This window comes from Mastigoproctus giganteus, chromosome 2 (assembly GCF_048544385.1).
Source record: "Mastigoproctus giganteus isolate SK-2022 chromosome 2, ASM4854438v1, whole genome shotgun sequence".
NCBI lineage: Eukaryota > Metazoa > Arthropoda > Arachnida > Uropygi > Thelyphonidae > Mastigoproctus > Mastigoproctus giganteus.
In genome coordinates, this window is record NC_143576.1 from 221877879 (window position 1) to 221996275 (window position 118397).

A 118397-nucleotide genomic window follows, 5' to 3' on the forward strand; every position below is an offset into this window, starting at 1 on the left:
AAATCTTCAGTATTCCATACAGGTCTGTAGGCATCACTTTAGGAAGGATATAGGGCTGCTGTAACGGATACAGAGAAGAGCAACTAGACTGGTAAGTGGAACAAAGGGGTCTCTTACCAAGAAAGGCCTCGGTTCTGTAAATTTCTACATCTGGAGACTATGTATCTACAAGGTGATTGATTGAGGTGTTTAAGGCTTAAAGTGGCTTGTGCAACTCAATTCCGATGGGAATCAAATTGAGGAATTATAGTTGCAGAGTAGATGTGCAGACGTTAGCCTTCAGCCAAAGTGGTTGATTGCCAGAACAAGCTTCCATCCACTGTTGTAGAAGTTGGTCTTCTTCTCCATGTGCCATCTCTTAATGAAGGTCAGTGACCACCACTGCAAATGTCTGTCGGTCTCTGAGCAGCTGCTCGGTGTTCAGTGCCGTCCAATTCTTTATGTTATCTGTCATGATATGCGTCTTCTCCCAGTCTTTCTTCTTCTTCTTTCCACTCTCCCCTGAATAATTAGCAATGGAATTGAGTATTTGTTGTTCCTCATCAGGTGTCCAAGATACGCCATTTTTCTTTTCTTTACGTCTTTCTGCAATTCACGAGTTTTTCTAATTCTTTGCAGTACACTCTCATTGATTATTCTTGCTGTCCATGGTATCTTTAACATTCTTCTGTACGTCCACATTTGAAATGCTTCTAGTTTTTTGGAGGTGTTAGGTTTTAGAGTCCATGTCTCAGCACCATACAACAAAACTAATCAAATGGTCTGGTCGCGGAAGAGAACAATCGGTGGATTTTTGGCTGCTCTAAAGGGATAAGTATTTAGATAGTTTTACCGTATTCTTCGTTAATTAATATACTACATTGTGTTTTACAAAGATATTAAATAGGTTTAGTACCGATCGTTAGCTTCTTATTTTGAATTTAACTAGTGATTTTTTGAAGTTACCACTCCCGGTGTTGACGCCAATATTGTTGAACTAGCCGCCATATTTTAATCAATAAGAAATAGCGCAATATATCTCGAACTGATAACGTAAGGTATAACGTAAAACGAGATAACATAATACTAAGCAGTGTATTGGGAATCTGTTAGCTTAGTATAGTATTATCAATTAATCAAAAATATTTATTAATCTTATTAAATTTCATTGTTAATTTAACTGTATTTAAACGTAAATCATGACGCAGACTAGAGCTGCGAAGCAAAGATCACAGACTAGCGAGAGTGCTATGACTCGTGGGAGAAACGAAAGGGGCGATTCTCCAACGCATCACATTCTCAAAATGTGTGAAATGTGAAATATTTGCTTTCTAAAATAGGACATGATCTAGCCAAGGAAGTGGTCTTGTGTGTGTGCTAGATGCCTAGAGTGTCAAGAAATTAGACACCAACTCGGCGTTCTGATGGGCGACTAAGAGACCTTGAGGTGTAGGGTAAATTATCTCGAAGAAATTAATATGAGGGGCCCCGTCACGCTCTCAGCTGCCCAGCTCGACAGCAGAGCTGACTCCTGTGCATCAGGAAACACAGAGGAAATCTACAAGGTAGAATGCGTTGGTCCCAAAGGAACTAGTTATTGTTGGTGACTCTATTGTCAGGGGAAACCCGAAATACATTGTGTAAAAAGGATAGATAGAATAGGGCAGGGGGTATGTCTGCCAGGGGCAAAAGTTGATAACGTTGTAGAGCAGATATCATCGTTTAAGTGCCTAAAAGGTGCTATTGTTGTACACGTTGGAACTAATGACTTTAAGAGTAAGAGATCTGCAGATTTACTCAACATGTACAGTCAATGTTGAAAAAAGTCACGAGTTAGGGTTGAATGTCAAAGTGCCTGAAATTCTGCCCAGACACGATAGGAGGCAGTATATGATGAGAGCCATATAGATCACTTCGGCCCTGGAGAGACTGTGCAAGGCTCAAGGGGTAGAATTTTTTTCAGCTGGTCTGTGCTTGTTGACAAGAGAGATTACTTCTACAGGGATGGGGTACACTTAAATAGAAAGATTGCAAGAATATTTGCTGATGCTATCATTAGCATTAGCAGAGGCATACGATGCAAGAAAGCAAGCTTATGCAGCATCAGCCAAAAAAAAAAAAAAAAACCCACACCGATTTCACCCCTCAGTTCGTTCAAAATACCTGTCTAGCTGAGCTTTAAATTTATTTAGGCTACCAACTTCCACAACAAGGGATGGAAGTCTGTCCCACCAACCAACTACCCGCTGGCTAAAGGCAAATTTCCGCACATCTATCCTACATTTGTCTTTCCTAAATTTGGATTTATGCCCTCTCAAGTGATTATTCTGAGCAAGAGGAAGTATCCCATCGGCATTGAGCATGCTCAAACCATTCAAGGCTTTATACACCTCTATCAGATCACCTCGCCGGTGCCTAGTCTCCAGACACTGTAATTTGCAAAACTTAAGCCTTTCTTCGTAAAAGCAACCCTTTGTTCCATTCACTAATCTTGTTGCCCTTCTCTGTACTCGTTCCAGTAGCTCTACATCCTTCTTGAAATGAGGCCTCCAGACCTGTACACAGTACTTAAGGTGTGGCCTGACCATTGCCTTATACAGGGGAATAATCACCTCCTTATCCCTGCTAGAAAAACTCCTGTATATCATTGACAAGACAACATGAGCTACTCTTGCAGCCCGTCTGCACTGCTGCTCAGAGAACTTCATGTCTGCCTATACATGAAGTTCTCCCAGGTCCTTTTCATTCTCTACCACTGTCAGTGTAGTACCACAGAGTTCATACGTTGCTCTGGGGTTACTGTTTCCCATATGTAGTATTTTACATTTGTCAATGTTAAACTTCATTTGCCACCTCTCAGCCCATCTGTTCAATCTTTCCAGATCCTGTTGCAGCAGCATAGCATCAGTAGTGTCCTTAACAACCATGCCAACCTTTGTATCGTCTGCAAACTTGGACATTAAGCTTGATATACCATCATCAATATCATTTATAAATACAAAAAATGGATCCAACGCTGGACCCTGAGTGGTTCCACTAATAACATTGGTCCACGAAGAGCAGTGTTCATTGATTACCACTCTCTATCTTCACCCCCTGAACCATCCCTTTATCCTTAGCAGCAATTTGCTTCCAATGCCATACTGCTCCAATTTGTGCAGCAGTCTTCCATGTGCAACAGTATAAAAAGCCTTTCTAAGATCCAAATTTATAATATAAAACTTCTTCCCTGCATCCAGTTCTTTTGTGACTGCATCATAGTATCCAATCAAATTGGTCAGGCAAGAGTTTCCCTTAACAAAACCATGTTGTGTCCGAGCTATAATTGAAGTCTTCTCTGGATTATTCTGCAGTGCTTCTTAAACCAGTGCCTCCATTAATTTTCCTGGAACAAAAGTTAAATTCACAAGTCTATAATTACTTGTGTCACCCTTTGTCCTCCTTTGTGAATTGAGGTCACATTTGCACATCTTCAGTCTATGGGTACCTCCCCTGAGTCCATAGAAGCTCACATAATTATGGCTAAGGGTTTTATTATTATTATTATTAATATTATTAGCTATATGGTGCAAGGAAGCCACCCAAAAAAAAATTTCCCGAGTTACCCTGAGAGAGAGAGAGAGAGAGAGAGAGAGAGAGAGAGAGAGAAGGGAATCACCAAGGAAGAGAAAAATTATGATATCCAGCTCAGGACCCTGGGTGTGCCAAGCCCATACTCACCAGATGTCAGCCCCTGGGTTTGCTTACTTCCTTTGCTGCCTCCTTTAATATAACTGGATAGATCCCATCCATCCATCCCAGGTACCTTCTTTTTTATGTTAATCCTCAACAATTTCTCCTCCACTTTTCTCTCAGTTATTACAAAATCATCTAGCTCACTGCCAGAGTTTACTTCACCTCTGGCATTCGCCTTCCTGAATAACTCCTCATGTGTGAATGTAGATGCAAAGTACTCGTTTAGTTTGTTAGCCACTTGAGCAGGATCATCAACAGTTGAAATATCAATATCCAATGGACCAATCTGATTCAACCCTTTCCTTCTAGAGTTTACACAGGTAAAATACTCTTTTCTGTTTTTATTTGCATCCTTTGCCAAGATTTTCTCATAGTCTGCCTTTGCTTGCCGAATCTCCTTTCTGGCTTCGTTACAGACGAGCTTATATCTATCACAGGCTTCCATGTCACCCATTAATTTATATGTATCCCATGCATTTTTCTTCTCTGCCATAGGTCTCATTAGTTCATCTGACATCCATTTAGGCCTAAACCTTGAACAATATTTCTTAGTTGGTATGTAAAGCCTATTAGCTCCCAAGATAAATTCTTTGAATGCTTCCCTATTGAGGCAATGTACATTAGGTTGGAAAACTGCTAGCTTGGGGGGGGGGGAATACACAGACTAAAAGGTTAACAGTGGCCGCAGGCAGAAGCAAAAGTGATTCTTGCACTGCTTCTATTAGAATGAGCAGCAGCAGCATGGAAAGAAAGGCAATGGAGATTTCCAGGACTGTTGTGAGTCGTAGTGGAACAAATAAATATATGGGCTCTGTTAGGGTAACGAAGAGTAGAAACAGGTGCTTGTATACTTGCATTTACACCATTGCTAGGAGCATAGTTAATAAATTTGATGAGCTTGAAGTGCTAGTCAAGACCTCAAAGGCAGATACTGTTGGGATATCAGAGTCGTGGTGTCACACACATGTAAGCAGTGCAGAATTGGAATCTGGGGAGTACAATGTGTACAAAAAGGTGAGACAGGACAGAAGTAAAGAGGGGTCATGCTGTTAGTTAAGAAACACATAAAATCTAAGGAAGTGTATCCAAGTGACGTTAGTGAACAATGCAATGTTGGGTCTGTTTGGTGGGACCTGAGCACTGAAAAAGCAAAAATAAGGGTAGGTGTTTGTTATAGGCCTAATGAATCTAATGAGTGTAATGATCAATTGTGCAGTGGAATAGAGTGGGCCAGTAAATCAGAATGTCTTATAATGGGAGATTTTAACTTTCCAGATATTGACTGAAACTTATGGGTTAGTCACTCGCACACTAGCAAGAATTTTTTGGATTTATTGGATGACTGTTTTCTACAGCAGCATATTCGATAGGCAACCAGAGGGTGTAATACTCTTGATCTGATTATCATCAGTGATTATTCATGCACTAAGAATTTGCAGATAAAGGAACCACTGGGTGACAAGGACCACAATGTACTGATACGGGAATTTCTTAAAGATATAACTACCATCAAGGCTAAAGTGCAGGGCTTTACTTTCGTAAAGGTGACAGCAGGAGTCTCAGATAGTTTTGAAATTCTGTATAGTGGGATCAACTTATGGTGTTATCAACGTTGAATTCTAAATGGGAAGCCTTCAGGGACTTAATCTTGCTAGCTACTAGGCTTTTCATTCCAACTAAGAAATACTGTTCAAGGTTCAGGCCTAATTGGACATCAGATGAATTAATGAGCCGTGGCAGAGAAGGAAAATGTATGGGATGCATATAAATTATCAGGTGACACAGAAGCCTATAGCAGATAAAAGCTTTTCTGTAATCAAATGACAAAGGAGGTTAGGCAAGCGAAACAGATTATGAGAAATCCTTGGCAAAGAATGCAAAAAAAAAACAGCAAAGGTTTCTTTAGTTACTTAAACTCTAGAAGGAAAAGGGATGACTTAACATAGATGGGTTGACTGTTGATGATCATTCTCAGGCAGTTGATAAACTGAATGAGTATTTTGCATCTACATTCACACACGAGGGGTTATTCAATGAGGGGAGTGCCAAACGTTTATCAAACTCTAACAGGGAGCTAAGTAATTTTGTAATAACTGAGAGCAAAGAGGAGGAGAAATTGTAGAATTTAAACATAAGAAAGGCACTTTGAGGTAGACGGGATCTATCCAGTTATATTAAAGGAGGCAGCAAAGTAGGTAAGCAGACCCTTGGCCATACTTTTGAGAGCTTCCGTGGACTCAGGGGAGGTCCCCAATGAACTGGAGGTGTGCAAATAATTCACAAATTCACAAAGGGGTGGGGAGGTTCAAAAGGTGACACAAGTAACTATAGACCTATCAGTTTAACTTGTGTTCCTGGGAAAATAATGGAATCACTGGTTAAAAAAGCATTCCAGGATCATCTTGACAAAACTGCAATACTAGTTAAGACACAGCACTGGTTTGGTAAAGGGAGATCTTGTCTGACCAATTTGATTGGGTACTATGATGTGGTTACTTTGTAACCATATCACAGTACCCAATCAAATTGGATGGAATGACAAAGGAACTGAATGACAAAAATAATTTTGATATCATATACTTGGATTTCAGGAAAGCTTTTGATATTGTTGCACATGGAAGACTGCTGTGCAAATTGGAGAGGTATGGCATTAAGGGTAAGTTGCTACAATGGATAAAGGGATGGTTGAGTGGGAGACCTCAGAGAGTGGTAATCAATGGACACTTCTCTTTGGACATATTTTATTAGTCCAGTTCTCCAGGGTTCGGTATTGGGACCGTTATTATTTTGTGTATTCTCCAATGATATTGTTGAAGGTATATCAGGATTAATGTCCAAGTTTGCAGATGAAACAAAAGTTGGCAGGGTTGTTAAAGACAGTATGCGACTTCAACTGGATCTAGATAAGGTGGGAAAATGGGGTAAGTGGCAACTGAAGTTTAACATTGACAAATGCAAAGTAGTGCATATGGGCAGCAATAACCCAAGAGAAATGTACCAACTGTGTCGTACTTCACTCAGTGAAGTGGAAAGTGAAAAAGACCTCGGGGTAATTTTGCCTTCAAATACGAAGTTTGCTGAGCAGTGTAGGCGGGCTGCCAATGCAGGTCATGGAATCTTGTCAATGATATATATAGCAATTTTGATAGCTGGGATAGGGTGATTATCCCGTTGTACATGGCAATGGTCAAGCCACACCTAGAGTACTGTGTACAGATCTGGAGGCCTATTTTTAGGATGGATGTAGAGTTGCTAGAACGAGTACAAAGAAGGCAACAAGGTTCGTGAGACGAATAAAGGGGTACTCTTACCGAGAAAGGCTTAAGGTCTGCAAAAATTGCGGGGCCTGGAGAGTAGGCACCTGCGAATTGAACAGATTGTGGTGTACAAGGCCTTGAATGGTTTGAGCAGGTTCAATACTGATGGGATTCTTTCTCTCAATCGGATTAAGAACGTGAGGTGCATAGATTCAAAATGAGGAAAGACAGTTGTAGAATGGATGTGCAGAAGTTTGCCTTTAGCCAGCAGGTGGGTGATTGGTGGAACAGGCTTCTTATCTTTGTTGTGGAAGTTTATAGGCTAAATAAATTTAAGGCTGAGCTGGACTGGCATTTGGAACGAATGGAGGTTTTTTTTTTGGTTTATGCTGCATAAGCTTGCTTTCTTGCATCGTATGCCTCTACTAATGTTAATGCTAATACTAAAATTGTAATGTAAAATCCTATAATCTGGATTCTAAGGTGGAGATGTAGGTTCCCATTTTACAATGCAGGTCTCATTGGAAGTGGGTAATTTGAATAAATTTAAGACAGAACTAGCCAAACTATTCGATGGGTGGATAGGTGATTAGGTTTTTTTTTTTTCTTTGAGGGATGCTGTATATAAGCTTGCTTGCTACATCATTTGCCACTTTTAATACGAATACTATCACTAAAAACTGCATCCCAGTAAGCAGGGACTTCAAGCTAGCTCGGACGCGGTCAAATATCCATGACCACCTTTCCTACGTAGGTGCGGAAAACCCATATGTGAAGTCCGGCACTGGTGACGGTGATCGTCCCCCCCCCGCTCCCCCACTCTCTTTTCTGACGTTTCTGCTTGGAATGAATTGATAATCAGGGAATTGAACTTGAGTGATCAAAGCTGTGAAGTAAGGATTAATCTTTTATTAACCTGTCTATTACAAAGTGGATGTACACCATTTTAATTATTAATCTTTATTATTATTGTTACTGTCAAGTTTGGCGCTGCGAATTTCGTGTACAGTAATTATTTTACGTCTTCTCCTTAATCCTAGAGGGCGCACTCTTACCTATAAACTTTCGCGGAACCGCCTTTTTCTTTCTTGTTTCAAGTTTATATCTTTGTTTCGGCTGTATTCTCGTGTTGCTTGATTTTGTTGTATTTTGCCGTCCAAGATAACTTACTACACCCATCGTAATGGTTCGTCTTGGCTACTGGAACATTCGAGGAGTAAGTTTATGAAAGTTGCGCCATGCGTGTATTAATTTTAAATCACTATATGCAATTAAGTGTTTGTGGCCACACCCAATTTAGCAGTTAGATTGGAAATTTAAATAAAACAATTATTTCCAGGTTGATTATTTTTACGTAAGATAGCGAGTGTAATTTAAAAGAAAAAAGAAAACTCATAGAAAATAATGTTAATTAACAGCTTCTGTTAAACTTATTTTTGCGTTATTTTCCATTTTCGGTTTTTGACCAACAATTAATTTGCGGCAATGGCCAACATCACAAAGAAAGATTGTACTTTCTCAGGTGATACATTGTTGCATTCATTCATTCGTATTTTAGTGCCTCATGCCTATTGAATAATGTGCCACGTTTATCATATTTTATTTACATCAGCAATACTAGTATGCATTTTAGTTTGTTTGTGACAATAATTTCAATTTTTTTTTTTTTTTTTTTTTTTTACTCCTTGTTGAAGAAGATTAACACCACAGATATACTGGCCAGCCTAAGGGCTTGTATCCAACCAAACGGAAACGTTACTTTTCTGTTAAAGTAGTCAAAAAAAAGCAGAGAATTTTTTTTTCTAAGAAGAAACTATGCACTTGAATCCATTTGACGATAAAGTTCAAAACGTTCTAATACTTTGTGATTACTAAATTTTTATAATAATAATCTCCCATTAGGCATATTACCTGTTGAGTTTAGGTATAGTATTAATAGCAATCTTTACTTTCGTATGCGAACCATAAAAAACCCCACTTAGAATAAATCAAAGATTTATCTAATCTACTTTTAATATACTGATATCTAATTCTTCAAGGTTAGGTGATAGTAGCTTTTCCCAATAGTATTTAAGAATGTTAAATTCATCAGTTGAATCCTAATATCTTACTGTTAAGCTTGAGATAAGAGCAAGAACTCATCTCAAATTTTAGATAAGAGAAGTAGCTATATACACATCTTGATGTTTCAACATCATGCTCTGCCACTGATAAAGTACTTGCTGAAGAGACAACTGAATTGTAGCATTCAGTTGTTCTTGCAAAGTGGAATAAAAGTCTATAGTGCAATTGTTTTGAAAAAATTAGAAACCTGCCAGCAGTACTTCTGACTTAGTGCGAAGGGGTGCAATAATTAGCTTTGTGTGGGTATGTGCAACTGGTAGAAAAATCGTGGAAAGGCAGCAAAATAATAAAGCAAGTGGGAGTGAGAATATTGTGTATTGCATAACTTCTTTGCAGTATATTGGAAAGCTGCAAGAAGCAAAGCTTAACAGCATATCCATTTTAAAAAAATATTCTGCTTAATTCCAAGTTTCACATTGAAACTAGCAATCTGTTACCAATTAACAATAGGCTGTAATTATGGTCATGTTAATTGAGATGAACTGCTTGTCATTTTTTTAACACTGGGCTGTGCAGATCTGTAATCACTTTAGATAAATTCTTAAAAGAAATCAATCTACTTTTAATGAACTGATATCCAGTTTCACAAGATTAGGTAGTAGTAAGTTTTTCTCAATAGCTAATTACTTTAAAAGCAAATGTTTATTGGTACATATAGTGAATATGGAACAACTTGGTATAAGTGGCTACTGATCCCCTGAATGAAATAATATGATCTACATCCTCTTAGAAGAGGCTTGCACGTATTTACTAAATTACATATAAGCAAAGTAATGTATGTAAACACTTATTCACATTGCAAGAGAGATTCCTTATCCTTCCACAAAAGATATACACAGCCCATCATTAACTGTTCTGCTGGCTTATTTATTCTAATAAAGTAGTTACAATGAGGTGAAGTTGAGTGCTCCTCTGATCCCTTAGAACTGTACTGGAATATCCAACCCCATACCAGGTGGAAAAGATCAGAGTTTGAATCCTGTTGATAATGTGAGGAATTTTTGGGTCTTTTTCAAAATGTGAGGTTTTCAGAAATCTCCAAGCACAGTACTAATACTATAGGTTCTAATACCTTGTGTTTGGGTTTTACATAAAAAAAAAAAAGTTACTTGGGTAATGGGTAGCATGGGTTTTTTTCTGGAAACTGATTTTTCATCCAGCAAACAAAAATAATCTCAGAACACAAGCAATTTTTACAGATAATATATATGGAAGCAGCATGCCCTTTGTTGCCGATGTTAAAAAAACCCAACACCTTTTCAACTAAAAAGGCCAGAAATATCCTTGAAATAATTGCAATTAGCAATGCTTAAGCTGATCCAACTTTCAGTGTAATGAAAAATTGTAACTAAAAAGAACATCTTTGATAATTAAACACATTGCAGTTATGATGACCATAAATCTAAATAAAACCAATGTTTAATTTTGATTGGATCATTACATTAAATCTTTCCTCTGTAATCATCGCTTAGCTGTTGAGCAAAGTAGATGATACAACAAATATAAAGTAAATTCTATATGGCAATCTTTAGAATAAATTTTTCTTGAATGTTTATGTAATTTTTTTTCATGTAATCTTTGATTTTTGTGTACATTTTCTAGAATAGTTTTTTATGTATATTCTTGAATGTTTTGTGATAGTTTTATTTCTGATGTGAGAAATACTTAATGCTATATTAAATTATTATTAATTTGTATCATGAATCAAGTGTATCCATTATTTCCCTAGTTGCAAAAAAAAAAAAGTTGGCAAAACTGTGAGCCTGTTGTTAAAATAGTCACAGCCCATCACTGGATGAACAGTATCACTTGTGTTTTCTTTTCCTTGGATGTATTACTGTTTTTTTAATCAATCCAAACTATTTTGAACAGAGTTGTTAACTTGCTTCTTGCCTAAGCTACTGGATGCAACTTTTATCCATCTGTATTCCTACCTCTGTTACAGCCTTTGTTACTACTGCATCATCAGCTAAGGATAAAGTAGATTTACTAGCATTTTACTTTATTTCCCTAACTTTTGTATCATTCTCTGTAAAACCTACCATACCAAATATTCTGTCTTTTGACAGAATTCTTCTAACATTCTTGATACCGTGTTTTGTCACTTTTCCACAACTGGTGTTTTTCCTTTTGTGTGGAAATTTGCTTATATCCAACCTATTTCCAAAAATAGTTAAGGACCTCCCTTCTAAATACAATGGTCAAAAAAATTAATTTCTTGCCTATTCAAAGATAAATGTTTTGACTGTTGATAATATTAGTACAGACTAACACATTGGCAATGATGCTGGAAAAGGTATGCTTAGTGTGTGGGCAAAATATTTTTTGATAGTTTTTTATGAAAGCAGAATTTTTATGAATTTTAAATGTTTATAAACTATACTTTTGTTTATTTTTTTCACCTTTGATCCAATTTTTTGAATGTACTACCGGTGGCACACACAACGGCTCCAAAGATTTTTTTTTTTTTTTTTTTTTTATTTGTTGGGGCTGTCATGCACTACTGAATGAAAAGGTGGCCTCTGAATAAAAAAAATAACATTTGTCTGTGTCATGTTCTTCTTTTCAATTAGATATCTAATTGAAAAGATTATTTCTTTACTTCAGATTCCTCTGATCAGGATGCTCATTGCATTCAGGTGTAACATTGAAACCTCCAGCTGTTATTTTATGACAAAGCTGAAAAGGGAGTTGATGTCTCAGACCAAATGTCATCTTATTATACTGCCTTAGAAAAACTTCGTTTTTCTTTGAAATAACTCTTGGCACGTGTGTCGTGAATACTTGGGTAATATATAATAATTTTAGTGACAGCAAGAAATTGAACATGCTACAGCTTCAAAAAATAAGAGGATTGTTGGACACTGAAAATGAAAATAGAGGCTGAAGATGATGCTGGAATTCAAGAAAACTGACCACCTGCAAGAAAGAGGCCAAGAAGTAGTACCATACTGTTTGTATATTTAGTGAAGATTGTACAGGAAAGCAGACTGTGCTTATGTGTTTCAGTGAAAAACATAAGTAATAACTATTCGTTTTGACTTCATTATTTAGAATACAACTGTATTTGTTTTAAAATAAAATTTTTTCATTTTCTATATATACTGGTTTTAACTTATGACATCCATATTTATAGATGAGTGCATCACCAGTGGTACACCAAACAACTTGTACCTATGCTATAGCTGTATGCCCAATATAGAGGGTTTTGCTATTAATTGCAAGATTTTTAGCTATATAGAAATTGTATTGACAAGTGTACCATTGGTGGTCAGCAATGGCCGCAGTCTGTGTAATGTACCACATCATTGCCAATGTGTTAAGGTGATTTTGATTACAAAACACAAGTCTGGTTACAGTTCCATTTTTATCACTTTTACAGTTTAAACCCAATTTACTTTATACACATACTTAAATAATACGGTACACTATTGTAAAAAGAGAAATAAAATTTAAAAATCTGTGAATGAATTCCTTAGGTACACTTTGTCCATAATGTCCTGATACAATGTGCAGCAGTAATCTACCAATATATTTTCATTTCTGAAGCTTTTATAGCTACTTTCCATTGTCTTGATAGAATCATTCCTCTGTTCATCACTCACTATGCCAAGGTCTTCTGGAAACAAGTATAAATGTTAATGCAAGAAGTGAAGTTTCAGTGACAAATGACATCCCATTTCTTTATATGCATTGAGCAGTTTCTGAATAATTGTATCTCTGTATGCAGGTGCCCAAAAAGGTTTCCACAAAGCCTGCCATGCTTTTAGTTCTAATACATTGGGACAGTTTTCAAAGATTGGTGCCTGTGACCACCAAATAAAGAGGGTGTGGAAAGGTCAGGGAATGACCACCGCATATCCCTGGAGAAATATGGCCTTAGTTGGTAATGCTTCTAAAAACCAAATAACAACAAAGATCAGTGTTGCAAAAGTGAGAGGGAATCTTTGTGGGGATCTCAATCAGAAAGCTCTGATTTGAGGCCCTGTGAAGATAATTCGGTCTTTCACTTTCATAGCAATAATTTGTAAATTTTTCATTTAAGTAATGAAATCCTTAAATTTGTTTTACCCATCACTTTTACAAAACTTTTTTTTAGGCCAAGTGTAATGAGGTTGAAATAAAATCAGTTTTTGGGTCCACTGATGGAACATACAAATTGTGCACTACTTATTCCTTGCTCATATTCATTTCTTGGAAGCCAGCTACATCTGGTGTCAGGCTGTGATAGATTGGTTGTCCCATATAGGGACACAATGTTGCAAGCCCATTAATGTGAGTGACATTGAAATCACCACAGATATTTCAAAGAACTGGCCTACCACTTTTTTTTTTTTTTTTTTTTTGTGGCCCGTGAGATGATTTTTATACTGTTGACTACATCGGTGGGAAATTCACTAGCTGCACTAGGCACGATAAATAACAAGAAATATAATACTAGACCAGCTGTACTTCTCAGAATCCCCACCACTCCTTCCCTTCTTCAAAATGGAAACTCTGCAGATGGAAGTAATTGATTTACAGTGCAACAATGAATTAAAACACATTCATACCACAACATAAAAAAAAAAACAACTTTTACAACATGACAGCAGAAAAGTATCCCAAATTAAGATTTTTTTTTTTTTTTTTGCACAAAAAATTGAACACCTTTGGATCCACATCAGTTTGTGAAACTTTCTTTTCAAAAATGAAATTTATTAAAAGTAAATCTCAAGCTTCAATAACAAATCAATTAAGATGTGCAATATTAATTTAAATCAATATTATTAATATTAATTCAAATATTAATACAAATCAATTAAGATGTGCAATTAATATTGATGTAGATTTTAAAAAAAATTGAGTGATCACAGAGAAAAAGCAAACATCTCATTTATGTAGATATAAAAAATTAATGAATAAAATAAATTTTTATGGTATTTGATTTATTTTTAAAAAATCGTTTTATTTTATGTGGCCTGTGCAAAAAATGTGGTTCGTCAAGGTGGCCTACAGAAAGATTTGGGTTGGTCAGGCCTGCCATAGGGTGAGGTGTTTAATTGTTTCAAACAGTGTCTTTATGTTGAAGTATGTCTGCTGTAGATGAACAGTGGGCAATAGGGATGAATGGCTTTAAGTTCCCATTATGCAAGAGAACAGCTTTATGTCAGTAAAGAGGTGCTATTCAGATATAATTGCCCCTGTGACAATTCGCTAATAACTGTTTATCATGTTAGTAGTGGAGCAGGCCAAAAGTATCAAAAGGCTTTTGATGACAATAAATTGACATTCTTCCTAACAAAAGTTTTTGCTTTAGTCTTGGGGTTAGTTCAGCTTTTATCTTTGGAGAGGGCTAGGTCTCTAATGAGTTATTCAATTCATCTTGGGTAAATAAACAGCTCCAGCTCAAATGTATCCAATCACATTTTCATTTCATTCAGTTCTGTCTTCTAAAGGCTTCTGCAGAATACCAAAATTGTCATACTGTGATCATGAAGGATTGGTTTCATCATTGAATCTAGATTTGGATAAACAATCTTGTGCTTATTCTTCACCAAGAATCTAGTTACATTCACATTAAAAAATTAATTTTTATCATGGTATTTTAGCTCTCTATAATGTAGGTATTGCAAATGGTATAGACTTCCCCCCCTCCTTTTTTTTTTGTTTGACCAGTCAGTTAATCCAGAGTTTACCAACCTGGGATCCACAGACCCCTGGGGGTCTGCAAAAAGACCCTCTGGAACTGGTCAAATTATTTGTTCTATGTTGAAGTGACCAGACGCCCTAGATTATGCAGGACAGTTTGCCCCGAATTGCAAACTGTCCCAGATTGGACATGTAGCCTCCATAATTAATGGCAAACATAATGCAAATAATTTGCATTGTTTGCCGGAACCAATGGTACAATGGAAAGTTTTTTTTTCAATAGTAAATAAGTTGTGGATGTCAACAAAAACAACCAAATACAGAGGATGTGGAAGGGTCAGGGAATGACCACTGCATATCCCCAGAGCAATATGGCCTTAGTTGCTAATGCTTCTAAAAACCAGATAATCAACAAAAACACAGCTGACTGTAGAAATGCTGAAAGCAATACAAGTTAAGTGCAATTTTGCTAATTCTTGTGCTTGATTAGACCGGGGTTCGAGCCTGTCACCACCAAATACGGAAAGGTCAGGGTATGACCATCGCATATCCCGGAGCAATATGGCCTTAGTTGCTAATGCTCCTAAAAACCAAACAACAAACAACAAGCTAATTCTTGTGAGGAATTTTATGAAGAAATATCAAATACTCAGTACTGCTATAAATACTATCACATGTGTTACTGCATTTAGCCATAAAATAGACACAGGAACTCAAAACTGCGGGTTTATTCTTGAACACCCAGCAAATGAAGCAACACAACACGCATTCAAGATGTCTTCCCCCCATCCCCCACTTTTTTTTTCACAAGACCTCAAATGTTCCGGCCATTCATCAATAGAAGTATGCACAACATGCAGCGGGAAATTGGCCACCTCAGCATGCTCCAGTGATCTTTTCAGGCTCTCCAATGTGGTATGCCTTTTACCACAGACCATTCCTTCCAAAATAGCCCACAAATTGTAATCAAGTGGATTAGGATCTGCACTGACAGGAGGCCATTTGTCCTGTTTGAACTCGGGTACATTCTGTCAGCCATGTTTGGGTGACCTTTGCCTTTTGAGCAGGTGCTGAGTCCTGCAGCAAAATCCAGTGCTGACCATTGAGTCTGATTGAGGGGTCTCACGTGTGGCTCCAGAATATCATTCAGGTACACCCTTTCACAGGGTTTCACCTCCTGAACACAAATGCATCTTTGTTACAACTTCATAGGAGACTCCCCACCAAATCATTACTGATGCTAGATGATGTGACCCCTTTCAATCCTTCTAATGGCCCGACATGCTTCTGCAGAGCTGTGTGCAAAATACACCTTGTCATTTTGACAGTTGTAACTCTCCTGAATAGTAAAAATCTTCATCTGTGAAGAGTATCTGTTGATGCTTACCATTTGCATACTGACGCTGCAGTGCCCCTAATCTTTTTTGCCCCCATTCCATCAGAACTGGAGTTAGGAACTGTCCTGTTCTCCTACGGTAGGCACTCATCCCTAGATCACTTTTGATTATGCGTGACATCAATCTTAGTGATATTCCCATTTCTCTGGACATGATTTCCTGTTTTTGTAGGGGATTCCTACGAATTCTGTTTTCCAATGCCTTTGATAGCTGTAGGGGGTCCTCAGTTCTTGGATGACCAGACTGGGGTCTGTCATCAATTCTCTGTTTGTTGTGCCTATCAATTGCTTCTGTAGACAAATCTTCGGCTTATTCCAAGGGGTTTATTGTCAAATTCCTGCAGTCTTTCAACAGAAGCTGATTAACTTTCTGTGACATGATGAAATTAAAGGGAAAAACTATCAGTTTAGTCAAATTGGAAATGCTGGTCTTCTTCGATATGCCTTGAAATTACACTGTCAAATGCTGAAGGTGTTAAAGAAATCAAGATTATAAGCACAGGCTATGAAAAGCAGTGTATCACCACTGATGGTCGAAAGTTGCCACCATACTTAATTTTAAATCGAAAACCATACCAAAGATGTTATTTGCATGCACAAAAAAATGGGATGGATGTCGGCAGAGCTTACAGAAGACTGGCTAAATACTGTGTGGAATAGATGTCCTGGAAGTTTTCGTAACCCACCTAGCATGCTAGTACTTGATGCAAAAATGTCGTGACTTGGTTGTGATTCCTGGTGGCATGACTAGCCAACTGCAGCCACTCAATGTTTCAGTCAACAAACCATTTAAGGATTACTTGAGAAAGGAATATGAATCTTGGCTGTTGACTGACAACCTTCTGCTGACACCTTCCAGAAAAATCAAAGCAATTGGCAGAATAGGTATCAACAGCTTGGAAGCTAATCCCAGAAAGAATAGTGCAGCACTCATTTAAAAAATGTTGCATCTGCCAAGCTCTCAATGGCTCAGAAGAATCAGACTCTGAATGGGAAGTAGACTCTGATATTCATTCAAATGTAGATATCGATGGCTCAGAAGATTTGGAAGGAAGTGATGAATAACATACCTACTGATAAATACTATTGTTAGTAAATTGAATTCTATTCTAATAAAAATATTTGTTAGATATATTTTAGCATTTTATATTTTTTTCTTATACTCTAGCTTTTTTTTTCTGTTGGTGGTACTGAAATTAAGGTGTCTTAGAATCGAAGAAATGTGGTATTGGAATTGCAGAGACTTATGAGATTGTTCTGATAAACTAAATTACAACCAATAATGTGTTTGTAGTTGTAAATTTCACTCAAGACTGATTTTAAGTTAGGTCTATGCTTGTAAATAAAAAAAAAAAAAAAAGTGCAGCCATTATCAACTCACTGCAGGATGGAAGCCTCCTCAACAATTCATGCTGAGGGAAATGGACCATAATCTGCCACACTGGTCCAGTGTAGGTTGGCAGATTGACTGTATTCAGCAGTCCGGGGCTTGAACCCTGGTCTACTTAGAGCATGTGCACTCCCGCTCCTGACCATTCTGGCTACGGATGTGGCTTTGTAAATAGACTACTATTAAAGTCAAAAGTCTGAACATGAGTGATGTTGCCAGTATTTAGGGTATTAATAACTGGAATATTATTGCTAATTATTCTACTATCAGGAAGGATGTCCATGATAGGTTTAAGTAACCTTTCTAAAGTTTTGCCAGGTTTATGGGTGTAACTGCACTTGCAGCAAGTGATGAACCTGAAACTTGTGGGGTTTTTCTGCAACTTAGGTATGAAGTAAATATAAGTAAATTTGTAGTAATACTGCTGTTGCTAGTGATGGACTTGCAGTTGGCACTGGAATTTAGTTTTGGATTTAATGGTTGGAAATAAAAGGCTTTACAGATTATGGCATAGTTGCAGGAGGCTTTATCAACACGGGTGATGATAAAATGTATGTAGGTCTGCAAATTGTTGTTTTAATATGAAAAAATGGAATTTTAATCCTGCAGATGTTTGTACTGGTGGTAATAGACTTATGATGCTGTAGCATCATAGCTACTACTGAATTAATCCATAGCTGGAATGCTTCAATGGTAATGTTATGATGGAAAGAAACCGTGTAAGATCCCCATTGAAGCAGTCCAACTATGTATTAATTCGGTACTAGTTTTGATGCTACAGCATTGGTCTTCATTACCACCAGTACAAATATTGACAGGATTAAATTTCCATTTTTTTCATATTAAAACAACAATTTGCAGACCTACAAACATTTTATCATCACACCTGTTGATAAAGCCTCCTACAGCTATGCCATAATCTGTAAAGCCTTTAATTTCCAAACATTAAATGCAGAACTAAATTCCAGTGCCACCTACAAGTCTAACTTGAAACAATGTATAATTAAATTATGTAATAATGAGGATACAGATAATGTATCCTCATTATTGCATAATTTGTTTTAAGATCTAATGGCACCAGGAGTTGCTCCCCATCTCCGTGTAGCATACATGTTCGTATGGTGCTGAACACTGTAGAGTGTAGTGTTGTGTACCATTGTTTGTCATTCTATGCCCCTGGGAGGCAGGTCAGTTACCCAGTAATTTTTTAAAGTACTTTGGCAGATCCTGCCACCTGGTTTCCTGAGATTTCGGTGGCTAGGACCTAAAAAAAGAAACTAGGATTTGGTTTGGCTGAAAGGAACACAGATATGCAAGTTATATGATTTAAGATTAAAATTTTGGATGTTGGGCTTGGTAATCAGTAAATTTTGACATGGGTTGGACACTAGTTGTGAAGATGGGGGGAGGACAGACTGAAGACTGGGGTTAAACCCAAGGAGTCAGTGAAGCACACTTGTGCCTCACCAGAAGGAAAAGGAGTGGTAGAGAGGAGACAGGTAAGTTCTCCCCTGCTGAGGGATAGGGAGTTAAAGTGAATCAGGTAAGAGCACCGTATTCAGACTGCCAGGTGGCATTGGCAGTGGAGCTGAAGGTGATAGCTCTTGTCCTGAGGTGTCAGATCCCAGAACAGGTGCCATCCAGGAAAATTGGTAGGACTAAATCAGGTAGGTTCTGTGGTGGCAGGAGAGCCCTATGCCTTCCAAAGAGGTTTTGGGCAAATTTGGAAAATGCAGCATAGATTTTCTCTGATTCCTGGAGTCTTGGGATAAATTTAATTTTTGATATCAGAATGCATCGAAGGTCCTCATATAATGGGCACTGGTGCATCAGATGCTTCCATGATTCAAGTTGGCCACAGGAACAGAAAGAGTTGTCGGTGAGGCCCAGGGTAAAAAGTTTTCCCCTGATAGTGCAGTGTCCAGTCAGCAGATAGGTTGTTGTTAGGAGACCTGGGGAGAACCAGGTTGGTGACTTCGGGTAGAATGTCCGGAACAAATTTAAGGTAGCAAGCCGTCATTTCTTCACAGAGCGGTTGTTAGCCACATCAGTGGTGAAGTTCAGCAAGGTGACAGGTGTCTTTTGCCAGGTGGTAGAGCATGGATGACCTTCAGGTCCAGGGGAGGGCTTCCATCAAGACCTGGAGACTGCATACTGTGACAGTGCAGCATACCCAAGAGATGGTGAGTGGGATTGAGCGGTGTATGGGGTTCAAGTTTTCTTAGAGTGATTACTGTGGTGGCTTTTGTGTTACCATACAGGAATGCCATATGTGATGACAGGTAGGATTACTGCCTTATAGACGAGGCTGAAAGTTCTTTTCTGAGTTCTCAGTCCTTATGGGCGACACTTGCCTTTAGGGCAGAGTAGCCTCTTATCTTCTGCCTGATGTAGGCTAAATGAGGTTGGAATGATAGGCTCCTGTCAAATAGTCCCAGGTACTTTATTTAGTTGTGCTGCTAATTTTATTCTTCTACCCTAGATTTTGATTTGTGGGGGTCAGATCAGTTGAAGGTTACCCTTCAGCAGTATGGAGCAGGTTTTGGATGGCAAGACATGGGTTGTGGTGGGTAGCCCAATTTTGCAGATTTTCTGGTGCCTGGTTGCCAGGTGCTTCCAGTTGGGCCTGATGTCAGTGGCTAGTGTCAGAACCTGGCTTGGGCTCTGATGTTACTGAGGTCTTGGTTGAGGAAGTCATTCAGAAAGAGGATACATTTTGAAAGCAATTTTATAAATATGAATGTATAAACAATAATAATAATAAACTAGGGAGCTCTGCCCCCTGCTTGCCAACCCCCATGGATGTATGATGGAGTAAATCAAATTTTTTCTGTATAAAAGATACACCTACTAGCATTAGTAGAGGCACATATGCAAGAAAGCAAGCTTATGTAGTATCAGCCAATAAAAACCCTCCATTTGTTCCAAATGCCTGTCCAGTTCAGCCTTAAATTTATTTGGCTATTAGCTTCCACAATGCTGGCTAAAGGCAAATTTCTGCACTTCCATTCTACAACCATCTTTCCTCAATTTGAAACTGTGCCCCCTCAGGTTTAGTCTGAGCAAGAGGAAGAATCCCATCAGCATTCAGCTTGCTCAACCCATTCAAGGCCTCGTACACCTCAATCAGATCACTTTGCAGGTGCCTACTCTCCAAGTGCTGCAATTTGCAGAACTTAAGCCTTTCTTGGAAAGAGCACCCCTTTGTTCCCCTCACCAGTCTTGTTGCCCTTCTTTGTACTTGTTCTAGCAACTCTACATCCTTCCTAAATTGAGGCCTCCAGACCTGTGTACAGGTCTGGAGGTATGGCCTGACCATTGCCTTGTATAACGGGATAATCACCTCCATGACCTGCCTGGCAGCCCATCTGCACTGCTCGGCAAACTTTATATTTGACTGCACAATTACCCACAGGTATTTTTCACTTTCCACTTCCCTGAGTGTATTACCACACAGTTGGTATGTTTCTCTTCAGTTATTGCTACCCATATGCAGTACTTTGTATTTGTCAATATTGAACTTCAGTTGCCACTTCTCAGCCCATTTTCCCAACTTAACTTGATCTTGTTGGAGTAGCATACTGTTTTTAACAACCCTGCCAACCTTTGTATCATCTGCAAACTTGGACATTAAACCTGATATACCTTCATCAGTATCATTGATAAATATACAAAACAACAATGGGCCCAACACCAAACCCTGGGGAACTCCACTAATAACATTTGTCCACGAAGAGCAATGTACATTGATTACCACTCTGTCTCCAACTCAACCATCCCTTTATCCATTGTAGCAACTTACCCTTAATGCTGTACCTCCAATTTGTACAGCAGTGTCTTCCATGTGCAACAGTATCAAAAGCTTTCCTGAAATCCAAGTATATCATATCAATTATTTTTGGCATTCAGTTCCTTTGTGACCACATAGTATCCAATCAAGTTGGTCAGAGAAGACCCATGCTGTGTCCTAACTATTACTGCAGTCTTGTTTAAATGATCCCACAATGCTTCTTTAACTGCTAATTCCATTATTTTCCCTGGAACACAATTAAACTAACAGGTCTATAGTTGTTTCACCTTTTGAACCCCCCCCCCTTTGTGAATTGGTGATACATTTGCACACTTCCAGTCCATGTGGACTAGAAGTGTGCAAATTAGTTGCAGTCTGATTGACAAGTTTCTAATTTCCACTTCTCCAAATGTCAGTTGAGTATTAACATCTTCAGGCCAATGTTTTTGATAACATACACGAGACCAATATGCCAACTCATTGTCTTTGCTATCAAGCAATCTTTTTTTCAGTTGACTCCTTCAATTTTGTATAAAATGTACTTGGGTCAATAGGAGGATCCTTTCTTGAATCTTTTTTGTGAAGTAAAACTCCACGAAAGCGAAGATCACGTACAGCAGCAACAGCGCATTTATAACAGGGCCCAAAGTTCTGTCTTCTTTCTTCAAAAACATGTACCAGTATCTTTATTTTCTTATTTGCCTTGTACAGGTCCATGTTGCGGTCCTGTAGGTCCAAACTTAATTCTGATAATTCCTGGAGAGTGTCGCACATCAATCCTAGGTCCAATAAACATTATGTAGATGTGATTTTCTTTTCAAGCCATAAGTGCATTTATCATTTTTCTCTTGTAGGATCATGCATTGCTTCTTCAAAATGATACACAAGGGATTCAAAATTATTCCACACAGCCAAAACTATATGCAAACTAGATGACACCCATTGGGTACTTAAAATTCTTCCAATTTTTAGCAGCTCAGCCCTCAGTAATTCTGCACATAAATGTTAACTCTCCACTATCCTTTGCCGAAGCATGGTATATGACGTAAAGTTTATCAATAAATGATTTGAATCTATTTATTCCTGAAGTTTCCTTGATAGCATCACCTACTGATAATTCTAGTCTGTGATTAGCACAATGCCAAACTATAATAGAAGGAAAAATGTTCTGACAGCAATTTTTTCACTCCACTTTTACTCTAATATCACAGCAGTGGCGTTGCACGCCAGAGAAACCAAATATTTTTTAAATAATCTTCTGTCATCCCATAAGAGTAAAGATATTGGAGTAAGGAATCAAATACTCCTTCTGCCGCTACCTTTTCAAGTTCTACCAAGTCCAAAAACAAATTTATCGGTGAATTCATTCCAACACCTTTGATACAGCATCGAACATATACTATGAGGGTAATTTTTTGCTTATTGTGGTTGATTTATCAATTAAATTTTATTATTGGATTGAACAATTTCTTTAACCACAGTTTTCCTCATTTCTTCACTTGTATGATTAACAATGTTAATACATGCATTTGTAGAATGAAGAATACGACCCATTTCAAATCCATTCAGTTCCTTCAGATCAATTTCAGTTTCAAAATGATGGAATGATTGATTTTCCTTTGCTACTTTATATGCAGTTCGAAAATTTTTTGCAGTTATTATATTTTCGTGAGATAATGACGTTAAAAAAACATTCTCAAGAGTCATTTTTTCGCTTTCAGCAACTATTTTTAATGCTGTTTTATGTGCAGCAGATTCTGTGATCAAAAATTTTTTTTTCGAAGTGAGCTCAACTGTTGCTTCCTATCTTTGCCAGAATAGGTTCTCATTGTTGGTCCATTCTTTGGAAAGTTTCATTCCCATTTTCGTTTCAACTCCAAGAGTTCCAACTTTTCTACAAGGTGTACAGCCAAGTTTCATTTTGCAAACACAGAGCCATTCATTTTTCAAGCAAAAATCATTTTTTTGATCATAGGTCCAGCAGTCCGGCCAGTCGTTTGTAGTTTGGCTTTGCTTCTCAAGATCAGATTCAGAAATATCAAGAGGCGTCGTTATTTTTGTGTGTTCTGTCGTTGTCTGTTGATATTCTGGCCTTTTTATTAGCAGGACTGGTGGTTGAGAAGTAATTAGTAATTTTTTCATTTTTAAATTTGGGGTCATACTTTAACACTAAAAATTAAAAGATTTTCAATTCAATTTTTTAAAATAAAAATTATTTACCTTCCGCACAGAGTCAATTGCTGTACACAAACCCACACACGTCAGTTGTGTAACAAAACGTAACGGTCACCACCTGCAGTAAGCACTCAGCGTGCAGCCACACAACCAGTGCAGACGAAGTCTGCATGCATCGGACTTTAACAAACACAAGCAACCCACATGCACCATTTTAATGATTTTGCCACCGACCTGCTATGCTCGACAGGGCAATTCAAGTCCACGTGGACCAAACATCAAATTTTCAAGTTACTTTTAAAACTTGGAAAATCCATTGAAAAAAGGTGCCGGAACACCGTTCCGGTGCATTCTATGACAAAAAAAGCACTGGCTATCCCGAAGATCAAAGTAGGAATATAACTATCATGGTTTTAGATGCATATCAAAACTTTTATCACCAAACTTCACTGTTGTATGATTCAGAATGGTATGAAACATTCTCCTGATCCATACTAAATTGTCAAACCTCAAGACTCTGAAATTAAATGTTGCTCTATAGGACCTCAATTCAACTTTCAGTAGTCTAATTCCAATAGTCAGTCTGTTGCCCCAAGCACGTGTACAAGGTTGGTGAACGTTATGGAGGCAGTTGCCCCTCAGTCAACACCGTTCTCCCAATTCCCACTAATCACTTGGAGCTCTTTGACTTCCTCTCTTTGCAACTTGACTTTCTCCAGTCCAACTTTCCTAACAGTGAGGTAATTTTCCTTGGTGATTTTAATGTTCACAACTACAGCTGGCTTCCGTTTTCTAGTCACACCGACCCAGCAGGTCGAGATGCTGAGGCTTTTGCAATTACTAATGATCTAGCACAGATTGTTCATTTACCTACGAGAATACCAGACAATCCTAATCATACAGCCAATACGCTTGATCTTTTTCTCACAAACAACCCTTCTAAGTACACAGTCAAAGTGAGAGGTCCTTTAGGCACTTCAGATCACAACTTGGTGATTGTCTCTTCTCCAATGGAACCTTTATCTCATGGCTATTCCCAACCTCGTGTTGTTTGGCATTGCAAGAATGAAAAATGGGATGACCTGCGAGACTTCTTTTCCTTGGTCGGATTACTGTTTCAAAACTTCTGATGTCAACGTTTGCTCAGATTGTGTCAGTGAAATTATTCTTGCAGGAATGGAATCCTTTATCCCACACTCGACTTTAAAATCTCATCCTTTATCTAAACCTTGGTTTTCCAATAAATGTGCTAAGGCTGTTCAAGAGAAGAATGTTGCATATCGTAATTGGCTTATTTCTAATTCTTCAGTTTCATTTTCTGCCTACACCAAAGCTCGCAACAATTGTTATTAAACAGTCCAAACTACAGTTTGAACAGGCTAAGAGTAGAAAACTTGCTTCTTGCCCTAATGGTAGCTAAGCATTCTAGTCTCTTACCAAAGGTATTGTGCCACAACTTTTGCCCATCTCTGCTCCCACCTCTGTCCAAACCAATTGGTTCTGTTGTCACTTCAGCCAAGGATAAAGCTGACCTGCTAGCATCCCATTTTTCTTCCAGCTCATGTATCTTGGTAAAACACCTCCCACCATTCCCAACACGCTCCATTCAATGCCTCCTGTGGTCTTCCGTCAAAAGGATATCAGAAGGATTTTGATGAATCTTGATGCTAAGAAAGCTCCAGGACCTGATGGTATTTCTCCACTTGTTCTCAAAATCTGTGCTCCTGAACTTGCTCCTATTCTTTGCCACCTTTTTTCACTTTCTTATTCCAAAGGTGTTTTTCCTTCTGCTTGGAAATTTGCTCATATCCAGCCAGTTCCTAAAAAGGGTGACAAATCCCTCCCATCCAATTATCATCCCATTGCAATTACTTCTACTCTTTCTAAAGTAATGGAGAAATCAATTAACCGCCAACTCTTAAACTACCTAGAAACCTTCCCGTCTGATCAACGATTGCCAGTATGGATTCTGTCAGTGTCGATCCACTGGTGATATATTCTGGCTTATGTTACCCATTTATGGACTAATTCGATGGAAAGGTTTGGTGAAACACAAGTAGTTGCTCTTGACATCTCAAAGGCTTTTGATCGTGTTTGGCATCAAGGTCTTCTAAACAAGCTTCCATCTTATGGTTTGTCAACTGTTTTTAGTAATTGGTTACCCAGTTTTCTCTCTGATCGCTCACTGAGGGTGATGGTAGATGGCTCTGTCTTCTAACTTCTCCACTAATGCCGGTGTCCCCCAAGGTTCAGTTCTTTCTCCCACTCTTTTCCTCTTGTATATCAATGACCTTCTTCCATTGACTGGAAATCCTATCCATAGTTTTGCCGATGATAGCACATTGCATTCAACTTTCCATTTTGAGAAACCTTGTCCTGCTCAATCAGCTTCAAGCTCTCAAAAATCTGCTGCCAATTCCTTAAATGCCGATCTTCAGGTAATTCTCCAGTGGGGCAAAGACAACTTAGTTGATTTCAACCCTTCTAAAACTCAGTCTTGTCTTATATCTCACAAAAAGGATTCTTCTGCTCCTATGCTTATCTTTAGTGACACTCCGATTTCTAGGCAAAATGATATATCTCTTTTGGGGATTACCCCGACTTCTAATCTCTCTTGGCACAAGCACATTACAAATATTGCTTCCTCTGCATCTAAAAAACTTGGTTTTCTCTTTCGCTCTCTGCGTTACTTTTCTTCCAAACAGCTGCTCACTCTGTATAAATCGCAAATCCGCCCTGCCATGGAATATTGTTCCCACATCTGGGGTGGTGCCCCCAAAACCTCTCTCAGGATTCTTGATTTCATTCAGAAGAGGGCAGTTAGGTTAATTAATGATTCATCTATAACAGAGTCTCTCCACTTGCTTTCTCATAGACGTACTGTTTCTGCTGCATGCCTCTTCTATAGATACTTCTATGGGCACTGTTCTTCTGAATTGGCTTCTATAATTCCCGCTCTCTCTTTCAAAACAGTCCGAACACGTGATGCCAACATCCATTTACTGTCCAACTTCAAACCCACAGAACCAACATTTCATCTTCCTCATTTATTCATTCAACTGCCATTTTCTGGAACAACCTTCCTTCATACGTATTTCCTGAAAATAACAATTTACAGAAGTTCCAGTCCAATGTCAACAAATATCTTCTCAACCTCCAAGCACAGTACTAAGTACTATAGGGTGTTTGGGGTTCACATAAAAAAAAAAAAAGTTTTCTTGCAATATCACAAATGTTGGCATGTGTCTCACATATGTGCTCTACATTGTCTGATTCTGCCCATTTGTGTTCCTTCCATCTAACATTCATCAATGTAGAGGCATAATTGTAAATAGTTTAGTTTTTTGTAAATATTTATGTAGTTTTGTATTTTATAATGTTATTATTTGTATAATATTATTATACTAACATTATAATGCACTGATTGAAGTCTAATCAAGAAATGACCTATGTAATTATTTACCTGTGCATTTGTAGTGACATAATTGCCCTGCCCTCTTCTATTGGCTCGAATAAATATCACAAGGAGAAAAACTTTTAATGTATGGAGAGATAACAATTATATTCATGTAGGCTAACTGAATGGATATGTGAGTGGTATAATCATTTTGTTTATCTAATTGGTCTCATAAAAGCTAGACATGGTAGAGAAAAACATAAGATGAATCATCTTATGGTGGTGGGAGAGTGTGGACTAAATAGCCCCACTACCCCAGGGGCTCACATCTGGTGAGTATGGTCTTGGCAAACCCAGGGTCCTCAGCTGAATATCATCATTCTTCTCTTTCTTGGTGATTCCTTCCTACTTTTGACTTTCTATCTCTCAAGGTAACTTTTTTTTTTTTTTGCCTGCGTAGTATAAGCCTTGGGCTTCCGTGCACTGTATGGCTAACCATAATAACATTCTCCAACCACTATCACAGATGAAAAATAGTTTACCTGTGTTGTTATCCTGTTGCACTTACCTATACATTTTCTAAAGTAAAAAAGTGTATGCTCCTATGCTCATCTTTAATATCACTCTTATTTCTAGATAAGATCACATCTCTATTAGGGATTATCCTGGCTTTTAATCTCTTGGCATAAACACAACAAATGTTGCTTCTTCTCCATTGTCTTTGCATAAAAAAAAACCTCAGGTTTTCTTTTTCTCTTGGTATTACTTTTCTTCTAAACAGTTACTGATTTTATACAAATCTCTACTATGGAATATGGTTCCCACATATGGGTTGGCACACCAGGGTCCTGAGCTGCATATCATCATTCTTTCTTGGTGATTCCCTTCTACTTCTCTCTCTCTCTCTCTCTCTCTCTCTCTGGTTAACTCCATATTTTTTTTTTTTTTTGGCTGGTACAGCCTTGGGTTTTCTTGCACCATATGACTAATAATAATCATGTCTTGTCTCTAAAACCTCATTCAGCTACCTAGACTTTATTCAAAAGAAAAATACTCTGGTTAATTTGACTAGTCTGTTACAAAATCTCTCCACTGTTTTGTGGACAGTCAGTTTCTTCTGCATCCCTTTTTCTATAGATGCTTCCATCTGAATTGGCCTGCTCTCTTCGAGACCAGTTAGCATCCACTATCCAACTTAAAATTATCTATTCTACTACTGTTCTCTGGAACAATCTGCCTTCATAAGTATTCCCAGAAAATTATCATCTGCAGAAATTAAAGTATAATGCTAACATATCTTCTCAGCTTTCAATCCATGCACAGTACTAAATAGTATAGGTTCCTGATACCTTTTGTTTGGGTTTTTTTAAAAAAAAAAAAAAGTTTGTAAATACTTGGCACACGCAGTGAGCATGTGTAACTTGTGTCTGTTGGTTTGGAAAATAATCAGTAATTCCTTAATGATTTCCAGTGCATGTTTGGTAGCCTTTTGCCCACTTATTGCCCCCAGAATTTTGGTAGTTTATTCAGAAGCACCCTATATGAATGTTTGCACTGTTCTGTTGGCTGTTCTGTCAAAAGCTTATAACAATGGTGTAGATAAACCATACTTTACCCATAAACTATTAAACTATGTATGTAGTGTGAAGGCATAGTTTTTAATTGTATCTCATTGTGGCTACCTTCACAACAAGATACCAGGTATTGCACTACAAGTAAGTAATGCTTTTCTAGTAGAGAAGACTACCATTATTCTCATTGGATACCACCACCCAGATGGCACTGTTTCAAAGCTGGCCTATCATAGTTTAAATAATTAATTTAAATCCATATCATTATGCTTTGTGCATTTAATCTTCAAATACTATATCATCCTGCACACAATTTAGCTTCTCATTGTGGAACCACTTTGCAACTGTGATGGCACGTTTGCTTTATCAGGATACCTGCCCACCCACCGATGATAGACCAACAGCTTTGAAACGGTGCCATCTGCGTGGTGGTTTCCACATGAGAATAAATACTAGTAGCTTAGAAGTAGTGCAATACCTGATATCTCATTGTGAAGGTAGCCACAATGAGATTCAATTAAAAACAATGTCTTAACACTATGTATATAGTTTAATTTATGGGTAAACAATGGTGTCTACACCAATGTTATATAGTTAATTTAAAACCATATCATTATGCTTTGTGCATTTAATCTTTAAATACTTTATCAAAAGCTTATATAATTTGCTAGCACATATAATTGTAGACCTTTATACAAATAAGATGTTTAATTTACTTTTTTCCCCTTCCTATCTCTTATAGTATGCTCAACCAATTAGGCTGATTCTTGCACATACAGAAACTGAATTTGAAGATAAACATTATAATTATGGCCCACCCCCAGATTTTGATAGGAGTGCTTGGTTCAATGAAAAATTTTCATTGGGTCTAAGTTTTCCAAATGTAAGTTCAGTTTTACTTTATCTTAATTATGTTTTGTAAATATTAACCACGCATTTTATGAAATGTGGAAAACTTGGTTATTTACTATTAACATGTATTGTATTTCTTGAATTCAGTAACTATCTTAAATTTCTGATTATATTATGTCTGCTTTACTATTCCCATTCCTAATGCCTGTCAACTAATTCAGTATATTCTATCTGCACAAAAGGCATTCTCTAACTTCATAGATAGTTTTTTTCAGATAGCCATTAATCCTAATAAGACTAAATAAATGAACTTCATCTTGCACCTTCCTCCTCTGCATTGCCTCTTTCTATTCAATCTGTAGCTCTTGCTCCTGTACCAGATGTTCCTTGCAGTTTGTTTAGGTGCAAAGATGCATTTACCACTTGATGCATAATATTCTGTAGTATTGAGAGCTCCATAATATCAAGATTTTCAGCAGTAAAATATATTTATTTTCTAATACTTGAGTCATATTGAAGTAATTCCTCTGATGCTACTAAAAAACACTCAACTCTGTAAAATGCCTTTATTATGATAATGTAAAAATGTAAAATTGTGTACTGATTGTATAAACTGTATATTAAAATAAAATGATATATAACAATAAAATATAGTTAAAAGCGCTAAAAGTGTTTGAAATCCTAAAGAACCACTAAAACAGGAGCTTTTTCAGCAGCCACCTTCATCAACAATAATGGTTACAGGCACCGACAGTGTGTGTGTGTGTGTGTGTGTATACACACATATGTCTCAGCAGGTCTGCAACACGAACTATGGCATCTGCACACGGTTCACTTCTCGTGCATTGGAACTGGAAATTGAACAGGCCACTCTAAATGTTCGTCTCTTTTTAGGATGTCTTCAAAGAGTGGATGAATGTAACAGCCCTTAACCCTATTAAGACAAGTTTGGATGAACATATCCTTAAACTCTCTAGCCATTTCCGGTTCAAAAAGCCATGTGCTCTATCCACGATCATGGCTTCTTTAGTTGTAATACCATGCCCAGTTTCCCAGGCATGTTTGGCTATGACTGAACCTCTGTAATTGGCAGTGTTGAGGGCTCTGTAGTGTTCCTCCATCCCAGCAGCTACACACAGCGTATCTTACATGAACGTAAGATACGAGAAATGGGTTCCGAAATGCCTGGATAGTAGGGAATGTTTGTGGTGGCAACAGGTGTAGAAGCATCCCTGCTGCTGTTACTCATACCTCCTAAGCATCTCTCAATGCTCTGGGGGTAACTGCATGTTACTTCTTCTTCTTTGGTCCTTAGCTGGCAGCTGGGGGAGGCTGGTTGGCCACGCAACCAGTATGCTGCTGTAGGTGCCGCAGGGTTTCGGACTTGCTCTGTGATGTTCTTCCATACCTTACGATCCATGGCTTCAGTCCTGGCCTGGTTAAGGTCAAGACGTCGGCTCTTCAAGTCATCTTCCACTTGCTTGGCCCACATTTTCCTAGGCGCGGTCCGTTGGATGCTCCACTGGGTGGGTTGTTGTCTCCAAAGGAGTGTGGATGGTATTCTGTTCATGCCCATTCTACATACGTGGCCAAACCATCTGAGCCTTCGCTTCTGGATTTGGTCGGCAATGGTTGGTTGCTGTTGGCATCTGGCGCGGATGGTATCATTAGTGATGCGGTCGCGAAGAGAGATGCCCAAGATCTGCCACAGGCATCGCATTTGGAATACCTCAAGTTTGTTCAAATCTAACTTGAGACAAATCCATATTTCCGATCCGTAAAGAAGAATGGGCAGGATCAAAGTCCGGAAGAGTCGGATTTTAGTCTTTGTGGAAATGTTGGTCCTCTTCCACAGACACCATTTGAGTGAGGCGAATGCAGTGGCCGCCTGTCCAATTCTGCTGTGGATTTCCATGGTGGATGCAACTTTCTTCTCCTGGACCAGCGACCCAAGGTATTTAAAGTCCTGCACTTGCTCGATCTGGAAGCCTTCGAGATAGATCGTGGCTTGCGACCCATCTGTTGTCAGGGCCTTTGTCTTACCAGCATTGATCTTCAAACCGTATGGCCGGGCAATGTTGTAGAGGATGTCCGTGGCTTCAGCGTCTTTACCGGCAAGGATAGCACTATCATCAGCAAACATCAGGTCAGTCACATAGTGATCCTTGTCATATTGTATGCCCTGTCTGTTTCTGAATGCTTGCCTCATAATGGCATAGACCACGATGTTGAAAAGCAACGGGGAGGCTACATCCCCTTGCCGGACTCCAGTTTGGATGGTAAATTCCTCAGATAAATCGTTCTGGATGCGCACCTGGCTGGTTAAACCGTTGTATGCAGTTTGGAGGAGTGTGATGACTTTTCGAGGTACGTGTTCAACCTCTAGTAGTTTCCATAAGGCAGGCCGGTGGACACAGTCGAAAGCAGACTTAAAGTCAATGAAAACAATGACGGTTCGCTGTCCACACCGGATCCTCTCCTCCATCAGCTGATGAATGGCAAAGATTTGATCACAGCATCCTCTCCCAGGTCTAAATCCTGCCTGTTCTTCTCGACTGGTTTGCTCGCGATGTTTTTGCAGTCTTGACTGGATGATCTTCATAAAGACCTTTCCAATGATGGAAAGGAGGCTGATGCCACGGTAGTTCTTGCAGTCCCGGTTATCACTTTTCTTGTGGATCGGTACGATAATGGCTTTTCTCCATGTTAACGGAATTTGTTCAGTGCACCAGATGGTTTTGAGGAGTGAGTGTAGTCGGCGAAGCAGTACATCTCCCCCGGCTTTGATCACTTCTGTGGTGACTTGGTCCACTCCTGGTGCCCTGCCATTCTTCAGGGATTGTATGGCTGCTTTCACTTCTTCTACTGTAGGCTCAACATCGACCATGGAGACCTCAGGGGGGTCGATCGAGAGTGCTGTTGCTGGCAGTCCCTGAGGTGGGTTACTAGGTCAGCTGTAACCTTTTAATCTCGTCTCCTCTTTCTTCAGATGAGGAGCTGTGGGACCCACCCTTTCCATTAAGGCTGTTTTTGTGGCAGCCAGCCTGAGCAGTTTTAAAGTATATATTGGCCATGACACAAGATTTTCTGTAAACCTTGGTTTTCAAGTGTCTGCCTTCTGTATACACACATCTAGGAATGGAAGGTTCCCCCCCCCCCCCGCTCAACCTCAGAGGTAAACCGAATATAGGGCAAAACATTATTTAACCAATTGAGTATTTCTGTTTCATATCCTCTTCGTATTACTGTGAACGTGTTGTCTACATATCTCTTCCATGCCCAGCATGGGAGAGACATATGTAATGGGGGAGGATTAAAAAAAATGGCAAACTATAGCCATTATCAACCCACTGCAGAATGGAAGCATCCTCAATTCATGTTGATGGAAACGGACCATAATCTGCCATGCTGGTCCAGTGTGGGTTGGCAGATTGACCGTATTTAGCAGTCAGGGGCTTGAACCCCGGTCTACTCAAGGAGTATGTGCTACTGCACTTCCCCTCCTGACCACTTGGCTAGGAGGGGGAGGACTAGTGCTCCCCAACATCCTGTCTTCGAACTCCCCATGGCTAAGTTGGCTATAATTTCACTCTTAAGTGAACCTATGGCCACTCTGTGGACCTGCCGGTACATAATCTTTTGAAATTACATGGTAGTACTAGATAAACATAAGCCAACACCTTCATAAATATCCTTGCCACTTAGGACTGTCCTATCTTTCAAAATGCCATCCCTACTCAAAGCATTCTGTGCACAATCCAAGCCATGTTCGATGGGTATACATGTGAACAAAGAAATGCATAGAAAGATGCTGTAATCTCTCCCTCTTCTACCTCCTAAGCACTGACGGACTACACAAATTCTCATCTGTTTTTGATGGTATAATTAGTGTCCTACTATGGGAGATAAAAGTTCAGCTAAAAATCTGGATTGTGCATGTGTTGGACTGCCCACTGCTAGGGTTGGACTACCCCCAGCCTTGTGCCCTTTAGGCAGGCTGTAAAATCTAGGCAAGTGACAGCCTGATGCATGCAACCTCCAGGAAACCTCTGCAGATTTTTTTTTCCAATTCAACCAACTCTTGACTAATTTGTTAACTCGTTCTAGCCTGCCCAGTGGGTTCCTACAAATGATCTTATATGTAGGCTTTATTTAATAAATTAAGGATCTTTTCCTGATAATCATCTTTGTTCAACACTACCATAGATCTACTCTTGTCTGCACGTAGTATTACAATAGTATCATCTTGTTTTAATTCTCCTAATGCTCTTTGTGCAACTGTTAAATTGGAGAAGAGGCTGTGTGCTGAACCTAACACACACAACATCCTAATCCAGATCTCATTAGCTGTGACTTCAGGTAGATTGGCTACAGCCCTCTCTATACCTATTCCCATATTTGCGATGGGGAGCCCATGAACTAAACTGAAATTGGGGCCTAGACTTAATAATCCTTTCTGTTCATTTGTTAACTCTGTCACTCGGTTATGAATGAACGAACTTGCCCTGAGTGACTACATTAACACCTTCACAAAGGATATTTGTGAAGGCTTATGTTTATCTAGTACTACCATGTCATTTCCAAAGGTTATGTACCAGCAGGGTCCATAGAGTGGCCACGGGTTTGCCTATTAGTGCAATTATAGCTAACATAGCCATGGAGGAGTTCAAAGAAAGGATGCTGGGGAGCTCTAGTCCTCCCCATTAGGTGTCTCTCCCATGCTGGGCATGGAAGAGATATGTAGACAACACGTTCACTGTAATAAGAAGAGGATAAGAAACAGAAATACGCAATTGGTTAAATAATGGTTTGCCCTGTATTCAGTTTACCTCGAAGGTTGAGTTGGGGGGGCTTCCATTCCTAGATGTGTGTGTATACAGAGAATGCCGACACTTGAAGACTAAGGTTTACAGAAAACCCGTATATCGTGGCTAATACACACAGTTTAAAACTGCTCATGCCGGCTGCCACAAAAATAGTATGGCTAATTCCTTAATGGAAAGGGTGGGGTCCCTCTGCCTCTAATCTGAAGAAAGAGGCAACGAGATTAAAAGGGTTATGGCTGACCTAGTAACGTGCATTTGCCCCCAGAGCATTATTGAGGGGTGCTTAAGCAGTATGGGTAACAGCTGCAGGGATGCTTCTACATGTTAGGCGCCTCCGTAGCCAGGTGGGAAGGAGCAGCAGTGCGTAGCACACCCTTCTTGATTAGACCGGGGTTCGAGCCCGTCACCACCAAATACGGAACATGCGGAAGGTCAGGGAATGACCACCGCACCGGAGCAATATGGCCTTAGTTGCTAATGCTCCTAAAAAACCAAATAACAACAAATAGCTTCTACATGTTGCATACATTCCCTACTATCCCCGGCATTTTGGAACCCATTTCCCGTATCTTACGTTCGTATAAGTTACGCTGTGTGCAGCTGCTAGGACAGAGACCGCACACGGTAGTGTCCACAACCAAAGATCCTATTGTGGGTGATGACTCTAGTGGGGTCATATATGAAATTGAGTGTCCTGATTGTGGGGGAAACAAAATGCAGACTGCAATATCGCCTGGGAGAACATGATAGAGCCCTCAAGACTGCCAGTTACAGAGGTTCAGCCATAGCCGAACATGCCTGGGAAACTAGGCATGGTATTACAACTAAAGAAGCTGTGATCGTGGATAGGGCACATGGCTTTTGGAACCAGAAATGGCTAGAGTTTAAGGATATGTTCGTCTGAATGCCGAGTCTTAATAGGGATAAGGGCTGTCACATTCATCCACTCTTTGAAGTACTTATCCTAAGAAGAGACCAAAGATTTGGAGTGGCCTGTCCAATTTCCAGTTCCAGTGTATGAGAAGTGAGCCATGCGCAGATGCCATAGTTCTTGTTGCGGAGCTGCTGAGACGTGCGTGTAGATTGTTGGATAGCCTGTAACCATTATTGTTGATGAAGGCAGCTGCTGCTGCCAAAAGCTCCTGTTTTAGTGGTTCTTAGATTTTAAACACCTCTTTTTGCACTTTATATTTTATTGCATTTTATTCTTATTATACATAGTCAGTGTTTTTCAGTAGCATCACAGAGGAATTATGGAGTTCATGACTCCAGAGGCCTCTTGAATGACATTTTGAAATACTATTCCATTCTGTATTCAACTGCTATTTATGTATACCTTAATCGGGCCCTACAACTAGAATATCTGTCTAGTGAATGGCAACACCTGGAACGTCAGTTCAACTCTGCAGTGTTTTGCTGTTATGATAGGCGCCTCCTTAGCCAGGTGGGAAGGAGCAGCAGTGCGTAGCACACGCTTCTTGATTAGACCGGGGTTCGAGCCTGTCACCACCAAATATGGAGGATGCAGAAAGGTCAGAGAATGACCACTGCATATCCTGGAACAATATGGCCTTAGTTGCTAATGCTCCTAAAAACCAAATAACAACAACAGCTGTTATGATAGAGGAAATGCATGTAGGTAGAAAATCAAAAGTAAACATGAAAGAAATCATTTCAGGTTAAATTAAGAATTTAACATATAATAGCAATGAAGATTTGTGGCAGTGTGATAGTATGGACCTATTTTATGTAGTTTGGATTTTGTTCACAGGCTGTCATCAATGAAATGATGAATGTAGTGGTCCAAGTGTGATATTCAGAATAGTTCTGCTTAATCTGTATTGTGGCAGTTTTTTTAGAGAAATGCTATATTTATATCAGCATAATAATGCCCTGTCTCAAAGTGTGGTCATTTGAACAGTGGTTTAAGGATAATAACACAGTGAACCTGCAGTTTTCGGTTGTGAGAAATAGGAAGAAAATAGAAAATTCACCATTTCTCACAACTGAAAGCCAGAATAATGCTTCAATTTATCCAAATCATTTGAACAAGAGGAGGGTTTCACATTCTCACTGCAACTTTTCTTATTCGGCAAACATTTTAAAAATGGACCTGTTTCATGAACGTTTAAGATGGCTTTGGGCTCTTATTCCTCCATAATTTTTTTTTTTTCAAAACTTTCCAGTGGGTGCAGTCTTCTTCAATTACAAACCCCAGGAGCTCACATCTGGTGGGTATGGGCCTAGCACACCCAGGGTCCTGAGCTGGATATCATCATTCTTCTCTTTCTTGGTGATTTCCTTGTACTTCTCGGTAACTTGGAAATATTTTTTTTTTGCTGGTGCAGCATAAGCCTCAGGCTTCCTTGTACTGTGGCTAGTAATAATAAGGTAATCAACACTAGGAACTATAGAAAATACATCGCCAAGGAGCCCGGAGTGTTCAATGACATGTCAACAATGCCGTCTGGCCTCAGAAATGATCCAACACATCACTGCGGGATGCAAGGTGATCACCAAGACTGAGTACACTCATAGACATAACCAGGTAGCCAGGATAATACATCAGAAGCTAGCAAGGAAATACCAGTTGGTCGAAGAAAGTGTACTGTACTAAAAGTACGAACCCCAGGCAGTACTAGAGACCCCAACCCCCACAAGCTGTACTGGGACCGCACCATAATAATGGATAGGACAATCTCTCACAACAGACCAGACATAACCCTTGTGGACAAGAAGGAAAAGCTACCTATCTGATTGACATAGTGGTACCCAACACTGGCAACCTGCAGAAAACCCATGGGGAAAAAAAATCAAAAAGTACACAAACCTAAGACAGATCAAAGAGATGTGGCATATGCAACAAGTAACGACCATCCCAGTCATCGTGTCAACCACTGGTATGGTGCCAAAGACCCTAAATAACAGCCTAGCAGCAAATGCCTACAAGGAACTCCAGAAAGTCTCAATCCTGAGCACCTGTAGGATAGTCAGTTCCTTGACCAACAGTAACACCAGAAATAACAACCACCCTGTGTACTTGGTAGCAATACCTATCACGAGGTGGAACCCCCAATCAGGGAGAAATGAGTAATAATAATGGAAGCAGAAAACTAGCTGTAGCTTTAAAGGAGTGGAGCAAGAATAGTCTCTACTTCCTGAACTTTGTCAGAGACCAAGGTAGGTAAAGTCATTAATTTTTTTTTATATATATGTAATTTTTTTTATATATGTATAACCAGAACCCTTTCCGCACTCACTATTCCAATATATAAACAGCTGTGCAAGTTTTAAATGATATCAGTAAGATTCAAGAGAACTGTGTTATACATCAAAATAAAAAAATATTTGTCCAAAATGAATGTTGGTTTTAATTAAGACTAACTAATTTTTTCTTCCCTTTATTCTCTTAGCTTCCATATTATATTGATGGAGATGTAAAAATCACCCAGAGCATAGCTATAATGCGTTATCTTGGAAGGAAACACAAACTGGGTATGCAGAATGGTTTTTTTAATGTCAGATGTTCTTCATTGTATTTTAGTAAATTTGACTAATTGTTGAAATAAAGTGTTTTCACAATTTTTGAATTTAATTCAGGAGCTGTTCAACTGATGGCTTATTGAATGGCACATCCAACTTTGGAGAATTCTTCCTAGAAATGTATTCTCTCTCTCATAAATATTTGAGAGAGATTGTTAGTTATTACTACTACTGTTTGGCCATTGACTTAACTATGAAACAAACAGATTGCTATTTCTTTGAAAGTAAAGACTAATTATTATATTGCATTATCAATCTATTGAGATTGAGACAATTATATTTTCTAGGCAGTTTAAACCTGCCAGCCACAAACTGTCTCAAAAAGGACAATCCTCATTGAGTTAAGCTTTAAAGTATTGATTATTACACTAAAGTTTGATGTTCTCATAGTTTTTGTTTATCAAAATAAATTGCAAAAGTCTGAAGATTTCATATTATAAAGTAAACTTCTATTGCAAATTCTAAACAGTCCAGGAAGCAAGCACACTTTCCAGTAGCTTTCTTTCTACTTTTCTAGTGTACCAAAGGAGTAAACATGAACCTTAACATGTTTGGTCTTTGTAGCCAATAAACTTGCAATATGACACTTAATATTGAGCATGACTTCTTTTCTCAGCTAAACTGGTTAAAAGCAAGCCTTCAACAGGATATTTCCATCTTAATCTTTCACTCACTCACAAAAATGATTTGAATCTGTTATGTACCCTGACTAAGTCTTTGGAGTTAAGACAGCTAAACTGAAAATGACTGAAACCTCTAAGATGCAACCACCAACACCCTTCACATAAACAGATATTGATGAACAAACTGATCTAGGTGATGCTGTTTAAAAAACTTCATGCAAATAATGAAGTGGATCCCAGGCATATGATTCTCTTTAAAATATATAAAATGAATATTTGATAGTTCAAGCAATCCACTTTAAAAAATACTCTGCCTCCACTCTTAAAACCAAATAATTGAAGGCATTGGAATTGTAGGGGCATGTGCAGCACCATTGACAGTATCCATGATCTAATTCCTTGCTGCAAGCAAGGATATGCTTGCTGGATATATAGGCCACAGGAAAGTATGGGCTTTTAGAGAATAGTTTATACCAGTGTTTTTCAACCTGTTGTTGCTGCGGCACACTTTTAAAGATGCTAAAAATTTTAGGCACACTGCAATCACTACTATACTCTTATTCACAAACAAAAAGTTGGGTATATTTAATATACACATTTGTTTTAAATGCTTTTTAATCTCTTTTTGAACATACATGAAATTTATATTTGTTGAAAGAATAGGAGAACTAGGCATCAAAACTTGACATAACATTCACTGGCAGAAGGCGCACGAATTGGTGCAATGTGAATTCATTTTTATTGTAACGCTTAGATGTTTTTTTTATTTGCATTTTCTATGGCATACTTGAGAAACACTGACATATACAATAACTGATTGTGAAGGAATTGACAATGAAATGTTATGGTAATGTTTCTGTCAGTTTTACTGCATGTTAAAATGTTAAGTGCAATACCAATACATTGAAATAAAAGTAAAGGTTTAGGTGGGAAGAGGTGGCTTGCATTACAATGAGATAACAGTGCCTCTGTCAGTGTAAAGAATCTCAAAGGAAAGATAATTTAAGCATTGTGCATTAAGACAATTTAGGTAAAATAAATTAATGGGAATCATGTTGGTTAGGTGTAAGATTTTCTGTGAAAGACAATTTAGTGTATCATACTGGTGGGAAAATTAAAAATCAGCGAAGTGAATGTTTGGGAAACTTTAGAAATTTTAGTCATTAGAAAAAAATGTAAAAGTGGAGAAAAAAAAGAAAAGTTTATTTTGTGTAAAAATATTAAAACCAATACTACCCTTGCGCATGGATTGGCAGAGGGTGTGGTGTTGCGGGGTTAAAAACATTTTTGAGAGCTACTAGATTTGCAGAAAAGTAAATAAGTAATTCTAGTAGACAAGTTTGCAAGTGAATGTTTAACTTCAGCATAGAACTGCTTAACTCCAAACTTAGTTGATATTGACATATTATATTAACATTAATTTTCTGTTTATACTCTGGCACAACAACCAAGTCAGAGTTTACAATAAATCTCAATACAAATATTTATCGTATTTAGTAGTCACGGGCTTGAATCCCGGTCCACTCAAGGAACGCGTGCTACGCACTCTCGCTCATGACCACTCGGCTACGCCAGGCCCAATGAGCCAAAACATTATTACCACCTACCTAATATGATATTGGTCCTCCACGTGCAGCCAAAGCAGCTCATACCTGGCAAGGCGTGGATGCTACAAGATTTCTAAATGTCTGTTGGTATCTGGTACCAACATGTACCCAGCAGATCCTTTAACTCCTGTAAGGTCCATGGTTGAGACACCACAGATCAGAGTTGCTGTTCCAACACAAACCACAGATGCTCTGATTTGATTTTTGGGGAATTTGGTTCACAGAACATGAGGAAGACTTCCAGGTATTTCCCTGGCCTCCAGTCTCTAACAATCCGGGCAGTGTGGCATGGCACATTATCCTGCTGAAAGACTGCACTGCCAGAGGGGAAGACCGTTGCCATGAAAAGGTGTACCTGGTCAGCAATGTTTAGGTAGGTGGTGGATGACTGGACCCAGGGTATCCCAGCAGAACATCACCCAAAGCATGACGCCACCAGCTTGTTTTCATCCTACTGTGCATCCAGGCACCATCACTTCCCCAAGTTAATGACACACATTATCACCATCACTTCCCCAAGTTAATGACACATATCTGGCCGTCCATATGGTGCAACAGGAAACGTGATTCATCAGACTAGACTACCTTCTTCCAATCACTCAATGTCCAGTTTCAATGCCTGCATACCCATTGTAGGTGCTGTCACTGGTGAACCATGGGCACTTGGAGCGGCCTTTGGCTGTGCAGCCCTATTTTCAGCAAGGGTTCCATGTACTGTGTTGTGACACATTACTCCCATCACCAGCATTCCAATTACTGGTGAGTTGTGCCATAGTTGCCCTTCTGTTGCCACTTACCATCTGGGAGAGCCTTTGCTCATCTCGAGCATCAGTGAGCCGTGGTCGTACACCTTGCCAGCAGTTTGTGGATGTCCCCTCCTCGGCCACTTTCAGTAGGTACTAACCACGGCTGACCGTGAACACCCAAACAGCCGTGCCATTTCAGATATGCTCTGACACAGTCATCTGGCCATTAGTTTGGTCTTTGTCAAACTTGCTTAAGTCTGCTACTTCCCATCTGAAGAACAAGAGTAACACTGATTAACAGAGCTCAGTATCATGTGTTTTTATATAGTGTCCCCACATGTGCAGTTGCTTTGATTTGCATAAAGACTTGCTGGTCATAATGTTTTGGCTCATCGGTGTATATTGTCAGTGTTTGAGTTTTCGTTATTTTCTAATTTTACCTGACATAATTAATCAAGCATGATCTGTTACTGGCCACATCTCATCGTGAATTCTAATGCTGCAAGTATCACTATACTTTACTCTAGTGACTGAAATGTTATTTATTAAGGCACCTCTGTAGCTAGGTGGGAAGAAGCAGCAGTGCGTAGCACATGCTTCTTGATTAGACCGGGGTTCGAGCCAGTCACCACCAAATATGGAGGATACGGAAAGGTCAGGGAATGACCACCGCATATCCTGGAGCAATATGGCCTTAGTTGCTAATGCTCCTAAAAACCAAATAACAAACAAGTAAGTTATTTATTACTAAGAATAACAAAAGGAAACACTGAAGTGTTACAAAGACAGCAAATGCTTGCTGCCATTAAGGCTAAACTCTGCAAGTTTTTTATTCTGCTCCTATGTAACAATCCAACCTGAAAATAAGGAAGACAAACTAACATGTCTTCAGTGGTACAAATGCACTGCCTAAAGAATAAATAAAATGATCAAATAAAAACAAGTCCAAGCATTCAAATTCCCCTGAAGAGTGCTAGCAAGTGCATAGGGTAATGTTTGCACTGCTGGTGGTGAGACTTGCTTTTTGTCTTCCTTATTTTATTTCATCTTATTCATTTTTAGGTTGGCCTAGTCTGTTAGAGCAGAATTACAAATTTCCAAGTTTAGCCTCAAAGACTACAGAAATTTGCTGTATTTTTAATGTTTGTTTCCTTTTTCATAATTCATTCATAATCATGCTGATATTTATTTTGATAAATATATCAGCCTGATTTAACATTACTCTTATATCAGAGATGGTATAACCTTTGTGAATGTATTTTGTAGTTATTATATTGTTTGTCAGCATGTTTCAATGTAGTTTTTTTTTTTTTTAATTCAGAATATAAAAGGTCACTACATGATATACTTTGAAAACAAATTCAATTGAAGTTTTTTCTCTCCCCTTGTAGATGGCAGCACTGAAGAAGAAAAAATCAGAGTAGATATGGGTGAGCAGCAGTTGATAGACTTCCGTACAGGATTTGTCAAAATATGCTACAGCCCTGACTTTGTAAGGAATTAATTCCTTATATAATGTATATATACATTGTGACAAGATAAATTATTATGGCATGACAAGCATTTCCTATTATGATATGTATAATTTGTCATTCATTGGGAAATTGCGTATGCTTCAAAAAGATTTGTATTTACCTAGTAATAGTTATGATAGAAAGATAGTGGGTTTTTTTTTTTTCTGCTTGATGCCTTAATCTCTATAGCAAGCACACAAATTTTGGTTTCAATTTGAAAATTCATTTTTTATTTGCAGCACTCAAGCTCAGTGATTTGGCTCCTCTTTTGGTAAGTAAAACACCCAAAACAATCCACAAAGAAATGGTTGCTTTTTGTGGAGAAGACTGCCCAGTTAGTGTTATTGCATATTGGTATATACAATTCGAATGCAGAAGGACCTCTGTGCATGACAAAGAAATCCCGGGATGCCCTGCAACTGCTGTAACAGTTGCTAGGCATCCTGGAGTTTCATTTTTGAGGCATTAATCATCTGCCAACAGATGCATGAGTAAAGTGTTTGCTAGGCAGGTTCCCAGACTTTTGACCCCTTTCCAGAAATAGGAAAAGGCACAGTATGGAATTTTGTGAATGTGCCAGAAAGGCAGGCGTTTTATCTTGGCTAGTCACCATCACTATGATCCTGAAGCTAAACAAATGTTAAAAAAGTAGAAGCATGCATAATCACCAGCACCCTAAAAAAAAAAGTTAAAAAGTGCAACCAAGTGCTGGCAAGGTGATGCTATCAGTTTTTTTTGGGATCAGCAGGATACTAACAGATTAACCTCAAAAGGGTGGTACTATGATGGCAAAGTGTTATTCCAACCTCCTCATAAATCTATGTGCTACTATAAAAGGAAAAAATTTGGGGAAAGCTCAAAAGGTGTGCACCTGCTCCATGATAAATGCCCCTGCACATTCCTCACATGCTACAGTGAATGTGGGTTTGAAATATTGTAGCATCCTGCTTATCCCCCAGCCTTGCATCCTTGGATTTCTTCCTCTTTCCTTTTGTCATGGAAGACATTTTTCATTTTTCTGCTCATGGTGAGGTGATTTCTGCTGCCAGGTTGCAATTTAAAGGACAGTCAAGATTTCTACAAAACTGGCCTCCAGAAGTGTATTGAGAAGTGGCAAAAATGTCATTCTAGTGACTAAGTTGAAAAAGTGTAATACATGGTGTTTGCTTCAACCTTCTGTCAACTACTTCTGGATGAATACAAAATAATCTTCCCCCTCCCCATCTGTCTATGTGAGCCATTTTTGTGGGAGATAGAAAAGATTTGTTTGGTATCTTTATTTCATACTGAGCATGAACTGAAGTTATCTTATACTTGCAAATTGTGGAAAAATACACTTTCATACTATACCCTATTGGAATATGTTGGCATCCTTTCAGAAGGATTCTCTAATACTTGTGGAGATACAAGTTAGCATTTTCTCAATACAGCTATAGTGTTCAAAAATTGTGTGCTTAATATGCCAAAACTAAAACCAAAGTCTCAAAAGAAACATGTATAGTAATAGTGATGGTATAACTGTCAATGAAGTAATTTTTTTTTTTTTTTTTTTTATTTGAACCCCAAACAGGAGAAGTATTAGAACCTATAATACTTAGTACCGTGCTTGGGTTGGAGGTTGAGAAGACGAAAGAAGATATTTGTTGATATTGGACTTGAACTTCTGTAGATTGTAATGTTCAGGAAATACGTATGAAGGAAGGTTGTTCCAGAAAACTGCAGTTGAATGAATAAATGAGGAAAATGAAAAGTTGGTTCTGTGGGTTTGAAGTTGGACAGTAAATGGATGTTGGCTTGTGGTGGCATGTCTTCAGACTGTTTTGAAAGAGAAAGCAGGAATTATAGAAGCCAATTCAGAAGAACAGTGCCCATGGAAGTACCTGTAGAAGAGGCATGCAGCAGAAACAGTACATCTATGAGAAAGCAAGTGGAGAGACTGTTAGAGATGAATCATTAATTAACCTAACTGCCCTCTTCTGAATGAAATCAAGAATCCTGAGAGGTTTTGGGGGCACCACGCCAGATGTGGGAACAATATTCCATGGCAGGGCGGATTTGCAATTTATACAGAGTGAGCAGCTGTATGGAAGAAAAGTAATGCAGAGAGCGAAAGAGAAAACCAAGTTTTTTAGATGCAGAGGAAGCAATATTTGTAATGTGCTTGTGCCAAGAGAGATTAGAAGTCGGGGTAATCCCCAAAAGAGATATATCATTTTGCCTAGAAATCGGAGTGTCACTAAAGATAAGCATAGGAGCAGAAGAATCCTTTTTGCGAGATATAAGACAAGACTGAGTTTTAGAAGGATTGAAATCAACTAAGTTGTCTTTGCCCCACTGGAGAATTACCTGAAGATTGGCATTTAAGGAATTGGCAGCAGATTTTCGAGAACTTGAAGCTGATTGAGCAGGACAAGGTTTCTCAAAATGGAAAGTTTAATGCAATGTGCTATCATCGGCAAAACTATGGATAGGATTTCCAGTCAATGGAAGAAGGTTCTTGATATACAAGAGGAAAAGAGTGGGGGAAAGAACTGAACCTTGGGGAACACCGGCATTAGTGGAGAAGTTAGAAGACGGAGAGCCATCTACCATCGCCCTCAGTGAGCAATCAGAGAGAAAACTGGATAACCAATTACTAAAAACAGTTGGCAAACCACAAGATGGAAGCTTGTTTAGAAGACCTTTATGCCAAACACGATCAAAAGCCTTTGAGATGTCAAGAGCAACTACTTGTGTTTCACCGAACCTTTCCATTGAATTAGTCCATAAATGGGTAACATAAGCCAGAATATCACCAGTGGATCGACACTGACGGAATCCATACTGGCGATCGTTGATCAGGCGGAAGGTTTCTAGGTAGTTTAAGATTTGATGGTTAATTGATTTCTCCATTACTTTAGAAAGAGTAGAAGTGATTGCAATGGGACAATAATTGGATGGGAGGGATTTGTCACCCTTCTTAGGAACTGGCTGGATATGAGCAAATTTCCAAGCAGAAGGAAAAAAGGAAAAACACCTTTGGAATAAGAAAGTGAAAAAAGGCGGCAAAGAATAGAAGTAAGTTCAGGAGCACAGATTTTGAGAACAAGTGGAGAAATACCATCAGCTTCTGGAGCTTTCTTAGCATCAAGGTTCATCAAAATCCTTCTGATATCCTTTTGATGGAAGACCACAGGAGGCATTGAATGGAGCGTGTTAGGAATGGTGGGAGGTGTTTTACCAAGATCATTAATACATGAGCTGGAAGAAAAATGGGATGCTAGTAGATCAGCTTTATCCTTGGCTGAAGTAACAACAGAACCATCTGGTTTGGACAGAGGTGGGAGCAGAGATGGGCAAAAGTTGCGGCCAATAGCTTTGGCAAGAGACCAGAATGCTCGGCTACCATTAGGGCAAGAAGCAAGTTTTCTATTTTTAGCGTGTTCAAACTCTAGTTTGGACTGATTAATAACTGCTTTACAATTGTTACGAGCTTTGGTGTAGGCAGAAAATGAAATTGAAGAATTAGAAACAAGCCAATTAAGACATGCAACATTCTTCTCTTGGACAGCCTTAGCACATTTATTGGAAAACCAAGGTTTAGATAAAGGACGAGATTTTAAAGTGGAGTGTGGGATAAAGGATTCCATTCCTGCAAGAATAATTTCACTGACATGATCTGAGCAAATGTTGACAGAAGTTTTGAAACAGTAATCAGACCAAAGAAAAGAAGTCTCGCAGGTCATCCCATTTTGCATTCTTGTAATGCCAAACAATACGAGGTTGTGAATAGCCATGAGATAAAGGTTCCATTGGAGAAGAGACAATCGCCAAGTTGTGATCTGAAGTGCCTGAAGGACCTCTCACTTCGAACTTATACTTAGAAGGGTTGTTTGTGAAAAAAAGATCAAGCGTATTGGCTGTATGATTAGGATTGTACAGTATTCTTGTAGGTAAATGAACAATCTGTGCTAGGTCATTAGTAATTGCAAAAGCCTCAGCATCTCAACCTGCTGGGTCGGTGTGACTAGAAAATGGAAGCCGGCTGGAGTTGTGAACATTAAAATCACCAAGGAAAATTACTTCACTGTTAGGAAAGTTGGACCTGAGAAAGTCAAGTTGCAAAGAGAGGGAGTCAAAGAGCTCCAAGTGATTAGTGGAGTTGGGAGAACAGTAGAGACAACAGATGAATTTGACACAATGAGGTAGAGAGATTTTAAGCCAGAGAAGATCAAAGAGGAGATTCCAAATTGCCAAGTCTCTGACAGGGAATATCAGAATGGACATATGCACAAGTACCACCTTTGAGGCAAAAGGAATCATACAGCAAATAATTTGGACATCTGAGATGAGCAGTAGTTGAATCAACCGATAACTGAGATTCTGTCAGAAAAAAGTACATGGGGTTTGGCAGACTGCAAGTGGAAATGGACATCGTTGAGATTAGAATTGAGACCACGTATATTTGTGAAATGAATTAGGAAGTGCTTGGGAGGTTTAGATCTTTTCGCAGATAAGCTTGCTCTATTTGTTTGACAATTCATGGCGTATTCAATAGTAAGAAAAAGTGGGTGGGACATGCTGTATGAAGTAATGAAATTTTTGAATATGGCATACATGTAAGAATATACCCAGATCCTTGACATAACGTGGCCTCGACAATGCTCCCCGCATACACACTACTCTGACTCCCTCCAGTCACTATCTGGCAGAGTAGAGGTAGCAAGATTATACACTAGCTGATCCGGAAGCCTCCTAGAGAGTTACCAATAGGTTTGGTCCAGTGTACTATCTAGCGGCCGGCCTGCGAACACCGTTTTAGAGCTGTACCCTCGAAATGTAAGGAATATTGGATCTCGCCACAACATTCATCATAACCTCAAAAATCATCAATCATACTGCATGATGGAAGAGATAGGGAAGGGTTGGTCGGAACTTAGCTCTAGAGACTAAACATGGGTTCCACCACTTCAAGCCTCCAATAAGCAAAGTGGTGGTATTTCACCGGTTGATGAGAGTCATCTACCACCTAGTACTGCCTGGTAACATAGAGGGGAGGTGTTCCTCCATGTGGTGTGGGCCCCACATGCAGAAACGCCACCCCCTGCTTACATTGGTTCACACCTGGGTGGTCACCCACCATGTACTTGTGCATGGAGGTTATACCCAGGATTACTAATGGTCCCACCATCTTGAAGGTGCAAGCAGAGGATTTGGCTGTCATAGACGATCCGGACTTTGCCGAAATTGGGTCCACTTGACTTGAGTGTCACCCAAATATCAGTTCCATCAGCGTTTTAGACTCCCAGGTAGCAAGAACAGCTTGTCTGACATATCTGAGAGAATGTCTGTGACATGGGAATGAGGAAGTTTTTGCAATCTAAATTGCCAAAGAATGAAAACTTAGTAAAATTTTGCATCCATTTAACTCTAATCTTTCTAGTATTAATAAGATTTGAGATAAATATAGGTTATAAGGGTGTGATAATAGGCTAGTGCATAGTGCTATTGATGGAAAATGCATTAACAACTTTTTTTGGGGGAGGGGGGAAATTGAATATTGAAATTCTGGTTTCTTGTAAAATTCTCAAATATGGAACCCAGTATGACATGAAAACTGCAATGAAATTAGTCACTTAAAGTGTTTGTTTAAAAACTGAACAAGATATGACTGTCAGCTCTTGTTTTGAAGTTCAATAATATAGCACAGACCAAAATTGGTATTGGTGTACAGTTACAGAATCAAGACATCTTGGCATTATTTGATATACATCGTTATACCCATATCAATGTCAACTTTACATATGTAAGCTTTTCGATTGGGATGACATTGTCATGTATTTCCCTATTGAGCTTAAACATTCAATATAGTCTTGGCCATGAAGTCTGGAGATAGTGTTCATAGTATGAGGCTGTTTTGGCTGGTGCTCAGACTTGCTCTGGTGGTGGAAATACTGAGACAGTGATGTCCTGTTTTGAACACTTATGTAATTCTAATTCACAGGGCAGATTTGTGGACAATAACATCAAAAAATTAGATTGGATAGCTCAGAGCCCAGATGTAAACTCCCATCAAACACCTGTGGGATAAATTGAACTGCTAAATTAGGCTTTAAATTGAAATATTTTAAAAAAATCTTTATTTAAAAACTTTTTGGAAAAAACACAAGAGTATTTTTTTTTTTTTTTTTCACATCACTTACATAATGAAAATAATCAGTTGTCCATTAGGTTTATAACATGATAAAATGAGATTTTAAAAGAACCTTATTTTGTTAAAAGGTGAAGGTCATTCCTCATTGTGTTCAGCCTTCCTGACAAACCACTACTGGAAGTCAGGACCAGTGAATCCAATTTCAGCATAATATCCAGCTGCTAGACTGTGTTGCAAATGTTAAGTCTTTCTGATATATGGACTGTATCAAGCAATCTTCGACAGAAAATAAAGCACTTAAACAGACTGAAGTCCAACTTCCTCAGTCATCTCTCAAGACTGCTTTCTAGAGCAAAATTAGCATTAGCATTAGTAGAGGCATATGATGCAAGAAAGCAAGCTTATTCAGCATCAGCCAAAAAAAAAAAAAAACACACCACTCCCATTTCACCCCTCTGTTCGTTCGAAATACCTGTCCAGTTGAGCTTTAAATTTGTTTAGGCTGTCAACTTCAACAACAAGTGATGGAAGTCGGTTCCACCAACCAACCACCCGCTGGCCAAAGGCAAATTTCCGCACATCTATCCGACATCCGTCCTTCCTCAATTTGAATTTATGCCCTCTGAGGTGATTATTCTGAGCAAGATGAAGAATCCCATTGGCATTGAGCATGCTCAAACCATTCAAAGCCTTATACACCTCTATCAGATCACCTCGCCGGTGCCTAGTCTCCAGACTCTGTAATTTGCAAAACTTAAGCCTTTCTTCGTAAGAGCAACCCTTTGTTCCATTCACTAATCTTGTTGCCCTTCTCTGTACCCGTTCCAGCAGCTCTACATCCTTCTTGAAATGAGGCCTCCAGACCTGTATACAGTACTCAAGATGTGGCCTAACCATTGCCTTATACAAGGGAATAATCACCTCCTTATCCCTGCTAGAAAAATTCTTGTATATCATTGACAAGACACCATGAGCTACTCTTGCAGCTCGTCTGCACTGCTCAGAGAACTTCATATCTGCCTGCACAATTACCCCCAGGTCCTTTTCATTCTCCACCACTGTCAGTGTAGTACCGCAGAGTTGATACGTTGCTCTGGGGTTACTGTTTCCCATATGTAGTACTTTACATTTGTCAATGTTAAACTTCATTTGCCACCTCTCAGCCCATCTATTCAACCTTTCCAGATCCTGTTGCAGCAGCATAGCGTCAGTAGTGTCCTTAACAACCCTGCCAACCTTTGTATCATCTGCAAACTTGGACATTAAACTTGATATCCCATCATCAATATCATTCATAAACACCGAAAACAACAACGGACCCAACACTGAACCCTGAGGAACTCCACTAATAACATTAGTCCACGTTGAGCAGTGTCCATTGATTACCACTCTCTGTCTTCTGCCACTCAACCATCCCCTTATCCATAGCAGCAATTTGCCTCCAATGCCACACTGCTCCAATTTGTGCAGCAGTCTTCCATGTGCAACAGTATCAAAAGCCTTTCTAAGATCCAAATATATAATATCAAAGTTATTCCCTGCATCCAGTTCTTTTGTGACTACATCATAGTATCCAATCAAATTGGTCAGGCAAGACCTTCCCTTAACAAAACCATGCTGCGTCTGAGCTACAACTGAATTCTTGTCTAGATGATCCTGCAGTGCTTCTTTAACCAGTGCCTCCATTAATTTACCTGGAACAGAAGTTAAACTAACAGGTCTATAATTACTTGTGTCAGCCTTTGATCCTCCTTTGTGAATTGGGGTTACATTTGCACATCTCCAGTCTATGGGTACCTCCCCTGAGTCCAAAGAAGCTCTCATAATTATGGCTAGGGGTTTGCTTACTTCCTTTGCTGCCTCCTTTAATATAACTGTATAGATCCCATCCAACCCAGGTGCCTTTTTTATGTTTATCCTCAACAATCTCTCCTCCACTTTCTTCTCAGTTATTACAAAATCATCCAGCTCACTGCCAATGTTTACTTTACCTACATCATTCTCCTTCCTGAATAACTCCTCATGCGTGAATGTAGATGCAAAATACTCGTTTAGATTGTTAGCCACCTGAGCAGGATCCTCAACTGTTGAACCATCAATATCCAGTGGACCAATCTGATTCATCCCTTTCCTTCTTGAGTTTAAATATGTAAAGAACTCTTTTCTGTTTGTCACTCCACAGGCAGAGTGTTGACTAAGTGGAAAAATAGTGAGAATTTAAGCACTTCAACCTGAGTAGTCTAGTTTTAGTTTCTTAAAGGACAGAACTCCTAAAAGTTTCATGGTACTTCTGTACCATGTCTTCACTTCAGTCATTGAATAATTAGTACAGGAAGTAACAGGAAACTCCTGAAAATTTTCTGTATTTCTTTAGAAGTTAGTCAGATTTTACTCTACACAAGTGAAAGTGCTTAAATTTTTGCTATTCATTTCGATGCATACCATTAGAAGAACCTAAAAAGCAAGGAGTTTCCTTCCTTTGGTGATGCTCTTTGCTCCTGCTTCCTCTGGTGATGCTGTTTCCTCCTGCTATATGTGACATGACTTGCAGTTGAAGACCATACATTTGGTTTAGAATAAGTTCTTCACACTTGATATTTTGGAAACAAAAAATTAAATTTAGATAATATGCAGAAACTGTATAGGAATGCTTGTTAATAATATTAATAAAAAAAAATCGTCCAAATCTGTTATACTCAACAGGTATACTGATTACTGTGGTAGTACAAATAATTATTCCATATTTTCTTCAATAATATCCCATTTTCTGTTTGTTTTTTTTTAAGACATGTCCAAAATATGCTCTTTCTTCTAATGCCTGCTTGACCATTTATCCAACTTCCTCTTAGTCTATCTCTGAGCTTGTTAACATTTATATTTTTGTTTAAAATATGGATTTGACTAATCCCCTTGCTACTAATTATAAATTAATAAAGCTAGAAATTGTGTGGCATTACCAGAGTTTGCTCCAGGGATTTCTTAGTTTCCTGGTGTTTGGGGTGGGGTGGGGGGTGACCTTCCTGGAACAGCAGAACTGCTGTAACTTTAGCCTTCCTTGTCTTATCTTCTGGGTGAAGTTTAATCTTCACCACAAACACAAACGGAGTTGTTAATAGCAGCAAGTGAAATTTTATCTCATTCTTCATAATGCACAACTGTGTTCAGTGTTTTGGACATCTTGCTACAATTTTCTTAGCTTCATTTAAAGGGGAAGCAAATCAAATAGGTGTTTGATTAGCTGCTTCAGATGTTTCTTCAATATCTTTCTCTGGCAACTGTTTTTGCTGCAGCTGCCTGTTTTTGTATATACTGTGCAGCTTATTGGATATCATACAAGTGGCTGTCATGTGATTATGATGCTGGAATTGCTGCATTTCCTAAGCAAGAGGATGTCCTCAGCAGCAGCATGGAAGAAGATGGGTAACAGTAGTCCATTGAGGGGACTTCATGATCAGTGCTCCCTTCTAAGCTGCAGGAATTTATGGTTATGTACAGCTTTTTTTCTGTGCACAGCTATTACTTTGCTCTGCATGTCAGAAATTATTCTAACAATCCCCATAGCATTTCTATCTAAACTAGTTTTTTTTTTTAGAAACTTATTTTGTGCATAACAGTTAAATTCATCACTATTGTTAATTCCTTTGTAATAAAGGATTAGTTTGATTTATTCTGTGTAGCACTTCAAAGTAAAGTACACTATTGCTGTGCTAAGTGACATACTTTTTAATAGCCAGACTGATTGCTGTTATTAATTTATCAACCAGGTAAAATTGAACAGTTTCACAAGAATATTGTAGTTTTGTTGATAACAAAATAATAGAAATAAGTTAAACTCACTAAGCAGACTTCAACTTCATTTATCTTTCATTTTTCTAACACTGCTTTTTATTTCTTAGTGGTCAGGGAATTTGTTCATAAATTAATATCTAAGTAGAAAGGATGCAGCAGAAAATTGTACTCCAAGAACACCACCACAGGAATTTAAAGTGAGTTGTGCAACAGAATAGGCCTAGTGTTGCAGCAAATGACTGAAGAATTCAGTTTAGGTACATTCCAAACCAAACTATGTAGTGGGGGCTGAAGAGTCAGTGATTTGGTAGTTGTGTGTATATGAAAGCAATCTTTTTTTTTTTTTTTTTTCCCTTTAAAATAATCAACAGACTTGATTGGAAAGGTGCTGCCACAGCCAAGACTGAACTGTGGAAAAAGATTGTATGGTCTCAGTCTCAATTTACAATTTTTTGCACACAAGGTACAAGCTATACTTTTTTGTATAGCATGTACCTCAAAAAATGAAGATATGCATCTGGTGGACTGCTTCATGTCCACTGCTCAAGTGGCTGAATGAGTTGTGGTATGGGATGTGTTGTTAGTATGAAAATGGGTCCCTTAATCTTTGTTGTATTGGACCAGCTTCACCCTACAGAGATTTATTTTTACCCAGATTATGGATTATTTCAAGACTACAATGCAATCTTAATGGTTTAATAAACATTCCCAGAATTCCAACATCTACCCTGGCCACTTAATTCTCTAGATCTCAGTCCAATTAAGAAGTTTGGGATATGTTGGAAAGGACACTTGGGCTTCATAGTCCTTGACCGACTGCAGTGCAGTAAAAATTATATTTGGTGAGAAGAAATTAGCATTAAACTAAAACACTACTTTTTTTTTTGGATATCTTTGCAGTTTTATTTCATCTATCCACTCTAATTTCTGATAACTTCAAAATATTGAAGTTCAATAACTTTTTTCTGAGTTAATTGAAAATATGGGGACAGCCATATTTTGCAATCTTCGGTTCAAATATGTTGTGACTTGGGTGTTATCTAAGTTTCAAGTAATTGCGACATTTTGACATGACTCACATTATGGGAACTGTGAGTAGTTACCAAAGTTCCCACAAGGTTTCTAACCACTTCCATGGGGAATGTTGACAGCAATGACTCATCTCGTTCCTACAAGTATTACGATGGGGTGGATTACTCTACCATCATACAGCAAATCATTCTGTGCTATTTTAGTGGGCACTGAGTATACAATAAGAGTGCCTTGTTTGCTATACAGAATATTTACTCAATATTTACAGAATATTTATCTCCTGTTTAAAAAAGCTTAAATTGCCCATTAAAGTCTATTAATTTTACAGAAAAAATTAAAAGAGGAATACCTGAAAAATCTACCAGCACAATTAAAGCTCATCTCTGATTTCTTGGGCAAACATCACTGGCTAGCTGGAAGTAAAGTAAGTAAGATGGATCTTTAATATATCATAATTTAATGTAGTTGTATTTTCTCCCCAAAATAGTCATTATTTTAGGAACCGAGAAAACAAGATGAAATAAAAAAAAAACAATGAACCTCTAAAATTAATAAATGTAATAATCTGTACTGTACTTTTTATTCTATGAAATGTACGGGGCAGAAAAGTATTGTACTTAGAAAACAGTGGCAACCTACAGTGGTGTGCAAAACTTAAGGTCCAGCCAGGTTTTCATCTGTAGCTTCTCATAGGAGTGGCCTGGATATGGGAAAAGCATACCAAAGGAACATTATCAGGTACAGAAATGATGGAAACAACACTGACACAATGTAAAAAAGTGTTAGAGGCCATTTATTCAAAAATGGCAACATAGCACTGGCTGCCATGATACAGATGCATCACTGCCAAAGATGGAACAAAGAAGTGTTCCTTGGTAGGAGATATGGCCACCCCTAATGTTGATGCAGGCTTTTCACCACCTGTCCATATTTAGAACGATGTTAAGTTCTTGTGGTAACATCCATTCCTCTGTCAGTGCAATCTTCAGCTGGTGAACATTTTCTGGTGAGTGTGGATGTGCCGCTAGGCATCTCCACAGAGCATCCCATATATGTTAGATGGGACTAACACATCGATAGGATTTAGATCAGCAGAATGGGCAGGCCAATCCATACGAACAATGTCCTCACTTTGCAAAAGCATATCAACAGCTGCAGTGTGATGGGGTGTGGCATTATCATCCATAAACACGAACTCTGGACCAATGGCACCTTGGAACAGACGCACATGGGGAAGGATTACCTCGCTACAGTAGCGTGCACCAGTTACAGTACTGCCTTCCAGTATCTGGACTTGTGCATGTCCATGTCCATCCAAGATAACACCTCCCCAGGTGAGAACACCTCAACCACCATATCGATCCCTTTCAGTGATGTTTGCAGGGCGATACCATGTGCCAACCTCTTGCCAGATTAACTGATGTCCAGAATTGCTGCTGAGACTGAATCTACTCTCATCAGTAAAGAGTACCTTGCCCCATTGTGCTGCTGTCCAGTCCTTGTGTTTGATGCAGCACTGTAAATGGTATCTCTGATGGGCAGGTGTTAAAGGGACACGGCATACTGCCTGTCAACAAACAGTCCACCTTTGTGGAGTCTCCTGGCCACAGTAAACTGTAATATCCTGCGTCCTATGCAGCTGGTTTGCAATGGATTCCATTGTCTGGTGTCAGTCACTCTTGGCCTGTAGGAGTATATAGTGATCATCATTGGGCATTTTTCGTGGAAGACCACCACTGGTCCTTCGAACAGCTGTACCTGTCATTCTGAAGGCAGACCATGCATGTGAGACAATGGTATGGGCAATACCAAACTCTGCAGCCACACTCCTCACACTTCAACCTTTCTCTAGCTTCCCAATTATTTGATCCTGAGTAAATCATCTAGATGTTGTCTACTGGCCATTTCATTGTCTGTAGCACTGTATGAAACCAATTGAACATCTAACAATTGTGCTCACCATTTGGTAATTTGCACAACTGCTGAACTGCTGCTTTTATCTGTTTATGTGAGCCCTCTCATCACAATTCAAATTTTTGCATGTGCACTAGCTTTCTACTGAACAGCCACAGTTATGCAAATTGCCACAGGCTGTTTCGTTTGATTTTATGGCTGTTTTAACCTTTATAAATATTGTTGATCCTTAAGTTTTGCACACCGGTGTACTTAAAAGCTAAAGAGTAGTACTAAGGAGGAATTAAACATAAGAATAAAAAACAAGTTCTCTGGCTTGTTTTAGTTCTTAAACATTTGTTAGTTGCAAATGATAAATGTTGTCCTTCACAGTGCCCCAAGCGTATCATCACATGTTTATAATAATTACTTTTTATTAAAGAATCAAATAATATTTAATTTCTTTACTTTTTAAAAGGCTGTGGAATGTTCCTCAAGTCAGAGCTTTGAGGTTGAGATCCTTGTCTGCTGAATGTGTTTTCTAGATATTCTTGAACCAAGAGAGCATAACTCCTGGCTCATTTACTCAGATAAATTGAACTTTCTATGAAGTGTGGATTGGGAAAATGTCATACCTTTCAAACAGCCACATATGGATACATTTATAATGTATAATTGTACATGAGAGATGTAGTAACATGTGGAGGGAGAACCAGCTTCAACTGCAGGAAGCAGCAGGTTCATGGCTCAAATTTTGATTTCAACTTATTATATACTGTGAGTGCCCAAAAGTTTACTTAGCTGAGACCTTTGCAGAATCAGTAGTCCAACGAGTGCCCAGTAGCATTAATTTTTGAACTACGTAGTCAAAAAAAAAAAGGCTTACAGAGAAACCAGTTTACATTTTAATTTTATTATTTAATGAATTTAATTGTAAATTATTTTAAGATAACTTAATCATTTCCTAAATTTGCATATTGGATGTTATGCATCATATTGACCTGTGTAATTTACCTGCTTCATTGTTTGACATGCATTAATTACTTATTAATTTAGAAGAAAAGTCCGAGAACTTCCATTCAGGAAGTTCTAGAATGCAGTTCCAAAATGTTTGGGCTAATGCTAGATCTATTAAGGTTTTTTATAGATTTATAAAATTTGGCAGTATGCATACAGTAGATACTGTTGAGGGAATTAGGTTTAGATGGCAGTTTAAATCAAAATATTCTTTCCATTGAAAGAATTACAGCAGGCCCTTGTTATAATGCAGTTCACTCTAATGCTATCACAACTTACTATAACACTCTTATACCAATGTACAGATTGAATTTTTGGCATGTTTAACAAAAAGTTTCATCTGATGCAGTTGATAGCTTGCAAAATGAATTACAAACAGCATTAAAACGTTTTCCACACAGACTTGAGAAATTTTTGCCTATGATAATTTAATTGCAGTACAGTGACTTTTTACATAGTTCCAAAATCAACATTTTAAAAAATGATCAAGTATATTGCTTGAATGTTTGCATTATATTCATTTATCCAAAGTCTAGTCATCACTCAGTACAATGTTAGACATAGTCTGTAACACAGCTTACTCAAACTTACTCGAACATTAATGCAATGCACTTACATTTTCTACGAGTTAATGATGCCTAATAAGAATTAAAAAGCAACAATGTCTGGATGCAGTATGAAGACTACAGATGTAAGAAAGAGTGAATTTGAAAATTAAATTAGATGTTTTGAAGCGAATAGATTGTTCAATGTCAAGTGGATGTGTGCAATATTTAGGACTAGCAGGTTTAACTCTAAGAACAATTATAAAAATTAAAGAATTAATTTTAGTAGTGGAAAAGATAGCAGTTCCACTGCAAGCAACTAAATTGGGTGATCTGAAGAAAAGCTCACCTCAAAAAAAAAAAAAATGGAACCATTTAAAGCTAGTAAGGGTTTGTGCAATAATTTTAAAGTTGGGAGAAGCTGCAAGTGCAGATCAAGGAGCCAAAACTTTCAGAAAAAAACTTAATTATTAGAAGGGTGTTGTACTTAAGTTTTTAACAGTTGAAACAGGACATTTTTTAGGAAACAAAATCCTAAAAAGTTTCATATCCAAAAAAGAAAAAAACATGCTCAAAATCAACCAAAGATACAAAAACTCCAACAGCCCAGGGCCATTGGATTAATAAATTCATGATTTTAATTGGCATTTTAAGTTTAATTTTGATATGTAATCAAGTTACTTACCACATAATTATATACATATGTAATGGAGAATATTTTATATGTATAAACTTTTTGAATATTAAATATGCTGACTGACATTTGTCGTTTCACTACTGTTTATATTTATTTAATTTTAATGGTTTCATTCTTATAAGAAACTTTGAATGGCAACTGAAGTTTAACCTTGACAAATGCAAAGTACTGCATATGGGTAGAAGTAACCCCAGAGAAATGTACCAACTGTGTGGTACTACACTTAAGGTGGTAGAAAATGAAAAAGACCTGGGAGTAATTGTGTAGTCAGATATGTTTTCTGAGCAATGCAGACAGGCTGCCAGGGCAGGTCATGGGGTTTTGTCAATGATATATAGGAATTTTGCTAGCAGGGAAAAGGAGGTGATTATCCCTCTGTATAAGGCAATGGTCAGGTACTGGTACAGGTCTGGAGGCCTCATTTTAGGAAGGATGTAGATTTACTTGAGCGTGTACAGAGAAGGGCAACAAGATTGGTGAGGGGAATGAAGGGATCCTCTTACCAAGAGAGGCTTAAGTTCTGCAAATTGCAGTGGCTGGAGACTAGGCACCTGTGCGGTGATCTGATTGGGGTGTATAAGGCCTTGAATGGGTTGAGCACACTGAATTCTGATGGGATCCTTCCACTTGTTCAGATTACGAACCTAAGGGGGCATAAATTCAAATTAAGAAAAGACAGATGTAGAATAGATGTGCGGAAATTTGCCTTTAGCCAGCGGGTGGTTAGTTGCTGGAACAAACTTCCATCTGTCGTTGTGGAAGTTGCTAGGTTGAATAAATTTAAGGAGGAACTGGACAGGCATTTGGAGGGAATGGTGTGGTGTTTTTTTTTTTGGCTGATGCTGCATAAGCTCATACACTTGCTTTCTTGCATCACATGCCACTACTACAGCATTCCAGGGGTGCCACGTAATTTGAGTTTAAGTTACTTAAACTTATTATTTTTTAATTCTTTATTTCATTATAAAAAGGTATACAGTATCATTTTAATTTTGTGGTGATCTATAATTGATGTTTACTTAGTACTTCTAAAGAATAAAATTTATATACTGTGTGTGTATATATATATATAATTTGTATTATGAAGTGTAATTTCTATAATTATATTATTGTAATAAATATAACATTTTTTAATATTTCACACACACACAGAATCAGATCCAACAGGCAGAAAATTGAATATGGGTGCTGCAAAATAAAATACATTACTTAGGGGTGCCGTTTTTTTTAATTTTTTTTTTTAATTTTCATCAGTTGAAAATCACTGAGTTAGATTAGTTTTTTCTTCTCTGGCACATAGCTTTAGAACACTATTCAGCATAACCACAGACCTTTGTTTCTCTGCAATTACCAAAGGTAAGCAGAATTTTGTAAAAGAAATTCCAGTTTCAAAGAAGAGAAACAGAAAATGGCAAGAACATGCATTACCAATTTCTATGTTATGGTAATGATACATTGATCTTAAAGCTTCATGGTTTGTGGCTGATTAAATTTGTAAGTCTTTGCACTGTACAGAAACACATGTTACAACCTGGTAATTTCTTTTAACAAGAACTTTCTTCTCTTATATAAATCTTAATCATTCTTATAAGAAAATTTGAATGCTCAAAATAGCAGTGGTACAACCACTTGGCTTCTTGGTTACTGGTACATTCCTTGATACAATGGCACATTATCCTATAGGCAGAAAAGACATTTGCCTGGGGCACAATTACTGCTTCAAAAACTCATTGCTCTTTTTAAGGTCTGTACTCTAATGAAGGACCCTTGTGTCACTTGGCTGGCTGTCTGTCCATCAGTCTGTCACAGCATTGTATCTCTGGAGCCACTCAACCTGTTGACTTAATTTTGCATGGATTTATACGTCATGTGGCCAACATAATGTCATATTGATCATTGACAAAAATTTCTGAGAAATGTGGGTAGAATTTGTACACAACCTACAGCTAATTATATACTATTGGAAAGAGCTAGAGTAGTTTTAAAATTAAAAATGGCAGCGCCAGACAGGAAAACGTGAGTAATTTTAGTGTTTCTCCCCCCTATTTCCATTGCTAATGGAGCTAAAAATAATTTCCATGTGTTATTTGATGCTTACAAGGGAAAACTATTCTGATAATGAAATCTATCATTTACTTTTTGTATTAAAATAAATTTTTTTTATTGCACTTTGATTGTGCACTTCTTTGTACTAAGTAACTCCTTTTGGTGACAAAAAGGTTGCTAAATAGTTAGTTAATTCTGTAAAGGTCATTTATAAACTTGCGATGAAGTATTTTTTAAGTTTTCAAAGCTGGAGTTGTCCTGGCAAGGAGGTACTCAGAGCCAGTGGTGGGAGTGGTGGCCCTTGCCTGCCAGTCACTTCTCCCCCAAGATTTTAATTTTTTCTCCAGGAAGAAATCTGAGTTGCTTCCCCCACCCTTATCATTCACAACACCTGGAAAGAATCAAATAGACTGTTTTTGTTAGTTCCTCAATTTTAGGCCAAGCCAGGGTACTGGTAACTTTTTCAGTTACCATAAAGCTCTATTTGAGATACTACACTAATGACCATTTGTGACTATGGATCTTTTTGTTTTTTCTTTTTTTTATAATATTTTTAACTGTTTTTCTTATTGGAAACAACCTTTCTACCTGCCCAAGGTCAGTGAACTTTAGTTGAAAATTAATTTGAAAGTTACTTTTTTTTTTAAATGGTTTTACTGTTAACAAAAATATTGCTTAAAAAATGTTTGATTATTAGAAAGACCTTTCAATATTTTTCTTAAAGCTGTTGATTAAAAGGGACTTGAATGTCTGACTGCTTTTATGCTATAAAATATTTAGCAGTAATGTGCAATTATGCTAATCAATTTCAAAAGTGTATGGAATTCAGTTCACAACTGTGAGTAATTAAAATACTTTTTTCAGTCATTAATTACTAACACAAAAAACCACAATAAGTTTTTTCTTGTACTGCTTCTGTGACATTGAATTGCCACTTGAGAAAGTAATTACATTTTCACTTATTTTTGTTGCAGTTGACTTATGTGGATTTCTTATTGTATGAAATACTTGATCATCATGTGTTATTTGCTCCAGACTGTCTCAGTGATTACCAAAACCTGAAGGACTTCATGAACAGATTTGAGGTATCTTTTCTTTATACTTGGTTATTATGGATTTCCTATTTAAACCATATGATGTACAGCTACCTAATTGAAATTAATGAGCTTCATCCCTAACAAAAATTAAGTAGATTAATAACAAAAGATTTCTTAATATGCTTATGCTTAAACTTTAGATTTATTATTGAAATGCAGGAGCATAGTAATGCTTTGGAATTGGGGCAGGTGCCAAGGGCACCACTGACGGGCTACATCAGTGCCAAGCCATTTCAACACGTGAGGCTAGCTGACAAAATGGCACCCCTAGATGTCAAATCAAGGTGGAGATTAGAGGATGGGGTGAATATTAATTTTCACCAAGTGCAATGTTTTCAGAGAGCGATTAAAGCCTGCATGCATCCTTAAATCTGAGTACATGCTGCATAGCTCTATTTGCCATCCAGAATGTACGAGACTAATTTTTTTTGACTAGCAAAGCATTCCATTCATTGAAAAGTGAGGATTTAGGAACTAAAGCTATTTTATTGTTAGAAAAATACCTTGAAATTAATCAAGACCAATTTAGATTTAATCAAATGCTTTAAACACCAAATAATTGAAATACAGTAAACCCTCGCTATTCGCGGGGATTACGTTCCTGAGAAATGTCACGAATACCAAAAACGCGAATACTGAGTTATGGCTCCCATAGTAATAAAGGGGTTCCTTTCCAAAGTATGAAATATATAAGAAAAACTAGTCTAAAATTTTGTCTATGTATGTATTATATGTACATTCATAATATGACTGTACATGACAGTACATAGTGAAATGCAAGCATATGGCATCGAAATGAAAATAAGAAAATTTAATATTAAATGTAATATTTATTAGAAATTTCAAACAAATCTTTCAAATCAGAGCTTTTGCTAGCAAAAAAAAAACATCCTGCTAGTTTCGCTAAAGTGTTGATAAAGAAGTTTTGCCTTTTCACGAATGATGAGTGAACTTAACGGAATTTTATTTTGAATTCGGTCTTCTATCCACAGATTTAAAGCTTTTCCATTTTTTTTAATTTAACATCATGAGTTACAGAGCAAATTTTTGAAGCAATTAGCGCGGTTTCACGGACACTACGGCAGATTTTTTCTTCCGATTTCTTGATTGATCGTACTGTTGACTCATTGATTTTATAATGTTTTGCCACTGAGGAGACACTTTCACCTTTAGAAATTTCGTCTAATAACTCAATTTTATTTGCTAGTGTCATCACCTTCTTTGATATTTTCACATTTCTCTTTTTATTCGTAACCATATTTTTGTAGGGGTTAGAAAGAACTTGACCACAATAAAGTCACTTTCTTCCGTTAACGCACTCGAAAAAGTCTGTTTTACACTGCAAAACAGTAGTTATTTTTGTAAGCATATCAATTTATAAATTGATAAATTTATTCAATTTATAAACATAAATTAAAATCAAACGACGAAACCTTCCATGACTAACACATACTGAACAAGGATTAGCGAGAAACATCCACGCTCGTGATTTTTTCACCCTTCTCCCCCCACCCACTGAGCGCTGTTGTTTTGACCTGGAAAGATAATTTTAGCCACGCCCATGTTTTTATGGCGGAAAATATTCACAGAGTTTTAAAATTCACATTTTTTTAGGTTTCATTTTATATTAAATCGGCGATCGCGAAACCGCGAATAGCGGGGGTTTACTGTATTAGAAAACAAAAATCCCCATACACTTGGATATTTTAAATATACTGGATAAATGGGAGTTGCAAGAAACCTATCCAAATATCAAAAAATCTCTTAAAATATTCCTTACAATGCCAACAACAGTAGCCACTGCTGGAAGGAGTTTTAGCAAGTTAAAACTTCTAAAAATATTTCTTGGCTAAATACCTAAGGGTATGAGTTGGTTTGGCATGGTTACTGCACATTTTTACTACTAAGGTAGCATTGAATGCATTGTTGAATTATCTCATGTTGAATACTTTCAACAAGTGGCAGAGGATTGCACTGCTTTGTTATAAGTAACACTTCGCCAATGGAGAAGACTAGTGTTACTTATTCTTGGTGGGTGGGCAGGTACCCTATTGTTGCAATAGTGACAACCCAGTTATGAAGTATAACTCCACAATATGAGAGATGATTTGGTGTGCATGGTTTAATCTAAAAATATTTTACATTCCTATATAGTAACTTTATGTACCTATCCATATAAATCTAATTTTTATATATTAATATTGTTCCTCTAGCAGTGTTTCTTCTGTATTATGTCATTAAATAAGAGAAGTGTATTTCTTTTACATTATATATGTATACATATATAACCAATGATATTTGTTTCAACTGAATAAAACAATCATCAAAATACAGTCAGATCTCTAAATGGACATTGTTGAGATTAGAATGTTGAGACCAACATATGTGAAATGAACTAGGAAGTGTTTGGTAGGTTCAGATCTTTTTGCAGATAAGCTTACTCTATTAGTTTGAGAATTTATGGTGTATTTAATAGTAAGAAAAGGTGGGGGGCATGCTGTATGAAGTAATGAAATTTTTGGATATGGCGTACACATAAAAATATACCCAGATCCTTGACATGTGGCCTCAACAGTGCCTCCCACGTACACACTACTCGGATTCCCTCCAGTCGCTATCTGGCAGAGTAGAGGTAGCAAGATTATACACTAGCTGATTCAGAAGCCTCCTAAAGACTTACCAATAAATACTAACTAGTGGCCGGCCTGCAAACAGTTTTCAAACTGTACCCTCAAAATGTAAGGAAGATTAGATCTCTCCAAGATGTTCATTACCTCAGAAGTCATCAGTCATACTGCATGAGGGAAAAGATGGGAAAGGGTTGACCAGAACTTAGCTCTGAAGAGTGTCATCAGAGCTAAGTTCTGGGTTCCACCACTTCAAGCCTCCAATAAGCAAAGTGGTGGTATTGTACTGGTTGATGAGTCATCTACCACCTTACACAGAGACGACATTCCTCCATGTGTTGTGGGTGTCACACCTCAACCCCTGTTGGTTCACACCTGGATGGTCACCCATTGAGAAGCTGCAAGCAGAGGATTTGGCTGTCACAAACTGTCTGGACTTCACCAAAATTGGGTCCACTTGACTTGAATGTCACCCAAATATCAGTTCCATCAGTGTTTTAGACTCCCAGGTAGCAAGTACAACTTTTCTGGCATGTCTGAGAGAATTTCTGACAACCTCAAGCACCAGCAATTTTCCCATAGGGCACAGCGGGGTGACCATCCCATTGTATAAGGCAGCATCTTGAGTATCCATATATAGATGTGGAAGCCTCAAATTAGAATGGATGTATATCCATTTGAACAGGTGCAGAGAAGAGTAGTAACATGCCAGTAGCCCAAAAGAGTACCCATACTGAAGACTTCAGTTCAAGAAATTAGCCCATCTCTGAGACCTGATTGTGTTTGTGGCTTTGAATAGGTTCATTAATTGGAAATTAGGTTAAATTGGAAGTTAGTGTCAAGTTTACAGTAAACCCCCGCTATTCGCGGTATCTGTATTTGCAGTTTCACGTATTCGCGATCGCTGATTTAATATAAAATGAACCCTAAAAATGTGAATTTTAAAGCGCCGTGAATATTATCCGCCATAAAAAAAACATGGGCGTGGCTAAAATTATCTTTCCCGGTCAAAACAGCGCTCAGTGGGTGGGGGGAAGAGGGGTGACAAAATCACGAGCGTGGATGTTTTTGCTAATCCTTGTTCAGTATTTATGTGCTTGTAATGGAAGTTTTCGTCGTTTGCTTTTAATTTATATGCTTATAAATTTGTCAATTTATAAATTGATATGCTTACAAAAGCGATAAATCTACCGTTTTGCAGTGTAAAACAGACTTTTTCGAGCGTGTTAACGGAAGAAAGTGACTTTACTGTGGACAAGTTCTTTCTAACCCATACAAAAATATGGCTATGAATAACAAGAAAAATTGAAAATATCAAAGGTGATGACATCAGCGAATAAAATTGAGTTATTAGACAAAATTTCTAATGGTGAAAGTGTCCTCAAACATTAAAAACATTATAAAATCAATGAGTCAACGGTATGATCAATCAAAAAATCGGAAGAAGAAATCCGCCGTAGTGTCCGCGAAAACGCGCTAATTGCTTCAAAAATTTGCTCTGTAACTTGTGATGTTAAATTAGAAAAAATGGAAAATGCTTTCAATCTGTGGAAAGAAGACTCAAAATAAAATTCCGTTAAGTTCACTCATCATTCGTGAAAAGGCAAAACTCCTTTATCAACACTTTAGCCAAACTGGTGATAGCACTGATAAGTTTTTTTTTTTTTTGCTAGCAAAGGTGCTGGTTTGAAAGATTTGTTTGAAATTTCTAATAAATATTACATATAATATTAAATTGTTTCTTATTTTCATTTCGATGCCATATGCTTGCATTTCACTATGTACTGTCTATGTATCATATTATGAAGGTACATATAATACATACATAGACAAAATTTTAGACTAGTTTTTCTTATATATTTCATACTTTGGAACAGAACCCCTTTATTACTATGGGAGCCATAACTCAGTATTCGCGACATTTCTCAGGAACGTAACACCCGCGAATAGCGGGGATTTACTGTATTTGCTTTTGGCCAAAGAGTAATTGATTGTTGAAATAAACCTGGTGTTGTCAAAGTGGGTTGTTTTTTTTTTTTTTTTACACCATACAGTGCACATAAAGGGTACAATGTCCTTTTGTAAACAGTAATACACATGCAAAATAAGACTTGTTTAGTTCACACCAGCTTTCCTCATTTGATATTTCTATATTCCATTTGAACAATCTTAATATTAAGAATAAAAGATTGAAACATAAGAATATTCAGCAGAGCATTCCTTGAACTTAAAATTTTTATGGAAATTTCCTAATGCCAACTTATCTTTTGGTGCATTAATGGGTGAGTAGTCATTCTTTCAGATGATAGCACTTATTGCAATTTTAAGGAGTCAAAAAAAATTCCAGTGTGCAAGGCTAACAATACCTTTGGTTGAATCATTGTAACATTTAGCTTCCCCCCCTCCAAAAAAAATGCTGTGTATTTACTCCTAATGTTGAACCTCACATAGGCATAAATTCTGATAAGATAAGCTAGTTTGCAAAATGCAAGCATTATCAGGAATGCAGGTGGAATGAAAGTTAATGTGATTTTGCTGCTTATTAGGATCCCATTTGATCCTTTATGCACATCATAAAATATTTTTAGTTATTTAGCATTGATTTCTAGTTTGAGTAAATGAATGGTTAAGTTTAAAGATTATAAATTTATCTTATATTAATTAAAATGCTTAAATTAAAATTTTTTTTATAGGCTCTACCGAATGTTGAAAAATATATGAAGTCTGAAAAGTTTATGAAATGGCCACTAAATGGAGATATGGCCAAATGGGGTTCCAGAGGCACACAGCCATAATTTTGTAGACAAGCAAGCATTCCATCAAAAAGAAAATATATTTTCATACAAATATATTATTTTGCATTATTTTCAAAGTTTTTTAATCATTGAATAAAATTTCACTGCTTATTTGACAAACCTCTACAAGATTATTAAATATAATACTACATGAAGTTAATAATATAGTTTATTAAGCTATTTGCATAAACTACTATACATTATGGTAAGGTTTCAGGTATCTTACCAGTACCCATCATCAGAACATGCTGTTGGGGGAACAAAAATAGGGTTACAAATTTGAATCCAATTACCAATATTACAATCCTGAGGTGACCTTTGCTCTCCTGTAGGAGAGCAAAGGTCACAAGTGTGTGCTGTTGAGGAAGCAATGTCATGTGCCTTTTCTTACCCCTAGTACTGCAGTCCTCATACAGTCTGTGGGTCAGGGGGACAAACTGAGTTTCAAATACTTATATTGAAGGAAAGAATTAAAAAGCATTTGGTGTTTTGTAAATGAGATAAAAGGGAAACAATGACCAGTTTTAAGTTATAACAAAATATGCTATTTATAGTTAGGATGTGAATTAGAATGACTAAGACAGTGTAATAGTAATCAAAGTTCTTAAGTGATGATAAAACTCTTATGGATTTAGATAGAATCAAAGATGAAGAGTGGCAAACTGTATCTTAAGTAGTTAGTTGTGAAAACTAACTAGCTAAGACCAAATGTATGGTTGAGGGTAGAAGAAATAGCAACAGCAATTCAAGGGAGAGAAACCAGTAGGTGATGTTAGAAATGAAGAAAACTACACAAAGACAAACTGCCGCAGTACCTCTTAAGTTTGCTATTTGTTGAGATTTGGGAGAAATTTTTACATCCAAAAAGAAATAACAGAACTTAACTCAACAAATTTGATATTCTTTGAAAAAGAATGAGTGGGACAGGACTAAAAATTTAATGTTTAAAATGAACTTCTTTGAAAAATGTTTTGTATACTGCTTGATTTTGAACTATTTGATTTTATTTTGAATGTTAAAGTTTCATAAGTTTCTCTGCCATTTGTGGCCTAATACTAAGTGAATTGACATCTTGCTGAGCTGGGTTTTTTGTTATTTCTATTTTTTTTTTCACAAGTTATAAAAGGACTTACAAGTTAATTTAATTATTATAAATATGTTATAATTGAAACTTGCTAATTTAGGCTATCCCTTCCTACTGTGCATTCAAATTAGTGAGTTTTTACTGTTGCCTCCCATTAGAAAATGGCTATTTTACCACCACTACTTGAGTTCAATTGCAAAAAAAATTGCAATGGTCACTGCAATCTTTTTGAAATTGAACTCAAATAGTGGTGGTAAAATAGCCATTTTCTAGGCCTGCTTGTTTTTGGTTTCCCAGCAATAGAATAATACTTTTGTTTTACAAACCCTAAATTGATCATGTGAACTTGAATCCAGTAACAGACCAATCCATTTATTAGGGGGGAAAAAAAGGCCTTCAGTGCTGAAAATCATATCAAAGATGTCTTATAGCAATTGACATAAACATTAAATGAAACTAATAAAATGTGATTAGAACAAAAAATAAAATTGGCTTACTGGTAAGTAAAAAAGTGATCAGAACAAGAGATTCCAAGTAGCTTACAAGGCAGTGTGCCTCTTTGTCAGTGAGTGGTACACATTAGCTTAAATAGCATAGCTGCCATGTGAAAGAATTAGCTATGACATGGCAATGCTCAATGAAGTGGTGAAGGCAAAGAAAAAGTATTGCAATCTTGTGTGAAATGTGCATTAAAAGCAAAGTATGCAGTGTACTAGCACTCATTGCAGATATATTGGGCCACTTTGTTATGATTAATATTAGGAGCCATTGGTTAAAAAAAATTCAAACCTGTGAGCACAAATCTTGTGAACAGGCAATCACAATCCCTTGAACATCAAGGGGTCAAGCCTGTGTTCACAAATAGTTTGTTCATGGAGGGCAGAACTATGTGAAATTGCCATAGCAGTAGTCATCCCCCAGCTCTAATAGTCTGCTGATCAACCTGTTTTGCCAATATATGCCCTACAATCTAGAGCACCTTATGATACACAACTACTTGGCATATGTAAGTGAACAGGTACATTAGTGATGACTGCAGCTTCCTGTTAATGCTGTACAGTAGGGTCTCATATGTGAAGCTTAGGTTCCTGGTATCCCCTGTCTAATTTGGGTTCCCCCATGTAGAAAATTATGTACTGAGTTAAAGCTAGACAAACTACTATAAATCAAATACCCAAATTGTGTAAATGGAATGCACATAAATCTTAAAGTACAGTCAGGATGAGTCTGAGCTCATGAAAGATTGGCATATAGGCAAAGTTTAGGCTAAAGATGCATTGTTGTTACCATAAGGCAACATGTAAACAAATGGCATATAAGTACAGAAGCTAATACTGTGCTCCTGCTATATCAACCTTTTCATTTCTTCCCTCTCACACGACTGACTGCGGTCATAAAATGGATGAGCTATGAATAAAAATCATGAACATAAATATGAATTGGGCTCACCAGGTCATTTACTTAAAGACCCTGCTGTAACACCTAAAAGCAGCAACTCCATGAAACTGGCAGCCATTAGGATGGTGAGTAGGCAGTTGACAGCTGTTTCAATAAGGAGTACCTAACAAAATATTGTGTGCCTCTAGCTCAACTCTATATAGAACATAAGGATATCCACACTTCATCAGGTGTGCCATTTTAGAAACCTCAGCTTCTTGTGGCAGAACTAAAACCATGACAGTAAACAGGGCATATGCAGACTTACAATTGATAAACTGCACCATAAATGATTTTAAGAATTTAATGTATCATCCCTTTTCCAAAACTGAAAATTAAGGAGTTTTTGTTCAGGTTAACGGATGATACATTAAATTCTTAAAATCATTTATGGTGCAGTTTATCAATTGTAAGTCTGCAATTGATAAACTGCACCATAAATCCAATGTTCAATCAGATGCCAAAAATAACATGCATTAAAAATGCAGCTACACATCAATTTTTTCCAAATGTTAAAAATTCAGTTCAGTTCCAGGTGGCTACAGGACAGAATGGAGCTTGCTGGATAAGCTGGAGCCTATTTGGATCACAAGAAAAATACTGAGGTTTGAGGATGATAGAAGAAAGAGGGTCATTATAAATTGTTAGTGAACCATGGTTAATGATGAAAATCAGGCTAGGCTTCAGAACAATCTTCACTGATGGCGAGAGCAACTACAGTTATACATTTCGGAAATAGATGGCCAGGGTGCCTGCCTGGCAACCCAAAGGTCGCAGGTTCGAATTCCACCTCGGGCTTGAATCAAAGTACTGCAAAAAACCTTGGAAGGTGCACTATGGCCACAGAAGCCGATGCACCAACTACTACCTAAAAAAAAAAAAAAATGGCCAGGAAGAAAAAGTACCCCCATCAACTTAACTCATTTTACCTTTACTAGGTCCCTCATGGGGGTTACTGTATAAGCTTGAACATGTTGGAATTATAAGATCTTAAGATGGATTGCTGTGTGACTGCAGGGCAGAAAGCAGAGGTGGTTGTGATTAATGGATATACTTCAGATTGGTGTAACATCAGGAGTGGCAGTCACTCTTGTTTCTTGGACCACTTGTTTCTCATTTTCACACTGGGAAAAAATAGGATGGACAACTTGAATGGTGAGATTGGCTGGGCAACTGCATGATGAGAGACTGATATGGGCTTGCAGAGCTTTGCAACCAAGCACTTCAGAGGAGACTTTATTGAAGTTTAAAAGGTGCTGAGAGGGATTAGTAAATATAAACCATTGGGGTGAAAACACCTCCAGAAGTTTGTTTTTGTGTGCATGCTGTCAGTCACTGGAATAAACTGCATTCCTTGATGGTTGAGGTTACCAGTCTGGTGTGATGTTTAGGGTAATCCACACCACTAAAGTTATGTCACAGGGATGAATATTGTGCAAACAAGCATGAAAACAATGTGTAGTATTTGGAAATTAATATAAAATTTGTACCATTCAAAATGAAATGAGTATTGTGTTGAATTCTTATTTGCATCACTTATGAAACAAACTGCAATTTTCAGTTACCACAGCAGTAATGAAAGTGATTCCATGCTATTTTGCATGGGGTGACCTTTCCTAAAGAAAAAAAATTCAATAGCTTTTCTTATCTATGTAAGAAAAGAAAAAAACTTAAAGCAGATACAAAGAATATTCAACATTTTAAAGACATCAGTATGTATTCAAATACTTTTAAATGAATACAACATTTTTAAATTCTTGTTAGAAAACAAAGGGGAGTATATATTCTTTCACCTTAATAAAATAAAAAGCAAGTAACAGTTGAGCCCATTATTCATTCAGGTTTTATTGGATGCTCTTGTATCTTCACTTGCCATTTCAAAATAGCAACCTATCATTCCATTGTGTTACACCAGCCACTTTTAAACTGTACAGGTCCTACAAACTGGACAACTAATTCTGAGAAAAGTATCAAAATCATCAGTGGCCCTTCAAATGGCACAACCTGATCATCCAGATTTTGTAACTATCCTGTCATTTTGGTTCATACTTTTAAGCAGATGGACCTAGTTCATGTTTGTTGAAACATCCCCAAAGCATCACTGGCCCATCACCAGTTTTTATACCACTGGATAAAATTTCCCATTGCTTCTATGATGAACCCTGTGCCTATCATCATTAGAGAATAGGCAAAACTTGGTCATAAGTGATCGTAATCAGTGCAAAGTTCCATGCCGATCATGATAATTAGCACAGACTTTTGACCAATTCTGCAGCTGATTTAGATTTGCACTATTCCTTAAAAACAGTTACTGTTTTTTCTGAAACACCAGCAAATTCATCTACTTTAGCTGTGGGAACTTTTGGCCCTTTTTTGCCACTTGAATATATTTTCTGGGGCCCCATTTTTCATGGCATAAACCCTTGCTTTTTTGGTCAGTTTCAATGGCAAAAATTGAATCTGGAATTTGATATTAGTGTGCTTTTTTAAAAAAAAAAAAAAGCTTTAAAAAATAAAGATTTGACTGGGGTAGTGCCCTCTAAAATCAGGCCTGAACAGTAGAAATAAATCGGTCAACTACTGAGTGCCAGACACTTAGGATGAAGTATCTCAAATAGAGCTTTATGGTAACTGAAAAAAGTTTCTAGTACCCTGGCTTGGACTAAAACTGAGGAACTAATGAAAATGTCTATTTGAGTCTTTCCAGTTGTGAATGACAAGGGTGAGAGAAGTGACTGACTTCTTCCTGGAGAAGCAATTAAATTCTTGGAGGAAAAGCAATTGGCAGGTGAGGGCTGTGCAAGACTGCACAAGTGCCTCCCACCACCACCGCTTCAACACTGGCTCTCTGAGTACCTCGCTGGGGCAACTCCAGCTTTGAAAGTAGTTAAATACTTCTTGTTGCAAAATTTCATAAACTGTAAAGATGCTATGACATATATTCCATGATGTTACTAAGAGATAAGCTTTGCTAATACAAATATCTTTCTTATTTGCAATCCAATATCAAAATTCAGATAATTTTGATATTGGAGTTATAAATGCCAAAACATGTTTGACTTTCTTGTGGACAGTTCACTAAATAAAAGCAAGTGGGAGCTGTGATCTAGAAATATCTAAATCAGTGGTTTTCAACTGTGGTGCTGTGGAACCCTGGTTGAATTTTGGTTCAAGTTTTTTTGAAATTTATACATTTCTTTCATTATAAAAGGGTGTATGGTATCCATTGTACCGTATCTTTTTAATTTTGTGGTGACCTCTATGTAAAGAATAAAATTGAAAAGGTCAAACCACTGTTAGGTATTTCTTTTGGCCTAGGGTGCTGTAAAAAAAAAAAAAAATTACTGGGACAATAAGGGTGCCGTGAAGAGTTTGGGAACTTCTCATCTACATTTAAATTGTTTTAACCATTCGATAAACCGGCTAATATTTAGTACTTGGTTCAGCCTCCACACTCGCGGACACGGCAGTGATTGTCGGGTTTGACTCCGCCCACTCATTGCCACCTCTTGCCCGGCGGATGGCATGTGGCACAACAAATATGGCAGCTGGAAACAAAGGATAAATTAAATTAGTTACAAAAATAAATGTTTTTCGGGATCACGAAATGTCACGTGACATTTGAATAAGTCGGATAGACCTGAAAAGAAAACGGGGAAGGTAATTTAAAATTTCGTGAAAGAAGGAAGAGCAAATGAACGATTATTAAAAATAAAACAGACATGCACGTTTTTCTATGCTATATTTTACGAATCAACAATGAGATTGGTTGAAAAGAATTAAAAGGCAAAACGGTAAGTTCAGCCATTATCAACCCACTGCAGGATGGAATCCTCTTCAATAATTCGTGCTTCACGATAGAAATGAATGGCAAATCAACAATTTTTAAAAATAGAATGAGCTGGAAATGGCAATTTTTTAAATAGAAAATGCACGTTATTCGGGGATCGCAATGTCCGCAGACATCGCAAAAGTGGAACTGAAATAAAGGGAAAACGGCAATTTTTTTTTTAAAGTAACAAAAATTCACACTACATGCAACCACTGATTCTTCTTGCCCGTACATTAGTAGACGGGGGATAGGGGATCCTGATGCCCGGACGATTTCACGAGCAATAAAACTGAGAATTGCTGATGCCCGCAACAGAAATGCCAAAAGGACAGCAATCACTCACCTTGTCGATCGAATTACTTTCTGAACGATCCAACAATTTCGCACTAATATTTACAGGAATAAATCACCCAATTGAAGAGACAACTACCCTAAACCAACGGAAAGTAAATCAAGCAATCGAATAATCACTGGTTTCACCCTGAAAATTGCAGTTGCTTGTCAACAGAAATGCTAAAAAGATAAAGACCACTCACCTCATCAATCGAATTATATTTACTAAACAACCCAACATTTTCAAACTAATTTTTCACAGGAAAAAATCACCCAATACAACAGACACCTTACGTTTGGCGTTTTGGGGAAATATTCATTACTATGTCGGACTAGGCTGTATACACGAAATGCTGAAAAGAATTAAGTAATGCTAATTGTCAGTATCTTGGGTATCTCATCTGAATCTGTGTACCACATGTATTCAGATGAGATACCCAAGGAGTTTGTTATTAAAAAGGTGTCAGCACGAAGGCAAATTTGTTTACATTAGATCAAAATGCACAAGTCTAGTCAAGTGAAAATTTGGATCGTTTTCAAGCAGTTCCAGCAAATTCTCTTGCAAGAATTGACCATGGATGAGATGTTGGTCCCTTACTTTCAGCAAGACACAAAAAAGCAGTCCAAACAGTGAAAACAACAAGGCGATTCCTTCGGTTAAATTGATGGCATCAGTTTTTTTGGGAAGTCAATGGAGTGTTGTTGATGGATTACTGCAAGAAAGGCCAGACAATCATAGGAGCATATTATGCACCCATGAACACCAAAAATAAAACCGTGGGGGAAAAAATACGTTTTGGCCATCCAAATGATTAAATTCATCTGCTATGTTTCTCATGTCTATTAATTGCTTGTGTTCTATAGTCGATTTGTCTGTTTTGATGGACGAAAAACCCCAGTTTCTGGGAGGAAAACCGTGCTGTCCATGCATGAGACCGACTAACTCAGCCACAGAGTGAAAAAAGCCCACTAAAGTTCCTCGGTCATCAACGGGATTCAAATCCGAGCCATAGGCCAACTCATCTACCGAGAAGTTTGCATTTTCATGGTTGCAGCCCACGTGGGTAGAACAGTTGGTAGAATTGCCATCCTTTCTCTCTTCTCCACCTGGTAGAAAAGACCTGAGTTTGAATGACGTGAGAAATTTGACTGCTTTGATCAACTAACCAGCCACATCTTTTCAGTGGCTTGAGTTAGTTGTTCACTGACGAAGATAGCATGTGTTTTTTTTTTTCCCCGGAAACAGTTTTTCAACCAGAAAATAGCAAAACAATGCAATTTACAGATATTATTATCCATACGTAAAGGAAACCTGAAGCTTTTGCTGCACCAGCCAAAGGAAAAAAAAAGAAATTCTGAATTAACCTGAGAAAGAGTCATAATTAGAAGGAAATAAACAAGAAAGAAATGAATGATGATATCCAACTCAGAACCCTGGGTGTGGCAAGCCCATACTCACCAGATGTGAGTCTGTACCTAATATACACCAATGAGCCAAAACATTATGACCACCTACCTTATATGATGTTGGTCCTCCACGTGCAGCCAAAACAGCTCGTACTTGGTGAGGCCTGGATGCTACGAGATTTATAAATGTGTTTTTGATATCTGGTACCAGCAGGTACGTTGTTGAGACGCCGCAGATCCGAGTTGCTGTTCCAACACAAACCACAGATACTCAATGGGATTGATGTCTGGGGAATTTGGAGGCCTGGACAATCCTGAAAGTAATCATGTTCTGCGAACCAGTCTAAAACAATCTGGGCCGTGTGGCATGGCACATTATTCTGCTGAAAGATGGCACCGCCAGAGGGGAAGATCGTTGCCATGAAAGGGTGTACCTGGTCAGTAATGATGTTTTGGTAAAGTATGTTGATGTCAAACGGCACCAGGGGTTCCCCCCATCTCCGCGTTGCTTTCAGTGTAGGTGAACCAGTTCACTGGAAAGGCCAGAGATTTAAGTGTATGGGTATTGTAAATGTGTAGTGTCATGTACTGTTGTTTCTTTGAGGCCCACACTTTGCCCGTGGAGGCAGACCAGCTACACCAGCATTTTAAGTAAGTATTCCGGCAGATTCTGCTGCCTACTTTCCTGAGATTTCAGCGGCTAAGACCTTAAAAATATATATATAATATCGGTTGTGTAAGGTATATTGTTGTCATGCGGCACCAGGGGTTCCCCCATCTCTGCGTTGCTTTCTTTGTGGGTGTACCAGTTTCCTGGGAATGCCAGAGGTTTAAAAGTGTGTGGGTATTGTACCTGTGTAATGTCGTGTACCGTTGTTCATCTGGTCATTTAGCCTCTGGAACCCTGTTGGAGCCCAGTGTTGCCCCACCTTCGCCCCGTGGAGGTAGACCAGGAAACACCAGTAGACTAAGATTTACTCTGGCAGGTCCTGCCGCTTAATTTCCTGAGATTTCGGCAGCTAGGATCTAAAAAAAAAAAAAAAAAAAAACCTATGTACACATACACATATATACACAACAGTGATACATAATATATACGCAACTATGCAATTGGAATTACTTTGGATGTTTGCATACAGCACGTGTGCATGCATTCATATGGCAGGAGTAGGGCAGTGCGGAGGATAATTAGGCGAGACTGGGCGAAGATTATTTTTGGGATAGATTAAATTTAGTGTGTAGGGTGCTCGCGTTGTGTACAGATAGAGTGGGGGAGGGGAGGAAGAAGGTTGGGGGGAAATGCAGAAGTATGGGGGACACAGAAGAGATTCCCCCAGGTTGTCAGTGAGGCATGTCCATGCCTCACCAGAAAGAAAGGTGGGGTAGCAGGGGGGCGAGGCCACTGGTCATCTCGTCCTCCTCCTGCCAGGAAGGGGTATTAAAGGAGAGCCGGGCTAGTGCCTGGCTCAGGCCGCCAGAACAGCTGCTATTCGTCCTTCATTCAGATTTTTTGTCTATCTTCATGGTTGCTTGGTAGGTCCTCTTTGGTGTTATTCACATTTTGGCTTCTAGCCATTGTGTGGCTAATGTGCATTCAGGTCCCGTCTTCTGTACAAGGCTTCAGCGAACTTTGAGAAGGCAATATATTCCTGCCTTCCGTCCAATAGGTGTTGTTCTCTATCTCTGGGCAAAAAAGTGATCCGGGTGATGAGCTGACAGCGGAGGTCATCATAAAGCTGGCATTCATGCGTGAGGTGGTGCCAGCTCTCCACAGCAGCAAGTAGGGTCATCTGTAATGCCCAGGGCTGTAATTTAGCCTTAAAGGCACCATGTCCTGTTAGAAGGAAGGTCGCGTGGAGTCCCGGCGTGACCATGCTGGAGCCATTGGATAGTTTTCCAACGTTGGGGAAGAATCGTTTGGGGACTTCTCCCTTTGGGGAATTCTCCCATCTGGTTTGCCAGGTTTGCATGAGATGATTTGTAAGTCTCTTTTTCTCTGTCAAACGGTTTGTGGTAGGATCTGCGTCGAAGCCGGCGAAGGTGCAGGCTCTTCCCTTGGAGAGTTCATATAATACTCCACATTTAGCTACTTCGAGGTCTAAAGGTAGGTTTCCTGCCTGCAGCGCGTGGGTGCTAACTGGTCTGCAGGCCCGGGTTATAGCGAGCAGCATGGCTCTATGGATAGAGTCGAAGATTCTGCGATTTACAGCCATGGTGACTTTGGGGTACATGCTCCGGAAGCATAGGTAGCTATCGGCAGGAAGGAGGCTTTGTAAAACAACTTGAGGGTCTTCTTTTTCAATCCCCAGTCCCTTTTTGCGACTCTGGTAACAAGGGCTGTATAGCCCCGTATCTTCTTACGGATGTATTTCAAGTGTGCCTGGAAGGAGAGAGTGGGGTCCAGTATCACTCCCAGGTATCTAAGTTCCTTGGACAGTCGTAATGTGATACCATCAATCTTAATCTGTGGGGGTCTCCTGTAGTCTAGGGAACCCTTGAGGAGAATGGAGTCCGTGTTGGTTGCAGAGATCCTAAGGAAGTGGATATTGGTCCACTCTTGTAGGATTTTAAGGGCATGATTTGCCTTTCTTTCCAGCTGGATTCTGCTGTTTCCCTCTGTCATCAGGATGAGTTCGTCTGCAAAGGCTTGTGAAGACGCCTCTCCAATATTTGTATTTAGTAATTCATCCAAGACGATGTTCCATAACGTAGGTCCTAAAACGGAGCCTTGTGGACAGCCTCTGTAGATTTTTCTGGTGAGTATTTTATATGGAGCATTCACCATGATGAGTCTACTGGAGAGGTAGCTTTCGATTACTCGATAGAGGTTGCCCGGCATCCCACTCTCCCGGAGCCGGGCCAGGACGCTCGGCCACCAAAGGATGTCGAATGCCCCAGCAAAGTCGATAGAGGTAGCCAGGAAATATTTGTTTTCTGTGGCAGCTGCACGTGCAAGGACGTTCTTCAGGTCATCTACAGTCGACGTTCCCGGTCTAAAGCCGTGCTGGTTTGGGGACGGAGCCTTGTGGTTTGCCTGTAAGTAGTGAGCCTGTATTCTGGTTAACAGGAGTCGTTCCAAGAGTTTACTGCAGACTGTTAGTAGGGCTATTGGTCTGTAGGAAGTTGGTTGGTCTGGTAGTTTTGTCGGGTTTTTAATTATTGAGTTTAATATTTGCTTTTTTCCAGTCCTTCGGATAGGTCCCAGTTTGGAGACATAGATTTCAGAGGTTCAGTAGCATGTCAGGGGCTATCTCCACCACCTTCCTGATGATTTCCAGCTCCAAGAGGTCCGAACCCGGACATGTCTTACTTTTAATAAGGTGTGCAGCCGCTTGTAATTCCTCTATTGTGAAATCCGGTTCCCTGTCTTCTGTTCGGTAGTCGTCATTCTCTGTGCACATCTTGATTTGTTGGGCTGTCTGTGGGTCTACGTGAGGGTGGAAGGTTGCGTCCAAAATATTGTTAACAGATGCCTCCCAAGAATTGGTAGCATCTCCCTGTGGTGTTATGGTGGTTGAAATTACCTCACCCCTGGGGAGTTTATTAGTGGTTACTTTGTAGACCACCCCCCAGGGGTCAGTGTTGCCAGTGGTTGCGACCAGATTTTCCCACGAGAATTGTTTACTTCTGCGTATGAGCGAGGTATACTGGTTTCTGGCCTCTTTATAGATTTCCCGCAGTGCATCCACTTCAGGGGCAGGCCAGGAGCGTCTGGCTCTCTGGAATGCTTTCCGTTTGTCCTGGACTTCCCTTCGGAGCCTCTGGAGCTCCGGACTCCACCATGGTACAGTGCCTGAGGCAGGTTTTCTTCGTTTTATGGCAGCATTCGCTGCTTTAGTAATAATCGCTGACTGTTTTTTGGAGTTGGTCAGGGTCTTGGTTTGTTTGAATTGCAGCTTGCTGTGTATCTTTTTCTGCTATTAGGGTATCTCTGAATTGGTTCCAGTTTGCAGTGTTCAATGCATATCTCTGCAGCATTTTTCTCTCAGGATATTGTCTCTGATGGTCTCTGTTAAGTTGGAAGGTCAGGACCCTGTGGTCGGACGTTGTCCAGGCATCCTGAACCATTCAGTCTGTTATATTGCCAGCAATGTTCCTAGTGGCTAGGGAGACATCGATGGTTGATTCCCATCGTAGGTTGCAGTAAGTCAGTAGTTGATTAGGTTGGTTTAGCACTGTTATCGTTGATGTTGCCAGGAATTCCTCCAGGCGCTGCCCATTCCTTGTCCCCTGCCTGTCCGGGGTATGGCTGTACCAAGCTGGTGACCTGCAGTTCACTTCCGCTCCTATTATTAGTTTCTGGTCAGGGAGGATATTTGTTACATGTTCTAGGTACCTTGTAGCCATCGTTATGTCCTCTCCAGGGCGGCAATAAAGGGCTACGACGTAGAAGGCTCCCAGTGCTGAGATAAGATGTGCACAGACTGCCCAGGCCGTGCAGAGGTGAGTGATCCTGGTATCTGGGTTCTGACCACAATAGCGGCCCAGGGGATTTCATTTTCAGGCTGTATGATCTTGTATTGTAGGGGGTATCCCCTTACTTGATTGGCGGCTGCGTATGGTTCTTGGAGTATGATGATATCTATATTTTCGTCGTCGGCTTTCATCCTGACCTGGTCGGCCACTGCCCTGGTTCTATGAGCGTTTAGCTGGAAGAATTTGAATACTTTAGTGTTGAATTGTTTATGGTGCCATAATCTGTTCTGGATTGGGTCAAGCTCTTGTATTTTTGGTATATGGGACACATGCTGTCTCTGAGGGAATGGGAGGCATCCATTTTCTGACTTTTGCAGTTAGCACAAACGGTGTCTGTGCTCTTATTTGGGCAGTCGGTGAAGTTGTGGCCCTTGCCAGCGCAGTGGCCGCAGGTTCGCACAGCCTGGGAGCATGTGTGCGAAGTGTGTCCGAACTTGCAGCAGTTGTAGCATTTGATGATAGCCACATGTTCGCGGAATCGATGGCCACCCCAATATATATAAACTCTAGTCTGTAATAAAACACGCCTGCGTGCTCTGGATTCATAATTTATTTTATTTTTGTTACACAGAGCATTAAAACTATGATAAATGAATTAGCTTTCGGCTGGGTGGCAGCCTTCATCAGATTAAAATACTTTGAATGGCAGTTGGAATAGAGATGCACTGCCAGGATGGTGCGTGAGGCACGTGGTTAATTGTTTGTTGATGTTTGTGGCTGTGACGTATGGTGGTGACGTGGCCAGCGTTTGTCTATGGACAGAATTACTGCTTCTGTGATGGGGTTAAGTTGACAACCACTGTTCCTGTTCATAGTGACATAGTGACATAGTGTTTTTTGACAAGCGGCACCGGTGCTTTCGCACAACTCCGCATTTGAATCTCTTGTGAAGTAAGACAGTACAGTACTGTCAAGGCCAGATATCATATGTTAGTGTATGTTCATGTTTGCTTAGTGCGGGTTATGTTGTTCATCTGGCCGCTTAGCCTAGGGTCTGTGGAACACCACAGACTGCTAGTTACCGTCACTGGCACTGGGAGCCGGACCAGGTATGTGGAAAGAGAACTCTGGCTGGCCGACCCTGGGGTTAGCCTGAGCTTCCCAGGGAGGGCCGAGAAAAAAAAAAATAAATAAAATAAAATAAAAAAGAATAATAATAAATAATATAAAAAAATAAAAATAATAATAATAAAAAAAAAAAAATTAATAAAAAAAAAATAATAATAAATAAAATAAAATAAATAAAAATAAAAAAATAAATAAAAAAAAAAAAATTTTTTTTTTTTTTTTGAAATAGGAGAAGGGGTGAGAGATTGAGGAGAAGAAAGAAGGTAAGCAGAAGAGAGAGGGTGAGGTAGGGTGGGCTCCCCCCTGGGGGGAGCCCACCCTACCTCAGGAAGAAGAGAAAAGGTTGTGAGGTCAAGTGACCCACAAAGTCAGATTGCCTAATAGCATGATCCTGCATTTGAAAGTCAAATGCCAGCCCCACTCCCAGAGGAGTATTTATATGAGTTCCTGCACAAGTAGGAAAATCAGATATTGTCATACACCTTGAAGAGAAGAGGTGCCAGCAAGTGAGTGGGTCCCACAATGGGCAGGGGGCCCAGGGTCAACAATTTAATCTTCTTCATCCAAGGGTGACTTGTAGGCAATGGGCAGTGTCCCACACTGGGACTTGGATAATCTTCTCTTAGGGGATGAGAGGAGGCACATGGATTCATGAAACTCAAGGATTGCTTGGAGTTCTTGTGGCTATTGTAGAAAAGTCCTTTTTGGGTTCGTGGGTTTGTCAGATAGCTTCCTTTGTGAACGTCGAGAGATTCCTGTTAGGTCATGACAAAGATCAATATTCTGTTTGTGTTTTCTTTGATTCCATTCAGGATATGTTCTGTGAATTGAGTTTTGGGTTCATTATAAGATGGGGGTGCGTTGAACAGTTTGCTGTAGGTGAATTTGACGCATTTCAAATACAGTCTGGGCAAAAGTAGTGAAGGCTTTGTAGTTGGTTTCGTCAATTATGTAGAGGTGTTCCTGCCCACTGGGTATATTTCCAGTTTTGGTAATTAGGAGACTTCTGGGTAAATCATAAAGAGGGCAATTATACATGAGGTGAATCCAGTCTTCATTGTCACCGCATGTGCAGAGAGGAGAATCGGTGAGACCCAGGGCATGCAGCTTGGCCCGAAACGATCCATGACCAGTGAGGAAGAACGAGACGTGAAGGCCTGGTGAGTACCACGGAGGAGGTTTTGGTGCAGTTATCATAACTTGTGGAAGAAATCTTTTAGTTGTTTCACCTTTGGTTGTTTGCTCCCAAGATCTTTGCCAATGCTGGAAGAGCTTAGTGTAAATCTGTTTCATTTCGATTTTTGGATCATTAGCTAGATCGAGTGTTATATCCAGAATGGTGGTGGCAATTCCTCTCTTTATGCGGTATGCAAGGCCGCGACGAATAACCTCCAGGTCCAGAGGAAGAGTGCCTGCTAAGACCTGCAGGGCAGGATTACTGACTGTGCGGCATGCTCTAGTCACAGTGAGTAGGATATTGCGTTGAATTGTATGTAGCTTTGCTTTATTACGTGCAATGATGGCACGAGGGAACCATATGGCTGCACCATAGCACACAGCTGGTAAGAAGATGGTTTTATAAAGTAGCATGAGAGTCCTCCTCTTCAAACCCCAGTCTGCTCTGCTAATTCTTACGATCATGGCAGTATAACGACGTATTTTATTGGAGAGGTAATTAAGATGAGGTAAGAATGTTAATCGGGAGTCAAAGGTTACTCCTAGATATTTTAGTTCTGTTTTGAGTTGCAATGTCTGCCCAGAGATTTTAATTTGGGGTGGTCTTCTTATGTCCAAGGATCCTTTGAGGAGGATTGTCTTCGTTTTTTCCCCAGAGATGACTAACTTGTGGTTGTTTGCCCAATTTTGGAGGATCGTTAAGGCAGGGGAGGCAATTTGCTCAAGCTGAGTTCTAGAATCAGCTTTGATAAGGAGGATGAGGTCATCTGCATAGGCCATGCAGTCCACAGGACCCAAATCCATAAGAAGAAATTCATCTAGTATCAAGTTCCAGAAGTAGGGCCCAAGAACCGAGCCCTGTGGACACCCTCTAACAACTGGTCGGGAGGTTTTCTGAAAATTTGTTTGAACAGTGACTGAGCGGTTGAAGAGGTAGTTCTGGAGACAGCGGTAGAGGTTGAGTGGAATATTGATTTGACGTAATCTCCTGACAATGCTGGGCCACCAGATGGAATCGAAGGCACCAGCAAAGTCAATGGAAATAGCCAGTAGATATTTTTCTGTGGTTGAGTTTGCTGTGTTGAGCAGATTGTTCATAGCATCTTCAGTGGAGCATCCTGGCTTAAAGCCATACTGCTTTGGAGAGTCTAAGTTGGCTGTCTGGTAGTAGGTGGATAATCTGGATTGAAGCAGCCGCTCCATTACCTTTCCCAAGACCGGGAGAAGAGCAATGGGGCGGTAAGATTTGGGTAGAGTAGGATCTTTATCTGGACCTTTTAGGATGAGTCGAAGCACTGCCTGTTTCCAAGAATCAGGGAAAATTCCTTTCGCAAGGCATTTGTTGAATAGTGCTAATAGGTGGTTTGGGAGATGTGTTGCTGCTTTCTTGATGACCTCAACCTCAATATTATCATGACCAGGGCATTTATTCATTTTTGTTCTGTCAAGTGCTTTGTTCATTTCCTCAGAGGTGAAAGGAGGTTCTATTTTATTGTTGGAGAAGGCCTGGTTGTCTTGTTTAATTTGCTTTTGTTCATCGTTGAGGGGACTCTCATCTGTCTGAAGTAGGGCATTCAGAATATTATTCATGGATTCAGCCCATGTGTGTGTTGGATTGCCATCAGGAGTCAGGGTTGCATTTAACATCTCTCCCCTGGGCAGCTTGTTCATAACAATGCGATAAACGACCCCCCAAGGATCTGCGTTACCAGTGGTTGTCACAAGGTTCTGCCAAGACACTTTCTTTTTCTGCCGAATGAGGCTTGTGTAGTCGTTACGATTTCTTCTATATGCTTCCCGTAGAGCCTGGACCTCAGCAGGAGGCCAGGAGTGCCTCGCTCTCTGGAAGGCTTTTCGGGCAGTGTGGACTTGCCGCCTTAGGTTTTCTAGTTCCCTGCACCACCAAGGGACAGCCTTTAGGTGCTTCTGACGTTTTTTCATAGTTCTCTCACATGCTTGTTGGAGTGTGCTTGTTAGGAGGGAGAGGTGCTCCTGTGGATCAAGATGGTTTAGTTGGGATGTATCCATTTGTAGCTTTGATTTTATATTGTCCTTGAAGGCATTCCAGTCAGCTGTTTTGGTGGAGTATCTGATGATATCGTGGTAGGTGGGAGGAGTACTATCAAGTTGTCTAGATAGATGGAAGGAGATGGCCCTGTGGTCTGAGGTGGTCCAGGCCTCATGAACCATCCATGATGAGAACTTTTGTGCTATGGACCGTGTGGCGAGCGTAACGTCAATGTTGCTTTCCCACAGGGTATTGCTGAAGGTAGAAAGGTGATGTGGTTTGTTAAGGACTTCAAATGGGGAAGATGAAAGGAAATCTTCTAATTGCTGTCCATTCTGGGAAACTATGTGGCCATCCACACGGCTATGCCACAAGCGAGATCTACAATTGGCATCCATCGTTACTAGGATTTTGCTGGAAGGTAAGAGGGTTATGACTGACTGGAGATATTCAATATATGTTGCGATATCAGTTCGTGGTCGGCAGTACAACGAGACTACGTGCAGAGAGCCTTGTTGGCAGATAATGTGTGCACAAACACCAAAGGGGGTGCATAAGGAGTCGATCTTTGTGACTGTAATTGTTGTATTCCTAATAATGATGGCTGCCCATGGAGTATCTGTGGTTGTCTCAATGATCCTATAAGCGCGAGGGTAGCCCTGTACCCGTCCCTTGTGGGTGTAGGGCTCTTGAACGCAAAGGATATCAATTTCTTCTTCATCCATTTTCATTCTAATTTGTTCGACAACATTTCTAGCTCTTTGGGCATTCAGTTGGAGAATTTTGAGGACGTTGGTGGAATGGCGATTATGGTGTACAGCCATAGTCGGTTTTGTTATGGATGGTTCTCAATACCCTTAAATAGATTGGACATTTGACATCCCGGACGGAGTGATTGGGATCCATTTTTGCTGCTTTGCAATTGGCGCAGTTAGGGGCTCGATGTTTGTTTGGACAATTGTTGTAGGTGTGTCCGCGTTCAGCACAGTGGCCACAGGTGAAGTCTTGTCGGGCACAGACATGGGATGTGTGTCCAAATCGGAGACATTTAAAGCACTTGATGGTAGGTATGTGCTCCTTGAACCGGCAAGAGCTCCAGCCAATAAATATTCGTTGTTGTTGGAATAATATTTGCCATATCTTCGGGGAGAGTTCGACTACCCAGTTGCAACAAGTACCCGATCTGGATTTGGTGGAGTACTTGACTTTAAGTTCACTTTGAATTTCATGTCTAGTGATATGATCAGCAAGGTTCCTGTCATATATTTCCTCAAGGAGGTCATCTTTGGAAATTCCTTTTTCGACATCGAAGATTACAATTGATGGGCCTTTTGGTTTGGGTATCTCAGCGCTAAGACCCAGTTCATTTATCTGTGGGATTTGAATAATGTTTTCTGCATCTTTTTTGGAAGCAGTCTCAATGATGATTCCAGAATTACGGATTTTTCTGAGGCTTTTAATTTTTATGGTTTTCATTTGAGGTTTCAAGTTGGTAGTAACAACCTCCTTGACAGCCTCGCTTGAAGTAAAGCAACCCTCTTGGGTCGCACGAAGGATGACTAGGTTTTGTTCTCTATTCTGTCTGGTGTTGGGAGGGGCAAATAGCTTATCTGCCATTGGTTGGATCCTCTGCGCATCTGAATAGGACCGGGGGCGCTGTGGCATTTCACTTGGTTCCCGGTTCTTGGTCTGGTGATAATCATTAACTGTGATATTCGGTTCACTGTCCATAAGGTGGCAGTCAGTGTGATTGGGAGGATGGGCATTAATTTTTGGCCGCTGTACCATAGCAGCATAGGTTGATTCTGGGATAGGTGTAGGGAGAAGTGCTGGTCGTGTCTGGCGGTTTGATTGTGCTGTCAGATCTGGGAGGAAAGAGTTCTGAGTGCTATGGCTGGTCCAAGCTGGACTGCTGAGGGCCTTTGTCAAAGTATAATTTGTTTCCCTCAGTTGTTCATTGATTGCAATTAGTTGTTCATTCTGTAGTATTAGGTCATGTAACATTTTCTCGAGGGTACCCCAGCAGCCTGTAACTTTTTGGGCAGCTGGCTTGGTTACTCTACTTCCTTCAAAGCGAAGGCAGCATTCCATCATGGACCTGAGGATCATAATTTTCTCCAAGTGAGAGCAATCCTTATCTAGTGAGGACTGCATGGAGTTCAGTTCTTCTTCTAGGTTCTCCCAGAGAGTAGCTGAAGGAGAACAGGTTTTAGTGGATTTCTTGACCTTTTTTTTGGGTTTTAGCCGTTTTCGCTCAGCTGGAGGGGTGGGGTTATTCATATTGGTGTCCACACCCGCGACCTCCTCATCAATAATAATATTGCTATTATTTGGATCCCGTTGCGAGGAAACATCAGTGCCTAACTTAGCTGGTTGTTTGTTGAGCTGTTTAATCAGAGCTGAGTTTGGGCAGGTGTTTTCAAGTAGTTCCTGGTTGCTTGAGGTGTGCCGTGCTCTGCATGAAGGGCGCAATAGCACAACTACGGGAGTACTGTTTCCCGTTTGAGATTCGATTTTTGACATATTTTCTTTAATTTTATTTTTGTTTATTATTACTATTTTATTTATTATCAATTATTTATTATTATTCACCTATTATTATTTATCCATGTATTATAATTATTACTCATTTATTTATTATTATTATTATTATTATTTTTTGAAGTTGTTCAAAACAGCTAGAATTTATAGCCAATTAGCAGGAAGCTTCTTAATGCCAACTCGAAAAACGTAGGTTCGCTAAGTGAAACAATATGGTGGCGAACAAAGGAGACTGGCGATAAACATGGTAAAAGGTAAAATAAACTGCTAGGATCTAAAATAAAGACGTTGTATGTGAGGTGACCAGTTTAAAAGTTTCCTGGGAGAACTCCGTTCCCAGCCAGTTTCACAGTTTACAGGTTTCACTGCCTCAGTGACACTATCTCTACGGCGACCACGTGGGTTTCCATAGGGAAGATACGACGATATATTTCACTTGCTTGTAAAATGGCCTTCCCACATCAAATAAAAGATAAAATTTTACCTGCAGGTAGAGAGAGCGATGCTGCATCCACTGAAATGGTCGTCACAGTCCAGGGAATTGATAATCCAAAGCAGAATCCGTATTTTATGGGAACACTCTAAACATCGTTGCAACACAGGGAATGAACAGTAGCGCCACCCTGTTCCTGTTCAACGAGGTATCCGAGCATTTTATACTTAACGATTCCAACCAGGTGCGCCTTAGGTAATGGTGGGACTTGTCTACAACCACGACATCGCGGTGTGGGTCGATGTCGTGGTGGGTTGTCCAGACATGCTCGGCAATAGCTGAGTGTTCTACATCCGCCAAACGGATCGCCCTTTTATGTTCTGAGAGACCTATTGACCTATTGTATCCTGCTGTGGATCACCGACTTACGAGCTGTCTAAATTTGTCTCGAGACTTCTTTCTCCTCTAGTTGGTAAGACCACCTACACCGTCTCCAACAGTGTTGAGTTCATAGAAAGGATCCGCACTATATCCATCTCGCAAGATCAAGTCATGGCATCGTTCGATGTCGTATCACTCTTTACCTCCATCCCTGTGGAACTTGCCATCTCTTGCGCAAAACAACTCTTGGATAATGATGGAACCCTTAGCGACAGAACTAAGCTGACGCCTGATGACATTTCCGCCGCCCTCAGACTGTGCTTAACAGGGGGTGCAATCATGTTTAATGGTTCAATCTACCAGCAGATACATGGCACAGCCATGGGTTCTCCTGTCAGCTCGGTCACAGCAAACTTCGTGATGGGGGAGTTAGAGGGACGTGCGTTTACACACGCACCGGATCACATCGCCTTTTGGTGTCGCTACGTAGACGATGTGTTCGTAGTGATCCCTAGAGACTCAGGTCAGCGACTCCTAACCCACCTCAACTCACTGTCGCCCTTCATAAAAATTCACGATTGAGCTGGAGTCGAACAACTCTATACCATACCTAGATACACTTGTCCGGCGCGAAGACACATGCTTGAAGACGACGGTTTATCGTAAGCCTATGTGTGCTGGCCAATTTACCAACTTCCAGTCAGCACACGCACAGGGCCACCTCCTCTCAACCGCCCGAACCTTGCTAACTCGCGCCTGGACACACTCCAGCTCTGCAGATGAAAGGCGCAAAGAGATCACCAGAGTCAAAGTAGACCTTACGAGGTGTGGCTACCCCATCGATGTCCTTAACAGATGTGATCTACAAGCACGCGACAACGTGACGACCAACAGCAACGCCAACAGTGACGAGTCTTCCACGAGGGCATTCATCCCATACTACCCCAACCTGTCACAGCAGATCGGTAGAATCCTAAGATCGCATGGGGTAAAGTGCATCCAACTCCCAGGCAAGAAACTGCGTTCTCTCCTTTCCAACATAAAAACACCTGTCCCCACATTTCTACAGAGTGGTTTGGTCTATCGCATCTCTTGCCGTGACTGCACGAGCTGCTACTTTGGAGAGACTGGACGTCGTCTCGAGAAACGCCTCTCAGAACATAAAAGGGCGATCCGTTTGGCGGATGTAGAACACTCAGCTATTGCCGAGCATGTCTGGACAACCCACCACGACATCGACCCACACCGCGATGTCGTGGTTGTAGACAAGTCCCACCATTACCTAAGGCGCACCTGGTTGGAATCGTTAAGTATAAAATGCTCGGATACCTCGTTGAACAGGAACAGTGGTTGTCAACGTAACCCCATCACAGAAGCAGTAATTCTGTCCATAGACAAACGCTGGCCACGTCACCACCATACGTCACAGCCACAAACATCAACAAACAATTAACCACGTGCCTCACGCACCATCCTGGCAGTGCATCTCTATTCCAACTGCCATTCAAAGTATTTTAATCTGATGAAGGTTGCCCCCCAGCCGAAAGCTAATTCATTTATCATAGTTTTAATGCTCTGTGTAACAAAAATAAAATAAACTCTAGTCTGATTTATAAGTATTTGCCAAGCTACCCGGCTCAGTTCTACAGACCAGTTGACTGTGCTTGAGGACTTGGTCTTGATGGTGTGCTTGGGTATCACATGATCATTTAGATTTTGATCTGGCAAATGTTTGGACAGATTTCTATAAAACAATTCTCTTGCGACCTCCTCGGGTTTGATATCCTTATCAAGGTCGTATATAAGGATGGAGGGCCCCTTCCTTCTTGGGGGTTCAGCTCTGAGCCCCAGGGCTGCGATCTTGGGGTTGGCTATTATTTCATTTATTTCCTCTGTGGTCTCTGTTTCGATGCCCACGCCTGGATTCCTTGTCTTTCGTACCGATTTTATTTTCGGTGTCCTTAGGTCATCGGAGAGTTTATCAATTATTGCCTGCTTAATGCCTTCACTAGAATTGTTTGTCCGCTTTATTAAGGGGTCTCAACACTACAATGTTAGGTCGCCGAGTGGTGGATTTCTCCTTGGCTTGTATTGGATGGGTGGCTGTGTGGTCACACTGAGCCGGTGTCCTCAGCACATCTGCATAGGAGGGAGTGCGCTGTGGCATATTTTTTGCTCTTCCTTCCTTATAAGCCTGCAGTTTAGCTGTGGCTATTTCAGCTTCTAAGTATGTTTTGAATAAAACGGACTCCATTTTATTCCATAAAGTAGCAATTTGGCCTCTGAGACCTGCTGAGATTCTGTTGCTCTGGTCCCTAAATAGGTCTTCTAGGGCTGTCTTGAGAGTGCATGCTTGATCCAAGGGGGATCCCGCTGGAAGTGCAGGGTCCAGGGGGGAATCCTTCGGCTTGGTTTCAACTTGTTTTCCTGGTTGTAGGGAGCCAGGATCATCATGAGCGTCCTTTGGTTGACTCTGGCTTCTAGTTGCTCTGTCCGAGTTAGAGACTATTTGATTTTTATTTTTTCTTTTAGCCAAAGGTGTCGGTTTAACTTCTTCAGTATGAAATTGGTGTTCAGGGGTAACTTGTTCACAGTCAGAGTCACAATCTTTTTCATGTGGTTCTCCCACCATGTTTGTATCCATTTCGGATTTTCGAAGTTATCCGGATTAGTGAGGTCTAGACGCGTTATTTTGTTTGAGGGCTCTGAGAGCTGTTGGAGGATATAAACCACTAGTCCGTGGGTATATTTGTTGCCGTGTGATCTGCAGGCGAAGATTTGGGATCTCCCCCACTGGCAGTATGGGGGGGGAAACAGCCTGGTATATAAGTGGACCTAGGAAAACGGGGTTAATTTCTCTGGAGGTTTTTCTTGCCGCCGATAACATTGGTGACATCAGTTTTTGCACTACATGTATATTTGCTAAGATCCATTCTGTTCACGGTATGTCTATTGCAGAGGGGGGGAAGACACAAAATACATGTTTCACTAGCACAGTAACGGTAATTCAGCACAGATGATGGAACGCTCTTGCAGCTCGGGTTTGGCACAAGTTGAGGCACCTCCCCAGTCAAATGCAGGGTATTTACTTGGCCGCCGATTTATATTGGCGCCTCTCTATATCCTTACTGCCAGCCACGTGGTGACCACTGCGGTCTCGCAAACAAAGGATATAGATGAAAACGCAAATAGCCTGCTAAATTCCCAGTTTAAATTTAAAAATTTCTTACCATGAGAGTCCACTAGTTGACTCCTTTAGGTGAGAACACTTTATGGCAATAACTATAATTAAAACGCATATTTAAGCACATTTTTCTTTAGCGTTGATTAGCACGTCCGACTAGTAAGGCAGCCCTCTGGCTGGTGCCCTATATCGGTTGTGTTGGGATGTCGCTTGAAATCAATAGGCTGAGGCCGGGTGGGTAAAGTGCCTGCCTGGCAACCCAAAGGTCGCGGGTTCGAATCCCGCCTCGGGCTTGGATCAGAGTACTGCAGAAACCTTTGGAGGTGCATTATGGCCACAGAAGCCGATGCACCAACAACTACCAAAAAAATAAAAAAGGCTGAGATTGGGCGAAACTGTAAATTTGGACGAGATTAGATTTGATGTGTGGAGATAGACTGGGGGGAGGCAGAAGAATGGGGTTGATAGAGAAGATGTCCTAGATGATCATTGGGACATGCCCCACCAGGAGAAGAGAGGATTGGTGGGGAAAGGGGAGTAAGGAGGCCGTCTTCCCCCTTGCACCAGGGAGTGTGGTTTAAAGTGAAACGAACTAGAGTGCTCGATTCAGGTCGCCAATAAAGCTATTGGCAACAATCTGCATTGTCCGAGCTCGGTGTGTAGCAATCCGGTCCTAGGATTATGGTCATGTGGCATGGTTTGACGTCCATGTTTTCTTCAGTTAGGTATAGAGTTGTGCGTCATTTTAAAGTGTCCAATTAGTGAGTCTCTTGTTGTGGCTGGGATTCTGTTCTCCAGAAGTTAGGTCAGTTAAGCCTTTTGTTTGTGGTTGTTCCTTGCCTCAGATTTGTTGTTGTCTAGATCCCTCCGTCGGGTTTCTCCTGTTCCTCTCTTTTAGGTTGTTTGGTTTGCTTTTGGGGTAGAAGGGTTCAGCATCTCGCGAATAGTTCGTGTGAATATTCCGAAAATGCTATGTATGTCTCCTTGCCCTCTAAGAGACATTGTTTTGGGTCTTTGGGACAGTATTGTATTCTTGTGATCATTTGGCAGAGGAGTTCATCATATTGGTGGCAGTCATACATAAGGTGCTGCCAGGTTTCTTGCTCGTCGCAGCTACAATTGGGATCATCTGTAATTCCGAGTGAGGTCAACTTGGCCTTGATGACACCATGTACTGTTAATAGGCATGTCGTGAATTCCTGTTGAATACCAGGTCGGCATCTTCGGCTGAAATCTCTCAACTTTCGGGGGGAATTTTTTGGTTATTTGTCCCTTTGTGGAGGCATCCCAGCACACCTGCAGCAGGTGAGTATGGAGCCTTCTTTTTTCTGCAGCGTGGTTGTTTGTGGGGTTTGCATTGAAATCCTGGTGTGTGCAAGCTGTACCCCATGTAAGCTCATAGCGCATGCCTGTTTTGACCAGATCAAGATTGAGGGGCCCCTGCGATAATCTAGTGCGTTTGTGCTCACCGTGCAGCAGGCGCGGGTAGCGGACAATAGCATAGTTCTGTGGATGGAATCCAGAATCCTTAGGTTGGCAGCACTGCTGACTTTTTTTATACCATGCACCCACTGCATATGTTGCTATTGGCAGAAGTGCTGCCTTGTAGTACGGCTTCATTGTGCGTTGGTTTAATCCCCAGTCTCGCCGGGCGATTCTTTTAACCAGGGCAGTGCAGATGCGTATCTTGCTTCTCAGGTGGTTGAGGTGTGGTTTGAACGACAGTTGCGTGTCGAGTATGACTCCCAGATATTTGAGTTCATTGCTGAATCAGGTGGTTGTATTGTTTACTTTTATCTGGGGACGTCTGCGTATATCTAGCGTTCCCTTGAGGAGTATGGAGTTAATTTTAGTCAGTTTGATTTGGAGCAAGTGAAGTCCGACGGGGCTTAGAGGGGAACAGGTATCCTGTGTGTTTTCAGACACTCAGCCTAAAACACTGATGGATCCAATATCTCTCTATTACAGAAGATTTAGGAGAAGTCCGGTTGGCCTGCCTCCCTAAAATCCACTCATGCACACCTTCTCGATGGTAAGCCCTGTTACGTCACTTAGTTGGCAACGAACGTGTAGAGTGGTTCTCTTCAAGATGCCTGGTCAGTGTGAAGAGGAAAAGACCAAACCCTCCAGCAATGAGAGCACAACAATACAAATGGCCCTCAGTCCCCAGCAGCTTTCACTCTCCCTCTTACGGCAGCGAGAGGATCAGAGTGGAAGCAGAGGGTGCTAAGAATCTCTGGGTACGACCAGGCTGCCATGCACGGAAATTGAACTTGGCCTGTTATAACGTACGATCACTCATCGGTGAAGACAGGATATTAGAGCTGGAAAAGGAATTAGAAAATGTGAATTGGAATATCATCGGTTTGGCTGAAACAAGAAGAAGAAATGAATCACTTATAAGTTTATCAAGTGGAAATTTGCTGTACACCAATGGAAACAGTGAAAGGAGTGAAGGTGGAGTTGGGTTTCTGGTCCATAAAGATTTTAAAAACAACATTTTGGAATTCAAAAGTACATCACCAAGGGTGGCAAGACTAATACTCAAGATTTCTAAGAGGTACAAGCTAAAGATTATAATGATTTATGCACCAACATCGAGTCATGATGATGAAGAGTTTGAAGAAATGTACACTGAAATTGAGAGTCTTCTAGATGAGCAGAAAACCCACTACACTATTATTATGGGGGACTTCAATGCTAAGGTTGGAAAAAGGCAAAACAGCGCAGAAAGAGGAACTATAGGAAATTTTGGAATTGGTGAAAGAAATAAAAGAGGTGAAAGACTTGTGGAATTTGCAGAATCTCAAGGACTGTCAGTAATGAACACTTTTTTCAAGAAAAGGGTGAACAGAAAGTGTACATGGAATAGTCCAAATGGATTAACAACTAATGAATGCGACTTCATCCTCACTAACAGAAGATATATTGTGAATGATGTTACCGTCCTGAATAAGGTAAATGTTGGAAGTGATCACAGAATGGTAAGATGTACACTTGATATAGATGTAGGAAAGGAAAGGAAAAAACTGACTCTAGTAAATAATACAAAGGTCTTTGAAATAACAGAGGAGGAGAAAAAGCAGTATGTACTGGAACTTAAGAACAAGTTTGAGCTTCTGCAGACTGCTCAGGACCAAGATATCGACGAGGAATATTACAACTTTCTGAAAGTGATAAAGCCCAAGAAACCTATAGGGAAACAGAAATCCAAAGAAGAAAAAATTAGTCAAGAAACACTTGCCATGATGAACCAAAGACGACAAATGAAGAGCAAGAAAAACACTGACAGGGAGAAAATTGAGTATCCTGAGTTATGCAAAGCCATTAGAAAGAGACTCAGAGAGGACATAAGAAGATTTAACACAAGAAAAGTAGAACAAGCATTAAGGGAAAACAAAGGATTTAAATCAGCAGCCATGAGCAGTAATACAGAAAGACAAATGATACTGAAACTGAAGAATAGCGATGGTGTACTTATAAACAGCAGAGAAGGCATAATTCAAATAGCAGAAGACTACTATAGAGAATTATACAAGGAGCGAGGGAATGATACCAGCAGTGGAGAAGATGGATTGCAAAGTAGCAACACATACGACGTACCCGATATTCTTCCTAATGAGGTAGAACATGCATTGAAGAAAATGAAGAATCGGAAAGCCCCGGGGGAAGATGAAGTTACTGTAGAGTTGTTAAAATTGGGAGGAAGAAACAACACAAAAACTGGCAAGGCTCTTCACAAAGTGCATTAGAAAAGGTGTGATGCCTAAGCAGTGGAATAATGCAATCATAGTTTTGCTGCATAAGAAAGGAGATAAATCAGAAATTGGAAATTATAGACCAATTAGCTTGTTATCCCACATCTACAAGTTGTTCACAAGGGTCATCACTAACAGATTAGAAAGAATACTTGATGAGAATCAACCGAAAGAGCAAGCCGGCTTTAGGACAGGATTCTCAACTATGGATCACCTTCACGTAATATCACAGCTAATGGAGAAAGCAAATGAATATAAAACACCATTATGCTTGGCATTTGTGGATTATGAAAAGGAATTTGACTCCCTACAGCATAAGGCAATGTTTCGGGCACTGGAAAGACAAGGCATAGATACTCCATATATTATAATTTTGAAGAAAATATATGAGAGTGCTACATCCTTTATTAGACTAGACAAAGACAGTAGCAAATTTAAAATCGACAAAGGAGTTCGACAAGGAGACACAATATCTCCGAAGCTGTTTACTGCTGCCCTTGAGGAAGCTTTCAGAAGATTAGACTGGTCGCAGAAAGGAGTCAATGTGAACGGAGGGTACCTAAACCATTTACGATTTGCAGATGACATTGTGGTCAAAAGCCACGATCCCAAAGAATTAGAGGAAAATCTTAATCAGTTATGCACAGTTAGTAAGGATTTTGGACTAAAGATGAATATGGCTAAAACAAAAGTAATGATGAACAAGTATGCCACGGAAAGGGAAATAATGATTGAAGGAGCAGTAATTGAAAAGGTGGAGTCATATACTTATCTGGGATAAGTTATTAGCTGTAATAATGATAAATGGCTGGAAGTCAAGAGAAGAATAAATTTTGGATGGATAGCATTCAGGAAATATAGTCACATACTGAAGAGCAATATCCCAGTTTGTCTGAAATGTAAAATAATGAATCAATGTATACTCCCCACCATGACTTATGGAAGTGAAACTTGGGCACTCACCAAAAGAATGGAAGAGAAGCTAAGAACTACACAGCGAAGAATGGAACGAATTATATTGGGAATCAGACTGTTAGATAAGAAGAGAAACACATGGATTAGGCAGCAAACTCAAGTAAAGGACATTCTTATCAAAACTAAAGAACTAAAATGGTCTTGGGCAGGACACATAGCTCGAAGACATGATGGCAGATGGACTAAGAAAATAACAGAATGGTACCCAAGAGGAGCTAGAAGAAAACCTGGAAGACAAAGGCGGAGATGGATAGATGAAATTCATGAGTTTTTGAGTAGTAAATGGATGGCCAGTGCTCAAAACAGAAGGAACTGGAAAGTTGCTGGAGAGGCCTTCATCCTGCAGTAGATTGAAAATGGCTGATGATGATGATGAAGTCCGACCCAGTTTTGGAGTGTTTGTATGGCGCGGTTTCCCTGGGTCTCCAGCTGTAGTCTGGAGTTGGCTGCAATTGTCAAGACAAGGTAGTCCGCGAAAGCCTGCGAACGGACTTCCTCCAGGTCCTTGTTCAGGAAATCGTTCATCAGCAAGTTCCACATAGTTGGTCCCAGCACTGAGTCTTGTGGGCAGCCTCTGTGGATTTGTCTCTGTATTGCCTCTAGGGGACGTTGACGATGATCGTTCTGTCGGTGATGTAACTCCGAATAATGTTGTAGAGGTTGCTGGGGACCCTGGCCTCCCGGAGCCAACCTAGGACGCTCAACCACCATAGGTTGTCGAACCTCCCGGCAAAATCAATGGAAATAGCCAGTAGGTATTTTTTATGTCTCCTGTGCTTGTGTGATTAGACTTCGAAGGGCATCAACAGTGCAGCGACCTTGTTGGAATCCATATTCGTTAGGTGAAGGTAGGTTTGCTAGTTGGCAGTAGTGTTGGATTCTTGCTAGTGGTAATCTTTCATAAAGTTTACTGTAGATGGTGAGAAGGGCAATTGGTCTGTATGTCTCAATCTGTTCCTCTGTTTGTGGGTCCGCATGAGAGCGGAAGGCAGTATCCAGGATGTTGTTTGTTCATGCATCACAGGAACATGTTGCAACACCTACTGGTGTGATCGTGGTTGTTATTACCCCCCCCCCCCCTTGGGGAATTTGTTCGATCGAGACGATTTTATAAACGGTGCCCCAGGGGTCAGCATTCCCCGTGTTAGTCACAAGTCGTTCCCATGATTCTTGTTTGTTTTTCCGTATGAGAGCAGTGAATGGTTTCGTCTCTCTCTCTATAGAGTTCCCTGAGTGTCTCCACTTCTTGTGCTGGCCAAGTCCTTCTCGTTCTTTGGAAGTTTTTCCTCCTGTTTTAGACTTCTTTCTGGAATTGTTACAACCCATGGGTCCACCACGGCATAGCGCCAGATGTAGATCGTTTTCTCTTTATTGATGTGTTGGCAGCGTCGGTGATGATATCTGTGATTGTCCTTTGCAATTCGTCTGAGTTTCTGGCGTTTTCTAGGTCCATTGTTCTGTTTTTGTTAGCAGTTAGGGTCTCCTTAAAGAGATCCCAGTTTGCAGTATGGAGCGCATAGCGGTGGAGCATTCGTCCTGCTGTTGGCTGCCTGTGGAGGTTCCTATTGAGTTGGAAAGTGAGGACCCTGTGATCGGACATGGTCCAGGCATCCTGCACCGTCCAATCAGAAATGTTACCCGCTATATTTCGATTGGCGAGGGAGACATCGATGGTTGCTTCCCATCTCAGATTACAAAATGGCATATAGTTTGACCTGTTTAGTACAGCAATGGAAGCGCTTGCAATGAACTCTTCCAGTCGCTATCCATTACTGGTACCCTGCCTGTCAGGTGCGTGGCTGTACCAGGTCGGGGATCTGCAATTAGCATCAGCTCCGATGAATTTTTTTTTCCCCTTGCAGCGTGTTGGTGATGTGGTTCAAGTATCTGGTGGTGTAGTGATGTCTTCTCCAGGGCTGCAGTACAGGGAGATTATGTAGAAGGCGCTGATTGCAGTTAAAACTTGGGTGCAGGCCACCCAATTTGTGCATAGATGGGAGACTTTGATGGCTGTTATATCCGGGTTTCTTATGAGAATTGCATCAAGATGCATCATCATTGAACGCCATCGAAACCAGCATCGATCAGAAATCGCTTCTCTGAATCGGAATCATCAGTATTCCCAAAACATTCTGTTCCCCCGCCCCCATGCTAAGTCTATGGAGGTTAGTCGCAACTTCAAGATTCCATAACTAATCAACTGCTTAACGAAGTCCAACAATAAACACCTCAAAACACTCATCAGGACGTCCCTTAAGATAAAAGCATCCTTATTTTTACCAATCTACCTTACTCTCAAAATTTTACCATGGATAACAGCTGCCTAATCACTACCCTGGAAAAAGGGCTTTCCACATATTAATTGAACTATAGCTTTCCATCAGGATCTGCTGGGAAAGAAAAAAACAACCCAATAGGATCAGCAGCATATAAGTATACCCTCCCAGTGCCTTATATGCACTCAAGGGACTTTTCATTGAATTTCCTATCAAAAAGATTTGTCACACCAAACTCCCATACTACTCTCATGTGGATGAGTGTCATCTACAACAGGTGATCCTTTGTAACTTTACCACCCACAGACAGGACAGGTCTCAAATGTTGCAGCAACCACCTCCAAGAGGAGTCTTAGTTTACCCCTCACCTTCATCCAACTACTTTTCTGGATAAGAATTAAGACCTTCCAGGATCAGCTTGATCTCCTTTTTCCTAGGACCACACCATCAAAATTGATAATAAAAAAGGCTTGTCCCTGAAACCGCATCAGTTTTCATCCCCTCTTGAGGACTTTCAAAGAACATAAAACAATAACCAAACACCCCAGTCTTAAAAGTAAGCCATGGGTCCAACCATTATCCAACTCTCTTCTGGAATCCACACCTACAACAAAAACAAAATGGAACACCCAATGTTCAGGGCCTCTGGCAATAGGCCCACAGACAGTGCAACGTCAGATAAGGGAAGACTGGTGGTGCAGGTTGACAGGTTAGACCATCAGGAATTTCCAGAACTAGAAGAGCCGAGGGAAATTATTAATCAAGAAAGAGAGGCAAACCATCCCCCACAAATGAAACACAAGAATGCTCCCAACTGCCAGAACAGCATCTGTATGCTGTTGATGACTCCAGCCAGGTGCACACGTGCAGTAGCAAAGCAGAAGATACAATAACGAAAAATAACAATTACGTTAATAAAGAGGATATAACTGACTCCCTAACATCTATAAATGAAGCCACATCACAGATTAAATGTGACATTGTGGCTTATATCACCCATGAGGCAAATAACATAATGTCTGCCATGAACTTTATTATGGATAAATGGATTGAAATGGAAGCCATAACAACAACAACTCTCATCATAGAAAATGAGAAATTAAAAGTAAGAGCAGAACAATTCAGAAAACAAGTTCTCTACCAAGAATGCCATTTTCAAGTCCAATCGAACTCCTCTAAGAAGACATATGCCACCACATTGCAACAGGGATTGAACACTGTGAAGTGCAAAAGTTACTCTAACTCTGTTGCTTCACCACAACTTGCAGCAGACAACTATATTCTAAGACAACCTAGATCAAATGAACAGCATCAAATTTCCCAGACAACTCCAAAACAAAATGTATTGATCATACGTACCACACTGAGAGTAGAATACAGAAATGTTAAAATTAGATCTTTACGCACAATTAAGAATAAAGACATTGCTCTGGAAACCACTAGCTCTGATGATCTAGACAAGATTGCATCTTCTGAGACAATTATAAATCTCTCTACAGCCAAGCCGAAGATGAATGATCCCACGATACTTGTGTATGATGTTCCCAAAGGATTATCAAAAGATGATATCATATCTGACATATACCATAAGAACCTACAGAATTTTGGCTTCAAATTTGATGAAGTCAAAGAATCCATCAATCTCAGGTTTAATACAGGATCTAAAGCCAACTCGACAAACTGGGTCATTGGCTTCCCTGCAAAATTTCTAAAATGTCTTTTTGAACAGGACAGGCTTTATCTTGGGTATCAAGCCCATAAGTGCCGTCGGTTTACAATAGTGGACAAATGATTTAGATGTCTGGATTTTGGCCACAACTGCAATCAAAAAGTAGTGTCGTGTGGTCATTGCGCCATGGGAGGACATGTATACACAGACTGTCCTCAAAAATAGGATACACCAAAATGCATCGACTGCAAGAGGCGTCATAAGGATTACGATCACTCTGTAAAGGACACTTCATGTCCAGAATACATTAGAGCAGTGGAACAGGCTAAAACAAGAACCATTAACGAGTAACATCAACCAGACCCCTGCCCTTAATGCAACTTTCCCTACCCATCAGGATATTACCATACTGTCACAGATGAAGTCCAAGTTGCCATAGCTGAGAATTCCTATGATTTGCTCTGCTTACAAGAACCCTATTTTTCCAGAAGTCTCCATGGACACAACTCAAAATTAATGGGTTTCCCAATCTCTGCCCGGATCATACATGCTGACGCAGAACGTCAAAAATCTGCAATAGTGGCATTAAATACGTCACTTGATATAACAGCTATTTCTTCCCTGTGTAGACCAAATGCTACATGTGTGCAAATCTCGTCACTTTCTCATACTTTCTATTTGGTATCACTCTACTGCCCTCCATCTGAAAATATCCAAATTTCTCTGAACTATCTAGATTCTGTCATTGAAAAACTATGCCCATCACCAATCATTATAGCTACAGACTCCAATGCCAAGTCTCCATTATGGTTTAGTACCTCCACAGAGGATGACACCTGGAGAACTTCATACTGGCACATAACCTGCACATCCTAAATAAACCCAATCAACCCAGTATCTTCTTCACAATAAATGGTGAGTCTAACATCGACCTGATTCTCACAACTACAAACGTCACTAACAAAATATCAAACTGGCTGTGATTGAAGATCTAACATATAGTGACCACCGTGCAATTTCATTTAAACTAACTACAAATTTACAAAATCGGAAGTTACCTCCTGAAGACTTGAAAAGATTTGCTATAAAGCATATAAAATAACCACTGTTCTCAGAATCAGTTAAACATGACTTCCGTGATGAAATTTTAGATTCATTTAATCAGCTTAATGCTGAAGAACAAGCCTTCTTTATCCAAACGCCTTACTACGAGCAACTGAATGCTCGACTAAGAGAATAGCTCCAAAGAAATCATCTGTTCCCTGGTGGAATCCCCAGCTAACGGTTTTAAGAAGATGTGTTCACAGGGCAAGGAAACTTTATCAAAGACGACGCTCTTGGCCTCCCAATGAAGTACAAAGACTCAGAAATGAATATAGAACCATAAAACATCAGTATAATCTCAAATTCTCAAAGCAAAAAATCGCTACCTGGCAGTTCTTTCGTCTCCACTGTGGGCAATTCGAACTCGTGGGGACTAGTCTATAAACTTAGCAGAGATAAAGTGCCAGCCAGTGATATTTTTCAACTCCATAGTGACCAATGACCCTGAAACCACGACCTGGCATGATACTATCACAATGATTCTGGATAAACTCTTCCCTCAGGATGATAAGTCAACAGACTCTCCCACTCAATCCATAACAAGAACTCTCAATCTTCAATACTCCTCCACTGTGGATACTGACCTGTTTACTCAAAAAGAGCTTCAAACAGCTTTAAATAAAATCAATGTCCAAAAATGTCCTGGACCTGACTTGCTGGAGAATACTGTCATTAAGAAGTTCGGAGTAACTTATCCTAACATCCTGTTAAATCTCTTCAACAAATGTCTTCTCTGTGGTACTTTCCCCCGTCTTTGGAAGAATGCACTAGTCAAACTACTAAAAAAACCCAACAAGCACCCATCAGACCCCAGAGCCTTCCGTCCCATTTCTCTCCTACCAAATTTGGGAAAACTCTACAAACGATCATAGATTCTTGGGACTACTCACCCCAAGAATCTATGATCTTTTCCAAGTTCAAGACATCTTTTCACCTCACCAGTATGGATTTGTTAAGGGCAAGTCTTGTGAAGATGCACTTCTTGCATTAAAAAATTTCATCCAGAATTCCACATCAAAATATGAAATGGCCATCTTCGTAGACTTTGAAGGTGCTTTTGACTACCTCTGGTGGGAGAGTGCCCTCGCAAGCCTTCGAAACATCTCATGCTCCTCTCAGTTGTACCAAGCTATCTGAGCCTACTTTGATCACAGATATATACAGGTTACTTCAAAAACCTGCAGCATAACACGAGCTGTCAATAGAGTATGTCCTCAGGGCTCTGTTCTGGGGCCGCTCTTATGTAACATTACACTAAATACGTGGCTAACCAGATATTTTGATTTTGCTACTCCATTTGCATATGCTGATGACCTTGTCATTGACTTCTCAGGCAACTCCAGGCAACGAATTCAAGAAAGAGCTTCTCCGGTCTTAAAGGACCTTATTAAATGGGCAACTCTCAACAAACTTGAAATATCTCCATCCAAAACCCGGCTCATGATCTTTAAAGGTCAACTAAATATCCATCGTCCTCCTATCTTGAAAATAGCTAACAAGCAAATACCATATGTCAAGCACTTAAAACATCTTGATGTGATCATTGATGTTAAGCTCAATTTTACTCTCCATGTAAACCATCAAATAGATAAAATCAAGAAATTTACTATGGCTATTGTTCGGATTACAAGAACCGACTGGGGGCTTGGACGCAGAGTTCTTCTCTTATATTACAAGGCAGTATTCATTCCTATTGCAATCTATGCTACTCCGGTTTGGTATGACAGAATTAAGAACGTCAAACTGAAATCAAAACTATTCTCCTTTCAAAGATCCGTGATTCTTACAATACTCCGTGCCTGCAGAACTATCTCAACTGATGCCCTGCAGGTCATAGCTGTACATTTTACATCGTGCCTTCTGCTACTTTCAAAAACATCAGACCTCCATGGAATTCTATGGAACACAGAATGATGTCCTTGTAGACACCAAAGCTGAAAAAAATCCGGATTTGGTCCGCTTTAACAAAAATTTGGCAAGATCGTTGGAATACAACCCCTAAAGGCAGAACTACATATAAATTTATACCAGACGTCTCCTTTACTGCCAACAAGAAAAATTCCCTATGATTCTCTACAAATCATTTATCATAACTGGACATGGCTCTTTCAACTCCAAACTCTTTCAGTTCAGAATAAGCAATACCGATTCTTGCCTTTATCTCCAACTGGAAGACTGGAACCACCTGCTCTATCACTGCCCTCTTTATGCTGACCTACGGAAATCCCTACAAGACTGTATAAACACCTTCCTCACCTGGCAACGAAAAACATCTAGTAGAATCTGCCTCACACCTTGGAATCCTACAACAATTTGCTTCTGATTTATTTTCTAGAAGAAAACTTCTGTTGGACAATCCTGCTTCAGCTTCACCTCCTACGGTGCCTCCAGCACCTTCAATAATGTCAGCCTCAACAGTGAGCAGTGTCTTGCAAAGATAAAATATTGTCACCTTGAATAGCTCTTAGTAGATCACATAGATCCAGTTTTTTTAAATTTTTTTATTATATTTTTTTACTTTTATCCCCTCAGGCCTGGGCAACCCGAGGATTGCTGGCACCCACTGGTATTGAACTGCCTCCAGTGGGTGCGGGATTTGTCCAATCCTAAACAATTCACTTTTATTTTTTTTATCTATTTTTTTTTCTTTTAAATTTATTCATATATTTTTTCCCTCTTTTCTTTTTCTTTTTTTTTTTTAAATTTTACTTATGCATTTTTTAATATATTTTATTTATTTACTTTTGTGTAATTTTTTTTCTTCTATTCTCTTTAGAATAGAAGAAAGTCTGGGCAACTGTTTTTTTTTTTATTTATCTTATTTTATTTTATTAGCAATTTTCTTTTTTTTACTTTGTATCTATATATATATATATTTTTTTTTTTTTTTACTTTTTTTGTACTTTTTTTTAATTTAATTTTTTTTAATTTATTTATTTTTTCCTACTGTTATCTATAAATTTTTATCTTAGTTTATTTTATTTTACTTTTTTTAACTAACTTTTTTCTTTTTTTTTGTTTTACTTATTTATTTAAATATTTTTAAATTATGATTTTATTTATTAATTTTTTCCTCTATGCTGGTACCCTAAGTTTGGGTAACTGTGAGTACGGGATTTTCTGGCACCCACTAGTGTGGGTGCCAGAAAAGGCCTGAAGAGGCCTTTTCTGGCACTGAAGAGGACTTTGTCCTCTTCAGGGCAGAAAAAGATTGTAATGGTCTATCTCCACTTGGCTAAGTACATATCTAGTTGTGGCCCACCTCCTCGTCGTGTAGACGGGCATCGGGCATGCTTTCCAGGAGATCGCCTGCCAGGTGGCAAAAAGACCAGAAACAACTAAACAACACAACACATAATATACACAAACATAACACTACACGTTTCTGGCCGCTCTACAGAGTTTTGTATCATCACAGACTAACAGGGCGGAGATGAACTTATGTTCCTGGAGCCGCTATACAGAAGATACTATACATGTCTACATGAGAATTGTAGCCCATGGAGTTGTTTCCTCTGTCTGTATTATTTTGTATTTTAGAGGTTATCCCCTGACCAGTTTGGAGTGGGTATATGGTTCCTGTAGGATGATGATGTCAGCATTTACTTCATCAACTTTGAGCCTGATTTGGTCTGTTACGGACCTTGCCCTTTGTGCATTGGGTTGGAAGAATTTGACAATCGTAGTGTTGTATTGCTTAGGGTGCGCTGCCATAGTCGTTTATGGATTGGTTTAAACTCTTGATTTTTATGTAGATGGGACATTTGTTATCTCTTACTGAGTGCGCTGCGTCTAGTTTTTGGCCTTTGCAGTTGGCGCATGTTGGTTGTTCATCTTTCTTATGGCAGTTCTTGTAGTTGTGGCCTTTTTCGGCACAGTGGCCACGTCTGGATTGTTTGGCTACAAGCATGGGTGGTGTGGGCAAACTTGCAGGAACCTATAACATTTGGAGACCACAATGTGTTCGAGAAATCTGTGGCTGCTCCAGTTTACAAAGATCCTTGTTTGCTTGGCAAGGACTTGCCATGCGCGGGGCTACGTTCCACGACCCAGTTCTTGAAGTTTCTTGCCATGGGTTTAATCGTATATCTCGGTGTGACCAGTTCTTTCATGTTGATATTTGGGAGGGACCTCTGCAGGTTTTGAAGTATATCTCAGCGGTCAGTTCTTCTGGCGTAACGTTGCTATTCAGGTCGTAGATTTTGATGGAGGGGTCTTTTTGTTGCGATGATTCCGCCTTCAAACCTATAGTTGTTATCTTGGGGTTAGTCATAATCTGGCTGGCTTCTTCGTTAGTTTCCGTCTCTATGACGATTCCTGGACTCCTCGTTTTTCTGATTGTTTTTATTCTTATCGATTTCAGATAATCGGATAGTTCTTGTATAAAGTGGATCCTTATACTTTCACTGGAGGAGGTGTCATAAGGAGTGAGTGGTCTCAGTACAACAATATTGGGAGTTGGCAGAAGAGTTTTTCTTTTGGCAGGTTGGTTTTTGGTTTGTATATTGTTGGATACGTTGGAGGAATTCCTCAGCGTTTCTGCATATGTGGGTGCACGCTGTTGCATTTGTTTCGCCCCACGTTCAATATATGCCTGGAGCTTTGCTGTTTCTCTTTCACTCTCAGTGTGTGTTTCAGTTTGTGGGGGGAAGAGATGTTTTTATTTATCTTATTTTATTATTTTTTAAGTTAATTTTCAATTCTCTGAACACCCTACTTACGTCTTTAACACCCCCACATACGCAAATCTGACTACAATTTTCAGAAAATTTCAATTTCTAGGGTGTGTAAAGCGATTGTTAGCAGAACATTAAACCAACACATTGATTTACAAACATTTACAAACCTTTAATGAGCGTACAACAATATTTACATAAATACAGCATTTACATAAAAGAAACAAATAATTACATACAAGCATCGCAATTCCCATATACATATGTAAACCATGCTACAATGCACTATACCTCTCTCTCTCTCTCTCTCTCTCTCTCTCTCAATTATTCTCAATATACGAATTATTAACATTAGTTTGCATCAGTTGTATTTTACATAAAATTAACTCCACAATGATTACTCAATCATTCTCTTACCTTACCAATTTTCTTTCTATCTTTCTCTTACATAAATAATATTTACTTCAGCTCTTATTACTCCTTTAGAATATTTGTTTCTAGCCTCTAACACATGAAGCGAATTACATCTGGTACCCTCTTATCTCAATAACATTCCCTATAGGTCACCCATTCTACCTTAATTAACATCTTAGTCACCCTAGTTATCATCTTAGTCATCCTTCTTTACTCATGAGGTTTTTCTATTAACAAAATTTATTTCTCTTTACACCTCAGCCGATATGTTACCTTGTTTGGCACTTGGCCTAATTTAATGACATAGGTTAATCTAACCTTACAGTACTACCCTTATAAATATAATTTATTTGCTAATTCCTTTATATGATTACTTTCCTTTTACTACTCCTGAACCACCCTTACATTTATTCATAATCATTAACAGCAGGAATGTTCCATTCTTTTACAAGAACTATCACTCAATGGCTTACAAAACCCTTGAGCGATTATGAGTCTGAGTTCAATTCAATAAAGAAAAAAGGAACGGACTTACATTCCGACATCCCCGCCACATCCAATATCCTTGCGTTCAGGTTTCCTACGTGGCAGACATGCTTACTTCAGTTTCTTGGGCATTCCGGTTTTCCTTCGAGACTGACAGGCATGCTTTCACTTCTGGGGCACTCTTGACATGGCGCACCTTCTTGTGTAGACGCTATATTCACAGGAGTACATACTTGTCTCATTCTCTGCGGTCGGCACTAGAACTCATGAGCAGTTCCTTCGCAAAGTTTCCTTCAGTCTCTACAAGGGCCTAGATTACCAAACCCGCCTACCTCTATTTCAACCCGCAACTCAAGACCCTCTCCCCTTAGACCACACCACACAGAAGTCAGACACAGAATGCCCCCTCTCTCAATTTTTCTCTCCCCGAACTTCACTCTTCCCTTCAAGTTTGGCACGCCTCCCCCAAGGCCTCCAACCAATCTTTTTCTCTTTAAATTTCCGTTCCTTCCTATTTACTAACACAATTCTCCCAAGCTGAGACACACTAGCGCACAAACCTACCCTTTTCTAGAACTTTCTTATTTTTTTCTCAGAGGGCAGTTTGACCCTTTCGTGTTTACCGGTAACATCCAAAAACACTCGTTTTCGTTTCACACGTTTCTCTCTAAATGTATCCGAACACCCCAATATCAGTCAGTCTGACGCCGTTTTATTTTGAAGCAAACACTGTACGTCCGCTCATTTCCTGTTTTGCTTCTAATGGTGTCATAGATCAAAAGAGGCGCTTCGTATAATCCCGTTTCACGTCCTATTGTTCTTCCTTAAGCAACCCCTTCATGCCTGTTCTCAAATGGCACCCCTTTACCTAGTCCTGCTGTCCCTGTTTGCTCTCTCGTATTATTTGAATTACTTGTTTACCCCTTTGCTACTATTCTTAATTCTCACGCTTAAAACAGTCTATTACTAAATCTAGCATTCTTCAAACTTTAACCTTACTTTTAGCAAAAAAAAAACAAATATTGTTATTTAAATTTGTAAGTTCTATATCTTAAAAGTTAGAAGTGTGTCTATGTTGTTCCAGAGGTTGACGATTTGCCCTCAGAGAGCTGTAGTTACCCTGTTGGTCTGTTCCTTGAACAGGGTTTCAAGGGCGGCCTTGAGGAACATCGCCTTCTCGGGAACAGTGCCCTCTGGCAAGGAGGGGTACAGAGGGGGTTCCGGTTGTTTTTCATCGCTGGCATCTCTCTCTCTCTCTCTCTCTTTGGCTTAGCTGGTTATCTTGGATTTCTTTTGGTTCTTTCAGTTCGGTTTGCGAGCGTGTCTCCTGCTCACTTTCCAACTCAACAGGAACCTCCACAGGCAGCCAACAGCAGGACGAATGCTCCACCGCTATGCGCTCCATACTGCAAACTGAGATCTCTTTAAGAAGACCCTAACTGTTAACAAAAACAGAACAAAGGACCTAGAAAACGACAGAAGCTCAGACGAATTGCAAAGGACAATCACAGATATCATCACCGACGCTGCTAACACTTCAATAAAGAGAAAACGATCTACACCTGGTGCTATGCCGTGGTGGACCCATGGGTTGTAACAACTCCAGAAAGAAGTCCAAAACAGGAGAAAAACTTCCAAAGAACGAGAAGAACTTGGCCCGCACAAGAAGTGGAGACATTCAGGGAACTCTATAGAGAGAGAGAGAGAGAGAGAGAGAGAGAGAGAGAGAGAGAGAGAGAGAGAGAGACGAAACCATTCACTGCTCTCATACGGAAAAACAAACAAGAATCATTGTAGCGACTTGTGACTAACACGGGGAATGCTAACCCCTGGGGCACCATTTATGAAATCGTCACGAACAAATTCCCCAGGGGGAGGTAATAACAACCACGATCACACCAGAAGGTGTTGCAACGTGTTCCTGTGATGCATGAACAAACAACATCCTGGATACTTCCTTCTGCCCTCATGTGGCCCCACAAACAGAGGAACAGATTAAGACATGTCAGGAAAATGACGCTTATGAAACTGACGATGTGGAGTCACAATTCTCTAAAGAGGAGCTCTTCCAGGCTGCATCATATATAACTGCTAGAGAATGCCCGGGCCTTCTGGAGCCGGAGATCATTAAGAAGGTCACTGAAATTAACCCTGATCTATTGCTCCAACTATTCAACCGATGCATGCTAGACGGATATTTCCCACTCCACTGGAAGATAGCCAATGTAAAACTTGTAATCAAAAATCCAAACAAACCACCTGAACAACCATCTTTATACAGACCAATCGCCCTTCTCACAATCTGCAGTAAACTTTTTGAAAGATTACTACTAGCAAGAATCCAACACTACTGCCAACTAACGAACCTACCTTCACTCAATTCACCCAACCAATATGGATTCCAACAAGGTCGCTCCACTGTTGATGCCCTTCGAAGTCTAATCACACAAGCACAGGAGACATAAAAAATACCTACTGGCTATTTCCATTGATTTTGCCGGGACGTTCGACAACCAATGGTGGCTGAGCGTCTGGCTACGGGAGGCCAGGGTCCCCAGCAACCTGTACAAAATTATTCGGAGTTACCTCACCGACAGAACGATCATCGTCAACACCCCCTACAAGGCAATACAGAGAAAAATCCACAGAGGCTGCCCACAAGACTCAGTGCTGGGACCAACTATGTGGAACTTTCTGATGGACGATTTCCTGAACAAGGATCTGAAGGAAGTTGCAGGCTTTCGCGGACGACCTTGTCTTGACAATTGCAGCCAACTCCAGAATACAGCTGGAGACCCTGGGAAACCGCACCATACAAACACTCCAAAACTGGGTCGGACTTCACTTGCTCCATATCAAACCGACTAAAACTAACTCCATACTCCTCAAGGGTATGCTGGATATACGCAGACCTCCCCAGATAAAAGTAAACAATACAATCACCCGATGCAGCAATGAACTCAAATATCTGGGAGTCATACTCGACACGCAACTGTCGTTCAAACCACACCTCTACCACCTGAGAAGGAAGATATGCTTCTGCACTGCCCTGGTCAAAAGAATCGCCCGGCGAGACTGGGGATTAAACCAACGCACAATGAAGCCGTACTACAAGGCAGCACTTCTGCCAATAGCAACATATGCAGTGGGTACATGGTATAAAAAAGTCGGCACTGCTGCCTACCTAAGGATTCTAGTTCCACCCACAGAACTATGCTATTTCCGCTACCTATGCCTGCAGCACCGTGAGCACACACACGCACTAGATTATCGCAGGGGCCCCTCCATCTTGATCTTGAGGTGGTCAAAAGAGGCATGCGCTATGAGCTCACAAGGGGCACAGCTTGCACACACACCAGGATTTCAATGCAAACCCCACAAACAACCACGCTGCAGAAAAATGAAGGCTCCAGGCTCAACCTGCTGCAGGTGTGCTGGGATGCCTCCACACAGGGACAAATAACCAAAACATTTCTCCCCAAAGTTGACAGATTTCAGCCGAAGATGCCGACCTGGTATTCAACAGACTTATTCACGACCTACCTATTAACAGGACATGCTGTCATCAAGGCCAAGTTGACCTCACTCGGAATTACAGATGGTCCCAATTGTAGCTGCGACGAGCAAGAAACCTGGCAGCACCTTATGTATGACTGCCACCAATATGATGAACTCCTCTGCCAAATGATCACAAGAATACAATGCTGTCCCAAAGACCCAGAATAACGTCTCTTAGAAGGCAAGGAGACATATATAGCTTTTTCTGATTATTCACACGAACTATTCGCGAGACGCTGAACCCTGCTACCCCAAAAGCAAACCAAACAACCTAAAAGAGAGGAACAGGAGAAACCCGACACAGGGATCTAGACAACAACAAATCTGAGGCAAGGAACAACCACAAACAAAAGGCTTAACTGACCTAACTTCCAGAGAACAGAAACCCAGCCACAAAAAGAGACTCACTAATTGGACACTCTAAAATGGTGCACAACTCTATACCTAACTGAAGAAAACATGGACGTCGAACCATGACACATGACCATAATCCTAGGACCAGATTGCCACACACGTAGCTCCGACAATGCAGATTGCTGCGAATAGCTTTATTGGCGACCTAAATCGAGCACTAGCTCGTTTCACTTTAAACCACACTGCCCGGTGCGAGGGGGAAGACAGCCTCCTGACTCCCCTTTCCTCGCTGATCCTCTCTTCTCCTGGTTGGGCATGTCCCACTGCTCATCTGGGGACATCTTCTCTATCATCCCCATTCTGCTGCCTCCCCCCAGTCTATCTCCACACATCAAATCTAATCTCGTCCAAATTTACACTTTTGCCCAATCTCAGCCTTTTTTTTTATTTTTGGTAGTTATTGGCGCATTGGCTTCTGTGGCCATAATGCACCTCCCAAGGTTTTTGCAGTACTTTGATCCAAGCCCAAGGCTGGATTCGAACCCGCGATCTTTAGGTTGCCAGGCAGATGCTTTACCCACGCAGCTAGCCCGGTCGGCCTCAGCCTATTCATTTCAAGCGACATCCCAACACAACTGATAATATGTATTTTTTAAGGTCCTAGCCGCTGAAATCTCAGGAAAGTAGGCGGCAGAATCTGCCAGAGTACTTACTTAAAATGCTGGTGTAGCTGGTCTGTCTCCCTGGGCAAAGTTGGGCCTCAGAGGAACAACAGTACATGACATTACACATTTACAATACCCATACACTTAAATCTCTGGCTTTTCCAGTGAACTGGTTCACCTACATTGAAAGCAATGCAGAGATGGGGAGACCCCTGGTGCCATTTGACATCAACATACTTTACCAAAACATCATTACTGACCAGGTACACCCTTTCATGGCAACAATCCTCCCCTCTGGCTGTGCCATCTTTCAGCAGAATAATGTGCCATGCCACACTGCCCAGATTGTTTTAAATTGGTTTGCAGAACACGATTACTTTCAGGATTGCCCAGGTCTCCAAATTCCCCAGAGATCAATCCCATTGAGTATCAGTGGTTTGTGTTGGAACAGCAACTCGGATCTGCAGCATCTCAACAACAGACCTTACAGGAGTTAAAGGACCTGCTGGTTACGTGTTGGTACCAGATATCAAAAACACATTTATAAATCTCGTAGCATCCAGGCCTCACTGAGTACGAGCTGTTTTGGCTGCACGTGGAGGACCAACGTCATATTAGGTAGGTGGTCATAATGTTTTGGCTCATCAGTGTATATTAGGTACAGACTCACATCCTTGTTTATTCCCTTCTACTTATGACTCTTTCTCGGGTTAATTCAGAATTTTTTTTTTTTTTTTTTTTCTTTGTCTGGTGCAGCAAAAGCTTCAGGCTTCCTTCCCGTATGGATAATAATAATGTTTGTAAATTGTGTTGTTTTGCTGTCAATTTGCTATTTTCTGATTGAAAAACTAAAGTTGCCAGGTGAAAAAACACATGCTATCTTCGTCAGTGAACAACTAACTCAGCCAATGTGAAAAAGATGTGGCTGGTTAGTTGATCAAAGCTGTAAAATTTCTCACATCATTCAAACTCAGGTCTTTTCTACCCGGTGGGGAAGAGAGAAAAGATGGCGATTCTACCAACTGTTCTATCCACGTAGGCTGCAGCCATGAAAGTGCAAACTTCTCAGTGGATGAGTTGTCCTATGGCCCGGATTCGAATCCCGTCGATGACGCGAGGAACTTTAGTTGACTTTTTTCACTGCGTGGCTGAGTTAGTCAGTCTCACGTGTAGATAGCAAGGTTTTCCTCCCAGAACCTGGGGTTTTTCGTCCAGCAAACAGACAAATCAACCATAAAACACAAGCAATTAATAGACATAAGAAACATAGCAGGTGAATTTAATCATTCGGGTGAGCTAAAAGTATTTTTTCCCTCGGCATTTATTATTGGTGTTCATGGGTGCATAATATGCCCCTATGATTGGCCTTACTTGCGGTAATCCATCAGCAACACTCCATTGGCTTCCCCCCAAAAAAACTGATGCCATCAATTTGTTAACAGAAGGAATCAGCTTGTTTTCACTCTTTGGACTGCTTTTTTGTGTCTTGCTGAAAGTGAGGGACCAACATCTCATCCATGGTCACAATTCTTGCAAGAGAATTCGCTGGATCTGCTTGAAAACGATCCAAATTTTCACTTGACTATAGTTGTGCATTTTGATCTAATGTAAACAAATTTGCCTTAGTGTTGACACCTTTTTAATAACAAACTCCTTGGGTATCTCATCTGAATACACGTGGTACACAGATTCAGATGAGATACTTAATTCTTAATTCTTTGCCTTTTAATTCTTTTCAGCATTTCGTGTATACAGAGCATAAAGCCTAGTCCGACATGGTAATGAATATTTCCCCAAAACGGCAAACGTAACAGGTGTCTGTTTTATTGGGTGATTTTTTCCTGTGAAAAATTAGTTCGAAAATGTTGGTTGTTTAGTAATTATAATTCGATTGATGAGGTGAGTGGTCTTTTTATTTTTAGCATTTCTGTTGACAAGCATTTCAGGGTGAAATCAGTGATTATTCGATTGCTTGATTTACTTTGCGTTGGTTTAGGGTAGTTGTCTCTTCAATTGGGTGATTTATTCCTGTAAAATATTAGTGCGAAAATGTTGGATCGTTCAGAAAGTAATTCGATTGATAAGGTGAGTGATTTCTGTTGCGGGCATCAGCAATTTTCAGTGTTTTTTGTTCGTGAAATCGTCCGGGCATCAGGATCCCCTATTCCCCCCCCCCCTCCGTCTACTAATGTACGGGCGAGAAGAATCAGTGGTTGCAGTATTGTGAATTTTTACTTAAAAAAAAAAATTGCCGTTTTCTTTATTTCGGCTCCGCTTTTGCGATCCCTGAATAACGTGCATTTTCTTTTTAAAAAATTGCCATTTCCCGTTCGTTCTATTTTTTTTTTTGAAAATTGTTGATTTGCTGTTCCATTTCTATCGTGAAGCATGAATTATTGAAGAGGCTTCCATCTTGCAGTGGGTTGATAATGGCTGAACTCACCGTTTGCCTTTTCTTTTCAACCACTCTCATTGTTGATTGAGCATGTTATTTTTAATAATTGTTCATTTGCTCTTCCTTTTTTTCACGAAATTTTAAATTACCGTTCCCGTTTTCTTTTCAGTTCTATCCGACTTATTCAAATGTCATGTGACATTTCGTGATCCCGAAAAACATTTTTGTAACTTATCCTTTGTTCTCAGCCACCATATTTGTTGTGCCACGTGCCATCCGCCGGGGGAGAGGTGGCAATGAGTGGCCAGAGTCAAACCCGTCAATCACTGTCGTGTCGGCGAGTGTAGAGAGGTTGCACCAAGTACTAAATCTTAGCCGGTTTATCAAATAGTTAAACAATTTAAATGTAGATCAGAGGTTCCCAAACTCTTCACACACCCTTAGTCGCAGTAATTTTTTTCACAGCACCCTAGGCCAAAAGAAATACCTAACAATGGTTTGACCTTTTCAATTTTATTCTTTACATAGAGGTCACCACAAAATTAAAAAGATACAGTACAATGGATACCACACACCCTTTTATAATGAAATAAAATGTATAAATTTCAAAAAAAAAAAAAAAAAAAAACTTGAACCAAAATTCAACCAGGGTGCCCCAGCACCCCAGTTGAAAACCACTGATCTAGATATTTCCAGATGACAGCTCCCACTTGTCTAGTGAACTGTCCACAAAGTCAAACATGCTTCAGCATTTATAACTCTAATATCAAAATTATCTGAATTTTGATGCTAGAGTTGTAAGAAAGATATTTGTATTAGCAAAGCTTATACAAATCTCTTACAGAAAAACAAAGCTTATACAAAGCTCTTAGTAACATCATGGAATATATGTCATAGCATCTTTACAGTTTATGAAAGAAATTTTGCAACGAGAAGTATTTAACAACTTTCAAACGTGGAGTTGTCCCAGCAAGGAGGTACTCAGAGAGCCAGTGTTGAAGCGGTGGTGGGAGGCACCTGTGCAGTCTTGCACAGCCCTCACCTGCCAATTGCTTTTCCTCCAAGACTTGACTTCACTACTCCAGGAAGAAGTCAGTCACTTCACCCACCCTTGTCATTCACAACTGGAAAGACTCAAATAAACATTTTCATTAGTTCCTCAGTGTTTTTTTTTTTTGTTAGTTGTTGGCACATCAGCTTCTATGGCCACATTGCACCTCCCAAAGTTTTTGCATTTTATTGTGATCCAAGCCCGAGGCGGGAATCAAACCTGCAACCTTTGGGTTGCCCGGCAGGCACTTTACCTACCTGGCTAGCCTGGTCGGCTCCTCAGTTTTAGTCCAAGCCGGGGTACTAGAAACTTTTCAGTTACCATAAAGCTCTATTTGAGATACTTCATCCTAACTGCCTGGCACTCAGTAGTTGACTGATTTATTTCTACTCTTCAGGCTTGACTTTAGAGGCACTATCCCAGTCAAATCTTTATTTTTTAAAAGGCACACTAATATCAAATTCAATTTTTGCCATTGAAACTGACCAAAAAAGCAAGGGATGAAAAATGGTCCCCAGAAAATATGCAAGTGGCAAAAAATGTTTTTTTACCAAAATTTCCCACTGCTAGAGTAGATGAATTTGCTGGTGTTTCAGAAAAAAATAGTAACTGTTTTTAAAGAATAGTGCTAATCTAAATCAGCTGCAGAATTGGTTGAAAGTCTGTGCTAGTTATCGTGATCGGCATGGAAAATTGCACCGATTACGATCACTTAGGACCAAGTTTTGCCTATTCTCTAATGATGATAGGCACAGGGTTCATAGAAGCAATGGGAAATTTTATCGACTGTGTATCCAGTGGTGTAAAAACTGGCAATGGGCCAGTGATGCTTTGGGGATGTTTCAACAATCATGAACTAGGTCCATCTGCTTAAAAGTATGAACCAAAATGACTGAGGCTAGTTACACAAAATCTGGATGATCAGGTTGTGCCATTTGAAGGGCCACTGATGATTTTGATACTTTTCTCAGAATTAGTTGTCCAGTTTGCAGGACCTGTACTGTTTAAAAGTGGCTGGAGTAACACAATGGAATGATAGGTTGCTATTTTGAAATGGCAAGTGAAGATACAAGAGCATCAAATAAAACCTGAATGATTGGGCTCAGTTGTTACTTGCTTTTTATTTTATTAAGGTGAAAGAATATATACTCTCCTTTGTTTTCTAACAAGAATTTAAAAATGTTATATTCATTTAAGAGTATTTGAATACATACTGATGTCTTTAAAATGTTGAATATTCTTTATATCTGCTTTACTTTTTTTCCTTACATAGATAGTGATAAGAAAAGCTATTGAATTTTTCTTTAGGAAAGGTCACCCCATGCAAAATCGCATGGAATCGCTTTCATTACTGCTGTGGTAACTGAAAATTGCAGTTTGTTTCATAAGTGATGCAAATAAGAATTCAACACAACTCATTTCATTTTGAAATGGTACAACAAATTTTATATTAATTTCTGAATACTACACATTGTTTTCATGCTTGTTTGCACAATATTCATCCCTGTGACATAACTGGTAACCTCAACCATCAAGGAATGCAGTTTATTCCAGTGACTGACAGCATGCACACAAAAACAAACTTCTGGAGGTGTTTTCACACCAATGGTTTATATTTACTAATCCCTCTCAGCACCTTTTAAACTTCAAGTCTCCCCTGAGGTGCCTGGTTGCAAAGCTCTGCAAGCCCATATCAGTCTCTCATGCAGTTGTCCTGCCAATTCAAGTTGTTCATCCTATTTTTTCCCAGTGTGAAAATGAGAAACAAGTGTCCAAGAAACAAGAGTGACTGCCACTCCTGATGTTACACCAATCTGAAGTATATCCATTAATCACAACCACCTCTGCTTTCTGCCCTGCAGTCACACAGCAATCCATCTTAAGATCTTATAATTCCAACATGTTCAAGCTTATACAGTAACCCCCATGAGGGACCTAGTAAAGGTAAAATGAGTTAAGTTGATGGGGGTACTTTTTCTTCCTGGCCATTTTTTTTTAGGTAGTTGTTGGTGCATCGGCCTCTGTGGCCATAGTGCAGCTTCCAAGGTTTTTTGCAGTACTTTGATCCAAGCCTGAGCCGGGATTCGAACCTGCGACCTTTGGGTTGCCAGGCAGGCACCCTGGCCATCTATTTCCCAAATGTATAACTAACTGTAGTTGCTCTCGCCATCAGTGAAGATTGTTCTGAAGCCTAGCCTGATTTTCATCATTAACCATGGTTCACTAACAATTTATAATGACCCTCTTTCTTCTATCATCCTCAAACCTCAGTATTTTTCTTGTGATCCAAATAGGCTCCAGCTTATCCAGCAAGCTCCACTCTGTCCTGTAGCCACCTGGAACTGAACTGAATTTTTAACATTTGGAAAAAAATTGATGTGTAGCTGCATTTTTAATGCATGTTATTTTTGGCATCTGATTGAACATTGGATTTAGGGTGCAGTTTTTATCAATTGTAGACTTACAATTGATAAACTGCACCATAAATGATTTTAAGAATTTAATGTATCATCCCTTAACCTGAACAAACTCCTTAATTTTCAGTTTTGGAAAAGGGATGATACATTAAATTCTTAAAATCATTTATAGTGCAGTTTATCAGTTGTAAGTCTGCATATGCCCTGTTTACTGTCATGGTTTTATAGTTCTGCCACAAGAAGCTGAGGTTTCTAAAATGGCAGACCTGATGAAGTGTGGATATCCTTCATGTTCTATATAGAGTTGAGCTAGAGGCACAAAATATTTTGTTAGGTACTCCTTATTGAAACAGCTGTCAACTGCCTACTCACCATCCTAGTGGCTGCCAATTTCATGGAGTTTCTGCTATTAGGTGTTACAGCAGGGTCTTTAAGTAGATGACCTGGCTTGTACACAGCTGAACCCAATTCATATTTATGTACATGATTTTTATTCATAGCTCATCCATTTTATGACTGCAGTCAGTTGTGTGAGAGGGAAGAAATGAAAAGGTTGATATAGCAGGAGCACAGTATTAGCTTCTGTACTTATATACCAGTATTAGTAAAATACTAAGAGGAGTTTACGTCAATATAGTGCGTAGAACACTTCCGTATGATACCCTCCAGAAATTAAAACAGAAAAAACCGACAACTTACCGGTAACATTAGAGTAAAATATAAATAATCAATTTAAAACAATTAAAAATCAAATTAATGCAATTAAAAGAATCTAACGAAGATATTCAAAACGTTTTGAATATTTTGATTAATATTTGAATAATTTGATTTTTAATTGTTTCAAATTGATTATTTATATTTTACTCTAATGTACCGGTAAGTTGTCGGTTTTTTCTGTTTTAATTTCTGGAGGGTATCATACGGAAGTGTTCTACGCACTACATTGACGTAAACTCCTCTTATTATTTTACTAATATTATTATTAACATAGAACATATTGAGTAGTACAGCTCTGATTCATACTATGAAAGTACTTAAATACCTTATGATAATAACAATGCACCTTTAGCCTAAACTTTGCCTCTATGCCAATCTTTCATGAGCTTAGATTCATCCTGACTGTACTTGAAGCTTTATGTGCATTTCATTTACACAATTTGTGTATTTGATTTATAGTAGTTTGTCTAGCTTTAACTCAGTACATAAATTTCTACATGGTTTGTATGTTTGTTACTTGGTTTTTAGGAGCATTAGCAACTAAGGCCATATTGTTCCGGGGATATGTGGTGGTCATTCCCTGACCTTTCCGCATCCTCAGTATTTGGTGGTCACAGGCTCGAACCCCGGTCTAATCAAGAAGCGTGTGCTACGCACTGCTGTCCTGCCCACCTGGACACAGAGGCACCTTTTTCTACATGGGGGAACCCAAATTAGACAGGGGATACCAGGAACCTAAGCTTCACATATTGAGACCCTACTGTACAGCATTAACAGGAAGCTGCAGTCATCACTAATGTACCTGTTCACTTACATATGCCAAGTAGTTGTGTATCATAAAGTGCTCTAGATTGTAGGGCATACATTGGCAAAACAGGTTGATCAGCAGACTATTAGAGCTGGGGGATGACTATTGCTATGGCAATTTCACATTGTTCTGCCCTCCATGAGGAAACTATTTGTGAACACAAGCTTGACCCCTTGATGTTCAAGTGATTGCTTGTTCACAAGATTTGTGCTCACAGGCTTGAATTTTTTTTTTAACCAATAGCTCCTAATATTAATCATAAACTGGCCCAATATATCCGCAATTCTGCAATGAGTGCTAGTACACTCCATACTTTGCTTTTAATGCACATCTCACACAAGATTGCAATACTTTTTCTTTGCCTTCACCACTTCATTGAGCATTGCCATGTCATAGCTAATTCTTTCACATGGCAGCTATGCTATTTAAGCTAATGTGTACCACTCACTGACAAAGAGGCACACTACCTTGTAAGCTACTTGGAATCTCTTGTTCTGATCACTTTTTTACTTACCAGTAAACCAATTTTATTTTTTGTTCTAATCACATTTTATTAGTTTCATTTAATGTTTATGTCAATTGCTATAAGACATCTTTGATATGATTTTGAGCACCGAAGGCCTTTTTTTTTCCCTAATAAATGGATTGGTCTGTTACTGGATTCAAGTTCACATGATAAATTTAGGGTTTGTAAAACAAAAGTATTATTCTATTGTTGGGAAACCAAAAACAAGCAGGCCTAGAAAATGGCTATTTTACCACCACTATTTGAGTTCAATTTCAAAAAGATTGCAGTGACCATTGCAATTTTTTTTTACAATTGAACTCAAATAGTGGTGGTAAAATAGCCATTTTCTAATGGGAGGTAACAGTAAAAACTCACTAATTTGAATGCACAGTAGGAAGGGATAGCCTAAATTAGCAAGTTTCAATTATAACATTTATAATAATTAAATTAACTTAAGTTCTTTTATAACTTGTCAAAAAAATTAAAAAAAATAACAAAAAACCCAGCTCAGCAAGATGTCAATTCACTTGGTATTAGGCCACAAATGGCAAAGAGAAAACTTATGAATAACATTCAAAATAAAATCAAATAGTTCAAAATCAAGCAGTATACAAAACATTTTTCAAAGAAATTCATTTTAAATATTAAATTTTTAGTCCTGTCCCACTCATTCTTTTTCAAAGAATATCAAATTTGTTGAGTTAAGTTCTGTTATTTCTTTTTGGATGTAAAAATTTCTCCCAAATCTCAACAAAAATAGCAAACTTAAGAGGTACTGAGGCAGTTTCTGCCTCTGTGTAGTTTTCTTCATTTCTAACATCACCTACTGGTTTCTCTCCCTTGAATTGCTGTTGCTATTTCTTCTACCCTCAACCATACATTTGGTCTTATCTAGTTAGTTTTCACAACTAACTAGGAGTGGCAAAATGTATCTTAACTACTTAAGATACATTTTGCCACTCTTCATCTTTGATTCTATCTAAAGCCATAAGTTTTATCATCACTTGAGAAGTTCGATAACTATTACACTGTCTTAGTCATTCTAATTCACATCGTAATCATAAATAGCATCTTTTGTTATAACTTAAAACTGGTCACTGTTTCCCTTTTATCTCATTTACAAAACACCAAATGTTTTTTAATTTTTAATTCTTTCCTTCAATATAAGTATTTGAAACTCAGTTTGTCCCCCTGACCCACAGACTGTATGAGGACTGCAGTACTGGGAGTAAGAAAAGGCATGTGACATTGCTTCCTCAACCGCACACACTTGTGACCTTTGCTCTCCTACAGAAGGTCAAAGGTCACCTCAGGATTGTAATACCCCGACTTACGCGAACTCTGAGTTACGCGGTTCTTGATTTTTTCGTTTGGCAACG

At 39.5% G+C, this 118397-nt stretch overlaps 1 protein-coding gene across 1 annotated transcript; it reads left to right on the top strand.

Annotated features, from left to right (window-relative positions):
* Positions 1 to 8039: 8039 nt before the first annotated feature.
* Positions 8040 to 65947, top strand: LOC150090155 (glutathione S-transferase Mu 1-like). Its single transcript, XM_090368977.1, has 7 exons — positions 8040 to 8187; positions 29188 to 29328; positions 37537 to 37618; positions 42034 to 42134; positions 53439 to 53534; positions 60283 to 60393; positions 65726 to 65947. Exons 1-7 carry the CDS (start codon positions 8155 to 8157, stop codon positions 65825 to 65827), a joined length of 666 nt encoding a protein of 221 aa, XP_090225103.1. The 5' UTR covers positions 8040 to 8154; the 3' UTR covers positions 65828 to 65947.
* Positions 65948 to 118397: the final 52450 nt, after the last annotated feature.

What these genes read in the sequence shown, in the direction of transcription:
- LOC150090155 (XM_090368977.1), top strand. Translation starts at nt 8,155, where the DNA reads ATGGTTCGTCTTGGCTACTGGAACATTCGAGGA. An exon ending in TGGAAGGAAACACAAACTGG is followed by an intron (nt 37,619 to 42,033) that starts GTATGCAGAATG and finishes CTCCCCTTGTAG; the next exon opens with ATGGCAGCACTGAAGAAGAA. An exon ending in TATGCTACAGCCCTGACTTT is followed by an intron (nt 42,135 to 53,438) that starts GTAAGGAATTAA and finishes TTAATTTTACAG; the next exon opens with AAAAAATTAAAAGAGGAATA.